Source organism: Muscardinus avellanarius (assembly GCF_963383645.1).
Source record: "Muscardinus avellanarius genome assembly, chromosome: 8".
In the NCBI taxonomy this organism is placed as follows: domain Eukaryota; kingdom Metazoa; phylum Chordata; class Mammalia; order Rodentia; family Gliridae; genus Muscardinus; species Muscardinus avellanarius.
In genome coordinates, this window is record NC_137794.1 from 116891424 (window position 1) to 117034075 (window position 142652).

The window sequence follows — 142652 nt, forward strand, 5'->3', positions numbered from 1 at the left end:
GCACCTGCGGAGCCCAGGCCGGGGCGCCAGGGGCTCGGCGGGCCGGGGCGCGGGGCGCGGGGCGGGAGGGCCCGGGGCGCGGGGCGGGAGGGCCCGGGGCGCGGGGCGGGAGGGCCCGGGGCGCGGGGCGGGAGGGCCCGGGGCGCGGGGCGGGAGGGCCCGCGGTGCCCGCGCGCGTCCCCGGCCTCGGCCGGCGCGAGCACTAGGCGCGGCGCTCGGGAGGCGCACGGGAGGCGCGCGCGCGGCCGCGGCCGCGGCGGCGCGCACGTCGGCGGCGGCGCGCACGTCGGCGGGCGGGGCGGGCGGCGCGGGGCACCGGCCGGCGGAGGCGCGGGCGGAGGCGGCCGGACCGGGCCCGGGCGGGAGGCGCGGGCGGCCGGCGCCGGGCAGCAGCGGCGGCCACCATGTCGGCGGGCGGCCGCGACGAGGAGCGGCGGAAGCTGGCCGACATCATCCACCACTGGAACGCCAACCGGCTGGACCTGTTCGAGATCAGCCAGCCGACCGAGGTGAGCGGCCGCCGGGCGGGGGCGCGCCCCGGCCCCGGCCCCGGCCCCCGCGCGCCCCCGGCCCCCGCGCGCCCCCGGCCCCGCGCGCCCCCGGCCCCGCGCGCCCCCGACCCCGCGCGCCCCCGACCCCGGCCCCCTGGTCCCCAGCGCCGCGGCCCCCTCCCGGCCCACCTGGCCTCTCACCTGAGCCTCCTCCGGCCGCCCACCTGTGCCCGGGACCCCACCTGACCGCCCCCATGTGCCCCGAGACCCCACCTGGCCACACCCGGCCGCCCACCTGTGCCCAGGGCCCGCCTCGCCGCCCACCGGTGTCCCGAGACCCCGCCCGGCCGCCCACCGGTGCCCCTGGTAGCCCTGTGGCCGCCCACCTGTGCCCGGGCCGCCCTGGCCGCCCCCATGTGCCCTGGGACCCCACCCGGCCGCCCACCTGTGCCCTGGGACCCCACCTGGCCGGCCCAGCCTCCCACCGGTGTCCCAGGTGGCCGCCCCCGGGGCCCCACCTGGCCGGCCCAGCCTCACACCGGTGTCCCGAGACCCCACCCGGCCGCCCACCGGTGCCCCAGGTAGCCCCCGGGCGCCCACCTGTGCCCGGGCCCCCCCTGGCCGCCCCACGTGCCCCGGCCTCCCGCCGCCCCCGCGCAGGCCAGAGGGGGCGCGGAGCGGGCATTCGGTCCTGGCCGCAGCCAGCCCTTTTTCTGATGGCGTCTTCCGAATGTCGGGGACGGAGCGCGGTCACTCGGAGACCACGTGACCGGCGCGGCCTGCCCGGGTCTGCACTGGGGTGCCCACTGCGGGAGCGGCCCGCGTCCGAGGCCGGGCAGCACCCGGGCCTGCTGCGGCGCCAGCTGTTCATAATAGAGCTGCGAGGTGTGCGTGGTTTTGCAAGAAGTGTCTGAGGCCCCTTCCATCGGGGCGGGAGATGCCTGGGAGACCCCGGCCCCTCCCCGCCAGTGCTCGCTCAGGTCTCCATGCACCATCCCACTCTTATCCAGGATTGGTGCCCGTTCAGGAAATTATTTTAATGGCATCTGTGTTTGGTTTGTGATAATAAGTGATTTAAAGTTAACAGTACCTGCTAAAATACCAGCTCTTGGACACCCAAACGCATTTGGTGATTTGAGCATTCTAATGAAGTGTAATGCCCTTTATCACTGAGCCTGTGAGTATGATGTGACTTACTTTTGACGCCTTGGTTTTGCTGGAATGGGAAGGCTTCTCATTCCCTCTGTCTGCAGCTTACCTGTGACTGCACTTTACACCCTTGGGCTTACTCCTTACTCAGTGGTGATATCCGTTGTTAGGTCCAGGCTGTCAGTTTGAACACTGATAAGTTATTCCTGTTTCACAACCCATCTTCTGGAATGATCTTATGAGTTAGATTCTGGTACACAGATAGGCTGCGTAGTTAAGCGTTCATTCATACACTTACTAGGATGTCTTGAAAGGCGCTATGTAAATAGTTTCAAGAGTTATGTTGTCCTTCAGAATAGTTCATTTTTATTTCAGGATAAAATTTAGATGTAAAATATTATATTGGTACACAGTCATTTTTTGAATGAATCTATTTTAATATTGATGTTTTGAGAGATATTTCGAGTCTAGCAGAGAACACTAGCCCTTTTCAGGTTAGTATTAGGGAATTCAACTTATTTGGTCTTTTAAGTTGAATTGGCATTTTTGAAAAATTTCAAATCAGAGACATCATCGATTTGATGAATTCTGCCTCAGATCATTCAGTTGATACTCATTCTCTGTTTTCCTAGAGATATGAATAGTTATTTAAGTAAAACTGTCCTGTCATTTGGAAATCTACTTTTTTCAATTATTCTGTAGGTGATTATTCTGTTGATATGTGTATGGAGCAAAAATGGAAGGACTTGGTTATATGTTTCATACCAGGTTTTCCTCCCCACTCATTTCTGAGCATTTCTGTTTTTAGAAGTGATTCTTTAGAATTGTACTTGAAAGCTTCACACGATGAATTGTTTAAAAATGTCTGTATGTTATTTGTTTCATCATTATGTAGTGGCTAGCTCACACCTTCCATTTTGTTCTATGGACCGTTGTATGCTGTTAAGTTTATTGTGTCTTAGAAATTAAGCTTTCCTTTAACATTCTGTACCTTTTATTAAGATATAGGTAAACTTAATAATTCTCTAAGCCAGTATTTCAAGGACAGTAGTATCAATCTGCTTTATCCAAACATATTATGAATTTTTTTTTTTGTGGTAGTGGGGATGGAACCCAGAAGCATTCTACTTCCAAGCTATACCCCCAGCCCTATTTTTTAGTCTTTATGTTGAAACAGGGTCTCACTGAGTTGCAAAGGGCCTCACTAAATAGTAGCGGAGGCTGTCTGCGAACCGGATCCTCCTGTTTCAGCCTCCCAAATGCTGGGATTCCAAGCATGTGCCACCACGCCTGGCTATGTAATTTTTTTTTTTTTTTTTTTTTTTACCATCTAATGATCATTGTTACTCAATATGGCCATTACAAATCAGATTTCTTAGTTTTCTGCAAGACACAGATGACAGACGAGCCTTTACTAAACGTTTAATAAATGTTGGACAGACTCACTGCAGAGGTTGACTTGTAGAAATTATTTACATGGGTTTTTAAAAAATGTTTTCTGTTTTGTTTTTCTTGGTAGAGGGATATAAGTGCAGTAACCATCTGGATTGGTGATTTCAGGCAGCTTGGATAACCACTGATAATTCTATGGTTTTCATGTTTAGGAAGATAATAAACTTGGTCCTTCAGATTGTGTTTACTTCTTTTGGTACTGGAGATTGAATCCAAGGCCATTCTACCTCTGAACTACACCGCCAGCCCTTTTTATGCTTTGTATTGAAAGAGGGCTCACTAAATTAGTGAGGGTCTTGGGTCTTACTGCATTGCTGAGGCTAGCCTCCAACCTGCGCTCCTCCTCCCCAGTACTGGGATTATAGGCAGGTGCCGGTGTATACAGTTTCCATTTGTTTTTTAAGGAAATTAAAATGTTTTAAAGTCATGCCACTCTTTTCTTCATGTTCACATTTGTGTAGAAGGAGGGCTTCCAAAGAATAAGCAAGTTGTTGAGTGTTCTTGAACCTCCCCTTCACTTGAATCCTAGATTCTTTCAGTTTGTAAAATAAGCATTCCTAATGTGAACTGAGCGTGAGCACTTAGTCACCAGGAGATTGATATTATCTAAACGAATGCCTTGCGTCCTGTACAGACTCTTTAGTCCTCTCCTCATTTTTTTTGTTTGTTTTTTGGTGGTACTGGGGTTCCTGGAAACCCGTCTACCTCCGGGCTACACTCCCAGACCTATTTTTATATTTTTTTATTTGGAAACAGGGTCTCTTAAGCCAGCGCGGCTGACTTCGAACCTGCGCGCTCCTCCTGTCTCCGCCTCCCAAGCGCGGGGATGACAGCGTGCCCACCACGCCCGGCTCCTTTCCTCACTTTTAATGTTAAGGCTTTGGATCTCTTGGGTCCTCATGATTTATGATGGCAAAGTGCTTGTTAGCCAGTGACTCCTCAGATGGAAAAAAAACCCTCAGAATTTGTGGGTACCAACATATGCTTTATTGCAATTGAATGTTTTATTTTTAACATCTTGATTAGTTTTGAGAAGTAATGTGATGATCCACGTTTACCCAGAGATGTGGCTAAAGGTTTGTTAGCAGAGGTGGAATGGGAAGTCTTCAGGTGGAGAGGTAATGATTGCATAACTTATTAAAGCTAATTCTGTAGTCCAGTCTGGCGTTTAGGTGGTCACTCTGTTATCACACCGTCTAACCACATTGGAAGCTGTCTTGAAAACACAGCTGTACTTTTAAGCACTGACCCTGCTGAAGACCTTTTTTCTGGTAGCTGAAGTCTGATGGGCCGTGGGGTTGCCATCAACCTGTGTTTACTGTTCAGAAGCATCTCTGCTTGGCTGCTTGCTTCTCTTTACTCTTGGAGAAGTTGAGCCTCAGTCGTGGTCATAGCCTTTTAGATCTTTATTTCCTGTAATAACTGGGAAGTTTTATGTCGTGAGGGTGTGTGCTTGAGGGTCTAAGGTACAGCCCTTGTCTAACATTATTTAGATGCCTTTAAGTTGAAACTGCGTATGGACCTGTTTCAGTTGCTATTCGTCTTGCCAGTGAAAAATAATTTTATGTTATTTGCTGACCTAATGGGGGGTAAGTATTATAGCTAAAGACTTTCCTACAGTTTGGTTGCGATTAAATTTTGGTTTATTGACGGTAGTACAGTATCAGTGTACGCAGTGTTTTGTGTTGAAAAGTATGGGCATGATACCGGGTACCAATGGGGGGGAAGCTTAAGAAGGTTGGTGACTGTGTCACTGAGGATCTGACAGAGCAACTGTAGTGCAGATAGCATTCTTACAAGGTGTGAGTGTTATTGTGGTAACAGGTTGATTTGTTTATAAACACTTTACAGATTTGAACTTTGTTAAAATGTTGGAGAAATGCTAATAAGTAGCAGTTATTTCCATATAAACGTCTCTCTTTAAATAAAGTGCAATAGAAGTAGGCCTTGTGGAATAGAACTGACTCTTTAATTGAAAGTTATTTTCACATTGGCCGAGCGTTGCGATCTGTTAGTTTCCTGGCTGATCCCAGGCACCTTGTGCTCACGCGCCTTTCGGATGTGGGGAGGGATGGAAGGTGTTTGCCCCGCACTGGTGAGCTTGACGCTGAGCCGGGTGCCGCGCCCCAGGGTCCTGTCCTCGGTTCTGGTGTGCCCCTGTTGGCCAGCACCAGCATGCAGGGTAGGTGAGTGCTGCCGATTGAGGCCGGGACTCACGCATGCTGGGCCAGCGCTAGCTGCACTGCATCCCTAGCCCTTTACATTTTGAGACGGGTTAAGTTGCCCAGGTTGACCTCCAGTTTGGCATTCTCCTGCCTCAGCCTCCTGAGTCCTAGGAGTATAGTTGTGGGCCAGTGTACCTTTCTTTTCATGAGCATAAGGTCTCTCATAACATTTCCTAGTATGGGTTCAGTACCCCAGTCTGAAAATGCAGAGTCCAAAATGCTCTAAAATTCGAAACATTTTCAAGGCCAACATGATGCTACAAGTGGAAAATCCCACCTGACTTCATGACAAGTGGCAGCAAAGTCCAGGCACAATCAGGTGACACACGCTGGCCGGTAGTCTGTGTAGAGGTGTGCGTGCACAGTTGAACCTCATGCTTTCACTCAGGTCCTGCCCAGGAGGTCTCGTTCCATATGTGCAGATAAAGCACAATCTGGAAAAGCCCAAATCCCAACACTCTGACCCTAGGGAGTCTGGAGTCACACAGGTAACCCTGGCTGAGAGATGGCAGAGAATGCTTTTGCCCATCTCAGGTTGGCTGGCTTAGCTTTTCTTCTAGCAAGAATGAAAACATAATGTTTCACTTATCTTGGCATATATAATTGATCAAAGCCGCATTATAATTTAGAGAGTGACTATACTTACGGGGAAGAGGCAGCTCATACAGAAAGCGGGAGAATGTATTCTGAATGTGAGTTGACTGAGAAGTCGCAGAGCATGGACTCTGTACACGCACATTTACAGAAGTGTGTGAGGAGTTGAATTGTTGAGAGGAACTGAAATTGAAGTTTACTATGCCTGGAAAATAGCCACAATTTCTGTACTTTTACTGGTGAACATGTAATATCAAAGATAATTGTATGACCTACAGAAAATAACTGTGAACCTTCGTTGTGTTTAATGAGTGTTATGTTTTTAGTTTGTGCCTCGCATGCCTTGTGTATAAGCGTCACTGACCATTTGGAACACTGACTGAGGCGGGCGATGTGCACTGTGTACCAGGGCAAAAGGTGTAAACTGGGATTATCCCCATCAGCCCGAGGCGCCAGCAGGATGGACGTGGTGGAGCTGTTTTTTTGTTTCTGCACTTTTGAGCTTCTGAAAGTTTGCTCCTGCCTGATTGACCTAGGCAGAAAGGACCAGACCATTTTCACAGAATTTTCAAACATTTCCTTTGTGATTTTAAAACGGACTTCCTTTTTGGTAAGGTGGAATGAGACAGGAAGGGCCTATTCCAGTTGAGACCAGCTCTGCCTGTTCTTCCTTGAAGCAGCGTTCAGGCCACTTCCACACTGAGCTGAGCCTGGCCTCCTGAGAGCGGCTGATCTTCAGGACAACCTGTCACAGGGCGCCCTTGAGCTGTCAGGGACGTCTCATTGTCAGGAGGGCGCCACTTGCGCTGTTTCATTCCAGCGGTGGCCAGCGGTCCCCTGTTGCGGGGTTTCGGGTGTTGAGGGGAGTGGGCCTGACCTCGCGTCCTCTTGGCTGGCCCTGCCCGCCCTGCAGCGCTCTCCCTTGGCAGAGCAGAGTGGAGGGAGCTCTGTGAGGCAGCGCTGTTTCCTGCTGTTCTTGCCTGTCAGTGTTTGTCCTTCTGGCTTTGACTCTCATTCTGTGTGTTCAGTAGAGAAAATGAAAGAGGAATAACATGTGATTACTGTTGGACACCATCACATATGCAAAATCTTTTTAAATCTCATGACTTCTTTTACTGAGCCTAGTATAAAATTCATAGATTGGGACTTTTAAATATGGTTTTTAGTGGATATTTATATCTTCTGAATAAATTTTGAGTGCTCCCGACTCCTAGGACAATGCTTGTAAAATCTAGCATGATAGTACCTAAGTTGTGAAGAACATTTTTTTTTTTTTTTTTTGCAATACTGGGGATGGAAGCCAGGGGCATTCTACCTCTGAGTTACACCCCTAGCCTTATTTTTCATTCTTTATTTTTAAAACAGGGTCTCACTGAGTTGCAAAGGGCCTCACTGAGTAGCTGAGGCTGCCCGTGAACTGCGATCCTCCTGGCTCAGCCTCCCAAATGCGGGGATTACAAGCGTGCACCACCACTGGCGTGCTGTTATACCAGCTTTTGTTTTTTTCTGGTATTGGATGTTGAACCCAGAAGCATTCTACCTCCAAGCTATACCCCTACTTCTTTAAATTGTTTTAAATTTTATTTTGAAATGAGGTCTTGCTGAGGTTTTGCTAAATTGTGGAGGCTGGCCTCAAAACTGGTCCTCCTGTCTCAATCTCCCAAGTACTGGGATTACAGGTGTGCACCACCATGCCTCGATTACACCAGCTTTTAAATGAGTTTCTAGGTTATATTTTACGTGAATTATTTTGTTTGCAAAGACTGTTTAAGAGTTCTTGGTAGTAATCATAGTAAGAATGCCGTAGGCCGCCGTTTCTGGTCTGGCTCGGCTCTTTGGAAAGACCCTTTTCAAGACTGTGTGTTCCTCCAAGCCCAAGCCGTTCGTCTGTGTTGCACTGTGACAGGATGCTTTACTTGGGCATGGTCTTGCTCTACCGCGTACCCGTCATTTGAAAACCATGGATTCACTGGCTGCAGGGCTTTAGATGTCGGCAGGCTTTCTTCCAACATCAGTGATAACACTAATATCACCACTGATCATCAGGAAAATCTTACAGTATAGGGAAATGCTTTGCTCAACAGTGTGGGATACAAGTTTTCGAAAAACTTTATTTTCATTTAAAAGCTCAGATTTTATGACTGGTGGCATTGTCATAGGCAGCACTTGAAGGAAAAAGCTGGCCTTACTCAGTTTCAAGAAGTCTGAGTATCCGGCTCTCAAGTTCATGGTTTGTTATTCTATGGAGAACAGTGATGTTGGGGAAGAAAATGGTAGGCGGGCACATGAGTCCTTTTCTGGAAGCACCCTCACACTTGGGTGTGCAGCAGAGGTGGGCTCTGCAACAAATGTGCTCAGATCAAGGTCCTGTGAATCAGTCTTTCTCTGTGTCATCAAAGACATTCCCCAGTGAAAGTATCCTTTAGGAGAGTCTGGAGCAGCGCGTAGCAGTGAGGAACACGTTTCCCACCCTGTGTGGTTTTTTTTCTTGTGTGTGTGTGGGTCTGGGGATGGCACCCAGGGGCATTCCACCTCCAAGCTTATCCCTAGCCCATCTTTTTTCATTCTTTACTTTGAAACAGGGTCTCACTGACTTGCGAAGAGCCTCCCTGAGTAGCTGAGGCTGTCCGCAAACCAATCCTCCTGTCTCAGCCTCCCGACTGCTGGGGTTACAAGCGTGGGCCACCACACCCAGTTGCGTGCCTAGCTTTGCACATTGCTTTTGACTGTCATGGTGAATACACATTGAAAAAGCTAATACTGTGGGTATTGTTAGGAAAATAGTGTTCTCCTTACAGATGACCTGAAAGGAGACCCCATGGGCTTGGGGTTATAGTTTGTCAGCTGCTCTCCTAGGATATATACTGATTGGTTTAAAGATTTTGGTTTGGGCAGATTTTTAAAAAATATAATGTTCTTTTTTTTTTTTTTTTTTGTAGTACTGGGGATGGGACCCAGTGGCATTCTATCTCTGAGCTACACCCCCAGTCCTGTTTTTTATTCTTTATTTTGAAACAAGTCTCACTGAGTTGCAGAGGGCCTCACTAAGTAGCTGAGGCTGTCCGCGAACCGCGATCCTCAGGTCTCAGCCTCCCAAGTACAAGGATTACAAACTGCACCACCACACTTGGCTCCAAAAAGATAATATTCTAATATAATATCCTGTAATATTACATCTTTATAGTATTTTGGGGTAGGACTATAACAAGTTGATATATAACTTAATTTTTTTTTGTGTGTGGTACTGGGGTTCTGGGAAACCCTTCTACCTCCGGGTTATACTCCCAGAGCCATTTTTAAAATATATTTTTAAAATTTGGAAATAGGGTCTCTTAAGCCAGCAAGGCTGGCTTTGAACCTGCACAATCCTCTTGCCTCCGCCTCTCTAGTGCGGAGATTACAAGCATGTGCCACCACACCCGGCATTATAATTTAATTTTCAAAGCGTGAATGCAGGGCTTATGAAAAATAAATTTAACATTTATTTTATGCATTATCTATTTGTTTATTTTATACTTGTAAATATTTTAGTGCTAAAATGCACATATATATATATATACATATATATATATATATATATATATATATATATATATATATATATTTTGTGGTACTGAGGGTGGAACCCAGGGGCTTTTCTACCTCCAAGCTATACTCCCAGACCTATTATTATTATTTTTTTTTGGTGGCACTGGGGTTCCTGGAAGCCCTTCTACCTCTGGGCTACACTCCCAGACCTATTTTATATTTTTATTTGGAAACAGGGTTTCTTAAGCCAGTGCGGCTGGCTTCGAACCTGCGCGATTCTCCTGTCTCCGCCTCCCAAGCGCGGGAATTACAAGTGTGCGCCACCACGCCCTGCTTCCCAGACCTATTTTATACTTTGGAAACAGGGTCTCACTGAGTTGCTAAGAGCCTCACTAAGTATCTGAGGCTGGCTTCTAAACCGTGTGCTCCTCCTGTCTCAGCTTCTCAAGTGCTGGGATTGCAAGCGTGCGCCACCACGCCTGGCTGCATTTATGTTTTGTTTTTAAGAATGCTGGCTGCACACTACCTAAAGTGATGACTATTCAGTTTCATTACTCTTCAGTGTCTCAGTGTGTGTCCTCGGCCACTACCAGCCATAGTTTTCTAATGCTACTCATAGATCTGTTCCAGAGCGCAGTGGTGGCTGATCTACTCCGTCTAAGTACAGTGGTAACTTACCTTGTTTAATGTGGGAGTATGTTCTGGCACCCCCAAATAGACTCGGAATGATGCCAGTCCTTGGCTACGTAAGGACTTTTGTTCCTTTTGTTTTTAGTTATTTATTTGCCCATCTTATGTCTTAAGAGATAGACAAGCCCAGGAGATATTTTTATTCTAAACCCATTATGCGCATTTGGAATTTTAACTTCAAAATAATATGTGGGCTAATATTTAAGGTCAGCAGTGTCTAGGATAATTCATCCTAGGATAATTCATTTCTACTCAGTGGCAACTTGTTTTGTAACAAATTAAGTTGTTAACTCATGGCTGGGTGAAAGTTTGAATATTCAATTGAGCATTTTATTTATTATAATAGATAACGTTACTAAATATTTTGATGCTACGCTGTTTTTAAGTATTTAGTGAAACGTGTATTGGTAGAAAGATTTTGTGTTTTTGTAGTATGCAGATTGAACCTAGGGACACTCCACCTCCAAGCTACACTCTCATACCTGTTTTTATTCTTTGTTTTGAAAAAGGGCCTCACTAAGTAGCCGACGCTGGCCACGAACCTGCAGTCCTCTTGTGTCAGCCTCCCAAGTACTGGGTTTACAAATGTGTGCCACCACGCCCCGGATGACGTATTGTCTTACTTTATCAGGATAGTAAAACACAGGAAAGGACGCTCAGTGGCTTAGGATATAAGTTTGTAATGATTCCTTTGTAAACGAGCTGAGCTCTTGATTACTCTGGAGGAGTCTGCCAGGAGCACCATGGACAGTGATTCTACTGCACTTCAAGGCCTTGAATGTTTAAAAATGTGTTTTAATGCAAGTTTGTTGAAGGTGACCTTGCTGAGTTCATGTGTTATTTTTCTGCCACACTTGCTGATTTCAATTTAAAAAAAATATTTTTATTACTTTCATGAAGTATTATTTTGGCAGTTATTTGTGGGCAGTGAAATTAAGACTAGTAAACCAGAAAGCACCAAAAATATTTGTTATAGTTGCTTTTTAAAGTATATTCTTTGAAAATGTGCTGGACATTAAAAGAGCAGATTTCCTTCGCTGTAGTGAGATTACGGTCGGTCTGTGGTACTGGGAGTTGATCCTGGGCATCCTCCCTCGGAGCTTTGCCCCTCGCCCTTCGAAGCGGAGGCTCTCGCCAGGTGGCTGAGGGTCTACAGACGAGGCTCCAACTTGCTCTTCTTTCTCAGCCTCCTAAGCACTGGGATTACAGGCGCATTCCATGGTGCCCAGCTTAGATTATGTGTCTTTAAAATTTTGTTTTTTTCTATTTTAAAGTAGCATATTTTAGAATATTTGGAAAATACCGACAGATAATTACAACAAATTATCCAGTGTTCTGCCACCTGAAGGCATTCTTTGTTGTTTTGCAGGATTTCTTTCATGATTTAATATTATTTTGGGAATAAAAAGGTGTGTGTATATTGTATTTGGTGAATTATTTGCATTTTTAGCTAGGACTAAGTCTTATTTCATAACCAGCCACGTATCTATCAGGAGTCCAGTTTTTAAACTGACCTGGGTTATTCTGATGATGATTATAAAAGCATCCATCAGTGACTGCGTGTCGCACAGCTGGCGTTGGTGCAGCTGCTTTGCACGCTTTACCTCGCTGAGTTGTAAAAGCAGCCCTGTGAGCTGGGTCCTCTGTCTAGTTCCCGAGAGCACAGGGAGTTTAAGTGGTGTGCTCAAGGTATGCAGCTAGGAAGCCGTGCAGCCATGATCTGAATCTGGATGGACTAACTGTAGCCTTCTGTTAGCACAGAATTTGTGAAATCCCCAAGCTTAAGGCCACTGCAATGAAATCAGTGTTGGGATGTTTTATAGGAAATTGCTTTACAAATAGAAAAGTTTGATTTTTAGGAAGAGCCACAGGCTGCTATAATAGAACATCTTCCTGCCCGTTTAGTTTATATACCTACATGCATACGATGCACATCTCGTACAGATTCATGATTGTATGGTTTTCATCTTGACTGTTTAAAGCCCCTCTCCTCCTTTTGTGGTCCTGGGGATGGACCCCAGGGGCATTCTTCTTCTGAGCTACATACCCAGACCTGTTTTATCTCTTATTTTGAAACAGGGTCTCACCAGTTTGCGGGGGGTCTCACCAAGTGGCTAAGGCTGGCCGTGAACTTGTGATCTGTCTCAGCCTCCCAAATACTGGGATTACGAGTGTGTGCCACCTGCCCGGCTCCTGTATAATCTTAATCTGAGCTAGAACCTCCTGTGGTTTGTAGCTAGGCTGTGCATGGCATGTTTTATTTTCCCACCGCTGGCAGGCCCAGGTGCCACCGGCCTTGTGCAGGGCAGCCAGAATTTGAGTGCCAGAGAGGGGTATGAGGAAATCTTGGTGTCCATGGCTGTGCTTCCAGAAAGGAGGCAAGGCTCACACCCGTTTCTGGCAGGAGTGGCAGGCTTTGTGTGTCGGGGAGTGCTGGCGTCTGTGTCTCAGCCATCCCTCGTCCTGTACCCCCGTGGTGCCCCTCCAGGGTGGTGCCCAGCCTTGCCTGCTTGGTTTAGCATCAACAGCAAACAAAACCTGCGTGTTCTGTCTCCTTTGGAGCCTGTGATTCTGCTCTAGTGCAGGCTCAGCTACTTTAATTTCATGACATTTTATTTATATATTAAGTAGCAGTTTTTCCTGGGTAGCATTGAATTTTAGCACACTCTTTTAGAGATAATTCATTGGTTATTAGTACGTTTCTTAATTTATTGAGCAAATATGTGCCATTTCTAGATGAGAAGGGTAAAGTTCAGACACAGGAGCAGGTTGAGGAGCGGCCCCCTGAACCTTCTTAGATCCCACAGATGCACGTTTCTGGTGATGAACCTTTGATTTTTCTTTGTGTAAGAAACAGTAAAGCTTGGTGAGTAGCTCTGGAGGAAGCTTCCAGGTGGGAAGTGCAGTACAGCCCTCCCCCTTCTCTGCAGGGGATCCATTCCAGGGTATCCCTACAAATCAAAATGGTTTCTGAGGCCATTATCCAGTGTTCTGAGGACCCCCTGAGACTGAGAGTGGTAGGACCCACACATGTGCTGTCTATTCCGATGCACAAACACATTCCTTTGGTAAAGGTTAACTCACAAATCAGGCAGAGATCAACAGCTACAGCAATAAAACGAACACAGTTTTTAGTGCAGTGCACTGTATAGAAACCTGTGCATTGAGGCCTGAAACTAAGCTCAGCTTACTTGAAGGAAAGCGCCGCAGCATCCTGACAGCCCACCAGCCGAGCCGACTGCACACCCTGTGTGCACACCGCTGGTGACTCCCTGGTGTACCTTGGTCATGGACGCTCTGCAGGTGGGTTGGTGGAGAGTCTGCCCTGGTTGGGGCTTTCTCCTCTCCTGCGCCATCTCTCCTCCTTCAGATACTTACTTTTACTTCACCGTGTCCTCACATTAGCGCCGTCAGCACAGAATCTGGTCTAAGTGTTTTTTGGACCAAGTAATCTAGATGATGGTTTGCTTGTGTCAAAATTCAGTATTGAGATTATGTGTGTGTGTGTGTGTGTGTGTGTGTGTGTGTGTGTGTGTGTACATTTGAGTTTTCAGCTAGCCATCAGTTGAGAGTATTTCTTAGGAAATGCTGCCTGGATTGTGTTTACCCGTATCCAGTGAGGTCACCTGCCACTGTCTACTGATAATGGCCTCAGAAGCACAAGGAAGTTGAGACCATGTTTGGCTTTGGTGGCCAGCTGGAGGAGAGGAATTGAGGGTGTGTAGTGGCATCAGAGAGGAAGGAAGGAGAGCTGACTTCTGGGGAGCCAGGAGGAGCCTGTGCATGTGGGCAGCTCCTCGGAGTTGAGTTTTGCTGCAGAGCCCCAGCACTCTGGCTCAGATTAACAGAGAGAATACAAGTCCTCCTCATCGTACACGTGGATGGGCTCTTGGCTTCCAGTCCCTTCTGCACCCGATGTATACAATTCGTTTTCTTAGGCCTCCCCCGGCCCCAGGCTCCACTGCCAAAAGGTCTTTGAGTAGGTCCTTGTCTGTGGGGAAATGTCCACCAGGGAAGGGCATGGCAGCCTTACTCACGCTGTTAGACACACAGGTGTAAGAGCCATTTTTCCCTGAGGGTAAGGATGGGGCTCAGCGCCCAGGTACCCTGACGTGCACCTGTGGGGGTTGCACCCGCTTGCGCTCTTGTACGTTCCCGAGACGTCGGGGTGTGCCCGGAGCACGTGACAGCTAACTGAAGTAATGAATGCTCTTATGCAAGCACAGAGGGTAAATTTGAAGCAAAGGCTTTAGAAATCTGTTAAGTTTGTTAGATTTCTTTAGGAGCTTGAGCAACTCACTGCACAGCAAACTTACTAAATACATGTGGCTTGCTGCAGATTAGTGATTGGTGGGACATCAGACACGCAGATTTGTGGTAGGATTCTGCTGCCACTTTGCAGCCAAATCTGTTAAAATTGACCAACTTGAGAAAAACCTTGTGGTAGCAGCTACTGAATATTGCCAACCTTATGAGGGGGTAGTAACTGGCCTATTTTTCTGAAAAGGAAGCTAAAGACAAATTTTATGACAGGTGATAGGTAGAGCCGTATTTACTAAGATTTATGTGGATTAAAATTCATAATTTTTAAATGGAGTCTATAAATTTGAAAGTTTCCTTTTTCTCTTTCAGTTCTAGCTGTCCAGAAATAGCTACTTTTAAGAGATTTTAGAAATTATCTTTTCCAGTTTGTTCTGTATACTTACAAATGTGAATGTGTGTATTTGAATTTTATATTTAATTGAGATTGGGATATATTTCTGAAACATGCTATATATTAAAGAAATTATTCCACATATAATAAAAAGTATAGGTGTAATTTTCTCTTACTTTTTAATAACTGCCGGATAGTTGATGTGTTAACCATTTTCTTAACTATTTAGGAACATTTGAAACCTCTTCGGAATGTAGTTTCAGTAATTCTGTGATGAATCTCACCGCACATGTACCTTCATGTTGTGTACTTCTGTAAAAAAAGAGCCCTGGAAGTGGGATTTGGGACAGCTGTGAACATTTTGGTTGGCTCCCAAGCTCTTAGGCTGCTCATGTGACGTGCCCTGCTGCGCTGGACTCTCCCACAGTGGGCTTGGGAGTCTGGCTTTGTGGCCCGCACCCTGGCGTGTCTTTGGTGCGGAGGGACGCGCCTCACGTGGCTGGGCACCTTTCCAGAAGTGCCCTTGCCTCTGGAGGGCTTTCTGTGGGGCTCTCTGGTTTCTTCTCTGTATATTGTTTTATTAGCAATTTGTGAAAGTGCTTTTTAAAAATAAAACATTGATGTCTTACTTGATATTTACAAACTGTTTTCCCCCTAGTTGGGCATTTCGGTTTTCTGATTTTAAGGTATGGTTGCCATTAAGTGAATTTTTATCAGTTCATTTTCCCCTGTATTTTGGGTATTTGAAATGGACTAAAACATCGGAGGGAGCACATATTTTGTAAAACCTTCAATGTCTTACCTGGAGTTACATCTGACAGCGTTTTCTTTTGCGTTTGCTAAGTGCTATGTCTCCCCGAGCTCAGCAGTCTTCTTTCTTTTTCCTTAGATCAGGCTCAGCCCTGTTAAACTCCACCGCTGAACCGCTTATCAGAGGAGCCGTGAGTGTAGACACGCCTGCTCCTCAGAGTTCAAATGTTGACTCTTTGGGATTTTTGCTTTAAAAAAAATCTCTGATTTTCAGTATTACAAAAAACATTAATTAACTTTAATGATTCTGTTCAACATTGAGAAGTTTCTCAAACTGAACTACAGTAGTATATGTGCACACACACTACAGTGAATAAATACACACACACTACAGTGAATAAACACACACACACACACACACACACACACACACACACACAACAGTGAATACACTTAAAGTATTCCTCAGAGCCAGAGCATGAACTTCTAAAGGTAAAAATAAACCATGAGCTTTTTTAACAATTAGCTTTATTGATAATCGTAAATATAGCTGTATAGTGCTTAATGACAGGGTCTCATTTTAAGAAGTGTCAAGCCGAGCGTGATGTCATACGTTTGCAATCCTAGTACTTGGGAGGCTGAGACAGGAGGATTGCGGTTCCCAGCCAGCCTCAGCTTCACTTAGGCCCTCGGCAACTTAGTGAGATCCTGTTTCAAAATAAAGAATAAAAAAATAGGGCTGGGGTGTAGTTTGGAGGTAGGATGCCCCTGGGTTCTTCCTCCCCAGTATCACACACATACACACAAAACCCCAAACAAATGCCTTATTAGTTGGCTTCATTCTCCTGTGACTATCATACAGTGTACTTACATAAACCCAGAGGGTGTAGCTGATTACACACCTGTCGTGTGTGTGTGTGTGTGTGTGTGTGTGTGTGTGTGCGCGCGTGCGTACAGCATAGCCTGTTGCTACTAGGGCCATGATGAACAAAAGTAAATCAAGCACAAGAGAAAGTTAGCTAATCACGAGCCGCAGCGAGCAGGAGTGGGGCTGCTGCCAGCGTGTGGGCTTTACAGTAAATTTTATTTTTGTAAATTGAAGGTAGAGTAACAATAAAAGCATAGTATAATGCATATAGAGAGCTCTTTCTTATCATTATCAATATTACGTATTGTGCCTCATTGTATGTGCTCTATTTTATAGAGCGGCAGCTCAGTGGGTTTGTTTACATCAGCACAACACAGAGCACGTGGATAATGCTTTGTGCTGAGACTTTACTACAGCGGGAGGTTACTAAGCAACAGGGGCTGGCAGCGCCGCTGTGATCTTGCGGGACCACCCTGCTAGACGTTGTACCAGGTAAGGTTGTCCTACCACTTAAAACTTCTCCGCCACTTTTTATTTGTTTTATATGTGTGTGTGTGTGTGTGTGTGTGTGTGTGTGTAATATAAAATATACACATATATATCTGTGTCTTTCTATTTACCTATCTATGGATATCCGTTTCTACAAATATCACAGGAAAAATAATAGACCGAAAAAAGACATTTAGCGCTAAAACCCAGCATTTTGTTCCTAGTGTGCCTTACAGACTCCTGTGTGCTTCGGGTGGGAGCAGAATATTGGAAGTGTAGTAAGTGGAATTTCAGGGGAGTTACAAATTATAAAAGTCAAAATTAAAACCGTGAGATGTATACACAAATTATTGTTTAACACAGTCTGCCAAACAATTCTACATTGGTAAGATAGTAATTGTATTATCGTGTTGCCAGTTCGGTTGTTTGATATGAATCTGTCACTTGTAAAAGAAAAGAGTAGTGAAATTTGTGCTTTGCTGTCAGTTTAAATTGTTTAATTTTAAAGATGAAAGTTAAATTTTGTTTATTACTTATTTTTGTGGCACTGAGGATTGAACCCAGGGGCATTCTACCTCCGAGCTACACCCTGTGCACTATTTTTTATTCTTATTTTTGAGACAGGGTCTCCCTAAGTTGCCGATGGCAATACTAAGTTGCTGAGGCTGCCTGCAAGCCTGTGATCCTCCTGTCTCTGCCTCCCAAGTCCTGCGATTTCAAGTGTGCTTCACCACGCCCGGCTGAAAAGTTAAATTCCGAACTCTTGTGCTTGCTTTTGTATCCAGGGCAGGCCAGCCTTTGCCTCCTGCAGGCGGACGCTGTCAGAGCCACTGGTGTTCTGTGCAGCCAGCCGCTCTGGAGCCTCTGTAGGGTCGCCCGTCCTGACTCTGGTCCCCCTGGCCGCCTGCCCCCCTTCCAGGGCTCAGCCGAGAGCTTGGGTTTCATTCGGCTCTCTTCTCCACTCCGCCCCTGGGCGGAGTCTCTCCTTAAGAGTTGCAGGTGTGGCTCCCTGGGACCTCACTCTGAGCTGCTTCCCATCTCAGCAAGGAGACGGGCGTGCGCGTGCTGCCGCCCAGTGCTCACCCTTGCTCTTCCCTTCTGTCATACCTGGTGTCTCATCTGTCACCACGGGCTGCCAGCCCTGCGTGCTTTTATAACTTAACTCTTCTTACTGAGACGGAGGCTGAGCCGCCCGCTTCTTCCCTTCGTCTTGTCCTGTGGTGCCCCTGTGTCGCGGGGCATTTCCCTGGGCGGCCTTTGCCCTGGCAGTCGGCTTCCCGTCTCTCCCCACTCATCCTGCTCTAGCGCCGTGCCTGGCTTGCCGCTCTCAGACGGCCCAGGCGCATCCGCCTGCCTTGGGATGCTCTTCCCTTACAATTAGGCTTTGGGCACGTATCCCCTCATTAGCTCTTTCTTGTGCCTTCCATTCCTCAGCATCCCCGGGACTTTTGTGTCCACCTTGGCCTTGTGTTTCTGTCCTCCTGCTAGACTGTAAGTGTCCTGAGGGCAGAGACTGTTTTGTTCGTTTTCTCGTCTCAGTGCCTAGAGATAGAATATGATGATGCTAATGATAATTGAGCTGGAAATAAAAGTATTCCCCCCCCCTTGTGGTTCTAGGTATTGAACCCTGCGGGGGGGGCATTTTACCCCTGAGATTCATGCTCCGCCTTTTTAATTTATTTTTGAAACAGAGTCTTATTAAATTACCATGCACTGGCCTCCAAACTGAGCCCCTGCCTCAGACTCCCAAGTCCTGGGATCACAGGCATGCCCTGCAGCACCTGGCTAAAAATAACAATGTCTAATGACTATTCTGAGCACTCTTTGGCTACTAAATGGCAGTTACCTTTTAACGTGTGTATTACAGACTGTCATTACCATATTGCTTGATGCTTAAAATATTTAGTGTGTTTTCAGAGTGTCCTCGTGAACTGCGTTTTACCCTCGGCTTTCAAGTTCTGACCTGGCCGTTGGTGCTGGCTTCCCCCCCCCTTGCAGGTGGCTCTCCGTCTCTTTCCTTCCCATTCCTCGAGAGTCAGTACTGGAGAGACCGAGCGTCTGCCCTTCGTCACTGTGCTGGGCGCCCTTGGACCTTGGACGCGTGGTTCTCCCTGGGGCTTGTACTGGGGGCTGCTGTCTTGAGTGCTCCCTTCCTTGGGTCTCTAGTAACGCTCACCGCCTGTTTCTTTAGGGATGTACCGCATGCCTTCCCGTGACCTAGGAATCTCCACCAGTGTGTCATTTCACTTGATTCCCAAATCAGGAAGGGTGCCTTGTGGCTATGGGTGCGTCCCCCCCCCCCCGGGTGAATTAGGTCCGGAAAGGAGAAAGGGAGGGCTCATTTCCCTTTCTGTGTTGGAAAACATTATTTACTGATCTCAGTGAGTACACACGCTTTGCTGTATAGTCATTGACTGATTCACTTTGAATCGCCCATTCTTAGATTTTGTTCATATTTTTTCAGTGAGGTGCTTGTCTTTTTCTAACTGATTTTGTAGGAACTCTTTGTATATTTTGAATACTCATCTTTTGTACATTGGCATTTTGCAGGTATGTTCGTTCATGGTTTTTCTGTGGCTCTTCAGTGTGGTGGGTTTATCGGTCTTGTGTGTTGTTCTTACTTTGTTCCATCTCGTTTGCTGAATGAATTCCATGCTGTTTTAAAGCCTCAAGTTTACGTTTTTGTACTTGGGTAATCTAGCTGGGGTCTCTGATCTGGTAGGGAACCACTGCCCCTGCCCGTGGCAGCTCCTCGCTGAGTGCCACCTTCGGAGAGGAGCCTCGCCCCAGCCCTTCTTTCCTTACGTGGGCTGCTCTCTCTTTTCTGCAGGCCGCTGTGCATTGAGCAGAAGGTCTGTTTTGTGTTACCTGCCCTGCAGTGGAGCGGCTACTGACTGCTGAGGCTTTCATTGCGGGAAGCTGGGGAGTTGTGCTTTTGTTGGACGCTTGCCTGAGCACGAATCCGCGCCCGCTGGGGTTAGCTGTGATCGTGGTCAAGTTGCTTCATCTTACTCCGGCCGGTTTCTTCTGCAAGGCGGGCACAGTGATAATACCTGGCTCACAAGGCTGCTGTGGAAACTGGAGGAGATAATTGGCACCAGGGAGACCCTGGGGATGGGCTCGTCATTTGCATTGTATCAGCGCCGCGCTTGCTCCACTGACGCGTTCCTTTCATTTTTTTTTTTTTTTTTGCTTTTTTTCATTCTAGTAGAACATCATTCCCGTTTATCTCTGGAAGGAAATTCAGAAGCCTATGCCTGCCAGTGTATCATTTGATGCTGTTGTTGGAAGAGGCAGCCTCCAGCAACAAGCTTAGGTTTGGTGTATGGTTTAGGTTGACGCTGCATTCCAGATCTTATAGTGAAAAAATTCTCGTTTGTTGCAACTTCTTACTTTGTATGCAGCTATATTAAAAATGGTAATATATTTAAAAGTGTCCTTAAATGCGATTTTATGAATAGCAAAACTTTGTATACAAAAACACAATCACTGATTTTGAGGGTTTTTTTGTCCAGAAACTCAACCCTTTTATTTCTGTGTCCCTGTCTTTGAATACGTGCCTAATGTGTACGCATTCGTTATCTGAAAGCCTCTTCTAGAATCTGCCTGTTTGGGTTCTACACTAGGTAGACTAGCCTGGAGCCTGCATTTAACTGTGCCGGAGTCTCCAGGGTAGGAGCTGCTCGGCCATTCTAGGGAGGCTCCCCTGGTGCGGAGTGGGGCCTTTTCCTACCCGGTCTCTTTCCTAGCTATGTCAGGAGAACTCCGCCCGGACGCCAGGTGTCTCCTTTGCTCTCGCGTTGCCTCTGGTGGTTCTGTGTTGTTGGCTCAATGGCTGCCGTGAGAATCCCCAGCAGCTTGGCCTCCTTTCCGGTGTCTGGCGCTTGACGCAGCTTATTACCTTTTTGTTTGTCTCATGCCTGGTACCAAGTGACATTCCAGACTGCTGCAGTCATCGGTAATGCAGACAGCGAGACAGGAAGGGCAGGAGGTACTGGCTGGCACCAGATCTGCCTTCGCAGTGAACTGCGAGGTGTCCAGGGAGAGAAGGGCTGCTCCAGTATCCAGGGAGAGAAGGCAAAGGCTGCGCCCAGAACACTTGGAGTTTGTAAAATTCCAGCTAGACAGCAATACTTTGTTTCTTGGTGTTCCCTTCCCTTGTGTCCCAGCCCCCAGGTGCCCCTCTGTATCAGATGTGCATGTGGAAGGAGGAGAGGAATGAAAACTGCCTGAATTTTAAGATGTATTTGCCAGCTTTAAGAGAGATTTGAAGATCGGCTTGAAGGTTTTGTCTTACTCACAATTGGTTGGATGCTGTAATCCAAACCTGTTATACAAAAAGGTTTAGATGGAAGCATCTTGATTGTAGGAAGCGTCTTCGATTAAGTTGCCATGGTTTGAGGATTTACATTGCTTTGATGTGAACGATAAGGTAAATACAAGTAAGTGATAGCCCAAGTGTTTGTGTATATATTTGTATGATTCATCACCCTTGCCGTTCAAATTTTGAAACATTTAATATTTTGTATGCATAAAGGAGAGTAGTAGTGTAGTTATAAAAACAAGTTCTCGCCCGGGCATGGTGGCACACACTTGTAATCCCTGTGCTTGGGAGGCGGAGACAGGAGGATCACACAGGTTCGAAGCCAGCCGTGCTGGCTTAAGAGACCCTGTTTCCAAAAATAAAAAGGTATAAAATAGGTCTGGGAGTGTAGCCCGGAGGTAGAAGGGCATCCAGGAACCCCAGTACCACCAAAAAAAAAAAAAAAAAAAAAAAAGTTCTCTCATTTTCTCTGCTTGAGTTTTGTTTTGGATATTGCAATAGCCAAAGCTGAGCTCAGGAGCATGACTATTTTCTTTGAAATGGAAGACATTTCATAATTTTGTAGATGTGTATTTGGGTAGACTTAGTTAAGCCATTAAAACAATTTGAACTCTTATAGATTGACTTTCAACAATAGGATTATAAATGCTCAGAGTGTGTTTTTTTCCACAAAGCTTAGTATTTTCTTTCTTTCTTTCCTTCTTTCTTTCTTTTTTTTTTTTTTTTGGTGGTACTGGGGTTCCTGGAAACCCTTCTACCTCCGGGCTATACTCCCAGACCTATTTTATATTTATATTTGGAAACAGGGTCTCTCTTAAACCAGTGCGGCTGACTTCAGACCTGCACGATTTTCCTGTCTCCGCCTCCCAAGCGGGGGGATTACAAGCGTGTGCCACCACACCCGGCAATTTTTCATTTTCTACATACAAACCTATTATATATGTAATCTGTTGCTTTTGTATTTTGTTTTGCTACAAATGCCGTTTCTCTCTCTCTCTCTCTCTCTCTCTCTCTCTCTCTCACACACACACACACACACACACACACACACACACACACCCCTTTCATATTGGTTCTTTGTTAAGTGTGGGCACTTTAGAATTTGCAGACGGAAGTGGCCTTGATCAGCAGGTGCCTGATTTGTGGGAGAAGGCTTTCTGTACTGTAAATCACTTAGTAACCACAAAGCCCCGCAGCTGTGGGTTTGGGAGAATCCAGATGGTGCCTCTTGGAGTCAGCGAGCTCAGCCTTGGCCACGCCAGAGCTCAGCTTTCCCGCACACCTCCGCTGCCTGTCTGCTGTGAGCAGAGCACATGGAGCTTGTGATGTTAAGTGATTCATTATCTGCTTACGGACTCAAACACCTTGAGGTTTTTAGAGTGCATATGTGTTTTGGTGAAAATAGGTTTATTTTATTTTGCACTTAATGATATTTATAACTATAACTTAATTATTTTCATATGAAAGTACTGAATACTTTAATGTGAAGTCGCTTGAATGTGAAAATCTTCAAATGACATTCATTCCCAGACTTTAGAATTTTCAAAATCTTGTCATTCTTAATCCCTTATTTTGTTTTGAGCTGATCTCTATTTCAGCAAGTCACAAGACCCATCATATCATCTTTTCCCTACTCAGTGCGTCTCAGGACCTTGAACCCAATGCGGTAACTAATGAAGACAGCTGGAAGTCTTGCTCTTTGCTTAGCATCCGGTCCACACGCGGGTTCCCCTGCGCCTCTCAACGATGTCGGTGTGTAGTTCATTTAAGTTGGATCCAGACAAGGTCCGCAAGCTTGGTTCTCTTTTAAGCTAGACCATTTGTTTCATGCTCTGTCCTTGTTGAGGACCTGGGTTAGTTTTCCATAGAGCTTCCTGTTCTGGACGGTCTTGAGTGCTTCAGGAGTGCCGGCATGGTGGCTCCTTGGGTCTGCCTCGGTGTCTCCGGGTCCTGCTGCCTGGTCTGGGTCAGTAGTGCTGTGGATCTGGCGATGCCTCACAGTGAGTCGAGTCGTGACGGCCTCTGCCGCCGGCTCCTTATCTGCCTCATGGAGTGGGGCTGTGGGTCAGCTCGGTGCCCATTCCTCTTAGGGCTTACAACATGGCAGTTTTTTAAATTCTAACATTCCTTTTTCATTTATTGGTTGGAATTCTTTAAGCAAATAGAAGCAGAAGTCCCTCCTCAGGCCAGCTGCAGGCAGGCAGAATTACTCTCAGGTTGCTGCTTTAGAGTGAGCAGTGGTGCCCTGGCTTCTGCAGCAGCGGCCTTGCTCCGGGCTCCCCACCCTTCCCTGACGCTGCTGTGAACTGGTGGTGCCTTCTCATTATCTTGTGTTGCAGTCGGTTCGGTCCTAATCCTGCTGGCTTCCAGTCGTCCCAGTGGCTAGCTTTCTTGTTTTTCAGAGGGACAACAGGTCCCGAGCTGGCCCCGTGTGGTTTAGGACCTGGGGCTGGTGGACTATGCCAGCATGCCGGTTTCCTCCATGGAGAGGGGAGGGAGGACCGGGGTCTAGTGCCACCCTGCTTCTCTTCCCAGGCTGCCTCTTAAGAGCTGCATGGCCTTTCCAGGGGAAAGAGCTCTGAGGCCTTTTTTTCTCTCTCTCTGGGAATAGAAAAATCCAATTCAGTTTGGTTTTAGAGTATTTTATTTTTAAATTTTTTAAATGTCTTGTCACCATATTAACACAATTACTTGCTGGCTTATTCTGAATACAGTTTTTATATTATTCAAAATAATGCCAACTCCACTACTTGATTAGGACTTCTGAAAGAGGATTAATATTTATTTGTAGGTATTTGTCCTTTCAATAGTCCACTGGGAATGTAAAAATCAAAACACTATTTTCTAAGCCAAGTGTGGTGGCTTATGCTTGTAATCCCAGTACTTGGGAGGCTGAGACAGGAGGATCACAGCCAGTCTCAGCAACTTAGCAAGGCCCTCTGCAACTTTGTGACACCCTGTTTGTTTATTTATTTGTTTGTTTGTTTGTTTGTGGTACTGAGGGTGGAACCCAGGGGCTTTTCTACCTCTGGGCTATACTCCCAGACCTATTTTATACTTTATTTGGAAACAGGGTCTCACTAAGTTGCCGAGAGCCTCACTAAGTAGCTGAGGCTGGCTTCGTCTCAGCCTCCCAAGCGTTGGGATTGCAAGCGTGCCTCACCACGCCCAGCTTTGACACCCTTTTTTTGTGTGTGTGATACTGGGGATGGAACTCTTTTACCTTCCACCTCCAGGCTACACTCCCAGACCTTTTTTATTTGGAAACAGGGTCTCTTAAGCCAGCGAGGCTGGCTTTGAACCTGTGTGGTCCTCCTGTCTCCACCTCCCAAGCACAGGGATTACAAGTGTGCGCCATCATGCCCAGCGACACCCTGTTTTAAGGTAAAAAGTGAAACAGGGCTGGAGGTGTAACTCAGAGGTAGAATGCTCCAGGGTTCAATCTTCAGTACTACAAGATAAAACAAAACAAAAAACAAACAAAAAACTATTCTCTAAAATCACTTGGGGAATTTTCCCCCTATGGGGTAATGTGATCAATTTGAGATACACTTTTTCATTTCAGTTTGCTTTAATATTTTCAATGATTTTTTTAAATAAAAATTAATTTGTATCATTTAAAGTAATTGCATAGTTCCAAAGCTAAAACTATGTAATAAAGCATATTTAGAAGAGTTTTGCCTGGTTTGGGTTGCATTTTGGTTCAACCACCTAAAGAAGTCACTTAAAGGGAGCTGGTTATGCTGGCAGTACTTGTAATTCCAGTACTTGGGAGGCTGAGACAGGAGGATCGCAGGTTTGAAGCCAGCCTCAGCAATTTACAATGGCTCTCATCAACAAATAAAAGATAAAATGGGGCTGGAGTAAGTTCAGAGTTAAAATGCCCCTGGGTTCAGTCTCTAGCACCACAAAGAAACACACATGTGCAAACACACACATACACACACAGAGAACAAAACCCCCAAGCAAGCTGTGTCTCTTCCTGTCCTCCCTGTAGAAGGCGCTCTAGTGTCCAGGCGCCCTCTGACTGCATCTTTTTTTGTTTGTTTGTTTTTGGGTCTGGGGATGGAACCCAGGGGCTTTTGACCTCCGAGCTACATCCCTTGTCCAATTTTTACTCTTTATTTTGAAACCGGGTCTCATTGAGTTGTGAGGGCCTCACTAAATAGCTGAGGCTGTCCACGAACCGCGATCCTCTGATCTCAGCCTCCCGAATTCTGGGATTACAGGTGTGCACCACCACACCCAGCTTCTGACTGCATCTTCTGCCAGACAGCCCATCCTCTCCTGAGCCCCTCCAGGCCTCGGCCTTTCATCCTATCACATGAATGTACCAGACTGTGTTTACCCTGTGCCCAGTGGCTGGGTCCTGTCCTGTCCAGACTTAACAGTGTAACAGTGAATAACCTTTTCATTAGATGTTTCTGGTTTTGTTAATGTGTCTTTGGGGTAAACCCACAAACATAGAATTGCTGTGTTAAATGAATATATGTATGTGATTTTGGCTAAATAGTATCAAATCGCCCTTTGCTGTGGGGTGCTCGGCTGGCCAGGTTGTTGAGGAGAGGCCTCTTCTTGTCCATTTTGCAGTCGTTTTCTGGCTGAGATTGTCCATCCTTTTGTATACTTAGGAGCACATTTACCATTGAGAACTGCTTGAGGTTTTGGGGGTTTTGTCTATTTTTCTGTTGGGTTGTTAGTCTTTTTCTTGAAATTTTAGGAAACCTTTATATATTAGCGGCATTACACTTCTTTCTGTGAGGCAAGTTGGAAATGCTTTTTCCTACATATTTTTGTACCGTGCTTATTATGTGTGGTTTTGGTTTTGTTTTCTGATGTGTTCTATGTAGATTTAGGGACGGTTCTTCAGTTGCTTTAGAGTTTGAGTCACCGTAAGGAACTTTCTTTTTTCTACGTTTTCATGGTCTACATCATTTCTTAGTTTCTTTTTTACTCCTTTTAATCATTTGGAACCTATTTCGAGGTGCAGCATGGCGTGTGGATCCAGCTGTATCTCTGCTGTCCGTCTGGCTGTCACGGCATCATCTGTGAAGCCTCTTTTTTTTTTTCTTTTTTTTTTGTGGTCCTGGGGTGGAACCCAGAGGCTTCCCTACCTCCGGGCTATCCTCCCAGACCTATTTTATATTTTGTTTGGAAACAGGGTCTCACTAAGTTGCGGGGAGCTTCACTAAGTAGCTGAGGCTGGCTTTGAACCTGTGCGATCCTCCTGTCTCAGCCTCCCAAGCGCGGGGATGACAAGCGTGCGCCACCATGCCTGGCTCTGAAGCCTCTTTTTTTGACACTGATTTGAGATACCTTCTAAAGGTCTGTTTCTGGAAATTTTCTTTTGCTTAAACCTAGGGTTTTTGTAAAGTGAGAGCTTATACTTTTCTACCTTCTAGTAGGCTGGCTTTATGTATTTGCTTTTGTAGTTATATATTCTTACATACTGATCGCTCTTCTTTTCCTGAGTTGCCCTGTATTTCTTCCTCCTTTGTTTTTCCCATAGGAAATACAAACCATTAAATTGTTTATTTTGAGGTAAAACCCACAATCTCTTACTTTGGTATTTTCTAAAATTTACAAATTAAATTTAAACAAAAGATTTTGTGAGTATCACAAGAGAAATGTTCTAGAAACAGGTTGCTACTGATGTTCAGTCTAGCTTGACTTCCTGTGCACTTCCATGCCCTTCATAGCTCTTTCTCTATCTTGACATTGTGCAGTTGGGTAGTTTTGTTTTTAAGTAGTTATCCTAGTTGACCTAGGTATTTGAAGTGACATGGAGGTCATAAATTACTTTTGTACTGCCATGAAAATGGACATAGATGTGAATTGGTTTGTATAAGATCAGTGAGCTAGTTAATTGGACTGATGGACTAATTGGTGAAATGAGCCCAGGTATTTCCCACTTCAGGAATACTAAATAATGAATGTTGAAAAAAAGTTTCTTCCTTAAAATAATACATCAAAAGATATGATCTTCCAGAGCCAGGTGATAAGTCTGGTCACATTACCTAGAGAAAACCAATGTGAGTTCCAGGATCCAGTTCTGCTCTAGTAATCAATAGTTAAATCCTTGTGAATTAAACTTATTTTTGAAGTTTAATCAGGTCCAATAAACTTTCTTACTTAATTGAAAAAGGTTTCTGCGAGCTAGCATTTATTGATTTTGAGAGCTACAACAGCCCAGTTCACACTTTATTCTAGACACTAGGAAGTTTTACAATTATAGTTCACTTTTCTCAGAGATGGTATTAGCATATAGAATTCGAGATCCAGTTAATTACCAAGCCACAGCAAATAGTGACCTTCATAATTAGACAAGGGTCAGCACTAGTGTAGTTAGCCTTCCAGGTGCTGTGACCAAAGTACCTGGCAAGAAGAACTTAAGAGGAAGAAAGGCTTATGGGGTCATCTCTTTCAAGCTTCAGTCCGTAGGGCTGGTTCTGAAGCGTAGGCGGGCAGCAGCACTGATGGAGTGTGTAAGGGCGCTGTAGTCAGGAGAGACAGACGCACGCACACACGCGCACGTACCTGCAGGCGTATTTTACCCCCAAGACCAGGGCCCCAGTGACCTACCTGCAGTGACGCTCCACCTGCCTGCATTGGCCCCAGTAAATCTATTCAACTTATTTAATCAATGGACTTCTCCACAGGTGAGATTAGAACCCTCATGATTCGGTCATTTAATCTCTGAACAGTTTTGCATTGCCAGTGCATGAGATTTTCCAGGGGACATTCTATATCCAAACCCAAGCACGTTCTGTTCTGCTTAAATTCCTGTCCGAGGCCTTCCTGGAATTCGAGTGGACAGTGCAAAACTTTCAGGGTTGACTTCTACCATAAACTTTGATCTTACAAGTCCCTTCCACGGTACTAACTTGGGGTGCTTCTTTACTCTTCTGAAAAGTAGTAATCATAGTATACATACGGTTCATCATTCATGTGTATATATTCTTGGTAACACCACGTTGGTAATTACATGTGTGTGGACTTATCTCTACTTTAGTATAGCATTTGGCTAGAAATCGGATGAATCACTGCTGTTACTTTTGTTGTAAGGACTCTGGGTCACTGGGCGCCTCTCTGAACAGAAATAGGGGTGCTGATAAAGATGTCCTGCTGCGTGTCCTGCTAGGCCTTGGAGCCTCAGGAGCTGGGGACAGGGTGCGGCTTTTTTTTTTTTTTTTTTTTTTTTTGTGGTACTGAGGGTGGAATCCAGGGGCTTTCTACCTCTGGGCTATACTTCCAGACCTATTTTTTATATATATTTTATTTGGAAACAGGGTCTCACTAAGTTGCTGAGAGCCTCACTCAGTAGCTGAAGCTGACTTCGAACCCATGTGATCCTCCTGTCTCAGCCTCCCAAGAGCTGGGATTACAAGCATGTGCTACCACGGCCAGCTAGAGAGGGTGTGGTATCTTAATGTTTTTTTGTTTGGGGTGTGTGTGTGTGTATGTGTGTGTGTGTGTGTGTGTGTGTGTGTGTGTGTGTGTGTCTGGGGATGGAACCCAGGGGCATTTGACCTCCGAGCTACACCCCTTGCCCTATTTTTTATTCTTTATTTTGAAACAGGCTCTCACTAAGTTGCAAAAGGCCTCACTAAGTAACTGAGGCTGTTCGCGAACTGCAACCCTATTGTCTTAGCCTCTCAAATGCTGAGATTACAAGCGTGCACCCGGCAATCTTTTTTTTTTTTTTTTCCTTGCGGGTCTGGAGATGGAACCCAGGGGCATTTGACCTCCGAGCTACACCCCTTGCCCAATTTTTATTCTTTATTTTGAAACCGGGTCTCACTGAGTTGCAGAGGGCCTCAGTAAGTAGCTGAGGCTGTCCGTGAACCGCGATCCTCCGGTCTCAGCCTCCCGAATGCTGGGATGACAAGCGTGGCCACCGCACCCAGCTATCTTAATCTTTTCAGAAGAGACAGCTGAGGTTGGTAAATGCTGAACAATGTTAACACAGAAAACATTTGTCGGATTTGTGAAAAAGGAATCTGAATGTCTTTGTGTTTAATCAGTCAAATTTTTTTATTTTCTTTTATATTCAAGGGAAGTTTGGGTAAAAAGAACTATTTATTTTCATATATTATGGCATATATTTTTATTTTTACATACTTTAGTGTATAATTTTAAGTGTGAATTTCCAGGAAAATGTTTATTACACAATCAAAGTTTTAAAAGGAGTATGTACCCTGATTATGTATATTCACATTGTAAAAAGCTTAACTTTGCATTTTTAAATAAAAAATGTTTGCCGTGATTATGGTCAGACAGAAGAGTAGTTGGATGTAAAAGGCTCTGCGATCCCATTTATGAGAACCAGCATGGATGACTAAGTAGAGGTTTAGAGATGGACGCCCCCTCCCCATAGGTTTGTAGATCAAGGAGGGACATTAGCCACAGTGTGTTTAGGCTTTATCAAGAAATCCAACAGTCTTTAGTCACATTCTCCCAAACAATTCAGTGACTTAGAAACCAGTTTGTTAGTTGTATTCAAAGCCTGCTCTTCTCACTTGAGCACCAAACCAGAGGAATTTTATTTGGTAGATTAACATGAAAATGACTCAGGAGTAAGTTTTACTGGCGCCTCTTGTGAGTCAGCACTACACAGTGGCCCCCAGAAGACCCCTGTCCCACAGGCACACATGGAGAATTACCCCCTGCTGATCAGACCCCTCTGCAGTGGTGATCGGTTTGGGGAACTGTTTCAGGCTAGGAGGACAGACCACAAATGTGTTGAAAAGAGAAGTGGGTGTAATGGCGGGTGCGTTTGGAATCAGGACGCAGGGAGCGCCGCCGAGGGAGCTAGACTCCGCGTCCTTTTGAGGCGGTACTGGGCTTGATGTGAAGCCCTGGCTCTCAGCCACACCCCCCGGCGCCACCTGCAAATGTTGGGAGACGTTTGTGGTTGCCTTCCATGGGGTTGGGGTGCTGCTGGCATCTATGTGTAGAGGCCAGCTGTGCTTAAATCCCCCAGAGCATAGCCTGGGCCCCATGACAAGGACTTATCTAGCCCCGATGTCAGTAAACTGAGGCTGAGAACCTGCCCAGTATACATCAGTCTAGCTGTGACCGTAGTAAGAAAAGAACTGCATTTTATTTTGCAGCCTAGGGCACACAAAGGAATCACTGAAATGAAAATTCCACGAGTCTGTGTTTGCTCTGCTTCCTTCCCCAGACTGCCCTGTTCTAGTAGAAAGCTTCTGTCGTCTGTGTGACCCCACTGACAAATGGGAAGGATGGTCCTTGATCAGCCATTGTGTAAGTGTAGGCCTAAAGACTGCGAGTGAATTAAAGCCCCCGGAGACTGCGTGAAGTGAAGTTTGCCTTTGTCTAAGGCGTGCCTCCTGGCTAACAAGCTGTGCCAGGAGTACTGCATGCACAGTCTGTAACCTCCCCGTCATTGCGGTTTTGGGGGTTCTTGAGTTCAGTGGATAGAATTTATAGTGTCTCTGAACGTTTATGTTTAGTAAATGCATTTTATTGACGTTTATGTAAACTTTCCACTTTCTTCACTTAGGGATTTCTTTGTATCTACTTCCAAGTAAAAGTTGAATGAACCTATTCTAGATCTTATGCAGCATGGTAATAAACACTTTCCTTCCTACATCACAAGCCTTAAAAATTGTAACAATTGTGTCTTAGTATACTCTTAATTTTATTTATGCAGTTAACCATTTTTATTCCAAGCACAGGCGTCTAGGCCTCACCAGACTTCTGGGGCGTCTGTGGCCAGGTCGGTTAGAGCCCGTGGGCCTGCTCTCGGGGTTGTGTGTGCCGTTTCAGGCAGCACTCTCGTTGCTGTGGCCCAAGTGCTTGGTGATACTTGGTGGCCACAACTTAGAGGAAGGTGCTGACTTGGGAGCTTTCAGCCCACGCCAGCCTGAGTCACGCCTGCCGAGCTCGGCATGGCCGCGGGAAGCACAGGAGAGGGAGGCTTGAGAGCTGTGGCAGCTCACAGTGGCAGGGGGAAGAGAGGGGAGGCTGCTGCACGCTGCCCCAGAAACGCCATCCGTGCCGTGCCTCCGGGGGCCCTCAGGCAGCCCAGACCCTCTAACATGGCTGCCTCGTGTGCTGTGAGCTCCGAGGACGTTGCAGTGTCGTGTAGGAGTGGGCATGTGGCGCAGAGGACCCCTGGAGGTCAGCATCGCCTGTGATCCCAAGTGCAGTAGCTGGTCCACAGCCTGTAGCCGTAAAGCGGTCACTGCCTGACCAGCTCTCAGAGCCCTGAATGTGTGTGTGGTCGGTTATTCAAATACAGCAGGTTCCAGACACAGTGGGGAAATGTCTGCGTGTTGAGCCCCTTCGCTTTGCTGACTGGGGCTTGAGGGTTCCAATCCCAGTGAAGTCTAGGAGCAAAGCGGTAGTAGAACTTGATTGAGAAGTTGACAGGGTTGTGGCTGGCTTGTGTGTATTTTGCTGCTATGAGCAGTTAGTGGGTAGGTAATGGTGACATTTATAACTGAGGCATGTAAAAATAGGTTTGCTTGTTGGTTGCAGGTTGTATTTTCTGGTTTTTATTTATAATGTTTAGGTGTTTGGGTCCTGTAGGAATTTTGTCAAAGGTTTATAGATAGATGTGCTCTGTATGCACGCCCCCCCCATCATCATCATCATCATCATTATTTTTAGTACAGAAACCTTTTTCCTCTGTACCTGAAAGATAAGCCCTATCATCATCACCATCATCATCATAGTACAGAAACCTTTTTCTCTTTGCCTGAAAGCTATTCCCCACCCCCACACCTCCATGTTCATGTGAACTTGGTCTCTCTCAGACTTGGTGAGTATGCATCGAGATGTTGGAAGTACGGTGGCTGCTCACACTGCACAGGTGCTAGGGCATGTGCCTTTATTTTAGCCAGAAAAGATTTAATGGCATTTGCATATAAAGACCAGTCACTCGTGTGTGGTCCAGAGTTGACCCCTGGTGTGGATTTCGGGTTAGGCCTCTGGCCGCTCTCACTCACTTGTTCCTCCTTGCCCTTCAGTACCTGATGTAAGGTTAAAGAAAAACAGTCTCATGGGTTGTAGAAGGCACGGTGCCTACGCGAGCAGAGACCCCAGATCTCGGGTGTCGGAGTTCAGGCCCAGGCAGCCCACGCTGGCCGGCTTCGCCCCGCCCCAGCAAGCTTCTGTGGCCAGGGTGCTTCATTAGCCCCTCAGCCCCTGCCTTTAGCGATGATGGTGGCCGTACGAACTCTGGGGGATTAAATGCAGAATTCTTAGTAACTAGTTGATGATTTGGTGATGATCCTCCCAATTCAGTTTTCTCAGGTTTGTTAAGATTCTGTGGATTTAAATCACTGGCCAAACTTATGATTGGCCTGAATTATTGGACAGAATATTAATCTATTGATTTCTCAAGGGGATGTTCTGGTCATAGGTGGACGTAGTTAACTCCCTTACCACGTGGGACTAGGTAGTGAGCAGCACTTACAGGTCCAGTGAAGCCCCCTGGCGGGACCTTAGGCAGCTCCCTGGCTGGTGAGCTGCAGTGGGCGAGGCTCGCTGCTGCCCCTGGCGTGGCTCTTGGCGTCTGTAAGGTTAGAGGCCCAGCTGGTCTGCAGGGCAGCTTTCCACTCTGTCTCCCCTTGTCTCTGTGGCTAGGAGGGAGTGTCTGGGGGTGAGACGCGTCCCCAGGGCAGGGACGTGCATCCCGTACCTTCCTGTGCGTGCTGCCGTGCATTCCTCCTTGATTCTCTGGTGACGAGAGGGCGCTCCTTCCACCCTCGCCAGCCGCAGGTGATGTATCTGCTTGTCATTTGAGGTTGCTTATGGATAACTCTCAGAGGACTGCTTTTCTGAGATCCTTAGGTATAGCTAGACTTCCTGTTGCAGATGATGTGGATGGCTTGCTTGCAGCAGGACCACGTGCCCTGCGGCTGGTGTAACTTCCGCCAGGGCGCCTGCGAAGGGTCAGAGTGCTGCAGCCAGTTAGTATTTGAGGCTGTTTGGGGTGAGACAAAGATGCTTTCAAGGTGGTAGAGGGGACAGTCTCAGAATTTCGGGATGAAAGTAAAAACTTTGACTTAAATTTATATAACTACATTTTTTTTACTAATGCTTTTTTTTTTTTTTTGGTACTGGGGGTTGAACCCGGGGGCATTCTACCTCTGACCTACACCCCAGCCCTCTATTATTCTTTATTTTGAAACAGTCTCAGTAAGTCGCAGCAGAGCTGGTGGTGAACCTGAGACCGCCTGTCTCAGCCTCCCAAGTCCTGGGATGGCAGGTGTGTGCCAGCTGTAATGTTTGCTCTTTAGAGTGTCCCCAGAGGAGTCTGAAGTGCAAGGTGCTCGGTGGGTCTCGGTGGAGGGACCCTGAAGGCGGGTCACAGCGGGAGGGAGCGTGGCAGGGTGCCGGCACCCACAGGTGTTGCCCACACCACTCTGCCCACAGTGCCGGCCCGGCCTTTCCACGTGCACTCCTAAGCAAGTGGCCCAGGTTGTCAGGCCCGCGTGGGGAGGTTTGGAAGGGGCGTCAGCTTAGCTTTAGTTTTTCCCGACCCAGCCCAGACCCAGGGCGGTGGGTAGCACTTCTGAGAGAGCAGAGCAGCGCTCCCCCATGCACGCGTACCCTGCTGGCCCGTCCCCAAGGCAGCAGGCCCGCCTTTGAGCGCCCTCAGTGCTGCTCTGGCCAACGTGCTCCTGCACCCCTCCTACCCCGGTGCTCTGTGCGGCCGGCCAGTGAGCGAGGCCAGAGAGCCTCTGCAGGGAGAGCCTCGGGTCCTTCGCAGCGGCTAGCCCAGTTCTCATAGTCCTGCTTTTACGCAGCTCAGTCTTTCTTAGCTCCTGATGATGAGTGAGGACAGGACAGTGGGTTGGGAAGAAGAGGCCCAGATGTGAGGGCTGTGGGCACTGAGGAAGAATTGGACCTCTGAGAGAAGGGAAACGCCCACAAAGTGGAAAGTCAAGGAGCGACGTGCTCTCTGTAGGGTGTGTTTAAGTTTTTGGTTAGATTCTGATGGTTCTTGATGAATTAGATGTGGTGGATGAGAGAAAAAAAATCAAGGATGATGCCCGTTGGCACAAACAAACATCTAAACGTGCGGGAGATGGTGGAGTGACCTGGCATTAGGAACACTCTGGGGTTTTGCCAGGGGTCATGCTTGTTCTCTGCTCGGGAAGGACGAGGCGGGGATCCAGGCTGCACGGCAGCTTGCTTGCGGTAGGAGAAGCGCGTGAGCACCTTGACTGGCGTTCTGCCTTGGCTTTTCCTTTGAGACCATGTCTAAATTGGTTGTTGTTTTAAGGTAAAGTAATTCATATGAAAAATTAGTTACAGTTGTATTCTATAAAAGGCTAAGAATTTCTCCACAGCTACATTTGTGCTGAGATTGGGGCTAAGATCTCCCCCTTGCTTTCAAGAAAGTTTGTCCCCTGAGGCTGAAGCAGTGCCGAGCTGGACGGCGTAGGAGCAGTGCAGGCATGGGCTCTGGGTGGAAGCTGGTCTGCAGCCCACCTGCTGCAGCAGGCAGTGGATGACTGCCGTGGGCTTAGGCAGAGTGTCTGTTCACCTCTGGTTAAAGACAGAGGCGAGGGATGCGCGGCGAGGTGCCTGGCCGGCACTGCTGAGGGCTCAGGAAATGCCGGCTGTCGTCCACACCAGCTGGTCCGCAATGCTCTTTGTACCTTCAGATACCCCAGCAGAGAGCGGTCGGCCGCTTGTCCAGATTCACATGGTTAAACTTGAAGACCAGAAACCTTAGTTTCTGTCTCAGATGTTTACGAAAAGAGGCATTTTTAAAAAGTGATGAATAGGCCGGGCGTGGTGGCGCACGCTTGTAATCCCTGTGCTTGGGAGGCTGAGACAGGAGGATCGCACAGGTTCGAAGCCAGCCTCAGCTACTGAGTGAGGCTCTCAGCAACTTAGTGAGACCCTGTTTCCAAATAAAATAAAAAATAGGTCTGAGAGTATAGCCCAGAGGTAGAAAGCCCCTGGGTTCCACCCCCAGTACCACCAAAAAAAAAAAAAAAAAAAAAAGTGATGAATAATCTTTTTCATTTATTATGATTTTCAAAAGTGAATCGCTTCAAAGTATTGTTCTCAATGTGTACATTCTGTTTTCTTTTAGGATCTGGAGTTCCATGGAGTGATGAGATTTTATTTTCAAGATAAAGCTGCTGGAAACTTCGCAACAAAATGTATCCGGGTCTCTAGCACCGCCACTACTCAAGACGTGATTGAGACTCTGGCCGAGAAGTTCCGCCCTGACATGCGCATGCTGTCTTCCCCCAAGTACTCACTCTATGAGGTGCACGTCAGCGGAGGTCAGTGTGCCGAGGGCCCGCCAGAGGGAGGGCTCTTGGCTGGAGGAGACGGCCTGCGGGGCCGCCCTGTCCTCTCCCGCCACTGCGGTCTCCATCTTGTTCGCGTGGCTGGGAAGTGTTCTTGTGAGAACTGGTGTGTCTGGGAAGTGTTCAGTTCCTAGCACATGTGCTCTTGGAAGTTGGGATGAATAGATTAGTTTTACATTTGCTTATTTCTCCTAAATAAGTAGCATGACATTAATTAAAGTTGTCCATTATTTCTGGGTGTCACATATATTGATGACCAGAGTATGCTGCCTGCTTCTGGAGGAAGATCATATGTATAGGTTGTAATATTATGACTAGTTGCAGTTTAGTAAATATTGTATGAGGCATCCGTCTTGATGTCTTATTTTTGATTCCAAAAGACTGCATTTTCATTATTCTTTGGGATTAGGACAGCTTGACTAATATCCCCCTATAGATGTATTTAGTAATTTCTCCTTAACGTTGGGAATTTTTGGAATTTACTCATACTATCTCTATCAAATGATAACTCAAACTGGAATGATCAGAAATGTAAAAATTTATAAATTTTATAGATGCTCTGGGAATGCCGAGTGATCTGTGGAGAAGAGTATGGGTCCCGGGCAGTGCAGCAGTGCAGGACTGCTCGGCACAGTCACACACAGATGGTGTCAGACGTGGTTCTTCTTGCCTTCCAGTGTTCCGCAGCTTCGTGTATCTGCAATGAGACCGAAGGCTGGTGCCGTGTGCATGTGTTGGGTGACAGGGACTGTCCTCACTGGTGTGCCGGGCAGGCTGTGCTGGTTCTTCACTCTTAAAGGCACGGAGGGTCCCGTGCGGGACGCAGTTCCAATTCACCATCCAGGGTGGTTTTCTTAGGCTGGTTTCCTCTGATCTCAGAGTCTTGTGAGTCAGTTATACTTTCTGCTAGTTGACCCCTCCCCAGTGAATTGGAACTTGAGATGTAAAAGTGGGATGATTTTTCTTTTAAAGAACCTCTTTTCCTTTAAACTTCCTTATCCAGAACTGTTTTTAATGTAAGCAGACGTAGGCCACTTGTTAGGAGTAAGAATGTGACGTGCTGCCTGGTGAGGGTTCTGCGCCGCTTCTCCTGCACCCTGGCCCTGGGGCCCGCGGGGCCCGTCTGTGGCTGGGGCGGGCAAGCACGCAGTCCTCAGCCCTTTCAGGCTTCTTCAGTCCTGGGAGTCTCGGCAATTTTAAATGGCATCACTAGGCCGAAGGAAGTCATAATCCGGTTTATTAAGTAGTTAGGTGCACACAATAAATCCTCAACGACTAACAATTTGATAGATGTTTGGAAAGGTAGCAAACACTAGATGAAAGGCAAATGGTTTTTCCTTTTATTCCTGATCGCTGCTGCTGATGGGGGAGGTGTGCTTTCTGGGCCTCCGCACTTCTTGTCCATGTTGGATTTTAGAGTTCTCCTTTATGGAGGTGCCAGGGGTGCTGACAGGGTGCTGCGGGACTCCTGTGAACCTGCAGGAGCACCGTGCGCCCCGTCACTGAGCGCCTTGACGGCTCCGCCTGCCAGTGCCCATGGGCCGGAGCTGGTGCTCACCCCAGGGAAACTCCTCCTTTACCCTTTCCATAAAACTCAGGCTTCATCATGTGCACTCAAATGGAAGCCTACGAGATCATGCTGCTTAAAGCACGTGTGAAGCCACCAAGGCAGAACGCCTCTTTGGTGTGCAAAGTTGCCAAGGGCCCAGGGCACCTTCAGCCTACATTCAGCGATTCCTCAGTGTGCTTTAAGTGTAGCCTGCTTTCGTTTTGTCTTACTTTTATGTTTAGTTTGCTAAAAGTTACACGATGATACCTACTAGGATTTTAATGTAGTATACATTGTGTAACAGGAACACCTTGGTCATTGTGGCTTATGGCAGGAATTCAGATGGATCCATTCTAGTCTTGGTTTGTGAAGCTGTTTTCATTTCTCATATTTCAGTTGATAAGACCATAATTAGAATTGTGTCATTCCTGTATAACGTGTGCATATCTACTGAGAGCCTCTTTTTTTTTTTTTTTTTGGTGGTAATGAGGTTCCTGGAAGCCCTCTACCTCCGGGCTACACTCCCAGACCTATTTTTACATTTTTATTTGGAAACAGGGTCTCCTAAGCCAGCGCACGAGGCTGGCTTCAAACCTGCGCGATCCTCCTGTCTCTGCCTCCCAAGCGCGGGGATCACAAGTGTGCCCACCACGCCCGGCCCTACTGAGAGCCTCTTAAAGTCTGTGTCTAGAACCCTTCCTGTTCACGCTTGCTTTCCTCACATAATAAACCCCCAGTGGCTTCCTTTTTAACTAGCAGCCTTGTAGCACATCCCGATATGACCACTAGGGTATCTTTGCCAACACTAGTAGTACCACCAGTCATGGAGATGTCATCCTCTGGTGGGGATGCTCTGCACATTTATGGTAATCAGTTTCAGGCATAGCATTGGAAGTGTCGATTGAATGGAATAGTTCTCTCTCCTCTCTGAGGCTAGAACAAAACACCCCTGTGCTCTGGGGTATGCTTTTCCTCTTGCTTGTCTTTCTGACCCTTTTTTTTTTGGCGGTACTGGGGTTCCTGGAAGCCCTTCTACCTCCGGGCTACACTCCCAGACCTATTTTTACATTTTTATTTGGAAACAGGGTCTCCTAAGCCAGCGCGCGCGGCTGGCTTCGAACCTGCGCGATCCTCCTGTCTCTGCCTCCAAAGCGCAGGGATTATAAGCGTGCGCCACCACGCCCGGCGTCTTTCTGACCTTTTCAGGAACAACAGGTACCTATCCTTCGCTTGAAGCCCTGGCCTCCTTATAAACTCAAGGTGGTCTCTCACTGAAAGCCCTAATTCCAGAGTGACTGCTCTCGGTGTACCCTCTCGGTGGTCTCTCATGGACGCCCTAGCTCATAGTGAGCGCTGTTGGTGTACACTCTCGGTGGTCTCTCTTGGTGTACACTCTAGGTCGTTTCTCTCAGGATGCCCTAGCTCAGAGTGGCCGCTCTTGGTGTATGTACACTCTCGGTGGTCTCTTGGTGTACACTCTCGGTGGTCTCTCTCTTGGTGTACACTCTTGGTGGTCTCTCTTGGTGTACACTCTCGGTGGTCTCTTGTTGTACACTCTCAGTCTTTGGTGTACACTCTCGGTGGTCTCTCTCGGTGGTCTCTTGGTGTACACTCTCGGTGGTTTCTCGGTGTACACTCTCAGTGGTCTCTCTCGGTGTACACTCTCGGTGGTCTCTCGGTGGTCTCTCTCGGTGTACACTCTCGGTGGTCTCTCGGTGTACACTCTCGGTGGTCTCTCTCGGTGTACACTCTCGGTGTACACTCTCGGTGGTCTCTCTCGGTGGTCTCTTGGTGTACACTCTCGGTGGTCTCTCGGTGTACACTCTCGGTGGTCTCTCTCGGTGTACACTCTCGGTGGTCTCTCAGTGTACACTCTCGGTGGTCTCTCGGTGTACACTCTCGGTGGTCTCTCTCGGTGTACACTCTCGGTGGTCTCTCGGTGTACACTCTCGGTGGTCTCTCGGTGTACACTCTCGGTGGTCTCTCTCGGTGTACACTCTCGGTGGTCTCTCTCGGTGTACACTCTTGGTGGTCTCTCGGTGTACACTCTCGGTGGTCTCTCGGTGTACACTCTCGGTGGTCTCTCTCGGTGTACACTCTCGGTGGTCTCTCGGTGGTCTCTCTCGGTGTACACTCTCGGTGGTCTCTCGGTGGTCTCTTGGTGTACACTCTCGGTGGTCTCTCGGTGTACACTCTCGGTGGTCTCTCTCGGTGTACACTCTCGGTGGTCTCTCGGTGTATACTCTCGGTGGTCTCTCGGTGTACACTCTCGGTGGTCTCTCGGTGGTCTCTCTTGGTGTACACTCTCGGTGGTCTCTCTCGGTGGTCTCTTGGTGTACACTCTCGGTGGTCTCTCGGTGTACACTCTCGGTGGTCTCTCTCGGTGTACACTCTCGGTGGTCTCTCTCGGTGTACACTCTCGGTGGTCTCTCTCGGTGTACACTCTCGGTGGTCTCTCTCGGTGTACACTCTCGGTGGTCTCTCTCGGTGTACACTCTCGGTGGTCTCCCATGGATGCCCTAGCTCAGAGTGGCCGCTCTTGGTTGTGCCTCACTGTGTTTTTTTTGTCAGTGTATTATGCATAGCAGGTCCCTTCGATTCACAGATTCTTCATACCTGCAAAAGGCCCTTTAGCCGCACTTAAAACTGGAAACGTATCATAGTCAACAATGAAAAAATGTTGGTAGAGGTCTTAGTTTGCAGAATGAAGTCTGCTCTTACTCCCAGTTGTAGTTGAATACCCCAGTTCCAAAGCAGAGACTTCCTCTGGCTCTTCCTTCACTCTCCGTCACTCTGCAGCCTGGTCAGGAAGAAGCTTCAGCTCAGCCCTGGAGCTGGCTCCTCAGGCTCTTCCCGTCCTCCCAGAATGAGCTCTTTCTTCTCCACGGCCGCGCTGTCCTCCTGTGTCGTCTCCAGCCCCTGGCCGCCCTCAGCCTCATTCCCTCCTCCGTGGTCCCTTCAGCTTCTCTGGGCACTGTGCTGCACAGTCAGGGCTGTGCCGGGCAGGTGGTGGAGTGGGGTGAGCTCGCCAGGACCATTTCACCGCAGCCTGCCAGTGAGAGTAAGCTTGTGGGGAAGCTTTGTCCGGGGGTTTCCAAAGTAGGCATTCCTGGAAAAAACTGCCATTCTGCGGGCTTTAAGGGAAACATAAATTGAGCAGGTTACCTGACCTGTTGCAATCTGCGGTGGTCTGCACACCAGCAGTGACTGAAAGCGGCTGTTGGGCTGGAGAGGGAAGGTCTCAGAGGCGGGCCCTGCCAGCTGCTGGCTGCTGGCCCTCTCTGCCTCCTGGAGTGGTGCCTAGCAGGTGGCACCAGATCTGCCCTCCCGTGCCTGCTTCTCCCTGAAGCCTCCAGCCCTCCCTGGCAGGTCTTTATTGGGCGGTGGCCAGGCAGGGGTGCTCTGCTCCTGAGAAGTGCGCTTGGAGACTTGTGAGGTTTCTAACAGCGAAAGGGGGAAGCAGTATACCAAACCCAGCGCTTTACCAAAAAGAGTGGGGTGGCTTTTGGAGGAAGGGGTTTGGGGGTGGAGTCAGGTTGGCGGTTTTGGAGAGGGGTCAGATGCGCAGATGGGAGAGCAGTCACAGCGCTCACTTCTAGGACCCAGGGTGGGGTCTTGCCATTTCCTGGGGGGGTATGAGACATGACTTATGTGACAGAAAAACCTCACAGTCAGGGGAACTTCTGCGTAGAAAATAATTTCCTTGTTTTCTAGCTGCAGATAAGATAGTTTGACCTACAGAAATAAGGGATAAAATCTTGTATGCTTTTTTTCTAGTTAATGTGTATTCCCCTTACTTTACCCTCTTAGACCTACGTAAGGGCAATGCCCGGTCAGCACCTGCTATTGGCTGCGTGGTAATGAACATATAGAATGCCCGATTGATTAAAACTATAGATACTTGTGGGAACAAAGGACTTGATAAGTTAAATATATCACAGGGCCAATTATGTGCTATTGCCATGAAATAACCACAGCTTATTCTTTTTTTCAATTTCATGTTTTGAAGAAGAAAGAAGATTGGACATTGATGAGAAGCCTCTCGTTGTGCAGTTGAACTGGAACAAGGATGACCGGGAGGGCAGATTCGTCCTCAAGAACGAGAACGATGCCATCCCTGCTAAGGTGGGAGCCCTCGGGGTCCTGAGCCGACCGTGGCCGGGAAGGAGGCGGTCGAAGCTTGGTAGCGGCCCTCCTCCTGCTGCCTCTCCTCCTTGACTCCTTTGCCCTCCTAGAAAGCACCGTGCAAGGAGCCTGCTGGCCCGTGCACTTCTGTTTGCCCAGGGCCCAGGCGCCGCTCCTCGTCGTTCAGAGAGGCACAGTCGTGCGGCTGACCGGTAGTGACCAGGTCATCGCCTGCAGTTCTCTCCCGAGCTCTGAAGCCAGAGTTGTGCCCTGCTAGAGGCGCAGGTCCCCGCGCCCTTTGTAGCTGAGCCTCAGGGTGCAGCGTCAGGCGCACTGTGGGCAGGCTCCGGTGCTGGCTCTGGTGATGCGCTGGAAAGGTTGTAAGGCTTTCTCAGGTGTGGACACCGGAAATTCTTGTGCTACTAACTGGGAATATTGATATGATTAGAAAATAGGTAATTCTGTGTTATATCAGGTGTCACCTTAAGTAGCAAGTGCAGAAGTAAAGAATATCTTGAGAGAGTCTTGTGTTTAATTTGCGAGTAGACGGCTGTTACTCACTCACAGGGGCAGACAGCCTCCTCCTGTGTGGTGCCAGGCTTGTGTGCCAAGTCCTGGATTCCTGCGCACTGGGCTCCTCGCCCTCAGGGCTGTGCTCGGTGACCTGCATTCGCAGCAGGTGCAGATGTAGTAAGAGTGGCTTTCTGTCTCCTTGCTGTCCATGGTTTATTTCACTTTTGCACCGTAATTTCAGTTCTGTGTGTTTTGCGGTGTTCCACAGGTCCTCACTGGCATCAACATTCTTTTCTTCTCATCTTAAAACTGAAGGCTTTTTTCTGGTAGTGCTGGAGATTGAACCCAGGGCATTCTACCTCTAGGCTACACCTCCAGCCCTTTTGTAGTTTGAAACAGGCTCTCACTAAGTTTCTGAGGGTCTGGCTAAGTTGCTGAGGCTGGCCTCAAACCTGCAGTTCTCCTGTCTCAGCCTCCCAAGCACTTCCGGGATTACAGGCATTTACCACCATTGGTACCAGGGGTGAAGCTGCTTCACCATCTTCTAATTTTTCTTAATTCTTTACCTGTTAAATTTCTACATATAAACAGTGTGGCTCTGTCCTGTGATGGTAGGCTGTGTAAGTCTGTTGAAATGTAAATTAAAAGTAAGCAAGTCTGTAAGCAAGATCTGGAAGAGAAGGCAGCCACTTTTGCAGAAACCTTGTTTTCTGCATCCAAAAGACAACTTATTGTGGCCCCTTCCTTTGAAGTTAAAAACATCTATTAGGTAGGTGATGATTAGACCCCTTATTTCCATATTTTCTTTGGGTTCCTTTTACTCATGTTATTTTATAGTAACTGATTGGGAATTTTTGTTATTGAGAATGAGATTTCATGATTTCCACCCTGGATTCCGTACTGGTTTTAGGCTTTTGAATGTCTGCTTGCTTGTTCAGTTTTAGATGGAGGTTAACTTTGTATAGGGTGAAATGCAGAGATCATGTGTGTGGCTTCTGCAGTGCTCACGCAGCTCCAAGCCCAGTCAGGGTAAAGAGCACCGCTCCAGACTGCCCCTGTGCCTCTAACATCCCACCAACCAGACCCCCCGCCTCTAGCATCCCACCAACCAGACCCCACTGCCTCTAGTAATCCACCAACCAGACCCCCCGCCTCTAGCATCCCACCAACCAGACCCCCCCCGTGCCTCTAGCATCCCACCAACCAGACCCCGCTGCCTCTAACATCCCACCAACCAGACCCCCCGCCTCTAGCATCCCACCAACCAGACCCCCCGCCTCTAGCATCCCACCAACCAGACCCCCCGCCTCTAGCATCCCACCAACCAGACCCCCCGCCTCTAGCTGTGCTTTGGGAGTGACTTGTCAAGCCAAAGCAGACAAGCTATAGGGAACTGCACAGAACTTCTGGGGAGGGCCTGCCAGGTGACATTGTTACTTTTCTCAGAAGGCTCAAAGTAATGGACCTGAAAAGCAGGAAAAAGAGGGAGTCATCCAGAACTTCAAGCGGACTCTCTCAAAGAAAGAAAAGAAGGAGAAAAAGAGGAAAGAGAAAGAGGCATTGAGACAGGCATCTGATAAAGAAGACAGGCCTTCTCAAGGAGATGACAGGTAAGTTAGTCGGGGAAGTATTCCTGCTGTGTCTTACAACCAGCTGGGTGTTTTAATGTAGCAAACTTGTTAACTTCCCAGGTAAATAATGAAAAACGCAGATACTGTCCAACAAGTTTGTTGTAAGCCTGTGGTCCTCCTACACTGAGGGAAACCGGAGGGTCTCATGTACGTGAGGCCCGATGCTGACAGTGCGCGTCTCCTGCGTATGGGAATGCTGCTCCGTCCCCGGTAGTCCTAGGCACAGCTGTCCGCGTGCTCTTTCCTGAGTGGACACTGGCCGGTGGTCTCTGTCTTCAGCTGCTCCTTTCTGCTCAGCTCTGTGGCTTTGGCCCCAAGCTAGAAGAGGTTGGCAAGACCAGAAAGCAAAGCAGGTTTCCCTCAAGGCTGAAGCGCACTGAGCCCAAAGTGTTTCTAAGCTTCTGAGCTCAGAACTGCTAGGGATTAAGCAAAATCGCTCTTTGCTTTACAGGGGAGAGAGATATCGGGGAACCCAGAGTTACGTGGACTTTGCAGTTTCTAGTTCACTCTGCAGTTCTCCTTTGGCTACGATGCACTCATTCTTAGCTTTCTATTAACACTGGTATTGAGTATTTCGCAGTTTTTGTTGGAATAGTTAGTTATCCAAAAAGGGTAAAGAATTCGCCTGTTGTATGAACCCCAAAAGAACTGTAATCTTGTTCGTTTTATCTATACAAATGTATAGACTTAATGTACTTAGAGAGCTTTTAAACAAAATCATAGCCTTTTCAAATGAAAATTTTTACCTAATATATTCTGGGTAAGATAAATGTAAACAAAGTCATAGAAGATTGTATGGTATTCTGTCATTCAGCTCTTCCACAACTTATGTGCATGGTTTCTTTTTGGTGCACTTGTGGGTGGTTTATATCTCCTCCTCCCTTCCCTCCGCGTTTTTTTTTTTTTTTTTTTTTTTTTTTTTTTATGGTACTGGGGGTGGAACCCAGGGGCTTTCTACCTCCGGGCTCCACTCCTAGACCTAGTTTTATATTTTATTTGGAAATAGGGTCTCACTAGGTTGCCGAGAGCCTCACTAAGTAGCTGAGGCTGGCTTTGAACCTATATAATCCTCCTGTTTTAGCCTCCCAAGTACTGGGATTACAGGCATGCACCACCATGCCCAGCACTCCTCCCTCCATTTATAAATAATGACCCAGTGAATGCCTTTGGTGGGAGCCCACCTGATTGTTTTCTTGAGCGGTATTGCAAAACAGCGGCTAGGTGGACATGCCTGGATGCTTTCTGTACTCTGGATGGTAGGTAGGCCACCCCCTTCGTCTCAAACCAACTACGAGATTTCACGTTTCTTTCCACTCTTCCATCTTGCATGTTATGGGACAGTTTATTACCTCTGTGGTATTTAATGTTCTCCACAAATTGAGTTTATTTTATCATTAATAAGACAGCATCTTTCTTTGTGTTCATTAACTATATTCTCTGACACAGTGGCCCTGTAAGGGTTTTTATTCTCCAGTTTTAGAAATGATTTGAAGTTTTCTCCATTCATCTAAGATATGACCATTTGTCCGTGTATAATGTTAACTTAAAAATGAATTTGAGCCTATTTTTGACTATCAAAACCAAGTGAGATATTAATCTATCAAGCAGTGATGTGTGTATAATCACTCAGGCATAGTAATATGTAGGTGGTATTTAATATAGTTATACAAAAGAAAATATTTCCATAGATAATTGCTTACATATAAAAACATTAAAGAAAAGGAGAGTTTAATGCCGTATAATCTGTTTATTGGTTTATGGAATGATATATTATTTGATTTAAAGACAAACTACTTAAGATGAGTAAAACTGTTCAACTTGATTGATTAAAGTTTGAGTGATCTTTTAAAGTTAAATTATGTTGGAGCAGTTTCTTTCCAACTTTAAGAAAGTGAGTGTTGGCAAATTGTTTAGCTGTTAAATAATCTTTCTAATCACTGGATGTGATGGTACACACCTGCAGTCCCAGGCCTTGGGAAGCTGAGACAGGATGATCGCAGGTTCCAGGCCAGCATCAGCAACTTAGCAAGACTGTGTTTCAATATTAAAAATAAAATAGGGCCGAGCCTTAACTTTGAGGTGGACACTCCCCTGGTTTCAGTCCCCAGCATCACCAAAACAAACAAACCCAACAACAACCCTCCCCCAAAAATGCTATTTAACTAATTTGGGGTCTTCAAGATTTACTGTATTTTAAGTAAGGTTCTTACCAAAGGATATCCAACTTTATATTTTAGGGTTTATTTATTTATTTTTTGTCCTAGGGATTGAACCCATAGGTATTCCACCTCAGAGCTACATCCCCAGCCCTAATTTATTTTATTTTATTTTTGTGGTTAGAAAAATGTGATAGGGGTTTATCGTTTGGTCTGTTTTAGAATAACACTAGTGGGAATTACCGAAACGTATAATCTGTACATTTTAATTATAGATTTCTGCTTAATTTAGTATATTATTGAGAATGACTATATCTTTTCTTTCTTAGTAATTGATTAGCAGAGACCTGTTAGGGTATGAATTTAGCCAAATAGCACCTGCCATTTTGATTTTGGCAGAGTGTGTGTGTGTGTGTGTGTGTGTGTGTGTGTGTGTGTGTGTGTTACCAGCGATTGAACCAAGGGGCATTCTACCTCCAAGCTACATCCCCAGCCTTAATTTTTTTCTTTCCTTCCTTCCTTCCTTCCTTTCTTCTTTCTTTATTTTTGTGGTACTGGGGTTGGGACACAGGGACATTGTACCTCGGAGCTGTACCCCATCCCTATTTTTTATTCTTTATTTTGAAACAGGGTTTCACTGAGTTGCAAAGGACCTCACTAGGTAGCCAAGTTGTCCGCGAACTGCAATCCGCCTGTCTCAGCCTCCCAAATGCTGGGATTACAAGCGTGCGCCACCATGCCCAACTTTTATTCTTTATTTTGAAAAAAAGGTCTCACTAAGTTATGGAGGGCCTTACTAAGTTCCTGAGGCTGGCTGTGAACCTGCTATTCTCCTGTCTCAGCTTCCCAAGGACTGGGATTCTAAGCTTGCACCATCACGCCCGGCTATAGTTTTGTATTTCTGATGGTGAAAAGATTTATAATATTGTTGGTGCTTATTGTTTGTTTCTTTAGTGAGAATTCTCGACTGGCTGCCGAAGTTTACAAAGACATGCCTGAAACCAGCTTCACTCGAACAATTTCTAATCCTGAAGTGGTCATGAAACGACGGCGGCAACAGAAACTGGAAAAGAGAATGCAGGAGTTCCGGAGCTCGGACGGGCGGCCCGATTCGGGTACGCTGGCTTGTCTTTCCTGTCTGCTGTGAAGAGAATTTAATCACACCTTTCATATGCGCATGGCGCCGTTCTTCCCTTCTTGGTACTGAGGATTAAACCCAGGGCCATTCTGGCTCCAAGCTATACCCCGGTCCTTTCTATTTTTTATTTTGAAGCAAGGTCTTGCTGAGTCGCTCAGGGTTTCACGGCGTTGTTGAGATTGGCCTTGAACCCGCAGTCCTTCCATGCCAGCCTCCGAGTCCTGGGATGTTAAGTGCACCGTCCTGACAGACATGCACGAGGTCTTTCTTAGAGCAGTGGGCGAGCTCACAGTAAGTGTGCACCATGTTCATCTTAGGTGGAAGAGTTCTGTTTACCCAGAGATGCCATTATATTTTCCCCAGCGTAGCCAATTTTTATAAATTCTGAAGCATTTCAAATATACACAAAAGAGAAAAAGATATATTGAATACACATGTACCTAGCACAGAGTATCAATAATTAATATCTCATATTTCTTCTCTAATACTGCTTCGGTTCTCAAACTATTTTTTTTTTTTTTCATATTTATTTTTATTGGTGCACTGTATTCATACATCATAGTGGGATACATACTTTTGTAGACATACATGCACACAATGCCCAGTCAGCCCCCACCCGATCCCCACCCCGTTCTCTCCCTATCCCCCCCTCCTATGCTTGGCTTAGTAGTTGACATCTAGTATTATAGCAATTGATCCAAAATTAAAAATGATAATCTCACATAACAGTTTCATTTGTCTGATACCAAGCTTTTGATGACTTAAAGATAACATTTCAATATTTCTTTTTGCTTTCTTTCTTACCAGAGAATATTTTTTTCTTTTTTTTAGGTGAAACTATCATATATTTATTTTTCAGAAAAAAATCTATCCTGATATGGAATATGGACTCTAGATACCCAAAACAATCTCGAAGCAAAAACAAAGCTAGAAGATGTATATTTTCTGATTTCAAACCATATAAAGCTACAATAATTGAAACAGTGTAGTACTGTTCTAAAGGCAGATATATAGACCATTGGAGTTAAATACAAGCCTAGAGCTAACTTCTTCCCTATATTGTCAAGTTATTTTTGACAAGGTTTCCACGAAGATTTGGTGGTGGGAATAATAATCTTTTAATTAAGTATTGTTGAAAAATAATAATTACATGGAAAAGAATAAAATTGGACCCTTACCTAATCCACATACAAGTATTAACTCAAACTAGATAAAAGACCTAAATATAAATCTTAAGACTATAAACTTTTAGGAGAAAATCTGGGTCATAAAACCTCACGACATTGAAATTGGCAGTGATTTCTTGGATATGATTTCAATGGCACAGGCAACAGAAGAATATACAAACTCCCTAAAAAATAAAAGAAAATATTGTATATCCAAAGACAATGTAAACAGAGTTAAAAGTTACTAATAGAATGGGATAAAATATTTCCAAATGCTATATCTGAAGGTATATTAATATTCCAACTAGAAATCCTAAAAATTAACAACAATAAAGGCAAACAATACAATTTAGAGATAGGTAAAAGACTAACATAAATAATGAATCTCCACAGATAACCAATCTTAGTTGTCTGTTGGATGGAAACTCTTGTTTCTCTGGTTCTGGTGAGTGTTACCTATTTCTTCTTTGTAGTTAATCTCTTTGAGTATTTTCTCTAGCGCTGGTTTTGAAGACATAAATTCCTTCAGTTTCTGTTTGTCATGGAAGCTTCTTATTTCTCCATCTAGTTTGATAGAAAGTTTTGCTGGATAGGAAATTTTTGGCTGGAAGTTGTTTTCTTTCAGAGTTTGGAATATGTTACTCCAAGCCCTTCTGGCTCTCATGACTTGGTTTGGGAAGTCTGGAGTGATTCTAATTGGTTTGCCTCTGAATGTCACTTGGCCCTTTGTTTTTGTTGCCTTTAAGATTCTCTGCTTGGCTTCCACATTGGTCATTTTGACAATTATATGGCGTGGGGATCCTCTTCTCGGATCCTGTCTAAAGGGAGTTCTATAAGTTTCCTGGATCTGTGTATCAACCTCTTGCTCTATATTTGGAAAATTTTCTGCTATTACTTCCTTGAAGAGATTGTTGATCCCTTTGGTATCACTTTCTATTCCCTCCTCTATTCCAATTATTCTTAGGTTAGCTCTCTTAAGATGGGCCCATATTTCTTCAATGTCAGATTCCTGCTGTTGGATATCTTTTTCTAGATTAGAAACTATGCCTTCATTTTTGGATTGCTCATCTTCTAAGAGCGAGATTCTGTTCTCCATGTGGTCTAATCGGTTGTTTGTGCTTTGAATTGAGGCCTTTACTTCATTAATTGCATCCTTTATCTCTTTTTGGCTCTCTCTGAGTTCTTTTCGAAGCACCTCTATTATTTCTACAGTTATTTTCCTGATTTGATCTTCTAGAAATCTCTGATTTTCTGTTTTATCAGGTTCTGATGTTGTGGGGTTGTGCACATTCATTACTTCAGTGTTATTCCTCTTTCCCATGATTTCGGAGGTTTGTGCCTTCTCTGGGTTCTTCCCTTGGGTCACTATGGCTTCACTTAAGGTGCTCTGGATCTCGAGTCTGTATTATCTCAGACCCTACTACTCCTTTACTGGGTTGTATCACAGAGTCTCCGACCCAGGGAGTTGATAGAGGCTGCTTTAAACTATGGGGGGTGCCAGGTTGCACGCTCTCTTATGGTGTGATATCTCTGCCACCACCACTCCCTCACTGGGTCAAGTCCCAGGAGGCACAATACTGGGATTTCTCCTCTGTGGCCCGCAATTTGACTCACTGTTCTTGAGTACGTAGATGTAGCTGTACTGGACTCGGTGAATTCACTGCTGCTGCCGCCGCCAGTGGCAATATGGCGCCTCTGCCATGCCCTCGGCCATGAGGCTGGCGTATTTTTTCTTCTCTGGTTTTGGTTTCCACTCTGAATCCCTGCAGCGTGTACTGAGCTCAGCCACTGGGAGCTTTAAATGCTGTCTGCGCCGAAAGATCCCGCCTGGCTGTTCCGCATCGGCTCACCTCGGCTTGCTGTAGCCGTCCGCTGAGTTCGCCGCTGCCGCCGGCAGTATGGCGCTGCTGCCGCGTCCTCGGGCGCGTGTGTCTCCTCTGTGGCCCTGAGCTCTGTTCTCAATCCGCTTTCTCTCTGGAGCCTGGTGGTTTTTTTGTTTTTCTGGTGATGGTGTTTTCTGGCTATGAAAGGCGCTCTTTTTGTGGTAATGGAGATTGGTTGTTAGGGGGACTCTTAAGCCCCGCTCTTCTCGGTCGCCATCTTCCCGGAAGTCCTCAAACTATTTTTTTGAAGCAAATTACAAACTTACTATTTCATCTGTAAGTATTGGTATATTTTCCTGAAGGATGAGGATTTTCTGTTTTGTTTTGTTTTTTGGCGGTACTGGGGTTCCTGGAAGGCCTTCTACCTCCGGGCCACACTCCCGACCTATTTTTATACTTGGAAACAGGGTCTCTTAAGCCAGCACGGCTGGCTTCGAACCAGCGTGACCCTCCTGTCTCCGCCTCCCAAGCGCGGGGGTTGCAAGGGCGCGTCACCACGCCCGGCCAAAGGATGAGGATTTTTAAAAATCAAACAAAATGTAGCCCAGAAACATCATCATAAGAACTTGACGACAATCCCTTACTGTCATGTGTGTTCTTAAATCTTCACGATTGTCCCTGCTTATTTCTTTATTTGAATTGGGATCCAAATAAGACTTACATATCAAAATTTATCAGTATGTCTTCAAAGTTTTTCATTCAAAATTCCCTTTCTTTTGTTTTGTTGGTATGTTTGTCTTAAATATGTAGGCCTGCCAGGTGTGGTGGCGCACGCTTGTCATTCCAGCATTTGGGAGGCTGAGACCGGAGGATCGTGGTTTGAGGACAGCCTCAGCTACTTAGTGAGGCCCTCTGCAACTCAGTGAGACGCTGTTTCAAAATAAAGAATAAAATACAGGGCAGGGGGTATAGCTTGGAGGTCGAATGCCCCTGGGTTCTATTCCCAGACCTGCAAGAATACCCACAAAAAAACAAAACACAAAAAACAAAAAACAAAAAAAGTAGGTCATTTGCCTTATAAAATTTGCTGACTATATCCTTTGGTGCTGTTTACCATTTTTTTCTGTTTTCTCTATTTCCTTGATCAGATGTAGATATAGATATGAATATTGATGGGGCAAAAACACTACCTCAGTGTCCTCCACAGGTGACCAGTGATTTTAAACTATTGGGCACATGGATTGAAGCCTCCAGAGCTCCCAGTGTGCTGCAGTGCTATCCTCCACGACTCTGGGCTGGACCTGGAGCCAGCGGCGGCTCCGGTTGGCTGGAGTCTCAGCTGAGCCAGGGTCTGGGTGGCTTCCTGTCTGGCAGGATGGCTACTGCCTGCACGTGTCCTGCCCTGGCTTTGAGACAGCTGCTTCCTGAAGGGGTCCTTGTTCCTTTAAGCTATTTTGATCTTAGAAAATCTGGGTGTCGTTCACAATAACATTCTTCTTAACAACATTAATATAATTATGTGTTTTTCTGTAAAATTGATAGTAATAGTGTAAAAATAGAAATAAAAAGAATGCTGTTAACAATAGAATCCTGAAAACATTTTAACATTTTTGTGAAATTGAGGCTATATCACAAGGACATACTGTTGAATTACTCTGCTTTAAAGCACGTTATAATTGATTCCTGTCTGTGTGGTGGTGTTCCCATGTTGACTTGCACGTAGGGTTTTGTTCTGCGTTTTACTCTAGCTGTTTGCTTCTTTACAGTTTAAGGTTTTTAATAGTTTCAAAGTCACATCTCCAACACATGTGCCTTGGAGCCGCCACTGGAGCTGGGCTGTACCTGGCTGCGTGCTGCGCCATCTTCCCCTGGCGTTTCCACTCGCCTGCCTCGCTGAGCTGCTTCTCGCCTCAGAGGGAGGTGGAGATGCTAAAGAACAAGGGCCGCCCATCCCCGCTGCGCAGCATGCTCGAGAGCCACTGCGCAGACGCTGTGCTTCAGAGTATATTCAGTCAATAAAGTACTGGTTAGAAAGCTGAAAGTCAGTTATGAAGTAGTCTGACTTGTTAAGAAATAATAGAATGCCAGGTGTGGTGCGCACGCTTGTAATCCCAGTACTTGGGAGGCTGAGACCAGAGGATCGAGGTTTGTGGACAGCCTCAGCTACTTAATGAGGCCCTCTTCTACATAGTGAGACCCTGTTTCAAAACAAAGAATAAAAAGTAGGGCTGGGGGTGTAGTTCAGAGGTAGAATGCCCTCGGGTTTAATCCCCAGTACTGCAAAAACAGAAAGAAAAAAAAAGAAATAATAGAATAACCACTTAAGTTTCCAACAGAAACAGTGTATTGATCCAGTCTTTCCAGAGAGGTCACCCGATACCATCAACTCTGTTTAATGTTACATTCAGGGGCTTCAAAGTTGTACCTTATGACAGCATGTTTCTTACACTTGCTGGCTTGAGAGTCGTAGGATGTTGGATTGGCAGAAGTTTTTCAATGCCTTTTTCATAATTGTTTTGATCCAGAAGGATTGCTTAATTTCAGACCCTTTCTCGTGCACCTCAGCCTGTATGTCCAGATTGTGCTCACAGCTCACCACAGATGTGCACAGTTGGGTTTGTGATGGGAAGCTGTACTCACATGCTTAGCAGACAGTGTTGTGTTTAGAGGTCCATTCTTGCCTTCATCCAGGTGGTAGGCTTCATGGACTGTGTTCTAAACTGCATGACCTGGTTCTGCCCACAACAGGGATCGTTGAGGACACAGGGCTCATGGCATAGCCGTGCAGAGTTCCAGACAGCCTCGAGGTGGAGTAGAGGCAGGCTCGCAGAGTCTGGCTAGGCTAGCCTTGTGCACTTGTTCTTACTGCCTTGAAACCCTCTTTTTATTGTACGGGGCACTCTACCTCTGAGCTATGCCCCTGCTTCCCACCTACCTTTTTCTGAAACATGGTCTCAATAAATTGTTGAGAGTCTTGTTGCATTGCTGAGTCTGGCCTTGAACCTGTGATCCTTCTCTTGCAGCCCCCCCCCCCCCAAGTACTGGGATTACAGCTGTGTACCACCTTGCTTGGCTTCATGATAAAAGTTTCATGTGGCTTAGAATGTAACATTCATGTGCTTTTTAAAGAAAACACAAAGCCTTTGGCATCATCACTTAGCCGGTGCCCCAGACACCTTTTTGTTTTCCATTGCCTTTGGGGTACTTTGATGAAATTTTTTTTGGGGGGGGGATTAGCGCTTTTCTTTATTGTCGGGCTCTCGGGGAGCAGAGGGCACCTGCTCTGCGCATGCCTAGTATGGATGAAAATTTTGATATGCTTTGCTAATAAGCTGCGGAAGAGTGTTAGGGTTTGGATTAAAAGGAAAAGGCTTTCCATTCGGCCTCAGCTTCATATCTGGAGAGATTACTGTGGAAGCAGAGTAGAAGACTGGTTTGAGGGATTGTGATTAGGAGTGGCATACCCATGGAAGCATTGCATTGCCATCCAAGGCACAGGAGCCGCTGGCTCCCTTTTGGACTGAAGAACGCTGAAGGGCTAGAGGAGCTGTCAAAGACTGGATTTCATTTTCTATTTTAAGACAGAGTCTTGTTAAGTTTCCTGGGCTGGCCTTGAACTTAGGATCCTTTTGCCTTCAACTTCAGAGTAGCTGGGTTTACAGGCATCCAGCAATGTGCTACCTTATCTTGATGTGTCTTTTAAGAGAAGTGCCACTCACAATTAAATTATCTATACGACCCACCTGCTTAATTCTTTCCTTCAATTTTTTCAGACCAAATGGCTTCTCACGATACGTGGTTTGTAGCTTTGGGATCACAAAGGACTTACGGGGCTGTAGCAGGACTATATTTTTTTTAAATAAAAAGCAGATGCCTGAGCACTTGTGTCTTTGTGCAGACGTGCAGGTGAGGATGCGGTGGTCCCGCCCACTCCTGGGTTGTCTCCTGTGAGGCGTGCGCGCGTGCCCCTCGCTCTGTGCTCCTTCCTGTCCTGCGGCACACTCGTCTTGCTGGCAAATCACTTCGAAGCCTGTGTTGGAGGGAAGGTAGCTCAGGGAGTTCTCCGCCGTCCTGTGGTAGAGCGGTGCGGTAGCCTGGCCTCCCTCCTGTGGTTCTTCCTCCTTTACCAAGCCAAAGCGTCTGCTCTCTCATGTTCAGTGGCATTTTGCCCTCCTCCTTACACACGCATGCGCACAGAGATGTGTGCCCACACGCTCGGGCACGTGTACACACTCCTCTCTTCATGTACACACAGAGCTTCAAGCATTCCAGTGGCATTCACTTCCACTGGAATAAAATCCACGGTCATAGGGAAGTCCTGAGTGGCTTGGTCTCGCCAGTATGACTGTGCCTTTCCCAGACTTCGCAGTGAGACCCGCAGGCTTCCCCGCACGGAAAGCTCTCCTACGGGGTGCGCGGGTCTCAGTGCCGGTGTCCACTCTTCAGCTCTCGGCCAGTTGCCAGAGCTCAGGAAGCTCTGGTCACCTTCTCACAGCCCTCAGTTCCGACCCCCGGATCACTGTCTTAACTGTGTTAGTCTCCCAGCCTGCATCTGTCCTGCCAGAATGTGAGTCTTTGAATGTGCCTGTGTCCTCGGCAGCAGATTGGAGCGAGTTTGCTCGTGGTGGAAGTGCCGGTGGCCTGCTCGCTGGCCTGGTCCAGCAGTGCCACACTCGCACACTGACGTAGACCGCGCATTTCTTAGAAGACCAACATTATTTTACTATGAGCACAGTAACTAAAATGCATTTTATGCCAGACTTGTTGAAAAAGAGAACATGGGAAATATTCAGAATAGTAGCCAAAATGAACTGTTATAATGGAAAAGAGCCAGGAAGCCGGGCGTGGTGGGCACGCTTGTAATCCCCGTGCTTGGGAGGCAGAGACAGGAGGATCACGCAGGTTCAAAGCCAGCCGCGCGCGCTGGCTTAGGAGACCCTGTTTCCAAATAAAAATGTAAAAATAGGTCTGGGAGTGTAGTCCGGAGATAGAAGGGCTTCCAGGAACCCCAGTACCACCAAAAAAAAAAAAAAAAAAAAAGAGCCAGGAAGTCATGGGAATTCAGAACATGCTTCAAGAGATCCACCGAGTCCTGGTCTAGGTGTTTGATGTGTTAGTGAGAAATGAAGGGCTAAGGAAGTAAGAATGCCATGGCTCCATCTGAGTTTCTGCCTCTGTATTATTTTGTGTAGATTTAAGAGTTTAGAAATTGTTCATCTAGGACTCTAAGCAGAAAGCGGGCTATAAAGTGACCGTAATATTACTACATGTAGGTGTCCATGAAAACCTCATGGTACCCCAGTCACTCTGGTGGGCCCCCCTCCAGTGAGGTCACAGTTGGAGCGACAGCCTAGTGGGTAGTGCCTGGGGATGAAGTGCTCCAGGAGGAGTGTTGCCAGGCTCTGAACAGGCTCTGGTTCCCAGCTCTCACTTTTAAAACCGATATGTTTAGTGGGATTAATATTCAGCCTCCTCTGAGCTCTGACTGGCTTCAGGCTGAGGTTAGGAGGCAGGAGAAGGGGAAGAGGCAGGCCTGGCTCACCTCGGCACACAGGTGGGAGCAGCGGAAGGTGTGCCACAGGGAGCCTCCGAGCCGCCCGCCTCGGCCCACCCGCAAGACTCCTTGTGGAGTGCAGGTGCAGGCCCACGCAGGGCCGAGCCGAGGCCGGCTGCCCCAGCAGAGGCACGCCGCCCTTTCCTAAATGATCGCAAGTGTTAGCTGTGTCTGCTCTTGGTGCAAAATAAAGTTGTGCTCTAAATATTTTTTCAGGTGGGACACTGAGAATTTATGCAGATAGTTTAAAACCAAATATTCCCTACAAGACAATCCTGCTGTCAACTACAGACACCACAGACTTTGCTGTGGCTGAAGCTCTAGAGAAGTATGGTCTGGAAAAGGAGAACCCCAAGGATTACTGCATTGCCCGGGTACGTACCTGTCCAATCAGGAGTTCTTACTGGTGACATTTGCGCTAGGACTTTGCTTTTAAAGAGAAGGCGTTCCTCAATCACTGACACCTCTGCGGATTCTCTCCCCGCTGTGTAATGCAGAATTGGATTCACTGAAACCATGTGTTAAGTATATATGAAGGAAATGAGCAAATCTCCCTTCCATTACCGCAGTACTGTGTGTGTTGTAGTGGTGAGAGTATAGCAAGGTGAATGAGGTCAAGGGAGCCTTACAGTTCTACCCAAGGTAACTAGACCTTAGCGCATTTACAGGCTTCCTGCCAGTTCTTGTTGTACAAACATAGGTAACTAAATTGTATTTGTATTAAAAACTGCTTTAATAATCTATAGTTCTTTAGAGATAAAGATAAATCTTTGACTCTAGTATTCAGGAAATATAGTGACATTTTATGTCTCAGAATTGACAGTAATATGAAGTAAAATCCAACAAGTTTTTTTTTCTGAGTAACAAATTACTTAAATTCTAAACCTCTGAGTCGGTCCCAATTATATGCTAACTTATTCATGACAATATTTTTGTTAGAATTACAATTCACAGTAGAATTTAAAAGAGTTATTTTCTTTTTCTTCAGTGACTGTTGAATGATAAAACAGGGTGATTTTTGTTTTAAAATTTTCCCTACAAAGTCACTGAGTAATGGTTGCAGTAAGCTGCAGAGAGGCCGCAGCCGTGGCCTCTGGGTTCCCTCCACCCCCGCTGCCTTGTGCTGTGTGACCCCCGCTCCCTGGCCCAGCCCTGGAGGGCCGTCTGTGACTGGGTTCCTTCCCTTTCTAGAAGCTGCGACAGCATGACAGCATCGTGAAGGTAGTGCTCTTTTTCCTTGCGCTCTGTGGCTCATCACGGAGGCTTTGAGACTCCCCAGGTGGTTGGTGTGCTGTGCGTGTCTGTCTATATCGAGAAGCGCTTTCTCTCGCTATGGCGCGGCATTTCAGTGAATGGTGGTCGCAGTTGGTGGGTCAGGTGCCTGTCCACAGCATGTGGGCTGCCTCCACCTTGCAATTTCTGGCTCTTTAGATGAAGTTTTTGTAAGTGTGTGTGTAGGAACGAGTCTCCCGTGGACGTAGGTTTTCTCCTGCGTGGTCGCTCTCTCACGGGCTTCCAGGTGGATACTGCTGTACACCCTGCTAGAAGTATCTGAGAGTTCCAGTTAGTCCCTCTTATTCCTATACTTGGAATTATTGATTAAACAATAGTAGACCTTCTAATAGTTATGTTTAATTATGGTTTGAGTCTTAAGGAGTCGGGTCTGACCTGTAATATATGCATTGTGACTTCCCCCAATCTGTGGCTTTTCGTTTTATTTTCTAAATGGTGTCTTTCAACAAGTAAAAGGTTTCATTTTGTTAAATATAGCTGAAATATGGCTTCTTGCTATTTTTCTTTTAGAGTCTGTGTCTCTTGTATTTTGCATAGGAATTTGCCTCACCCAAGGTTGCAGTACTTCTTCTGTGTGTTTTCTGTTTATTTAAAAGACTTGGGACCAGAATTTGGGTGTAGGACTTTTCAGATTATTGCTTGTATTGGCATGGGATGAGGCCATGTTCATTCATTTTTCTGTACAGACAGTTGATTCAGCATCGTTTGTTTCTCTCTAAGGCTTTGGCAACTTTGTAAAAAACCAGCTGTTCACATGTGTGTGTGGTTCAGTTTCTGGACTGTTCTGTTAGTCTTATATGATTGTCTTCTTGTCATAGTTATCTTAATTTCTGTAGATTTATAGTATTAAAATTATGCAGAGTAAATGCCCATTTTCTTCTTGGTTTTTGCTTTAAAAGTCGATTTATTCCTGGTTGTGTTTTTATAGAGATTTTAAATTTGGCTTATCAGTTTCTACCCCACACCTAAGGTGAGCTCAGAGGCGTCCCCTTGGTACAGCACCCAGGCTTCCGGGCTGCAGGCAGAGGTCAGCCCTTCGTCTACCTGGCTCCGAGAGCTCTCTCAGCCGCGTTCTGTAGTGTCCGATGTGGAGGGCCTTGTACCACTTCCGTGAGCAGGAGATGGAATTAAATAAGAGCTTGCTTGAATTTTACAGCTTTGATCTTTCTGCTAAGAAGCCAAGAAGCTATATTTAGTTGGAAAAAGTCATTTTATGAATTAGCCCAATTTTCAGCTGAAAAAACACAGGGCAACAGGTGTTTTCCTCATGTTAATAGGATACTAATGGAACTGCACAGGAACACAGAGGAGGAGGGTAGAGCTGACGTGCGGGCTGCAGTGGGGGCAGGTGACAGTGAGCCCAGAAAGCCTGCCGGCCACGGACAGGCAGGTGGGTGCCCGGGCCTGCCGCCAGGAGAGCCAGACCTAGGGGCTTGTGGTGCCAGCAGCTTTGACAGGTGGGTGGGGCGCTGGTCACAGGCTGCGTGCTTTTACGAGGTAGCAGATCCCACTGCATCCTTTTCTCACCCCGACTACACTGTCCTCAGCCAGCTAGGAGTCCTGTGGTGTATGTGTGGGATGGGTGCGGGTGGGGAGGCCTTGCATGTGGAGGGAGCAGCCAGGGTGGATTTTCTCTCTGAGGGGAAAACACCTGGGGGAGAAGACATTCTTGTACAGGCAGGTGAGGTAGAGCAGAGCTCTGTTTGAATGCTGGCCTTGCTTGAGGAGAAACATGTGGCAGGCGCTGTGTTGCACGTGGAGACACACTTCACCTAAGAGTGAGTAAGCCGATGGATACGCTGGATTTGTTAAGCGTCCTTTAGACTTAAAATTGGTTAGTGACTGCTCTAAAGTTTCCTAAGTCAAAATGATTTCAGGAAAATGGTAGTGTAGATAGGTCTGCGTTATGGAGCCACGGCCTGGTCCTCTTCCAGCTGTGTGACCTGTTGGGAACACGGGGTGGAGGGCGTGGGATAAGAATGACTAGTGTTGTATCCATGCCCGGTGTTGCTCGAGTGTCTGCCGCGGGAATGTTCAAGTGTTATCGATCTGATGATAATCAGTTCTTTAGAGTGCAGATGATTTGATATGTGATAAAGAACTTTCTGACATTTTTGTTCAAACAATAATTTCTGGCTGATTTTTTACTGATAAAAATGAGAAAGTAAAAGAGTGCCTTGATCAAAGGTATGAAATTTTCACGGAAGCCCGCTCTTTGGGCTTTTACTGATGGTCCCTTTTGGGGTTATTGCTTCCGTTAGAGGATTTCCTTTATTTTAGTTTTCTGCTCTGTTATTTTCAACCATTTTCTTTGGCAGGCTTAGGGAGTACAGATCAACAGTCGATTGCTTTACCTACTATTAGAAACATCTCCGCAGCTTGCAGCTCAACGGTGGCAGCTGTTTTATACCCTTCCTTCGTGTGTTACGCCATCTATTCAGCTAGCTTCTGAGTACTTAGGTTTAATTGTTAGACACTGAGCTGGGATTCAGAAGTAAGCGCAGTAAGCCCTACAAGAGCGTAGAGCAAAGGAGGCCAGAAAGACCAGGAAGTAGAACAGGAAGCAGGGCTCCTGAGCTGGAGGACACTGTGCCTGAGCTGCGGGGCCCTGGTGGCCATGTGGAGGGGCCTGCTCTGCACTCGCCGCCCTAGGGGTATGAGGTCAGCTCCCAGGGCGGGATGCGCGTCAGGCCAGGATGTTCAATGTAATACGAAACTAATCGTGGAGACAGATTAAGTTGGGGCAAGGTAGGGTCTACGTTCGTCCCTTTACAGGGGCTGGAAGCATAGTAGAGAGGAATTAGAGGTAAGAGTAGTGCACCTGGGTCTGAGACGTGGCACGGTGGGTGGTGAGCGGTGTTCAGGTCACTCCGTAACTGCTGCATTAGAGCGAAGGGCAAGGAGGGCCTGCACAGGTGGCGGCCTCTCCACCCTCCAGGGCGGGCTGGCTTATATTTGGTCTTCCCATATAAAAGCGGAAAGAAATAAATAAGCAAGTAAGTACCTAACTAGTTCTTTTTAGAGGCTACATGGATAAAACTTGCTGAGTAAGCTTTTGTTTGAAACTCTTCGTTTCTGTTGATGATTTAATTCTTGATGACTAGTGAGAATTGCTTATTGTACTGATCAGTTTAATTCTGAAATGACTTTTCTTCCTTTTTAATTAATTAATTAATTAATTTAGTACTGGCGATTGAAACCAGGGCTTCAGATCTGCTCTGAGCTATGTCTCTATATGGTTTTTAAAGTTTATTTTGAGACAGAGTCTCACTGAGTTGCCCTGATGGGCCTGGAAACGATAACCCTTTCTGGAGTCTCACTTAATGCACCACCACACCTGAGTTTTCATTCACTCAGCAACAGGTTCTTTCTTTGGGTACTTGCTAATTTGCTTCTTCAGTACGTTCACTGTTAATTATTTCTGTTAGGTTATGCTTCCTCCTGGAGCCCAGCATTCTGACGAAAGAGGTGCTAAAGAAATTATCCTTGATGACGACGAGTGTCCTTTACAGATCCTCAGGGCGTGGCCGAGTGACAGAGGTACAGCCCCTGGTCCCACCCGGCTGCTGCCCCCAGCTGCTGCTGGCGGCGGCCAGGGAGCCGTGCGCCAAGCCTCCCTGTGGCTCTTTGCTCTGGTCTCTCCCCTCGGTCTAGACTTGCCTGGGTGGCTCCTGGTGCTGTCTGTGTGTGGGGTCCTGCACAGACAGGGACACTGCAGGTGACACTGCATCTCAGGAGGAAGCCGGGCTGTCAGCAGTGGGAGCTCGTGGCTGCCTGTCAGCAGGGAGCCACTTTCCGCACTGATCTGATAGACTTGTAGTGTTTGGACAAACTTGTTATGCTGGGAATGAACCTTCAAACTAAAGAGTGCCCAGTAAGTGATATGGTTACTTAGATAAAAGCTGAGTATTCCTGATCCAAAATGCTTGGGGCCAGAAGTATTTTAGATTTTGGATTGTTTTAGGCCTTAGAACAGTCACATCTTCATAATAAGATACCTTGGAGAAACCACGTTCCACACGCATCTTGCACACGTTGTCTGCGGGGATACGCAGCTTGTAATGCATTCACACTTTGCACTGTCCAAACACTTTCCCTGATTATTTCAAAGCATTGAAGGTCTAAAGATGTTTTTTTGATAAAAATACAATTTTCTAACTTTTAAGATTTGTTTCTTAGTAGTTGCTCAGTAGAGGGCCTTTGCATGAATAAAGATGGGAAAATTTATTGTATAAATGTTGAACATAGATTGGTAGTTTAGAAATAAAAAACAAAACAAAATGTCCCTGTCAGCAGATTTCTAGCATAATTGAGACACTTGGTTGCACTTTTAGACAGTAGAAAAGTAAACTTTATTACAGAAAAGTTGTTTTGATTTGAGTTGACTCAACGGAATTACATAAAACTAGAGCAGCCAGAGTAGGTAGTATCTGTGTAGGCGCGTGGCATGTGTGTGTCTGTGAATATGTTGATTGATCATAGCAGTATGAGGTTTATTCAGTATACATTATATACCAGTATATATATATATTTTTTTTGGTGGTACTGGGGTTCCTGAAAGCCCTTCTACTTCCAGGCTACACTCCCAGACATATTTTTTATATTTTAATTTGGAAACAGGGTCTCTTAAGCCAGCGCGATGCGATCCTCCTGTCTCTGCCTCCCAAGCGCGGGGATTACAAGCGTGCGTCACCACGCCCAGCGTATACTGGTTCATTTTTTTAATACTGATGTTGAATTGTTTTCAACTCGATAATGTTCTGGGGAAGATTACTGTTAAAGATAATCTTCACCATGCTTACTAGAGATTTTTTAGAACATGCCAAGAGACTCGTATTTTCTCCATTGAGTCAAAGTATAAATTGGATGACTGACTCTTCAAAGGCTGGCTATTAGATTCTATCTTTTTATGATTGGGCAGTTGCTGCCGTCTGCTATTTCTGGGTGTGTGGCTGATGGTTCTCAATGCTCCTACTCTAGGGATTTTAGTGTTTCAGTTGAAGAGGAGGCCACCAGACTACATCCCAAAGAAAACAAAGAAACACGTGGAAGGGAAGCCGCCGAAGGGGAAGGAGAGAGCGGACGGGTCTGGCTACGGCTCTGCTCTGCCTCCAGAGAAGCTGCCCTACTTGGTGGAGTTGAGCCCAGGTAAGGACGCTGGCCGCGCCAGGAAGCGCTGTGTGAGCATGTCCTCAGCTTCGGATGCTGCTGCTCCCAGTGCATTCTGTTCCTGTGTTCTTGATCTTGGCTGACTGAATATTTTTAGACCATTTATTTTTTAAAAAGTTACCTTTAGATGACATTGATTAAAAAAAACAACAACAAGCAGCCTTAAGATCATAGTGGATATGTATTCATGGAAAAAAGTTCACATGGACAAAAAGGAATATTAAACAAAATTTAAAGTAATATAGGGAGTGCTTTAAGAGGATTTAAATGATCCCTTTCCTTATAAGAAAAATTTCCCAAAATAACTTTAGTAAAACAGCTAGTCTGCTATAAACTAAATGAAATTTACTCCTGTAAGTGTAGTTAGAAACGTGCCCTCATAGGTGTGTGTGTGCATGTGTGATCGTATTAGTGCTTCTAATGCATGCAGCAACAAAAGGGGTATCTTCAAATTTAATAGTGCATCGAGAACTCCCTCTTAGTAAGTGGGAGGTGCTTGATTTTTAAATGACAGACTCAATTATTTTCAGATCAGTCATTAAATATATTGTTTGAAGGGCTCTCATGGCCAAGGCTGTTGTCCTAAACCGGCATCAGCTGGAGAAACCACATTCTTACAGAAGTGTTTATTTCCAAGGTTGTTTAGTTTTGATCAGCTGATTATGAGATGGACGTTTGTGGTCCAGCAGTCTTGCGAGGCCATGTGGACAGGCTGACATGGTGTGTTTTGGCACTGTTCTGACTCACGTTGGTGACAGTGGGCTGTAGGCCATCTTTTCTACACTTCCTTATGCTCGAGGCTCTTTTTCTCATTGACTGTCATTCGTGACGACTCTTGGTTCTGTTTGCCTCTCCCTTGGTCTTCTCACTGCAACCTGGAAGCATGCCCCAGGATTACTTTGTTCCTGTAAAGTATGGCAACGTCTTTGTGCTTGCTTGCTTAACTGGGCGAAGGAACAGCCACAGTGGGACAGCCTTTTTTTTTTTTTTAATATTAGGATCTTTGAAGTTGGGTGTGGTGGCCTAGTCTTGTAATCCCAGTGCTTGGGAGGCTGAGACAGAGGATCGCATAGGTTCAAAGCCAGCCTCGGCTACTTAGTGAGGCTCTCAGCAACTTAGTACTACCAAAAGAAAAAAAGAAAAAAAATTAGGATCTTTGCATATTGAGTTTAATTTTATATTAAATGCTAGAAAATAATGCTTGAAATTTTTGAAGATTGAAGAGTATTTGCCTCACAGATATTAATAAATAGCAACCAAAAGAATAACTTTCAAATAAATGTTGGGAAGTTGGTTTGGTGGATGACAGAGGAGGCTGAGCATTCATTCATTCTGTTGAGAACTGTATTTTAAATACTTACTGTGGGTCAGGTACTTTTCTGAGCCATAGAGATAGCCTCAGGTTCTGGTGAGGATCTCTGTTTCGGCTGCTTACTTGACCATGTAGTCTCAGATAGCCAGGTGTATGGTAGGTGTGGGAGGGTGATAGACCCTAGTCACAGGGAACTTCTCTAATACTTCTCATCAGTACTGGCAGCGGCACGCCTTACGGCAGCGCCAGAACAGTGGAGCCACCCAGGGCATCCCGGCGGCCTGGGTGGCGGCCTCTGCGCGCTCTCGGAGGGCTCCTGGCCGCAAGGGCTTGGCTGCCGGCAGCTTCGTGCCCAGCCGCACGCCTTCTCTCCCGGCCACTATGCTCCTGGGCTTTGTGATTCCCTGCAGCTCATGGGCGGAGTGCTAAGTGCAGCCAGCCCTCTTCCATCTGAGACTGCTGGGCAGCGCTGCTCTGTCGAGGGCCGCGCTGGGCTCCGAGGCTCAAGGTGGAGGAGCGGGAGCGGTGCTCTGGCTCCTTGGCCTGTCTCCATGTCACGGCGGGCGGCGCCCCCTTCTCGCTCCTGTTGCCTCCTGCTGCGTGGCCACTCACTGCTGCCCTGCCTCCTCTCGACAACCTCACTGCCTCCCAAGCACTGACCGGGCGTCCTTCTAGCTTTGTCCGCCCAGCTCTGAAAGCTGACGGTAAAAGGTACCTTTTCTTCCTGACGTGTCTCGCTGAAGCTCACCTCTGCGTCTCTTCTCCTCCTTCCCTCCTCTGCGTGCTCTGCATGGTCTCTGTCCTGCTGACGCCGCCTTCACCTGGGTCCTGGCATGTGTCTTAGCCCCAGGGAGAAGGAATCACTTTGCCTACTACAGCTATCACACTTACGAAGGTAATGCTATGCTTCCTACTACTTTTGTAACTGGGCACTAACAACTCATGGGCAAAATCATGTTGACTGGGCGGATGTTGCGTGTATAAGAAAGTTAATGTTCTACCATTTTGCATTCTCCTGAAGTATCCCTGTCCAGAATTGGTTTGGATGACTGGAAGCTAATTTTGCTGCTCTTATCCCCAGGGTTTACCCTGGGAGCAGCTCTACGCTTGCAGGCTGGGGTCAAGGCCTCCTCCTGTCTGTCCATTGGCTCTGCACACTCAGAGTGTATGCGGAGCATCCTCACCTGGGAAGTCCAGGTGTTCCCAGTGCCGACAGGCACCACACAGGGAGAAGTCTGTGTCTCCTGCCCGCAGTCAGAATGCGAGCATATAGGTGTGAGGCCTGAGCGAAGCTGTAGAAAGCCTTAGACTAGGGCTCCAGCTCCGAGATATCTTACATGTGGATATAAATAGCCCCCAATTCAAAAAACATCTGAGCTCTTAGAGCCTCTGTTCCCAGTCATTTGGTCAGGGGACTCAGATTCAACTCGGCTTTCCAGGACCAGAACTGAGCCTGTGGCCGGCTCTGATAGAGAGTTGGCTTCGCTTGCTAGGGGAACGTTGAGAGTGTGGTCAGCTGTTTTTAGTCAGGATGGAGGTGGATGTCACAAGGAAGGAGGGCAGGCCGCACCTGGACACTGCTGCCCCACCGCAAGCCAAACCCCGTTTCCCACCGACCCCAGGACAGCTGCCTGGGTCTCGCCAGTGTGCACGGCTCCACCTCAGCCTCTCTGGTGCAGCACGGCGGTGAGAAAGGAGAGCGCGGAGAGCAGCGTGGGCTCTCCTCCCTGTTCTCAATCTGCTGGCGTAGAAAGGAGGCAGCACCTCGTTACCAGCTCGCAGGAGACCCTCAGACGCTTTCACATTCCCAAACATTAATAAGAATTTTTTCTAATCCTTGAACAGACAGTTCTTTGACCTTCCGACCTTCCTTCCTTCCTTCCCTCCCTCCCTCCCTCCCTCCCTCCCTCCTTTTCTCTCTTTCTTTCTTTCTTTCTTTCTTTCTGGAACTGGGGATTAAATCCAGGGGCATTCTACCTCTGAGATACTCCAAGCCCTCCTTTTTATTTTTTAATTTGAAATAGGGTCTTGCTCAATTGCTGAGATTGGCCTTGGACCTGTGATCCTTCTGTCTCGGCTTCCCAAGTACTGGGATTATAGGTGTGTATCACCACTCCCAGCTTAATCATATATATAAATATATAAACACACACACACACACACACACATATATGTGTATTTTTGTTTTTTGTTTGTTTTGGTACTGGAGATTGAACCCAGGAGCATTCTATCTCTGTTATACCCAGCGCTTTTTAAAAAAATTTTTGTTTGTTTTAAAAAATTTGAAACAGTCTTGCTGGATTGCTGAGGCTGGCCTCGAACTTGTGATCCTCCTGTCTCAAACTTCCAAGTGCTTGGAATTACAAGCATGTACCACCACACCCAGCTTCATGTTCTTATATTTTTAACTTGACATTGAAATACTTATTCTTGTTTTCCACATGACTGTTTTGTTTACTTTGTCATTTATTTGTGCAGTTTCTGTGAGACTGTATTGCATCCTTTGGTTTTCTTTGTTTTCAGTATGTTTGTTTTCTGTTAACACATTGTTCACTGACTGTGTGCTGTGGACTCACTCCACTCTAGAGTGCTGAGGGCGGGGAAACCCAGCCACAGAGCTCGTAGCCGAGAGGGGTGAGCCAACAGGAATATACGGTTCTGCTGCTGACAGAGTAGGTGCCCTGGAGACAGAGGAGGCTGCCGCTTTAGCACTGCCCATGGTGCCCAGCATTCAGAGTGAACGAGACGGGCACATTCCAGGAGGGGGCACTGCCTCTGTCCAGCAAAAGCCCTCGCTGATTTGAGGGCTTGCCTGGGTCAGGACTTCCTAAGACTGTTGGAGGTGAAGGTAAAAATTCCAGGGTGGCGGGAGCCATGTGCACGAGGAATCGGTTTTCAGAGTCCTGTTAGGCATTGCTGCCCCATAAGTACCACAGCCTCGTCTTGCTTCCATCCAGGTGTCGCAGATTCCTGAAATATTTTGGAAATAGAAAATTGTGTCATTAGGACGTCACTCTGTCTGCATGCTCTAACAATGACGTCACTCTGCGTGCTCTAACACCAGTTCTAACAGAACTTCCATATTCATGGTGTCTGCTCTGAAAGTTCAGACACACCCCAGCTGAGAAATGAAGTCTAGAGCTATGTGCACACCCAGGCCCTCCAGGGCCACCAGCATCAGACTGCTGAAGATTCAGCTTACCATCCTGATTCCAGAGACTTGGGGGTCTAAGAAGTGAACCTGAGAGTTACTCAGGTCAGAGATTCAGTCACCTTTTAAGGGAACTTTGCTGGGCGTCCACACCGCTAGACTGAATTGTATGGCTGTGGTGCAGATGGTGAAGCCCTTCATTGGGTCCGGTTCCCGGACCCTGTGAGGCGCTCTGCACCTAGAAGCCTGCGTGGGTGCCCTCTGGCCCTCGCTGGGCAGGATGTACTGGCTGAGAAGCACGTCTCCGTGTCAGAGGCACAGAAGCCCAGCAGTGCTGCTCCCCTCCCTCCACCGTGGTTGTGTTCTGTTTGCTAAGCATGTTACCAGCAGCTCTCCCTCCCTGATGGCCACCACAGCCACCTGGGGGGCTGGGCAGAAGACACAGACCTGGGTCTCCCCCTGGGATCTTGATCAGGAAGACCGAGTGAGCTGCAGAGGTTGCCCGTAGAGAACCCTCCTTCAGCGATCCGGCTGTGCCCGCCGCGGCAGGATGCCGTGCTGAGGACTCGTGCCGGCTCGTCCTGTGATGCCTCAGCGGCTGCAGAAAAGCTCACACGTGTGGCTCTCTTCATGCCTGTGCTGCTGATTGGCTGCAGCCTAGACCCATCAGCTAGTATATGATGCAGTGCGGTTGAGAACATTTCCTTTGATACAGTAAGACAGTGTTGGAATGAATGGTAGTCTCGACACTGTGTTAAACGGGAGGCGATGTGCTCATCTCTTTGACGTTGTTTGCAGTTTGTTAAACGCTGTAGGTTGAAGTTCTTGAAAGAAATGCTGAGAAGTGAGGATGGTGGTACCATTTTTGTAACTCTTTGTTTCAAAGAACAGACAGCAAACAGAGCTCTCTTCCTTCTCTCCTCGCAGATGGCTCTGACTCCAGAGACAAGCCAAAGCTTTACCGCCTTCAATTAAGTGTGACTGAAGTTGGGACAGAGAGGTTCGATGACAACTCCATCCAGGTGCGCCGCTGCGCTGCAGCTCTCAGCCCTGCCGCGGCGCCCGGCTGGCCGTGCAGTGAACGTGCCTGCCTGCAGAGAGCAGGGCCGGCGGGCTGGGAGGCAGGCCTTGCCTTGACTGGCTGACCGAGGAACTCCTCCCTGAGGCCAGCTCCACTTCCAGAAACGTGCCCTCTACGGGATGGGGTGGCAGTGCGTAGGTCTGTCTCAGAATGCCAGGGAGCTGGGAAGTCCTGCCCTGGGCCTGACGCAGCAGCAGCCTCTAGTGGCTTCTTGCTGACTGCAGTTCTCAAGTGACTGAGAAAAACTGCTCTTTAAGAAGTGAGGTCCGGATTTTCACTTCTTTGAGCTCTGATCACTTTTGTCTTGTTCTGCAATTGTGAATGCTAGTTTTGCATTTATTTTTGATTCTTTCTTAGCATGGCACCCAGACACACACACACACACACACACACACACACACACACACACACACGCAGTTTTTAAAAATAACAATGTGTAGATTTGTCCCTTAGTTATCTACTAAATGTTTACAATGACAGTTTGCTCTTTAGTTTTTTTTTTTTATGGTGTTGGGATCAAACCCAGGGCCTCAAGCATGCTAGGCAAGTCTCTGCCACGAGCTACAGCGCCAGACCTGCTCATATGCTTTTTAATGCAAAGTCACAATATGCCTCACGTTGTGTGGGGATGATCAGGAGGGGGAGAGTGCTGGGAATTGAATCCAGTGGCATTCTACCTCTGAACTATACACCAACACCCCGCCCTTTTTTTTTTTGGGAAACAGTCCCGAGAGCCTTGCTAAATTGCTGAGGCTGGCTTTGAATCTGCAATCCTCCTGTCTCAGTCCCCCAAGTACTGGGGTTATAGGCATGTGCCACCGCACCTGGCTGTATCTAAGTATTTTGACACTGTTTTGACAATATTTAATTATTTTATGGTATGGGGGGAAATCCACTGAAAAGCACCCCAAATCCAGAGCCTGTGGGGTTGATTACATTTTCATAAAAGGGGAACGTGCAGTTTTGGGGTTTTGAGTGCTGTGCACTTCACAATGGGAGTGCCTTGCTTTCCTGTTTTCAGTTGTTTGGGCCAGGAATTCAGCCACATCACTGCGACCTCACCAACATGGATGGGGTGGTCACTGTGACGCCCAGAAGCGTGGATGCCGAGACCTATGTGGACGGCCAGCGCATCTCTGAAACGGCCATGCTGCAGAGCGGTGTGAAGGTGCAATTTGGGGCGTCGCACGTGTTCAAGTTTGTGGACCCCAGCCAGGACCACGCCCTTGCCAAGAGAACTGCGGATGGGGGCCTGATGGCCAAGGGCCCCAGACATAAATCTGGGTGAGTATGTCCAAGGACTTTATAGTGTTTTGTCTGTACTTAATTAGATAGAAATGACTTGGTCTTTGATTTTTTTTTTTTTTTTTGGTTCAGTTTTGAAAAAAAAGCAGGGCTTGTGATTTTGGTTTTTATTCTTGTTAGTTTCCATTAGTTTTATTTTATTTTAAATTTTTTATTGGTGCATTGTATTTATACATCATGATGAAGCAAAAGACTTTTGTAGACATAAATGCACCCACCCAATCCCCCACCCCACTCCCCCCGTCCCTCCCTCCCATGCTTGGCTTAGTGGTTGACTACGATATGAATAAGTACATCCTGCGCTTTAAAGCGTTTCCTCCCCCTCCCATCCCCACGGTTAGGTTGCCTTATTTGCTCCTCTATAGGATCTCCTTTTTCACTTGGAGTTCCTCCGATGACCCCTTTCACTCTAGCTTTCACATATTAGGGAAAGCATCTGATTCCTTACTTTTTGTGACTGACTAATCTCACTTAGCATAATGTCCTCAAGATCCATCCATTTCCCAGTAAATACCGCAATGGTATTTTTTTTTTGGCTGAGTATAATTCCATTGTGTACATATCCCACAGTTTTGTAATCCATTCATCTGTTGATGAGCATCTTGGCTGGTTCCATAGCTTGGCTATGGTGAATTGTGTAGCTATGAACATAGATACGCATGCATTCTTTTGGTAGTTTGGTTTCCTATCTTTTGGGTAGATAACCAGAAGTGGTATTGCTGGATCAAATGGTAGATTTGTTCCCATTCTTCTGAGGATTCTCCATACTGTTTTCCAAAGTGATTGCACTAATTTGCAATCCCACCAACAGTGTCTTAGAGTTCCCACTTCTCCACATCCTCGCCAGCATCTGTTGTTGTTTGTGTTTTGAATGATTGCCATTCTAGTTGGAGTTAGGTGAAATCTCAGGGTAGTTTTGATTTGCATCTCTCTGATTGCCAGTGATGTTGAGCATTTTTTCATGCATTTATTGGCCATTTGAATTTCTTCTTTCATGAAGTGTCTATTTAGTTCGCTTGCCCATTTTTTGATTGGATTATTTGTTTTTTAGTGTTGAGTTTCTTGAGTTCTCTGTACATTCTAGATATTATAAGTCCTCTATTGGAGGAGTAGGTGGAGAAAATCTTCTCCCGTTCTGTTGGCTCTCGATTGAGGTTCTTCACAGTTTCCTTTGCTGAACAGAAGCTCTTCAGTTTCATGCAGTCCCACGTATTGATTCTCCTTTTAATTTGTTGTGCCTTTGGGGTCTTGTTGAGAAAGTGTTTATCTGTGCCTATGTGTTGCAGTGTCAGACCTATACCCTCTACAAGGAGCTTTAAGGTCTCTGGTTTAATTTCCAAGTCTTTGATCCATCTTAAATTGACTCTTGGGCAGGGTGAGAAAGTGGGATTAAAGTTTCTGTTAGTTTTAGAGAAAAAAGAAGAAAAAGATTCTGATTTCATCTTGACGTGGGAAGCTCTGAATGGTTCTTATTTATATCTAAATTTTTTCTTAGCTAGTACACTAAAACAATACTTGTTTCTTTGTGGAAAATCAAGATATTCTATGTGATGATGTTTACAGTTTTTTTTATTGCATATATATTTTTCCTACTACAGAAATAAAACACCGAGGTTTCTTGAGGAATCTTTTAGCGCCACCTAGTGCTCTTCTCGGGATTTGCAGTGTGGCCTATCACTGGGAATTGTGGGGGGTATGACTTCCTTTCTAATAATCATAAATGTGAAACCTTAAACCGTCCAGCTGTTTTGTTATCTGCTTTTCAGGTTGGCAGGGCATTGAGCTTGGAGAAGTGGCAGCAGTAGCTCTGCCCTCGTGCTGTTTAGAACCCTCCAGGTCCTCCACGGGTGTGCACCCGCCGCGGAGCAGGGCCGCCTGTGTGGGCCTGCGCGTCTCTGCATTGCTTTCCCACCGATTCTTCCCAGGACGTGCTGTGGCTCACCCACCAGAGCTTACGCGGGTGCTGGTCTTCCTCCAGGTGAACTTGGTTGATTAACCATGTACTCACTTAGGCAGAGGGTTGCCCAAATGAGCTGATGGCCTGGGAGATCTCTTTTCCCAGCTTCTCTTCCAGCTAGTACCTTCACTTTCTCTTCCTAGGAGAGCCCCCCCCCCCAGCACTTTGCTTCATCTTTACGATGAATGTACATCTGGGTTCATCTTTCCAGCTGTGTGGGTTTTTTTTTAAGTCTTGGTGGTAAAGGGGATGGAACCCAGGGGCCTTCTACCTCTGGGCTACACTCCCAGACCTATTTTATATTTTACTTGGAAACAGGGTCTCTTAAGCCAGCTAGGGCTGGCTTCGAACCTACATGATCCTCCTGTCTCGGCCTCCCAAGTGCGGGGATCATAAGTGTGCACTGCCACGCCCAGCGGGTGCATTTGGTTTCATGGATTCCTTTCTTGAGGCTGTGGTTTTCCTTTGTCAGCCCCTCCCCAGCTCGTGTCCGTGGTGACAGCGTCACAGCAGCTCTGGGGCATAGGTCAGGCTTGGTGCTCTCCGAACCATCCGCTTTCCTTCAGTGGCAGGTGCTGGGCCAGCTGAGGCCTGCTGTGGGCAGCCCCAGCCCCTGACGCCGCCTCCGCCCCCCGGGCTGCCTAGAGAGGTGGTTGACCAAACGCTCTTTGCTGCGCTGCGTATCGTTTTCCAGTCATACCTAGAGCTGGAGCCTCTTGTTTACAGTTGCATTTTATTTCTGCATTTTAATCTACTTTTAATAATTTTACTGGTGCATTGTAATTATACAACACAGTGTCCTTCAGAGTGTGTGTGTGTGGTATTGGGGATGGAACCCAGGGTCCTTCTACCTCCAAACTGCACCTCCAGACCTATTTTTAAAAAATAATTTATTTGTAAACAGGTCTCACTAAGTTGCCGACAGGCTCTCTAAGCTGCTGAGGCTGACTTCGAACCTGTAGTCCTCCTGTCTCAGCCTCCCAAGTACTGGGATTACAAGCGTGCACCGCCACGCCTGGCTCAAAGTGATACATCTGTAGGGGCATACGTCACTGGTATGTTTCTCTCGGATGGTACGGCACCCTTGCTTCTCCTTCCTCATACATATTAGGGAGATCGGCAGTGACGCTTTCGTGTGCGAGCGACCCATTCGTGTGTCTCCTTCAAGCCTCCGTCTCACGTCCCCCGCTTCCCCCAGTGCCTCTCTCCTCTGTGATCTGAGTCCTTTGGTTTGCTCCTTTCCTCTTGTTCCCATGTGAGAGAACATGTGGCCGTTGCCTTTTTGACCTGGCTGCGCTCCTTAGCGGAGGTTCTGGAGCGCCTTGCTTCCTGGACATGACCTGTTTCTGCTCTTCTTCTCTGCGGCCTCCGCGGTGCTCCGCACGCCGCGCCTGGCCAGCGTGTTGTATTTCTGCATGGGAAGCAGTTGAGTGCCCTGAGTACTTCTGCAGTCTGGTTCCTGCTTCGGAAGCCTGTGGACTTTTAAAAATTATTATTACATATTTTTCTGGAAAACCTGGTGAAAACTGCTTAGTGGTTGCACAGACTCTAAATAATTGGAAATAACTCTTTTTATAAACATTAATTTTGTTCTGATGCCCAACCATCACAAAAAGTTTTGAGTTAATAGCCTGTGTGCTCTTCAGGGAGATGTCAGAGTGTGCCTCCAGGTCCTTGCTGGTGGCCACCAGCAGGTAGCAGTTTGGTGCTGAGGCTCGGTCTGGGGTGTTAAGGGCTGTCTGTGAAGCACTCGCTTTATTTTTGCATCTCGTCTACATCCATCGAACACCACTTCGTGTGTTGTTACTGTGCTGAGATGAGGGAGATGGGATTTTTACAGTCAAAGGTCATAGTTTGTTAATGTCAGAGTTTGAAGAACCATGGTGCTTTGAAATTTGACCATATGTCAAATATTACAACAAAAGAGAGTTCATTTTTTTGGTACATGCATAGCAATCCACAGAATTTAACCATCGACAGGTCCTTGTACAGGTCCTTGTTGCGTCCAGGTGGTTTTCGGGCTCTTTTTCCCCTGCATTGAGACCAGGGGATTGAACTCCACCCTTCCTTTGAGCCAAAGAACTAGCTTCCCCTCGCCTTTTACTCTGCAGAATGACATTTTGTTTTACTGCTGAATCAGTGCTTCGAGATGCTTAAAAGTTGTTTAAACTCGGATAGCTCTTGATTCGATTGACACCGGTGGCTTCCCTGTACTGTACTGTGGCTGCAGTAGTGAGAGCCAACTGCTGGACTTCCCGCAGCCGGGCTGCGTGCCCTGTGGCTCCTCTGTGTACCTGCGCGGCCCGGCCTCAGCCTCCTGTGCACCCCACTCGAGGGCCAGGTGCGGCATCTGGGCTCACTTCACGGGCTCGCCTGCTCACTTCTTGACTGGCAGCTTCTTGTTACTAAATACGTTTTAAAAAATGTAGCCCTCAGAGTGTTTAGTATACACCGGTAAGAAAAATTCATACGCTCACCATAGTTTTCTTATTCTGTAAACTTATTTGCTAAACTAAAGTAATTTCTAGTGATGGTGAACATTGGAATATTTAGCTAACTGTTCCTTCTGAATTATTCAGAAGAGACTCTACCTTTTCAATTAAAAGTTAATTCTGTGTCTCTTTTTATCCGGACAGGACTGTTCAGGAAACCACCTTTGATCTGGGAGGCGATGTTCACAGTGGGGCAGCGTTGCCGACCAGCAGGGTAGGTGGTGATGTGTCTGCGGCCCGCTCTGTCCAGCGTGCAGCATGCGGGCATGTCTGGCAGAGGCTCCTGCTGTCCTTGTAGAGACAGACTCCACGGTGGCCCTTCTCCAGGGCGCCTGCTCTGCTGCACCTCCTGGTGAAGTGCGTAGAAAGCAGCAGACTGCTCCTTCTTCCCATGGCCGGGGTATTTCTTTTCCAAGCAGAGCATGCCAGGTCAGCCCAGGCTCTGTCCGGGGGTCCTTTCGCCCCGAGGAGGCAGCCAGAAGTCTTTGTGTGGCGGCTCCCAAGAACCTCAAGTGTCCAGGCGTCTGACAGTCAAGCCTGGTGCTGGTACAGCACCAGCTTCTCTGCCTTCCTCAGTTGAAGCAGATCCCAGGCTCGCCAGATCCAAGGACGAGAGCACCCGTGAGACCTGGTTCCTCGGAGTCCAGGGTGAAATCTGGTCCAGGGCTGTTCTCGTTAACATCACCGTGTGCCACAGACCTGCCAGTTTAAGAACTCTTACGTGGCCCTCCGGCGCCTGACCCCATTTTCTCCTGCCCACAGTGCTCTTTCTTGAGGAGAGCCATCCACGGTGGCCATCTCCACCTCCTGACTCCATGGCCCTAACCCTTCTCAGGGCTGCGTCTGCCTCCTGACGGCCAAGTGCAGTCTTACTTCCTGTGACCTACCTGCCTGGCAGTGTCCAGCCATGCTACCACCTCTTTCTTCTGGGTACGGCTCTCCTGAGGCTCGCCTGCCTCCTGCTGGCTCCTCCTGGGTCTGATTCCGACGTGTGTGCATGGCTTCTGAGGTGCGAGGGCTGCGGGTCAGCACAGGCTCCGTCTCTTCTGCTCAGCCTGAGCCCTCGGCTCCTCCTCTTGCCTCGGAGGGTCTGCCTCCTTTAGCGTTGCTGGCTGAGGTGCAGCCCTCCTGCGTCCACCCACCCCTGCTCACCTCGGATTTTTTTTACTTAATATTATTTTTTGTGGTGCTGTGGATTAAACCCAGGTGTGTTTTTCATTGATGCATTTCAACACAGCTGGACAGATTTCTCTTCACACATACGCCCCTTTATTTATTTATTTTTTTGGTGGTAGTGGGTGTGGAACCTCCGAGCTACACTCCCAGACCTATTTTTATATTTTATTTGGAAGCAGGGTCTCACTAAGTTGCTGAGAGCCTCACTCAGTATCTGAGGCTGGCTTTGAACCTGAGCGATCCTCTTGGCTCAGCCTCCCAAGGGCAGGGATTACAAGCAGGCACCACCACGCCCGGCTCATACACCCCTTTTGTCTTGCTTTTTTCAGCTGTTATTGTGTTTTTAAGTCATTGAAAAGCAAACAAACTTTTGTAAGACACATAAATATACCATAATTTGTCAATTGTTCTATTACTAGCCGTTTGTAACAACTTTTTGTATTCTAAATGTTGTCCCCATCAATTAACCAAGCAGTTTTATTTCTATTTTATTTATTTATTTCAATAATTACTTCCATCTTATAGAAGTAATTATAGTGTACATATTTATATATGTATATGTGCACATATATATATATATATATATATATATATATATATATATGCCCAGTTTTCATAGCAGTGTTCGTTTACAGATGAACTTTTAAAACAATGTAATAAAGCATTGGCTTAATAGACTCATGAATAGATAACAAAATGGATAACAGTGGATATAATTTTGTAATATAAGAATAAGTAATGTAAGATGTTCATGACATGAGAAAGGGTATGTTATGAAATGGGCTAATCCCATCTATGGAAAATACAAAAAAAACTGAAAAAAAACCCCCCCACTAAATCTCTGGGTAGTAAGGATAATTTTTATTTACTTCTCAACAGGCATGTAATAACAAATCTTACATGAAATTTTTGCCACAAAGAATTTTGTTGCATATTAATTTTTATATGTGTTGATGGTTCTGTCCTGTTTTGACTGCCTTACCAGGGCGAGGAGCGTGACTGCTCAGAGGTACTTAGAGACAGCGTGCTGGATGACCACCTGCCTGCTTTCTCTTTGTGTTGATGAAGGGCAAAGACGTTCATTCCTGTACTAATTTATTAGATACTGAGTCCCAATGAGAATTTCTGGATTTGTCCCTTAGACCAGTAAATAAACAAAAGACTTCAAGTTTTCATACAGTACATATTCTCTCAGCTCTTATCTTAGCTATAAAATAATTTTTGGGATTAAGTCACTACTGTTTTTCTACTTTTGAAGAATCAGTGTGTACCTACCACTTTTGTCTGCCGCTAACCGCGAGCTCTTTGAACGTGAAAGTGGCTGTGTATTTCACGTTACTCTCGTGTGCCCTGTCTTGGCACGCTTCTGTGGACGAGGCATCCTCAGCGTGGCGGAGTCACTGTGCGGCCACGCCCTCCCGCCCGTGTCCGCATCAGATGTCAGCCTGCAGGGCTGCGAGTGCACCAGGTGTGGGCGGCGCTCTCGCTCACGCTCTGTGGTTCTCTTGCAGAGCACTACTAGACTGGACAGCGACAGGGTGTCCTCCAGCGCTGGCACAGCCGAGCGAGGGATGGGGAAGCCCATGATCCGCGTGGACCAGCAGCAGGACTGCCGGAGGCAAGAGAGCAGGTAGGGCATGCTTTGTTTAACTGGGAGGAGGAGGGCTTTGGGGCAAGGATTACACAAGTTGTAGAGGTTCTGCTGACATTTTTGCAGTGATCTCAGTAATTCTAAGAGTATTTACTTGCGTCTTACTGAACTAAAAGAAGAAGCGTGGTCAGTAGTTGCACCTTTCACTTTTATCCCACATGCTACTGGGCTGATCCGAATACAGCGTAGGCCTTTCAGACTGGCTCTTCTATAACAGCATATGAAAGAGGAGTTTTCATAGGATCTTAATATTTGATGGCTAGAGAAAACTAGTCATTTCACCCATTTCCAGAAGAAATTCCTACATGTTTAACATCGCAGAATCAAAAGTGGCTGTGAAGTGGTCCGCAAGCATCTGGAGTGCCTGCATCACACCTTTGCTTTGATGTGGCGTGTGTCCCTGCTGACTCCAGTGGAGGACAGACTTGTTTAGGGCAGAGATTTTCTGGCTTTTATTTCCTTCCTTAAGATTTTGAGCATGTCACCTTAATAAGTTGGAATTCTAAATCCTGTGCCTTTTAAACTGTTTAAATGTTAAATAGAATCAGTGCCTTAGGCATGCTATTAAATAGCAGGTGTCTAATGCTGTAGGCCCTGAGCACCTCTGCTCTGGAGCCCCAGGTGGACTCAGACGAATGGGGAAGAGCCCTGGGACTTCAGGGACGCTGGTGATGCTGGGGGTGGAAGCTGAGCCTCTCACACAGGCTGCAGGGCATCCCTGCGTCATCAGCAGGGGAACTGGGGACACTGGTTGAGAGTTTTGCAGGAAGGCAGGCAGGTGGCCGGCAGGTGACTTGCTTGGAGTCTGCTGCCGGGAGGTGCCGGAGCCACGGGTGGGCCGACCGTCGTTAGCTTCCCACCTTCCCGCAGAGGCCACTGTGCCTCTGAGGTTGTCACCGCCTCCCTCAGCTGTTAAATGAGCAGCTGAATCAGGGAATGCCAGCTTTTATTTTTATTGTGAATATTTGACTGCTATGCAAGATTTTCCTTGGCTGTGTGAAATTTATTAGATATCATAAAAAGTAGTTTGCTTTCTGTGTTTGTGCTTATTTTTGGCAGCATAGAATAACTTGTCCACAACAGTAAAATTGTGTGTGTGTGTGTGTGTGTGTGTGTGTGTGTTACTGGGGTACCTGGAAGCCCTTCTACCTCCAGGCTACGCTCCCAGATCTATTTTTATACTTTTAAAATTTGGAAATAGGGTCTCTTTAGCCAGTGTGGCTGGCTTCAAACCTGTGCGATCCTCCTATCTCCGCCTCCCAAGCGCAGGGATTGCAAGCGTGCGCCACCACGCCCAGCCACAGCAGTAAATTTATATTATAAAGAGTGTTCCGTGTGTTTGTAAAGGAAACGAGAGATGCATCATGGTTATGAGCTCAGATTTGAATGAGTGAACATAAACGAGGTCATGTGGGGAGGGGGTTGCCCAGGGGTGTGAAGTTAACAAATGTGGGGAGTCATATGGATCAAAGTAGCCACTTGATAGCCAATTAGGTGTCAAGTTAATTTTTGTAAGAACATATTTTAATTAAATTTCCCTAGAGCTCACTTTACAAAGACAAGGTTCTGTTGGAGCTGTGAGCACGGTCCTCTGTTGTTACTGAGACACTCTCTCCCTGTCCCTAGCACTTCCCATTGTTCCACATGCGCAGCGCTGGGTGAGCCGCACTTAATCGTGAGGCTATAAACTGGAATCATTTTGATACGTCAGCCGGGCGTGGGGGCGCACACTTGTCATCCCCGCGCTTGGGAGGCTGAGACAGGAGGATCGCGCAGGTTCGAAGCCAGCCTCAGCTACTTAGTGAGGCTCTCAGCAACTTAGTGAGACCCTGTTTCCAAATAAAATATATTAAAAAAAATAGGTCTGGAAGTATAGCCCGGAGGTAGAAAGCCCCTGGGTTCCACCCCTAGTACCACCAAAAATAAAATAGAATGCACTTTAATTTTAAGCTGGTCGCTGCAGCATATGCATGTAATCCCAGGACATGGGGTGTGAGACAGGAAGACTGCAGGTTTGAGGCCTACATGCAGTAGCTTAGACCTTACTTCAAAATAAGTAAAGTAGGTTTGGGAGGATAGCTCAGAGGTAGAAGGCTCCTGAGTTCAATCCACAGTAGAGTAAAACTTAAAATAGTAATTTTACTCAAAGAAAAATATACTTTTTAGTGATGGGGTAACTTAGTTTATCTTTGATGACTTCTTTTTTCTCTTTCCAATCACAGTTTAAACTTATTTTTAACAAATTTGTTAAAAATGAAATAAGTAAGCTGGGTGTGGTGGTGCAAGCTTGTAATCCCTGCGCTTGGGAGACTGAGACAGGAGGATCGCACAGGTTCAAAGCCAGCATCAGCTACTGAGTGAGGCGCTCATCAACTTAGTGAGACTCTGTTTCCAAATAAAATATAAAATAGGTCTGGGAGTTTAGCCCAGAGGTAAAAAGCCCCTGGGTTCTACCCCTAGTACCACCAAAAAAAAAAAATAAATAAATAAAAGAAAGAAAAAGAAAGAAAGAAATAAGTAATTGATAAAAGTTTATCCAGATCCATTTTATGGGATATTAAATTTAAAATAACTGCCTACCTATAATTATAGGTATCTATAAGTATAGCAGTATAACAGAAATTAAAATAGCTCAGTATTACATTATATTGTTCATAAGAACATCTTTGTTTTTACAATGATTGTGTTAAATTAGACTGGAAGATAAACTTTGAGGAGCATACTTTGGCAAAAGGAATACTTTTTATGATTAATGATTATGACCGTTTGTGTTAACTCACATTATACCCTTTTCTTTGCTCATTTTGTGGTGCTTGGAGGCAATGAGAAAGGAGGAGAGAGGACTGAACTGTCTTGGTCAGCCCAGTCTGCAGACCGCTGGGCAGGGTCCTAAGCTACCCCCACCCCTTTCATTTCTGAGGACAGCCTCTTAGCACGGCACGGCTTCCTCAGAGCGGGGCCGGCGAGCCCAGCGCCAGTGTGTAAGGCATAGACTGAAGCGCCACGGTGGGCAGGGACCGGCCTGCAGGTTGCTCTTGGATCCTGACACTCTGTGGGCTTTCATCTCACCCAACAGGAAGCCTTACTTGAATGCATACTGACCTTAGTTTAAGTCAGGATTTACTGTAATGGCTATTTTCCTTCAGGTTCACGCCATTGATAATCCCTGCCATTCAGTGTTCTTTTAAGTTTGCAGGAAGAGCCAGGCGCGGTGGCGCATGCTCCTAATCCCAGTACTAGGGAGGCTGAGACAGGAGGATCGCAGATTCATAGCCAGCCTCAGCTACTTAGTGAGGCCCTGTTTCAAAATGAAGAATAAAAGGTAGGGCTGGGGTGTAGCTGGAATGTGGAGTAGCCCTGGGTTCAAGCCCCAAAGGAAAAATAAGTAAGTTTTAGGAAAGCAGAACACATTGTCACAGCACAAAATGATTTTCACCCTGAAGGGGCACACACGGCACTTGTACACCATCACGGCTGGAGAGGGTTCCCACCCTGGTGGGTGCACACACGGCACTTGTACACCATCACGGCTGGAGAGGGTTCCCACCCTGGTGGGTGCACACACGGCACTTGTACACCATCACGGCTGGAGAGGGTTCCCACCCTGGTGGGTGCACACACGGCACTTGTACACCATCACGGCTGGAGAGGGTTCCCACCCTGGTGGGTGCACACACGGCACTTGTACACCATCACGGCTGGAGAGGGTTCCCACCCTGGTGGGTGCACACACGGCACTTGTACACCATCACGGCTGGAGAGGGTTCCCACCCTGGTGGGTGCACACACGGCACTTGTACACCATCACGGCTGGAGAAGGATTTTCACCAGGCAGTGCTCACCCTTGCCTTACTGTTAGGTGGGGCCCACTGTCTGAAGAACCTTCTTACAGAAATAAAAATGCCCCAGGCCTTTAAATTAATTTGATCCAGAAGACATGTAAATATTAGTATAATGCTAGTTTTTAGAAATGTTCCAAATGGCAGTTTCTCTTTGTATTTTTGGAGAATTTCTTATTTGTGTAGTATTAGGCTAAATAGTTGAAAAGCGCACCTTGAGATTTTGTAAGAAAAACATGAGTAGGCTGTCGTTTTCTAAGGTGTGTATCACTGAGCCCTGGGACAGGCTACTACTGAATGGCTAAGAGAACCTTAGGGGTCCTCTTGACCAGCACTTTGGCAGTAAAGAAGTGACGTCCAGCTCCTCAGAAGTACTTCCTGTACGTGTTAAGGACTCAGTTTCTAGCTCACTGTAGATGAGCCTTTGGTGGTGGCCTCAGCAGTGTTATCTGAGCCGTGGCTGTAGCAGGTGCAGGGCAGCCTGAGCCTGGTCCCAGACATCAAGTGCTCATGAATAATACAGAATCATGCGTTAGATCTGCTCTCAGGACAGAAGTCCAGACTTCAAGGGGAGTCTGGCTGATCAGGTCACTCCTGGTCCATCCATCCACCTCTTGAATAGGTTATCTGTGAGGCAAGGGCCGTGCTGTTCATGAGTCCACCTTTGAAAAACTCTGTGGGAGACTTAAAAGTAGGTGCACAGATCTGTCCAGGTTGTCAGTGATACTGTCGCTCTGTGACCTTATTCTAAGCCATGCTAACTTTCTTCCTTCAGAGCTCAGGATGCCGCTGGGCCTGAACTGGTACTGCCTGCAAGCATTGAATTCCGGGAAAGCTGTGAGTCGTTGCAGTTTGATTTCTAGTGATTTATTTCTTGTTCCAGTTTTCTCCATATGATTTTCATCTGCTTTTTTCTAAAATCTTTTTCCAGCTGAAGATTCATTCCTCTCTGCCATTATAAATTATACCAATAGCTCCACGGTCCACTTTAAGCTGTCCCCAACATACGTGCTGTACCTGGCATGCCGGCATGTGCTGTCCAGTCAGCACAGACCCGACCTCAGTCCCACGGAACGCACGCACAAGGTCATCGCAGTCGTCAACAAGATGGTGAGCATGATGGAAGGGGTCATCCAGGTAAGCTCGGCCTGCAGAGCCCGTGTGACCAGTGACGCTGTGTTGGTCTGCTTGTGTGTGGACTCTAGCCTGGCGTGTTTTTTTATAAAATAAAATAATAATTGTATAAAGAGGAAAGAAAACGAATGCTTTAAAGAACTGAAAAAGAATGAACTTTTTTTCCTCTCCTGCCTCCCTGTAAACTCTAAATAAGTGAAGATAAAGGGCGTATGCCATAATCATCATGAGACAGTCCCTTACAATTGCCATAGCAGTTGTGAGAGTGTTGGGACTGTTGTGAATTTTCCATAAGTGACTTATTGAAATGAAATTACCGAAACATAAAATTAACTTGCGTTTTTTTGATCTGAACAGTCGAGTAGCATTTAGTATCTTAACAGTGTTGTCACAACCACCACCTCCAGAACATTTCTGTTGCTCCAGAGTAAAGCCCGCCTCCCTTCCCGACTTGGCAGCCACCTTCTTAGAATTTCATTTAGTCACGGCAGGCGCTTGCTCCTCCCTGTGAGTCCACAGTGCTCTCGTAGTCACAGCTCTCCTTTTGACAGTGCACACATAGACAAATGATGGCCACGGCGGTGAATTTCTCACCTGAGGTAAAATCCCTTCATAAACCTCTGGAAGTGTTCAGAAAACAGGATGTCCTCTTGATAGAATGGTTGGGTTCTTTGAAGTATTGTCTTGATTTGCAACTGAAGAAAGTATCATAACAGTTTTCCATATGTTCAGATAATTTGAAGATTTCATCTTTAATGTCCTTACAAGTGAATTACAGACTTTTTAAAAGTTTTCTAACTTAGTTGTCAGTGCTCTTACTCAAGTATAAGACTACCAGTATAATAGTAACTAATATGGTTAGGTGGTTTGGTTGCTTTCTCCTGGCAGGATCATTTGGTAGAAGCTAATGATCAGAATTGTTTTAAAAGCCATAATTTTTAAAAAAAAATGCATTTGGAAAAAATGTGAAAAAAAGGGGTTTATTGGGGCTTTTATTGTTTTCCTCAAGCTAGGAACCAAGTTCAAAGGAAGGTTGTTTGACTTAGAGACCTTTTTGTTGCTCTGGTGTCTTTATAAACAACCATGAGTCTCCTTTCAGTTGTCATTCAGAGCCATTGTCTGTGTCCTGTCATGTCTGGACTGGGAGAGCCATCTCAGACTGTGAAACTACTATCACCACTACCTCTGGTGGACTAGCTCTTGCTGGGCCTACAGGTCAGGGCAGCCACCACCATCACGACACTGCAGGCAGCCTTAACATGCGCTTGGAGGAGTCTTAGAGTGGTGGGAAAGAACTACACCAGTGAATAATTTAAATCATATTTTAAAAACATAATTTATTCTCTTTAACATAAGCTTTTTGCATTTAAAATTTCTCAGATTTTACTTTATTTCTACTGAGCTCTCTTGTCTCTTTCATGATCTTATTGGTTAACTCAGGGAATGGACACTCCTCTTCAAGTAGTAAGCACAAAAAGATGCTTGGAAGTCCTTCCTTTGCATATCTTTGAAAGAGATCAGTATGTTTATGTGTGTTTTATTGTGGCATCATCTTATAGGTAAAATCCATTTACTGTACCAGTGTTAAGAACATAGACCTAAGCCAGGCGTGGTGGCGCACACTTATAATTCCAGAACTTGGGAGGCTGAGACAGGAGGATCGCACAGGTTCGAAGCCAGCCTCCGCAGCTTAGTGAGGCTCTCGGCAACTTAGTGAGACCCTGTTTCCAAATAAAGTATAAAATAGGTCCAGGGGTGTATCCCAGAGGTAGGAGGCCCCCTGGGTTCTAGCCCCAGTACCACAAAACGAAACATAGCCCTAATCCTTTATGTCATATACTTCCAAAACTGCTTCAGAATCAATCATAAGTAGAAGTGTACTTTGGGAACAGCTTAAGTAAATGTCGTACCTTCGTGTCGTACCTTCATGTCAGTGTTTTGATTTTTTGACTATTGTGATTGTTTACAAGTTTCTTTCTCTTGTTCTGCTTGGTTTCCTCGTCTGTTTTTCTCCAGGAGGTAGACCAGGTTGATCAGGTAGGACGTACTGCTGGGAGTGGTCCTAGCTGTGCTGGCTTAGCTGAGTTTCCCATGCTGCTTTCATGTCAAGTATGGCACTACAGCACCTGACTGAACAGTCCATAACACCCATTCAGCAGCTGAAACCTGCAGTACTAAAACCCTTTGACTGTGCAACTGTATCGGCATTTCATAATTTCCGCTTACTGCACTTCGGCGTGGACATGAAGTGACAGAGCTGTCTCTTCTCTTATCATTATCCTCGGTTCCTCTTCTCTGGATCTCATCTGAGGTGGCCTGGCCTGCACATGTGGTCGGGAGAGGACATGACAGATCAGTACTTGATACTGAGTTGCATGGTGTCCACGCCGGTGACTACAAGTATCAGGGTGGCTGTGGGTAACCATGGATACATGTGTGTATGCTGCACAGATTACCAGATAAGGCTTGAGCTACAATTTGGGGTCGCATTATTTGATATGTCCATTTTCCCATGGACTCTGTAAATTGTAGCTAATTAGACCCGTATGTCTGTGTACGTGAATCATAAGAACAGTGCAGTGGGTGTGCTTCCCCTTGCTCTGTATGCACCCAAATTTCTGCGCAAGTATCTGGTATCTGTGCTAAATATCTGGGAAGGTACTGGTCTGTCTTCAGCAGCTTTTCGGGAACGTTCCTGGCTAACTCATGATCTTTGTCCTGCTTTGCTTACAGAAATGTGTTCTGTCCACAGAAACAGAAGAACATCGCGGGGGCGCTTGCCTTCTGGATGGCCAACGCGTCTGAGCTGCTCAACTTCATCAAGCAAGACCGAGACCTGAGCCGCATCACGCTGGATGCCCAGGATGTGCTGGCACACTTGGTTCAGGTGGCTTTTAAGTAAGGACATGCTTTTGAAGATGGCATTGTCTGTAAAGAACTGAATCGTGTTTTCTTCTTGTTTATTTATCTTAATTGAAGATGAATATCAAGAAGGCTAAGCATAAAGTGTTAACTTAAGAATATTGATGTTTCAAGAACTCCAAGAGTAAAACTCCTTGCTTTTTAACTGTAAAATGTTTCTGAGGAGTGCAGGTGGTTTCACGTGTGGGACTGTGCCTGATGGTGGCTGTGTGTCATGCGAGATTACTGAAATTGTTCACATACTTTCAGATACTTGGTTCACTGTCTTCAGTCAGAACTTAACAACTACATGCCAGCCTTCCTGGATGATCCTGAAGAGAACAGCCCACAAAGACCGAAAATAGGTTAGGGTGTTCTTTGTTCCCTCTCTCCTTTCCCTTCCGTTACGCTTAGCTTCACCTTCCTGGTGAATACATGTCAGAGGGGGTATTTTTAAAACAGTTGTCTTATTGAAGTGGGCCGTCTTTAAAATAACATCTAACTTCCATATGTCTTCTTTGTGAGTACATCCTGCTTCATACACTTTTAAAATAGTCTCTGAGAGACCTGTGTGAAGTGTGGTTGGTCAGGAAGACGTGCTGCTGTTTCCTGTTTAGAGAGATTGGGATTTCTGCGGATCCCCTAGCACTCGCACCGGCACGGCGCCTCCCGGTGCCCTGGGTGACCCGGCCTCCTCCCACCCCCTGCAGATGAGGTGCTGCACACGCTCACGGGGGCCATGTCCTTGCTGCGGCGCTGCAGAGTCAACGCGGCCCTCACCATCCAGCTCTTCTCCCAGCTCTTCCACTTCATCAACATGTGGCTGTTCAACAGACTGGTGACTGGCCCCGACTCGGGGCTGTGCTCCCACTACTGGGGAGCAATTATCCGCCAGCAGCTGGGACATATTGAAGCCTGGGCGGAGAAGCAGGGCCTGGAGCTGGCGGCCGACTGCCACCTGAGCAGGATCGTGCAGGTGTGTGTCGCGACCCCATCCCACTGGCGTGCTGGTGGTGAAGGTGTCCAGTGGTGGCAGGCAAAGCCCAGCGCGCCCTTGAGTGGGGTTCCCATATACAGTAGGGAGATGCTGATGTGCTAGCACCTGATGGCCCCAGGAAGCGCTGCCCACGAGCGGCTTGGCACGAACTTCCCGTCTCCTGGTCCTGGAGGCCAGAAGGTGAATCGAGGTGTGGGCAGGCCGCGTACTCCCGAGGGCCGAGGGGAGTTTGCTCCGGCTTCTGGCTTCCAGGGCTGCGGCCCACAGACAGGCTGTTCCTCGGTTTGTGGCCACACCGTCCATCTCTGCCTTTGTCCCCATGCAGCATTCGTCCTCCCCAATGTCCATTTTGTGTAAAGACCCCGGTCCTACTGGCTCTACCGACCTTGTTTTAACCTGATTACCTCTGTAGAGACCCTGTTGAAGTGAGGCTGGTTGGGCATGGTGGCATGTCCTTGTAATCCCCAAACTCAGGAGGCGGAGGCAGAGAATACTGGGTTCGTGGCCAGCCTCGTCGCAGCTGCGCAGCGAGACCCTGTTTCAAAACAAAGAATAAAGAACAGGGCTAGGGGTGTAGCTTGGAGATAGAACTGGGGAGAGTTCCATCCCCAGTACCACCAAAAAAAAGGAATAAGGCCACTGTGTAAGGTACTGAAGGTACTGGGGGTTAGAGGTGTAACCCCAGTATCTTATAGACAGATACAACTCAACCCATAAGAGGTGGGTAACCAGTAGAAGATAAATGTCCTTAAAGGATCCTTTTTGTTGAGATCAGTAAGAACGTTATTTAAGAGAGCTCCATACTGAAAGATAAATTCCAACTTAAAAATGCACAATAACTCTTGAGAATGCAAGTCAACTCATATCCTAATGTCTTAACTAGGTCAGAAATAAGTCTTTTATATCAAAGACTAGGTATAGGTGTTTTGCAGGAAAGAAAATGAATTAACAATAGCCTCAAAACCCAAGACAACTTTATTATTTTAAAATGTAACTTTGCTTTTGATTTCTTTATCTCTTTTATTTTTTTATTTAATTTTTGGTTTTTTGGGTTTTTTTTTTTTTTTTTTTTTTTTTTTTTTTTTTTTTTTTTTTTTTTTTTTAGTGGTACTGGGGTGGAACCCAGAGGTTTTCTACCTCCGGGCTATACTCCCAGACCTATTTTATACTTTATTTGGAAACAGGATCTCACTAAGTTGCTTAGAGCCTCACTCAGTAGCTGAGGCTGGCTTTGAACCTGTGTGATCCTCCTGTCTCAGCCTCCCAAGCGCGGGGATTACAAGCGTGCCCACCACGCCCGGCTCTTCATGTCTTTTAAAGAGATTTAGTGTGGAGAGAGGATGGTCAGATAGATATGAAGAGTCATTATAGTGAAACTAACAGACCCTATAATTGGTCATCTAAATCATTATATAAGTGTTTAAACTTTCAAAAAAATTTTAAATGTATTATGAACATTAATAAATCTATTTTATATATGTTATAGTAAAATCTAGGAGGCATCCAGAAGCCTTCATAAGACAATGCTTTTAATTTAAGGTATATAGTTAATAGAAGTATGTTTCTTCATAAGTATTCTACATTTAAATTAGCAAGTTATTAGTTTTACAAACATTACAGAAAAAGTTTGTGTGTGTACTGGGGTTGAACCCAGGGTCTGTGCCTACAAAGCATGTCCTCTACTCCCAGCCCCAAAGGATAATACTTTCAAAATCCTTTTAAATAATTATATTTCATATCATTTATTCTTTTAAATAGGCAACCACTTTGCTTACCATGGATAAGTATGCACCTGATGACATTCCAAATATAAACAGCACCTGCTTTAAGTTAAATTCACTGCAACTTCAAGCCTTATTACAAAACTATCACTGTGCACCTGATGAGCCTTTTATCCCAACGGTAAGTGAAGGTTATCACATTACCACAAAATGTGGGTGTGTTTGCACAACAAAACTTGAACTTACCTAACAAAACACTTACCTAACAACTTTTTTACTGCATTAAAATTGTCTTATAAGATCATTTTACTGTTTTATCTGAGGCAGAGTTGAGTGCAAGGGGCAGAAACTGCACAAGTATTTTAAGTAGAATGGGATTTGATTTAGGGAATTGTTCCTTGAGAAATCAAAGGACAAAGGAGAGGGAGTTGGGAGGTCACCGCAGACTGCGGCTGCGAGCCAGAAGGGCACAGCTACCATTGCAGCCACTGAGATCCAGCAACACCCCAGATGAGGATCGTGAGACTGCGCCCCGCAGCGCGCACTGTGCACAGCACGCGCCCTTCCCTGGGGTTTCGGGCACAGACACAATGAGTCTGCGCTGTTGCAAGCCTGGATGGCAGCCCCTGTGGGAGGGGAGAGGACGGCTTTGAGGGCCAGGTTTGCTTTTCTGGAGTGGAACAGAAGTGCTGATTGTTGCGCATCTTACTGAGCTGTGCAGTGTGGATTGTGAACTTTTCTACGTGTGTATCCCACACCAGTGAGCCTCTAGTTCACAAACACCCGTTGCCAATGGATGTGTTTCCAAAGTGGGAAAAATACTACCTGAATGTTTTATCCCGTACTTTATATATTTATTATTAGGTAAGCTTTTTGCAGTGTTAGTGGACATTTGACAAAAATATTATTGACAAGTGAGTGATAAAAATGTTTAAGAATTGTGCAAAGAAGTTCCTGCTGAGGCAAAGGGAAAGCCTTTTCTTAACGATGAAGCGGTTTCATTTTGTTTAGCTACAGGTGATTGGGAGTTGGTAGTTAATACCTTGACTCGCATTTAAACACGTGCACCTTGCATCGTGTGTGTCTTTGCAAAGCCAGTTCTAAGCACCGTGCTCAGCCTGCGCTCTCTCCTGCACCTGTCTGAGTCTGCGAGCTCCGAGTGCTGCGGCGATCACACAGTGCCCAGTGTCGCTGATCTCTGGCTCTACTGACAGCATCTCTGTGACTTGGCGTTTGCTCCCACTAGGACCTTATAGAGAACGTGGTAGCAGTTGCTGAGAACACGGCGGATGAGCTGGCCCGCAGTGATGGGAGAGACGTGCAGCTGGAGGAGGACCCTGACCTGCAGCTGCCCTTTCTTTTGCCAGAAGACGGCTATTCCTGCGATGTCGTTAGAAACATTCCAAATGGTTTACAAGAATTTTTAGACCCTCTGTGCCAAAGAGGTGTGTGCCGCTTGTGGGGCCTGAGTCAGCTGTGGCCTGGGTGGGAGTGAGCCTTTGGCGTGTCGTCTTTCAGGATGGCAGTCTCCTTGGGATGCACCGGGCTTCTGAGGAGCCTGTATCCCTTGAATCAGGGAACACTCCACACTGATGTAGGGCTGGGCGTGTCCAGACAAGCCACCAGTGTGGTGTGGTGTGGCATCACAGGGCTTAGCACCTACTCTGCCCACTGTCTGCCCCGGGCAGTAACTAAGGACCCTCTGCTCCTCTCTGGCACTGGGTGAGCCTTAGAGCCCTGAAGAGTAGCATTGAGTCCAATCCCAGCCCTGCCAGCTAGAGCCCCTGGTCTCCTTTCTCACCTGTAAAATGGGCCACACATTTTACATGGGTTGGGTGGGTGGCTGAGGGGGTGCTGAGTACCCTGCTGCTGCTGCTGCCGCCTCCACGCCAGATGGAGACACTGACCCCAGCAGGCCCCGTCTCCTATGCACACAGAGGCTCGTGCCCTGTAGAGTCAGATGCACCTCGGACGCCCCCACACGGCTCCGTGACCTCACATTGTCATGCTGGTGCATGTTGACCAAAGTGTCACTGTTCTTCCTTAAGGAGGTACTGAGTCACACCAAACTTTAATTATACTCTGCTGCTTTTTGGTAATGTAGAGAACAACTAATATGAATCACAGAGTAGGGATTCATTTAAAGAATAATGGCAAGAGTGAAGCTAAGGTGCGCTTTCCATAGATGGATAAATTGAGAGTGTGATTTTTCAGTGAATGTTTCATTCCCCACAATAAATATGTTTTTGTATCTTGGAAGATATCTAAAACTTTTTGGTAGTTTAAAAACCTCATGTTAGAGAGTCTGCTGCTTCTCATGAAACGTGCGGCTTGCACAGCAGTGTCTTGGGCCTCCAGCACGCTGAGCATGCTCAGGAGCCGGGGTCCAGGCACAGGCAGAGGAGGAGCGGGTGTGGGCAGGGAGAGCTCGTTCTGGGCCAGGGCCCACCTGCACCAAGAACAGGGCAAGAATTAGAGAAGCAGATACCCTGAAACACCCCACTCTCCGCGGGTCTTTTTGAGGTATCTGTGCTAGGCTGAAGGGACCATAATTACCTGAGGATCAAGTTGTGAAGTGATGCCGAAGCCACCGCAGGGAAGAAAGGCAGGAAGGCTGCAGCGCAGTGGAGGGCGGCTGGGCTGGGTCCGGCCCTGGCCTCCACACAAGGAGGTGCTGAGCCCAGGGCAGGTATCTCCTTAGTGGGGCCCGCCTGCTGCGTCTAGCACACAGAAAGCACGGCAGCTCTACGCCCAACTCCTCCCTGTGTGTGATGGCGGCCGCCTTGCCCACGCTCAGCTTCTGCTCCTGCTCCTGTAATAAACCGCCGAGCTCGCCGTCCCACCCACCAGCTTCCCCCCCACCGCTGCACCTTGGTCAGCTCTCTGCTCCTGCTGCTGAGCTCTCCCTAGTTGCTGCGGGCCTCCACTCATGGCAGCCTCCCTTCCGTGATCTTCCCGGAGTGGTGCTCTTTGCCCCTGGCCGCTGCACCTGCCAGGACCACGCACAGGGTTTCCCGCCTGGCTGAGGCTGCATGTGCGGCCGAGTGCCCGGGCTCACCTGCTGGTGCTCCTCACCCCGGGCGGGCCTGCAGTGCTCTTGCCGAGTGCCTATGTGGGAGAGAGCAGGAGACTCATTCACACAGCCATGTGATTCATAACTGCAGGCACCTCCACATGTCACGCCCCGGCGCAGCTACTTGCCAAGGTGGAAAGAGCGAGGTCTTCACCTCCAGTTTTCTTCCTGACTTCCCTTTAGGCTCTCCTGAAGTGCCTTTAGGACATGAGAAATTCTTCATGGCCTGAGCGTTTCTGCATGAGTTCCTGCATGCAGGATGGTTATAATGCGTGTAAAGCTCCTACACAGGCGCCTTCAAGAGACTGGTTTACAGCGTTCGGTGTCCGTGACATCAGGCTTTATTTCTCACACTGTTCTTTGTGAGCTGATTGGGGAGCTGCTGTGTCTTCTCCATTCCACTGTTGTTTTACACAATACCGTTCTGTGAGAGAAGACTGTAAAGCAAGCCTGGGCTAGTGCCTGGCCGAGGTGTTTTCCTGAAGCTGTAAAAAAGCAGTCTTCACTGGCAGTGTGGTTAAGATTTGCTGCCAGAAATTTATTATTGTTGAAATTACAAAAGTTTGATAATTTGTGATTCTCTAAAATGTGGGAAGGAAAAGCAAGTTATATTTCAATGAAATTGGATTGAAACAATGATTGTTGTTGTTTTTTTTTTTTTTTTCCCAAAAAAGGGGGGTGGGGTTAAAACCACCCTATATCCATATTTTAACTGAATATATTTTTGTTACCACCTCTTCCCTTTCCCACAAATGACTTTGTCATAAATGTCCAATTCACAGTACATGACCCCACCGCGGAGACCCTGGGGTGGGTGAGTGCAGCAGGCGCAGCCGAGGCGGAGCTGTGCAGGCTGTGTGGTGCGACTGCTGGAGTTAATTTGTAAGACATTGGAATGAGTTTGAGCTTTTAAGACAGTCTGGACAGAGAGTAGTAGGAGGGGCTGGCTGACCCTAGGATTGCCACGCTGCAGTCAGCGCTTTGCTCGTGAGCCATTGCCCCAGGGCCTGATGCGCTAGACACACAGACACGGGATGTCTGTGCCAGTCTCGGGTGGCCTTCCTCTTTCCTCTCCTGAGTAGATACTCTGAATGTCGTTGAGGGTTTCTCCGTCCAGTGGAGTAAGCAGTCTCCAAGGAAGTTTTAAAGGGTAATTCAGTCATTTCAGATAGAAGTAAGAAAAGGAGTTCTTTTGGGACAAAGACACAATTCTGCTTTTCTCTTCAGTGCTGAAATCCTACTGTATCAAAACAAATAATTTTAAATGTCTGATAACTCAATTTTTGAAGAGAATGAAATTAGAAAGAAAACTGTGTTCATAGAGCTCGCAGCTGACAGTCCTCCTGGCCCCTGCCAGGGTCAGGTCCTGCGCGGTTGCTTCCTCACTCTTAATTTTCTTGTTTCCCCCCAGGATTTTGCAGGCTAATTCCTCATGCGCGCTCACCAGGTACTTGGACGATATATTTTGAAGGTGCAGATTATGAAAGCCACCTGATGCGTGAGAACACAGAACTGGCAAGTGTTTTGAGGTGTTAGACTGTAACATTAAGTATATTCCTAGTTGTCTTGATAATGTACTAGAGAAAATTTAAAACCATTTTAAGTAAGCAAATTACCGTGTGTGTGTGTGTGTGTGTGTGTGTGTGTGTGTGTGTGTGTGTGTAATGGGGATTATACTCAGGGTTGTTCTACCTTTGAGCTATACTCGCGGCCCTATTTGTTATTTTGAAACAGGGTCTCATTAAGTTGCTGAGGACCTTGCTAAATTGCTGAGGCTGTCATGGAATGAGCCTGTGAACCTCCTATCTGAGCCTCCCAGGGCTGGGATTAAAGGCTCTTGCCACCATGCCTGGCTTGATTGAAACATCTTAAGACCATGTGTATATAGATACACATGCATTTCCCCCTGGACTTTGTGTTTATAGTTTTGTCTATAAACAAAGGGTACTGTTAAATAAAGAATACTTATGCTCACAATTATGCCACCCTTGATACCCATATATATTTTTAAAACAGAAGCTTAATAGATTTTGTTAGAAATTTTTTTGACAAAAGTATTATTTTCTAGTCAATTCTACCCTGTCTTAAGTATATATCAAGTCATTTGCTAATATTTTGTATCTTAAGAAAAATCCTGTATACAGTTTTAAACAACAACAGTGACGAAAAGGATGCCCTTGTGTATATTAGTGCAAAGTAACTAATTTATTTTGGCTTATTGAGCATGTGCCGGCCATCTCAAAAACTAGTGATCGCTTTGTCACCCAAATATGTGCTCAGATTTAACTTAATAAAGCGACCATACCTCTAGTTGACCTTACTTTTTGTTGACCTTACAGGTGGTACTTCTAAGTCCCAGAAGTTATAGGAAAACAAGACCTTCCTAGGTGGAATCACTGATTCTCCACTTTTCTAATTCTTAGATTCCTCGGAAGATTTCAGGTCTTAATTTAAAAAAAAAAAAAAACAACAACTCTGGTGTAATATCTTCCCCTCAAAATATTCTCTCGCAGGCTTCAGTTATTTTCCTTTTAATTAAGAAGCGCTGTGTACAATCACTGTTTCTTGGCAGCATGCCGTCACGCTGATGTATTTTCTCATTAGCTCTCCATGCTACCTATGCGCTGTTAGTCTTGTTCAGGATGAGGTCTGGTGTGGATGACATTTAACGGGTAAGCGCTGTGTCACTCGTGTCCGAGTGTCTTGAAGGTCTGGCTGCCTCCACGGGCTGCCGCTCATCCCTGTAGGCTGGCTGCCCGGCCAGGGACGTGCCTTGACGGAGAGCTTTGAACACTGCTGCGTTGATCCTGTCGCTACTGAATTTCACCATTTAAAATAAGGGGCTGCCGCACCTTCCCAGGAGACAAAGATGTCAGGTCATCTTTGTTGTAGCTGTGTTTGCTCTCTTCCCTGGGGGCAGTGTAAAATAAGTTTTTAAGTTTATAATTTGGAAGAAACAAAACCAAAAAAGAGCCTGGCAATTTAGTCTGAAAGGTGGTAAGGCAAAAATTGGATTTTAGTCTTATGATTAGGTTTTCTGACCCTTGTAGTAGTGGAAGTTTATTTTTGTTTTATCAGTTAAGCTTTTACAATAACATCTCAGTAGCAGTTGTGACAAGATTCCTCTTCCAGACTGGGTCAAGGGTGCTGGTAGCTTTTCCGACTGGATGTAGCGTGCGGAGTCAATGGGCTCTTACTCTTCCCTGCCCCGTTCGTCATACAGTTCTCTGCAGTTGCAAAAGAAGCCTTGCTTTTCACCCTTCAGGCCCAGCCTCTGAGGAAAGAGCCTGAAGTGATCACTGTGACCCTGAAGAAGCAGAATGGAATGGGCCTGAGCATCGTGGCAGCAAAGGTAGGCCAGGCGCCCTGCCCGCGCGCACCTGCTCCCCCAGCACCACCGTGCACGCCTGCGCCCCCACCCCCATGCACGCTTGCTCCCCTCCTGTGCACGCCCGTGCACACCTGCACCCCTCCACCCCCGTGCACGCCTGTGTACACGTGCACCCCCCCATGCATGCCCGTGTGCGCTCCTTCCTCCCCCCCCTCGTGCACACCCGTGGGCGATTACTCCCTTAGTGCGGGGGGCGGGGGGAGCGGCTGGAGCCCAAGGAAGGAGCTCCGCCCTGAAGGTGGCTCTGCGGCTGGTGCCTGGAGACGGAGCAGGGGTCTCAAGGAGGCAGTTTAGAGGAGGTCCCAGCTCAGTTCGCACGGCAGAGAAAGAAGTCTGACCTGAAGCGCCCGGTTCTGCCCTCTCCTAACAGGCAGAGTTCCCGTTTGCCCTGCGGCTTCCCTGGCAGAGGCGCCTTTGCGCTTAGGACCCTGTTGCCAGTCCCGCCGCCCTCCCGGAGCTCCTGAGATCCCAGCCCTTGAGCCACCAGTGTGTGGCAGGGCTCTGAGGTCCCTGCATCTCGCCTTTCGGTTGAGGGAAGTTAGTTTGCACTGTGTGGACGCTGCAGCGTGCTTGCGTGCGCTGAGCTGTGTGGAATCAAAGAGTTTCAGTGGAACATTTGTACAAGTATTTTTAAGTCAGTGAGAGTCAAAAATTTGGACTTGAAATTTGTTTTTTCTATACCAGAATTATAGTATCTTGAACATAAACTGGAGATCCTGACATGGCCATTGCCCAGGCTTTGTTGAAGAGTACCCTGCCGCCCCGGCCCTCACCTGGATAGGGTCCGTTTGGCCCGAGGGCACTGAAGCAGTCCAGGGGTCAGTGCTGCACCACGCGCGGGCAAAGCCGGGAGGAGCGGCCAAGGCCACGGCTCCTGACACCAGCCGCTGGGCGCACTCCGCTCCTTCTGCCATCTTTCTCCCTGGTGCTCCTTCTCAGAGCAAGGCCGTGTCCTCCTTCCTGAGGGTTTCCCGACAGCCAGCTCGCCCTTCTCGCCCTGCCCCGTCAGGGGCCACTCTGCTCTTCTCTCAAACACTTTGCCTGACTGGAGTTGGATCAGTGGGTTTATTCTGTTTCCCTCTGTTAGCTGACTCTGCGTGGCAGTTTCTCACTAATATACCTACTTGCCAATAGTCCCTGGCAGATAGTGGGCCAAAATATTTATCAAAGTGAATAAATAAGAAGTTGTTTTAAAAAAATTTAAAAACAGATATTTGATTTACCATCATGGATTTCTTATCATGGAAGTTAATTTATTAAATATGTTACCACCTATATTAGAACAACAGAGTTAGCTGTGAGAAAGATTTGCTATCCCTGGACTTGGTCATACCAAGACCTGACGTAGCTACCATGAAACTGCACTGTGAGCATTTAGGAAAGAGGGTAACGAGGTCGGGGGCCCTCGTGGGGGCATCAGCCAGGCTGGGAGGACGAGTCACTGGGTGGAGGTGGCGAGGTCTGCGGCGGCGGGAGCCGTGAGGCCGGCAGGAGGAGCAGGTGGGTTCTGTGCCCATGTGTCCGGATGGCCGGAGACTGGAGCAAAGGGCTGCAGGGAGGGCATTGTGGCTGGCTTCCGAGTGCTGGGCTGACAGGAGGGGCGTGCATGGCGGAGGAGGAGAGCGGCCCTGCACAGCAGGACCTGGGGCCTTGCTGGGCGCAGTAGGCTAGCACTGGGCCTGTCTCACGAGTGGCCTGCAAGAGGCAGGGGGCTGGGAGGTGTAGTATGTGCCTCTGTTACCGTAGTTCTCTGGTTTTATTCCCTTTGGAAAGATACCCAGGAGTGGCGGATCTGGGTCACGTGGTGGGTCCATTCCTGATTTTCTGAGGAACCTCCATACTGATCTTGATAGTGGCTGCGTTAATTCGCAGCCCCACTAGCAGTGTAGAAGTCTCCTTATATCCTCGCAGACGCTCTTTGAGCGTTGGTTCTCAGTGCTCTGTGCAGCGTGCACCGGAGACTGCCAGCCCTCGTGCCCGTGCAGAGGTCCTGGCAGCTAGGTCGGAGGTGGCCTGTGGCGGGTGGCCGGTGTGCTGCGGTCCGTGGCTGCCGAACAGCCATATGCGGGCAGACGTTTGCTCCTGTCCTCTGCAGGGTGGCTGGCCCTTGCTGGGCTCTCGTATGGAGCACAGCGCTGGACAGATGTGTCGGTGGGGGTGGAGTGGGTGGTGTGTCTTGAGCAGCCAGGCACAGGGGTGTCACTGAAGAATGGACTGCTGAGGGAGGATTGGTGGTGGGCAGCGGGGAGCTAGGTTGTGAGCACTTGGGACCTGCAGACAAGGTTGGGAAGAGATCGGGAGGTTACAGCAGAGACCAAGTATTGGAGTTGGCATGTGAAAACTCCAGAGGAAGAGACTGGAAGAAGACAGTCTGGTAACTGGCTCGAGCGCCGTTTCCACAAGTGGCAAAGAGTATATCAATGTCTGCTTCTGAAATGAACCCGATGAATGGCAGCTCGCTGGTGTTGGGTGGCTTAATGCCACCTGCTTTCCGGCTCGGATGTGCATGCCCTAGGGCAAAGGTGTAGGTGAGCGGCCTCAGGTGTGCGTGGCCAGGCTACCGGCTTGGAGACCCAGGATGTAGTGGAAGTGCAGGCGGGTCAGCCTGTCGGCCTGTGCGGCAGCAGGGGCAGAGCTGCCCTAGCCGCTCCACCTGTGGGCCCTCCTGGCTTCCTTCATGCAGTGCGGTGGTGTGGTGCCCTCACCCGGAGGAGAGCGCCTGGCCCAGGCCATGGCCGCACCTGTGCATCTCGGGGCCAGCCTGTGCTTTCCCTGCAGAAGGGCCCATTGGCCTGTCCGACCTCTGCTTCGCTGGCCGTAGTCGTGGGGTGGAGCTGCACCCAGACCTCTTTGCTGTTTAATTGGTTTATGGCTCAGCCTGCCTAACCCAGTGTTTTGTTGGTAAGTTCTCCACCTCGCCTTCCACGTGGTTGAGTTTGATGAGACCCAGATGACTGGCAGAAGTGTGAGTGTGTACTTACTTTTGGGGACTTGTTTTTTGGGAGATCAGCTTACTACTTCTTACTCGTCTGGGACAGCGTGATGCTTCCTGTGTGGTTGGATCTGTGAAATACAAACCAGCCCCTCTATTTTCCTAGCCCTTTTTAAACTCGTGCAAAGTGAGCGCTCGTCAGAGCGTCCGGTTGCGTAAGCGTGAGCGTGGCACTGGCCCGGCCCTGCTTGGGAAGCGCCATGCAGTGTCGCGGCGGCCGGCCGGCCCGGAACTGTGGCCGCCCCCACTGAGAGAAGCCAGCTGTCGGCTGCTAGAAACAGAGGCGCTCCCTGCAGCTCGCCATGCCGCTGCTGGGGCTCTAGAGAGGAAAATGTGGTTCTCTGTCGTTGGAAGGGTGGAGTCCCTGGTGAGTTTCTCAGGGTGCTGTCTTCTGTGCTCTTGTGCAAACCCGATCTTCAAAGAAGGCTTCTTTTCCACCATAACCTGTTTAAACCTGTTACTAATTAACTCGTTGAAGAGCCGCTCTGTGTGGCTTGTCTCACACACCCACATGGTTGTTACTTTCTTTATGCTGCACATTCTTAAGGTTCATAAAATACAAAGGCTTTAGATGATTTTTACTCAGAAAAGGTCGCAATGTTTAATCCTGCTGGTCGTGATATGACCAGCTCATTTTACGTAGTAACTGCTGCTGTCTGACTTGTCAAGGACTTGTGTTTGAATATCCATAAGGAGACTTTCTTTTGGCTGTACTAGGTGGCTTTACTGTAAGCTTTCTCTAAAAGTTGTCTCAAAAATAAACAGAAATACTGCAGTTTTTTGGGGGTGGTACTGGGGTTTTTCTACCTCCAGGCTATACTCCCAGACCTATTTTTATACTTTATTTGGAAACAGGGTCTCAACCAAATTGCTGAGAGCCTCACTAAGTAGCTGAGGCTGGCTTCGAACCTGTGCAATCCTCCTGTCTCAGCTTCCCAAGCACTGGGATTACAAGCCTGCGCCACCACGCCCAGCCGAAATATTGCAATTTTAAAAGTACTTTGGATAGTTCACTGTTCTTTGTTTTAAAGATGATATAGTGTATGCTTTCAGAGTAGATATTAAGTTTTAAAATCTTAACACAATTTCTGAGCCTTGAAAGTGAGAGTCAAGACAGTGTTTATTAGTATGGTCTCTTCTATTAGAACAGCAAGTCCTTCTATCAAGTTAACTGAGTCCTTTGAAGGCTCAGAAGCTTCCCTCGCATGTTCTTTAATGGCCTGTTACACTCTGTGGGAAAGACCTGGCCAAGTCATGAAGGCAGGATGCTCTGGTTCCTCTTCAAAGTCCCTTCCCGAGTACTCAGTGTAACTGCAAGCTGCCTTCCATGCGAATAGCACAAGTTGTATGAAATGACATGGTGCCCCTGTGGCTTTTGCCCATCAATTGGGAAATAGCATTTTATATTTGCATGCCGAAAGCAAGATAATAAATTATATAAGAGGCTAATTCTTTCATCGATTTTTAAATTACAGTCTGAGTGTTAATATCTTAGATTGACTGAAATGCTGGTTTCTGTTACAATATTGAAATAATATCTTAAGAGGACTCGTCGTCTGCTGTGAACCACCATTTGGCAGTGCAGTCCACGTAGCAAGTGCTGATACCGTGGGAACTTGGATGTGTGGCCCTGCAGGCCAGCCTCAAAGAGGGCCTGGGCTCTGCAGCGGGCACCCTGTCTGAGAGCCCGCCCCTTGCTGCCTGCCAGAGGGCGCATGCGCGGTGGGGCCCAGTCTTGGCATCTGCTGTCCAGTGTTCTGCCTCCATTGAGGAGGGAAAAGAGATAATGGGGGAGGCCATTTGTTAGCTTTTTGTCTTTTCTTTCTCTATGTGATATAAAGGGGAGCAAACTAGCTGGGGTTATAGTTCAGCTCGTGAAGTCACGTTTAGTTACTCTGGGTGCCGTATCACGTCTGTTAGGACAGCTTATTTACTTTCAGGGTTGCTAGGGGTAGAACTTACAGAAGGAGTGACTCTTAGGACTGATTGTTTAAAAACGATTAGTCAAGCACAGAAAAGAAGGGACATATGTTTTCTCTAATATGCCCAAGCTAGGGAGTAGTGGTGATACCAGAGGGACTCCAGATGATGGAGGGGAAACCTCAGCAAAGGTTGAACGGAAGGATCGGAGAGGAAGAAAGCTGAGGTTGTTCAATGGAGGAGCTACATACGAATATGTGTAATAGCATAAATACAGCATGATTAACCTGGACACTCTCTATTGGGGGGAGGGGAAGGGCATGAAGCACAGTGTAAATGTACACCACTCTCAATATGTTCCACTTATAAAAAATAAAAATTAAATAAAAAATTCATCTAATCCCTACCAAAAGGAGAGATTTCCAGAATGTCTTTAAAGCCCCAGGCAGCATGGACTTGGATAGCGTGTTTGTCTGGGCAGAGGGCAGGCGCAGGCGCTGAGCTGAGCTGGCCAGAGGTCGCCCAGCCCACGTTGTTTACTGCAGCTGGGGTCAGTGGCCTCACCTGAGAACAATGGGCCAGTGAGCTTGGCAGGCACGCTTCTTCCTCCGCTCTTTTTTTTTTTTTTTTTTTTTTTTGGATTGTTGTTTAATGATGTCTTTGTGCTGTTACTCATACCTCATACATCCTCCCACACTCAGAGTGTGCTCGTGGGGCGTCGGGCGCGCAGCTCCCAGCGGGTGAGGGAGCCGCCGTGCCTTCGTGGGCACTGGGACGGGTTGTGGGGAGAGGCCTTGCCCTCACCTCGGCGAGGCAGCGAGGGGTGTGTTTCTCTCTCACGTCTAGGGAGAAGCAGAAGCAGAAGGTAGGGTATTTCTGGGTTTGTTGTTCTCTTTGCTTTGCCACGCGCTGTTGGAGCTTGTACAGGTGAGTTCTGAGGCAGCTTTGCCTCATCCTCTCCTCCCTCTGCCTCGTCTCTCCTCCTCCTCACTGGTCCCACCTCCCTCCCAAAGCCCCTCTCACCTCCTGAAGCAAAGAAGAGCAGTGCAAGGGCGAGGCCCACAGGTGAGCCTCTGGGCTGCTGGTAAAGGCCCGCGATGCCCGGGCTTTGCTGGGCACCACCTGCCCGTGAGCTTTGGGTGCCAGTCTTCACATTCGCAGGCAGGAGGGCAGCGAGGCGGCCGCAGCCTCGTGGATACCGGCCTGCAGGTGTCTTTCCCAAACACCTCCAGGGAGAGAGTGTGCTTTTGATATTAAAGATGTATTCCGGATACTTAAGTTTGATGATTAAATTCCAGTATAATAGTCAGTGAAGTATTAGTTCCTTCTGCCTTTGGAAATGTGTCTGCTTTCCAAACACCACCCCTACCTTTTTAAAGGAACGAGGGACGGGCGATCCTACGTGGTTATGATTATGAATTTTGCAGAAATAAGTAGACTGATGAGGTAGATGATACTTAAAAACATTTAGCCTTTAGCTGGGCATGGTGGCACACGCCTGTTATCCCAATATTTGGGAGGCTGAGACAGGAGGATCACAGGTTCAAGATTAGCCTCAGGAATGTAGGAAGACTCAGAAACCTAGTGAGATTCTGTTTCAAAACAACAACAAAATAATAATTTAAAAAAAGAGTTGGGGGTGTAGCTCAGACGTGGAATGCTCCTGAGTTCAGTGCTCAGTACCACCAAAAGAATAAGCTTAACCTTTATGTATTTTTTATGTATTTATTTTTTTGGTGGTACTGGGGTTCCTGGAAGCCCTTCCACCTCTGGGATACACTCCCAGACCTATTTTTTATATTTTTATTTGGAAACAGGGTCTCTTAAGCCAGCACGGCTGGCTTCGAACCTGCGCGATTCTCCTGCCTCCACCTCCCAAGCGCGGGCATTACAAGTGTGCGCCACCACGCCCGGCTGACCTCTATGTATTTTTTATGTCATGTTCTCAATTTCAGTGACTCCTGTTGCTTTTCTCATGATTGGAAATCAGGGTATGTCATAATTCACATCTATATAGTATTTTGAAATTTTGTTTTGGCCCAGGTATCTGCATAATTATAGATGTATTGCTAGTACCTCTGGTTACTAAAACATACATACTATGAAAATCCTTTTGTTTTAGAGCAGTGCTGTTCAGTAGAAATATAACATGAGCCATATAAGTAATTAAAATTTTTACCAGCTGCATTTTTAAAAATGAAAAATTTTATAATGTTTTATTTTTGTAACAAATTCAACATGTTACTTTGAAATGTAGTCAGTATAAAAGTCATTAATGAGATATCATAATTCTCTTTTTATTCTTTGTCTCTCAAATCTGGGTGTTGTATGCTCGGTCATCTCTTTGGGGACCAGTTGCGTCTCGGGTGCCGCGGCCTGGTGCCTGGTGTGCTGGGGGCAGCTGTGGACTGCCTCGTGCCCGGCACCACCTCCCTGGCCGTGGCTGGCGCTGGCCTGGGTGCATCCCTAGCTTCTGGTCCCTGAGGTGCCGCACACTGCCGTGCAGCAGCAAAGATCACAGGACTTGTGGGCTCGTTTTCTTTCTTACCTAGGGAAAGAATATAATTACTAAAAATGATATGTGTTTGTATACAATAGAAGCTGATAGATTGTGTAATAAATTTAGAGTTTAGTCTTGTCAGACTAGATTGTATTGTACAATATTGTTTAGAAATAAGATGTTAAGTTGCTTAATACATTTCATGCTATGTAATACTGTCGTAGGGTAACACGTTATCATTTCTACTCAGATGAAGTGGGTAGAGAGGGAGGGAGCCCTGTGACACTGAGGAGCTTTTTGCCCCACCCTCCAGTACTAGGGATTGAACCTAGGGGCATTCTATCTCCAAGCTACATGCCCAGCCCTATTTTCATTCTTTATTCTGAAATAAGGTCTCACTGAGTCTTGGAGGGCCTCACTAAGTAGCTGAGGCTGGCTGCAAACCTGCGATCCCCCGTCTCGGCTCCCAGGTTCTGGGATTACGAGTGTGCGCCAGCGCACCTGGCTCCGCAGGCGACAGTGCTGCTCAGCTCCTGCGTAGCAGACAGCTGCCAGTATGGCTGGCAGTTTGGGCTGCACAAGCGTCTCTCCTCTCGCCCTACCTGGTCAGGCAGCACTGATGTACAGTTGGGGTTGGGGTGGGGGTGGTATTTGGGGGAGAAAGTAACTGCTCACACTGATTTCATGTGGTGATTAGTGTTTTCTTAGAGTTCTTTCAGCTCAAGGTAGTCATCTTCATTTTGTTTATTTTTGAATCACCAGTAGAACTGGAATGTCCAAGACAAGTAGGCAGGTGTGCTTGCAGCTGTTCGAGGCCAGCACAAGGCGGCGGGCCACACATGAAGTGTGAGTGGCATGCGTTCTGAGAGGGCAGCTGTGCAGGGCACCAGTGGCAAGTGGTGCCCGCCCTGGGGTGTGGGTGGGGTCTGCCCCATGAAGAACTGCCCTGGGGGGCAGGGGGGGCACATCTGCATGGTCCAGATGCAGCCAGGAGTTGGGCACCTCCAAGACAGCCCAATCCAGAGTCTTCACTTGCACACCATGACTCTACTGTCTCTCTAAGAGCATGTGTTTAAATAACGTTCATGATGTCCCCGTCTGTATGTCCAGTCAAGACTCTAATGAGTCTTGTGAATTAGGAGTGTCTCTAATAATCATGAGCACTTACTTCTTCCAATGAAAACTTCTTTTTTTGTGTGTGACAAGCAGATATAAACTCAGTTTACCTGGAATTAAAATAAGTGATTATAACCTAGAAATCAGATAAATTTCTATATGTAAAAAAAGTATCACTTCATAAGTACTATTTCTTTCTAACAATAGTGAATTTGGGTGTCCCTTCATAAAACAGATTTGATGCGGAACTGCTTAGGTCTCTACCTTTCTACACTAGCAATCACACCGTTGTATTGCTAGTTCTTGTATAATGGAGACAAGTCCGTTGTCTCTTCATTCCTGAGGTGTTTGTTCAGTGAAATGACAGACCTCCTTATCTTAGGTTTTAAACACGTCAGCCAGGTTGGACTCAGCTGGGCAGCCTCATTGGGTGTGTGTGGGGTTGGGGCAAGTTTGCACACTTAGGCAGCCTGTGCCGGCTGTGGGAGAACGTGCCTGTACAAGAAGCCTTTGTGCATAGTGCAGGGGCTGGGTGCTCCAGGAGAACAAAGGCGGCCCAAGTGAATGGATGAGAAGAGACCCAGCTCCCTTCTCTGGGCAAGGCTGCTCAGACAGGGGGAGCAGGAGGGATGAGGATCGAAGGACCAAGAGGGTTGGGGCAGATCAGAGAACTGCTTTGTGTGGAGAAAACAACATCGACACAGCAGGAGTGGGGTGGGCGGGGTGGGTGTGTAGGCCTTGGAGGATGTCTGGTGGCAGCAGGTGGAGACTGGTCGGCTTGGCTTAGGTCAGCGCTGACCGAGGAGAGGTGGCTTCTTTGTCATATGAGCCTGAGGACAGCCTCCTTGTTTCCCAAGGACAAAGGTGTATGATCCTTATGGTCCTCCTGCCTATTTACAGATAGGTAACGGACCATTAAATACTCGTTACATGATGAGTTTTATTTGAATATTCAGATTCAGACTTAGGAATCTCACACTGCATAGAGCATCGGAAATTGCCTAGTTAAAACAACAGGATTTGGGGTTATCTGAACACTTGCAGTTCACGTGGAGTGTAAAACCTAGCGGTGTGGAGCAGATGTCGGGAACAGGGAGTGCGCTGTGATGTAACAGAGCTTCCTAGTCGTCCTCAGGTGTGCTAGGTGAAGCTGCGGTTCTGCCAAGATGTCCAGCCAGGGCAGCCACTCGGTGCTCCAGGCTGCTGTGACCCTTCCCACGGGAGGGATGAGCTGAGGAGCTCGCTGCAGGGAGGGCAGGACGGCACACGCTCGTCCTCTCTGGCAACCCACTTCACCATTTTAAGATGAGGGTTGGTCTGAGTAAGCAGTTGAGGTTGTTTTGGCCTTGATTCATGTGATATTTTGAAGAATGATTGGGAAGGAGTTATTAAAATATACACTTGATATTTTCATGTTTATAGCAGTTACTAAATTATTACTAGCATTGTTGCCAAACATTTTTCTTTAGCAGAGGCACCAGTGATTAAACAGTAATTTTTACTGGTTAAGGTACAAGATCAGTATTAAATCAGCCAAAAGACGAGTCCATGTGAAAACTTGGCCAAGTGCCTGTTCACACCAGTGGTGCTGTTGAGATGGCCAGTAGGCCTTGCTTTCCTGCCATCCAGGTAGGAAGTGGAACTGAAGTAACTAGTGCTTTTAGAGCATTAGAAACAGAATATGGCCCAGGGGACTAGTCCCGGGGCTGTCCTCAGCACCGCAGGGATGCCGCGGGTGCCTGTGAGCAGACCTCTTCTCTGGAACACGCCTCGGCATTGGCAGTGCATAGGTGCGGCACATGGTGGGAGCTTGGTGCGCGAGTTAGGTGGTCATTCGAACAGTTGCCTTGTTGAATTAGTTGTTCACATGTTACAGAAAACACAAAGGTGAAGGTGTGGCGACTCACCTGACACGCGGCTGTGGGAGCCGGCTCTCGGAGGCCTTCCCTTTGTGGTCCTTGACGCACGGAGCCAGCCTTGGCATGGTGAAGGCAGGAAAAGGGTGCCTGCCGCTCTTTGCCAAGGGACTTGGTAGGAATCAGGAAGCTGCCGTCTGTTGAGTGCCTACTGTTTCACTATTTGTCTTAAGCCTTGGGTTTTGCCAGCCCCCAGCGCTGCTCGGTGGCTGTGGTGAAGTATTGATAGTGCTGGCCAACAGGTGCGACCCTGAGGTGGGTGAAAGCTGGCAGCTCATTGGCAGTGGTGGTGTGCCTCAGAAAGAGTGCGGACGGACACAGAGGAGGCTGTGTGGTGAGCAGGCTGGCAGGCCTCAGTCAGAGGGTCAGGAGCTGAGAGAAACCACTTAGTTCCCAACCTCAAAATGCGCTACTTTCCCAGACTAAGTTTTTTGTTAAGAAGTGTCATGTTTTCAGACTGAGTTATTGTGTAGACGGCGCATGCTCTCTGCTTGACCCCAGTCCGCCAGGGTTTGGAGAAAGGGAGACAGGCATTAGCATGGGACCTGTAAACTGAAGTTGTCAGCTGATGGGAGTGTGAAGAGGTGCCGAGTCAGAATGACATGCATGCTGGTATTGTGAAGGATGTAAGTCAGTTATTGAAATCATTGCCTTTATCCCTTTCTGTACCTTCTTATGCTCTTGATATAACACTTCGTAACGATTAAGATGGACATGGATTTGCCTTTATTTGTTGTGGCTACAAAGGCTGTAAGCTCGGGAGCATCGCCAACGATCCCTGTGTAAGACCTCATTTGTATGAGTGCTCCCTTTGATGGTTCTAGTGAGTTATCCAGAGTGCCGGTTTTTATGTTACAGCTATGACGTCTCAAAAGAATGCTGGTGATTCTGTAATTATCTATGGTAGCCAAGTATATGTCACAGAACTTTGTTATTCTTTCATAATTTAACGATCCACCATGGGTTGGGCTTTGTGCTTTAACATTTACTTAGAGTTATGCAGTTTAAGTTACAGTAGAGGGTTTTTACATCGTTTTCCTTTACTAAGTCTCTACTTACCACAAGTAGTTTTCCTTGTTTTAGAATTTAAACTCTGAGCTGGATGTGGTGGCTCACACATGTAATCCCAGTCCTCAGGAGGCTGGGGCAGTAAAATCACAGGTTTATGGCCAGCCTCAGCTACTTAGTGAGGCCCCCTGCAACTTAGCAAGATCCTGTTTCAAAATAAAGAATAAAAAACAGGGCTGGAGGTGTAGCTTGGAGGTAGAATACCCCCTGGGTCCCATCCCCAGAACCGCAAAAACAAAACAAAGCCACACTTGGACCATGTAGGTGAAATGAACACCGCCAGTGTAGACAGCTGCAGTAGCGTGCTCTGTGCTGCAGTGGTTAGAAGTGTGGCTTGTGTGTGAGCTTGTATTCCCTTCCTGTTCTTCAGTTCATCCTTGACTTTAGGAATCCAAGCCCTTTCAGTATTCTCACCAGCTGATTCATGAGTAATTAGCTGACTTCTCAGGAATAGTTTTGCTTCTAAAGTTGGAACCATAAAATAGAAACTTTCCTTTGAGTTCCTTGGTTTTGCTAAGTAGAACTAGTCTTATTAGTGTAGTTTTGAGAGTCCTAGTTGGGTTCAGCACAGTTCTCTATGCGTGGGAGGTGGTTTTATTTTTGTTCCCTTTTCTGAGCAATGCATTTCTTAGCATGTACCTTCAACGTGTTCTTACCTTTGCTTTTGTAGGGTGCTGGTCAAGATAAACTGGGCATATACGTCAAGAGTGTCGTCAAAGGAGGTGCTGCGGATGTGGTCAGTATTGCTTTTAAAGAAGTCAGCTTTCAGTGTGTTGTATGTCTAGCACATGGCGTCGCGTCCCAGGGCTGCCTCCAGCCGTGCGGCAGCAGGCTGTGCTTGTTGGAGGAAGGAGTATGTACTTACATCACCTTTTCTTCTCCCTCACACCTTCACACACCCGGATGGCTCAGGATGGACGGCTGGCTGCAGGCGATCAGCTCCTCAGTGTGGATGGGCGCAGTCTGGTCGGGCTCTCTCAGGAAAGGTATGGCTGGCTGGCTGACTCAGCCTTAGTTCACCATCAGCGTGTTTAGGTGACTTTGGCTTCAGTTCTGAAATTGAGAGATGAAAATAATATTGTAAAAGCCCTGTGCCCATATTATTCTTTAAGTGTACATGAAATTTCATTTATTATCAAGTAATAGGCATTTACTTTAGTCTAGAACAGTTTTTTTCAAATTAAATTATGTACATATGGAGCTACTTTTAGGACTTCTTAAAATTGTTGAATATTTCACTTTCTTTTTGGCTGTGTAGGGAATTGAACCCAGGGATGCTCTACCACTGAGCTACATTCCTAGACCTATTCATTTTTACTTTTTGCTTTGAAATGGGGTCTTGCTAAGTTGCTGAGCTAGCCTCAGCCTTGTGATCTTCTTGCCTCAGCCTCCCAAGAGCAGGATTAAAGACCTGTGCCCCCACGCCAGCTCGTCCTGTTTTCAACGTGGCAACAGGAGATGTGTTCTAATGCTTTTGTAGGTGACTTTCAAAGGAAGGGAGCGGACAGGCAGGATCTGCCCGAGAGCCGCGAGGCCGGGTGGCGTGTTCTGAGCGCACCGCTGAACTCTGCTCACCTCGTGGCGTTCTCTCCTAGGGCGGCAGAGCTCATGACAAGAACGAGCTCCGTGGTCACGCTCGAAGTAGCAAAGCAAGGCGCCATCTACCACGGCCTGGCCACCCTGCTCAACCAGCCGTCCCCCATGATGCAGAGAAGTAAGGACGAGTGTGGCGCCGGCCACCGCTGCGCGGAGCGCGGAGCGCCGCCCCTCGCGGTCTCCACCTTCCGCGGTTCCCTTCCATGGCCTCGCGCTGCTGTTGTGACTATTGTGTTGTCCCAGTTCTAAACCAAGGGAATGGAGGAGGGAGCACCAAAGCAAGTGCCGCGGGCACTACCGAGTGCAGGATTCAAGTGGTGCCAGCCTGGCGCCACTCCACGTCCCCACCCCGGGAGCGTGGAGCCCGCCCTTGGCTGGTTGGTTGCTGCTCAGCATCCACAAGCCAGTCCTGAGAGAAGGCACGCCCAGGGCTGCAGGCTGTAGGCTGCCTTTCTTCTCTCCTGAACCATATACATACATATACACATGAGTAGTTATTTTAGTCCTGTGTGTGCTAAAATAGGTATGTTTGTCTTGGTATACATAATTCACTTTAAATTCAAAACAGGTTTTTAAATAGAGTATTTTATTTGTGGGAACTATTTTTTTTTTTTTTTTTTGGCAGTACTGGGGTTCCTGGAAGCCCTTCTACCTCCGGGCTTCACTCCCAGACCTATTTTTACATTTTTATTTGGAAGCAGGGTCTCCTAAGCCAGCGCACGGCTGGCTTCGAACCTGCGCGATCCTCCTGTCTCTGCCTCCCAAGTTCGGGGATTACAAGTGTGCGCCACCACGCCCAGCTTGTGGGAACTATTTTTATAGCTACATAAAAAAAATCTCAGAATAAACTCAGTATAAACTTAGGGCTTTTTGAATAATTACTTCAGAAACCATAATAGAAAAATCAGTGAGACTCACATTTTTAAATCGTAATGTACCTTCCAGGTCAGTCAGGATGCATTCTGCTTCTGTCCCCTAAGCATGGTCTCGCTAGAACCCTCTTCGCAGAAGTCAGGATCTGGGTCCTTTGCCATCCAGCAGCTGAAGCTGATAGGCGTGAGCCAAGGCCAGCCAGCGGCAGGCAGCACAGCTGGCATGTGGCCCATGCCCAGCCCGCCCCGCTGCCCACATCACACACGTCTAGTTTGACATGCGCACACGAGGGCGCGAGGTCAAGTACAGAATGGGCCAGAGCCAGCGAGTGAGCAGACGGGCCGAGAGGAGGCAGAGCACCCCGTTCTTTACGCTAAGGCGCGTTCTCAGGAGGTTTAGAGAGTTTGAGATTCATCTCTGGACCAATGCAAAGAAAAGAGCACCGAATGAGCTTTGATTTCAGTTTCAGATCGCCGTGGCTCAGGTAAACCCCGACCAAAGAGTGAAGGCTTTGAGCTGTATAGTAATTCAGCTCAAAACGGGTCACCTGAGTCTCCTCAGCTGCCTTGGGCGGAGTACAGTGAACCAAAGAGATTGCCCGGAGACGACAGACTGATGAAGAAGAGGGCTGACCACCGCTCCAGCCCCAACGTGGCAAGTAAGGCTCTCAGGACAGTGGCTACAACCAGAGTGGGGCACAGGCCTTGCACGCCGCTATTGGCCTGCGCCTCGGGCTGACCGGGTAGTGTTTTCATAAAGGATATCATAACTAACATCTCCCTGTGAAATTAAAACCAAGTTGGAAACCTTTGATTCTGTTGCTGTTCTGGGCAGCGACGACCAGAGATTTGCAAGCCTGAAGCATTTGCTGCCTAGCCCTGTGCGCTCTGTCCAGTCCCTCGTCTTAGAAGAGCCTGGGGCTCTGGCAGTGTGAGTGCGTGGGTTTTCTGGCTCCCGCGCCTCACACAGCCGCCCTGGACTGTGCTAAGCATCTCACTAGCTGTGTGACGACGGCGAGGCACGGGAACTGCCTTCAGAGAAAGGTTGTTATGTTGCACTGTGTGTCTATTAAACACGGATTGTTTCCCCCTCTTTCCAACAGACCAGCCTCCTAGTCCTGGAGGGAAAAGCCCATATACCTCTGGAACAACAGCCAAGATAACGTCGGTCTCCACTGGAAACCTCTGCACTGAGGTGTGACTCGCGGGAAAGCTCTTGCACGCTGTCATTGTTAGGCTCTCCTGGAGTGGCCAAGTTATCCAAGCTCTGGTTCTTCTCAGCAAGTTACCACTGATGATAACTCCTGAATTTATAGCATTTGATGTTTTGATTTTTAATATACTTGTCACGCTGGTTTTAAATGAATAAATCTGGGCAAAATGTTCATTATTTGCATCATAGGATCAAACACTTAATTTTAACAGTATTTAATATATATGCTCATTTTTTAAACTTTAGAACAGATTTTTGGAAATTGGCATAGTCTGCTGTACAGCTGTAAGAGCTCGCTTCTCCTTGTTCTGCGTTTTACAGGAGCAGACCCCTCCTCCAAGACCTGAGGCCTACCCTATCCCCACTCAGACCTACACCAGGGAGTATTTCACCTTCCCAGCACCCAAATCCCAGGACCGGATGGGCCCTCCTCCAAGCCAGTGGCCCAGCTATGAGGACAAGCCACCTGCGCACCTGGAGAGGAATCATTCCAGTGTTTCGCTTCAGGTTAGAAATAAGATGTTCCCTAGGCTTCTCTCAGCCTGCAAGAGAACAAGGCAGGCCACATGGGCGGGTGAAGAGTTTGTGATTTCTGAGACATGTTGACATTTCAGTAGAGCAGCCGCATCTTCACACGGTTTTTGTTGGTAAGTCTTCAGAGAAACAGACTAGGCTGGAATACAGAATGCAGTCAACAAAAGGAACTCTGTTCTCACAAGGTTGGACAGAGGCCTTGGTTACAGATTTGAAGGTGGGCTCTGAGGGCGCAGTGAGGAGTGGGAGCCCGTGGTGCAGGCTGGCCCGCCCCCGCCGCGGAGCTCTTCTGTGCTGGGAAGCGGCAGCGCACAGGCCTGGACATGCGTTCTGCCCACTCTCCTGGCCCGGTGTGGTGGCTGCCTTTGTGCGCAGCCAGGGGCATGCCTGGTGTACGGCACTTGAGAGGAAGTACAGCTCATCCTTCCTGCAGGTCAGCTCGCGGCGGGCCGCGGCCTGTGAGCCTAGGGCAATTTCAGCCTCTAGTCCATACACGTGGTTTCCAGTTTTCCTAGTCTTCTTTCTCTGCAAATATGAAATGTCTGGATTTGGGGTAATTTTGTCTGGTGAGTGGCTGGGCATAACCATTCTCCTTTCCTCGTCACAGCGTGTTACTCGCTCCCAAGAAGAGCTTCGGGATGAGAAGGCTTACCAACTTGAGCACCACCAGGCCGAGGCAGCTCTGGATCGGAAGTCCGAGAGCGACCTGTGGATAAATCAGAGCTCCTCAGTGGAATCCAGCACTTCCAGCCAAGAGCATCTGAACCATTCCTCCAAGTCAGTCACACCTGCTTCCACTCTGACCAAAAGCGGGCCTGGCCGGTGGAAGACTCCAGCCGCGGTGCTGCCCACCCCAGTGGCCATCTCGCAGCCCATCCGAACAGACCTGCCGCCACCTCCCCCTCCGCCTCCCGCCCACTATGCCAGCGACTTTGACGGGATTGCCATGGATTTGCCCCTCCCGCCCCCCCCTGCCAGCCAGGTGGGACCGCAGACTGTGCAGGCGGCCGCTGCGGAGCGGAAGAAGAGGGAAGAGCACCAGCGGTGGTACGAGAAGGAGAAGGCGCGCCTGGAGGAGGAGCGGGAGAGGAAGCGCAGGGAGCAGGAGCGCAAGCTGGGGCAGATGCGCACACCGCCCCTGAACCCCGCTCCCTTCCCGCCCCTGGCCCCGCCGCAGGCGAAGCCCGAGAAGCCCGCCACGCTGCAGAGACCCCAGGAAACCGTCATCCGGGAGCTGCAGCCGCAGCAGCAGCCCCGCACCATCGAGCGCAGGGACTTGCAGTACATCACGGTTAGCAAGGAGGAGCTCTCCTCCGGGGACAGCCTGTCTCCCGACCCCTGGAAGCGGGACGCCCGGGAGAAGCTGGAAAAGCAGCAGCAGATGCACATTGTGGACATGCTGAGCAAGGAGATCCACGAGCTGCAGGGCAAAGCCGAGCGCAGCGCGGAGGAGAGCGACCGGCTGCGCAGGCTCATGCTGGAGTGGCAGTTCCAGAAGAGACTCCAGGAGTCCAAGCAGAAGGACGAGGACGAGGAGGAGGAGGAGGACGACGACGTGGACACCATGCTGATCATGCAGCGCCTCGAGGCTGAGCGCAGAGCCAGGGTAAAGGGGGAATGCCGTGGTCGTGCGTACCTGTGCTCCATCTTAACTCTGTGTCCTGGTGCCAGAGGCAGCTGAGCCGGGGCCTCGGGGAGGACGAGGAAGGGCTGCAGCTCCTCCTGTAGGCTGGCGTCCTGCAGAAATGAGCCAGGGGTGTGGGGCTGGAAACTTTTGAGATGCATGCTCTGACAAGAATCAGATACAATTCCAATAGAGCCTCATTGTTTTAAGTAGAAGCCTCTTAATTATCTTCTCATTATGACTTCATTTGAGAAGACAGTGTTTGTTAATGGCCACTGATAGTCAGGATTGCCAAAGCTCTCCGCAGTGGGCCAGATGGCAAACACCCGAGGCTCGCTGGCTGTGTGGAGGCTGGTGATGCCACAGGCGCCCCGCGAACCTGGGTGCAGCTGTGTGCCGGGAAGCCACACCGACGTGGCCAGTAGCTCTGGGCCCTGGTCTTCCCCGTGGGCGCAGGAAGCCCATCAGGAGGAGCGTTCTTCCTGAGCTAGGAGCCACACAGTCATCGCCTGCTCGTGAGCCGGCGTCTGTTAACAGTCTCAGTCCTTGAGTGGTAGTGTAAAGGTGCTGAGGTCCATTCTTTATATTATTCAAATGACTTTCCTTCTTATTTCAAATGAAAATTTTAAAAGTAAAATTTAAATTAGTTTGATGCAATTAAGTATTAAAATGCCAAATTTTAGATGAAAGATTCTTTGTTACCCCATCAAAAAATTGTTAACAGAGACCCTTCATCATTGACTGGGCACTTGCTATTGTGAAGAATGCCCTGGCTGTGTGTTAAGCACGCAGCGCAGTGTTGTGAAAACAGAGAACCCAGGGCACGTCCTCTTGTGTTTTGAATCTTGTTTCCAATCCGAGCCCTTTTAGGACTTCTACCCCATGGTGAATGTGATCTTGACAGTATGCTGAGCACACAGAGCCCAGTGTGAGCCCTTCTCAGTGTGCTCTGGGATTGTCCTGGAGTCTCTTACAAACCTCTTAACTTACATACATATCTCAGCCAAATATATTCATAACTCTGCCCTAAATTCAGCTAGAATTCCCCTTAGATACACGTTTCTTAACTGAAGCCAAAATGTAATTTGTAATTTTAACTATTACATTCTTTTTTTTTTCTTTTTTCTTTCTTTCTTTCTTTTTTTTTTTTTTTTTTTTTGTTGGTACTGGGAATGGAACCCAAGGGCATTTTACCTCTGAGCTACACACCCAGCCTTATTTTTTCTTATTCTTTATTTTGAAACAGAGTCTCACTGAGTTGCAAAGGGCCTCACTAAGGGGTTAACTATTACATTCTTGTGATTAGTATTTTTTTGTAGGCCATCAGTCCTGAACTTCCTCAAGGATGACTGAATTTACCCTAACAAGTATTTCGTTTGAAAGGGCACCTGTTTAATTGGTAACCAGGGGCTTTTGCCTTGAGGATCCTGCTAGTGGTCTCTGCCTACTTCGGGGCAGGGCCCATGCCCGCCTGTGCACGCTGGCCCCTGGGGCCCCCGGCTCTGCTCACCAGGGGCAGGGATGGGCACGCGGGCTGGGGTCGCTCCTCAGCCAGGCGCACAGGGTCCAGAACACAGGACCAGACGGCTGCACAGATGCACTCTCATGGCGCTTCCTGAAGAGCAGCCACCCCTCGGGGAGTGGAGGCTGAGCAGCCGCATCCTGCTGCTTCTGCCAGAACTCTTTATTTTCATTTATTTATTTTTTTGTGAGGACACATTTTGTATTAAAGTTCTGTTAGAGTTTTTCCAAATGGCTAAAACACAGAGTATTTCAAAGACTTTTCATATGGATTATGATGTTTGGAAAGTTTTTAATGAGAATTTAGTAACATAATTTCATTAATTATATTAAGATGGATTAATATCTTAGTGTCCAGTAAGAGTGCTAAGGGGAAGTTTGGTTTCTTATTTCCTATATCTCTTAATGGTGAAGCCCAAATATTTGCTCTCATGGACCTTGTTGTATTTCTGAGTAGCAGAAGGTATTGTGCAGTGCTTAGTTTCCTCACGGGTGGCCCAGAACAGATGAAGCATGACAGCCCAAGTGCGCCGAGGCGACGCGCGTCTGAATCTAACTTTTTTTCACACTTCATCTTTCTTGTTTTTTTCTTTCTCTGTTACCTGCAGCAGACTGCTGTGCCAGCAATCTCTGTTCTAGATTTGGTATGTTCTTGTTTTCTTTCCCTTTGGTACTTTTCCTGTCTCTCTTTTGGTGGTGGCCGTTTTATGTCCTCGGTAGATCAGTTCTGCCCCGAGTCTCCTTGACCAGGAGACCGGCCTGTGCCTATCTGCAAGCATGCCTTTGAATGTACTAGATTTAGTCACTCCTTACTCTCCTCTGTTAATTTTAAGTGTTACTGTTTGTTTATGGTTTTCACTTTTTCTCAGTTTTAGTCATAATTTGATTCTGTGTATTCTTTACATCGTCAAAAGTACATGAGCAAATCGAATGTAGTTTGGGATGAGCAATCTGTCGTTCTTTTTACGTAGAATTAGAACGTGCATATCTAACTGCTCTAAGCTCAGTTGGGTGGCACTGAGACGCTTGCTAGTTTCAGATGTCACTAAGACATCCTGTCCGTTGGCAGAGCCAGAGCCATGCCCAGCTGGCGTGCGCTCAGTGTCGCCTTCAGTAATGCCACGTGGGGCTCAGTTTGGGAGCCGCACCGTCCTGAGGCCACGTTCTGCCATGCGCTGGCTGCTTGTTGTCCATGTGGGGAGACTTGGCTGGCATCTGGTGCTCTTCGTGCCCAGGTGCCTCTGCGTGCCACCTGCTGGGCGGGGACACCCACTGACATGCTAGTGTCAGGTCAGTCTCAGTCTGGCCAACTGCTCATACAAAGCCAGTGGTGGGCAGTACTGTGGGAAGCCCCTGAATCTGGGTTCTCAGGTAGCCCCACTTCCAACTTCAGCATCAGGGGCCATGCCAACCAAGGGAAACCCACCTCCAGGCCTCTCCCTGCTGGTGACCAGAAGGCTTGTTCTGCGAGCTCTGGATATTTTTGCTTGCTTGTTTTATGTAAACAGTAATAAAGGGACACACGTGTTCTCCCCTCTGTATCTGATGCTGCCCAGAGGTCTCCCTGGAGAACACTGACCGGGGAGTATCACTGTTGCTGCCTGATCATTCAGCAGGCACTGTGCTGTCTCCCGGGCAGGCATGGACTGAGGCACCGACTGCGCTGCCAGTCACGCTGCCCTGTGCTGTGTACGCCTGTGACAGATACACGAGAATGCCTAAGAGTATGGTCACACTGAGGTGTTTATTTTAAAGAAAAAGTATAGTTCTCACTTTTTTCTTTAAAAAAGAGAAGTGTTTTGAGTGTTAATACTGGTTTTAGCCACCATGTGTTTGTGGACGTTCCTAGCCCAGTCCCCTGGTAAGTATCGTGAATTGCGGTGGCGTCGTCTGGCGCGCCAATGTCAGAGTTTGTGGGGGATCCTGGGAGACCCCCTCTAGGGGGGTGCGGAGTGGCAAGGATTTGGCCCAGGGCAGCAGTGCAGTCCCGAACGTGTCCCAGCATCTGGGATGGCTCCTGGGTTGAATGAGGCAAGTCTGGGCCCGAGTTCTGTGGGGTGGGAGGACTGCTGAGGCCGGCTCCTGCCTGCCCTGCTTCTCGGCGGCCTCTGCCCTTGCTCCGCTGCCTGACCCTTGCACCCTGTGGCCAGAGACACCCTTCCACACGCACACGTCTCTAGTCCAGCCCTCTCTTCCACTGAGGACCGGAGACCCTCGCACCCACCTCTCACAGCCTCTGTGTGGAGTCAGCCGGCTTCTGGCACTCTGGTGAGCCGCGTCCCTTCTCCCAACTGCCCTGGCAAGTAGCCACTCTGCCTGCACTTGCACGTGCAGTGGACGAGAGGGCACGTCCACCCCTTCCCTCTGCTCAGGACCACTGGCCTCCCGTCTTCGGAGCCTGGCCACCTGGCCCTTCCCAGCACAGCAGCATGGGGGCCCAGAGCTGCCCTGAGTGAGCTCTTCTACCCGGGCACACTCCAGTCATGCCAGCGCCTGTCAGCACCCCTCTCCTACCGGTGTGCGGGCAGGCTCCGCCCAGGCAGTGCCGCAAGTCCGCTCGGATGCCTCCCTCCGTGGGGCACACTGCCTTCGCCCGGCTGCTGTGTCCCTGCTCCCTCGGCACCTGGCTGCCCTCACCTCTCGTCTGCAGAGCACCTGCGTCTTCTCACACCCCGCCGTGGGACTCAGCGTCATGCCTCTTGTCTATGTAGCATGCCCCTCCACGGGAGCAGTGACGTTTGTCCGGGTTTCTGGACCGGCGCTGGCATGTGCAAGCTCCTGGAGCCATGTGGCCTTACGGACTAGCTGGGCCAAACACTTGTGTACTTCTCCCCGATTCTGACGAGTAAGGGGCGCACGGGCCTCAAACACAGCTTGCTGGGAGAGCCCCTGGGCCAAGTTACAGCACTGCCGGCAGGGCCGCTCACTCCATCCAGGGCTCGGGGCTCCAGGAGACCTGGGCCTCTGAAGGATGAGCAGCGGTGGGTGGACAGGCGGGTGGGCATCCACCGCTTCCCCTGCGCGCTAAAGGAGCCCACTGGCCTTTCCCTTGTCAGGACGCCTGACCCGAGCCTTTGTCGCTCTGGGCTGCTGAATAATAGCTTGTTACCCTCATATCTTCATTACAGACAGGTCCTGGGTGAGTCAAAGGGCACGCGCAGCGTGAGAGCCTCGCTGTGTCGCAGGGCCCCGGTGGGAGCCACGTCCTAGCGAGCGCTCCCGAGTCGCAGCAGGTGCTCTTTCTGCTGCACAAAGTGCCCCTTCCCATAAAGTGGCGTTGCAGGAGCATCTCCAGCCGTGCGTTCCCTGCGCCTCGCCGTCGCGGCTTGTCCCCTAATGGCCCATCTGACTGGGGTAGCATGGAAACGCAGTCCTGGTCCTCCTCTCCGGTCCTCTTCTGGGTGGCACGGTGACGGCTTGTCAGCCTGGTGGCACTGCTCTGCCCACCACTCCTTCCCTGGCCCTGTGGCTGGCAGGCTGCACCCTCTGTCCCCAGGGTTAAGGGGAGACTCAGGGCCTTATAGAGATGTCACGGAAGCCTTGGTAGGAAGCCCAGCCAGGAAACCGACTGTCAGAGGTGACTTCAGTCAGAAGGGCAGGGCAGGCTCTGCCCAGGAAGGACAGTGGCGCCTCGACCAGGAGGGCAGCCTAACTGAAGGAGAGATGGGTGCGCGCTGGAGAGTGGAGCAGAACCCCTGCAGGAGCAGGGCCGGAGTTGCCCAGAGCAGCCTCGGGCGTGCGTGTGCCTGTGTGCGTGTGCGTGCACGTGCACTTGGGCCCTGGGCTCTGGGAGCCTTGCCACCCACTTTCTCACTCTGTTTCATTATTTGGCCTTATAACGGGAGGGGCATTTTTAGTGGGAGGGAACAGAAGCAGAGTTTGAGTTGAGTATTTGAGAGAAATGCCAGATGTGATGACTCCACTTTATGTTCCAATACCTCAGCACAGTGGTCTGCCTAAAAAATCTCCATAATGAATCAAAGGCAGAAGGTCATGTGTTTTTGTGACATGGGATCATAAACACACAGATCTCAACCTGCACTTGTTTTAAACCTGAAGAATCCATTTTAGAAGTACAGACTGCCAGTATAGCAGAACCTTGGTCCACACTTACACGCTGGCTTTGAAATACCAGCAGAGCCCCGGGTTTGGCTAGCTCTGGTGTGGCTGCCTGGATTCGTGTGGCTCTTCACTCTCCTGACTGAAGTTCAGAATGTCCCCGTCGCAGGCCGTTCACCCCTGGATTGCGGAAGAATTAGCCTTGAGACTTAGATTTCAGGCTGATGAGCTGTTACTGAGCATAAGACATGCAGCTCAGCGTGCCGCGCTGAGCTGTGGTTTTGAGTAAAGTACAAAGTTCTCCTTTCCCCATCAGTTCTCTGGAGGGAACTGAAGCAACACATTTTTAAAGAACAAAATCTTTTTTTTTTTTTTTTTGGAAATGAAAATACATGAATTAGCCAAAGGATGGAAAGAATTTCCTAAATTATAATAGCACTAATTATTTTGCCATCCTTTAAAAATAGCAACTAATGAAATAAACACAAGGAAAAGCTCCTTGCTGACCACCCATCAGCCTGATTTAGAATAAGCATTCTCACAGAAATTGCTTCTTTACAGAACAGGAGATTGATTGATTGATTGATTGATTATAGTACTGTGGATTAAACCTGGGGGTATTCTACCTCTGGGCTGCACCCCCGCCCTTTTTATTGTCCTCCTGTCTCAGCTTCCCACGTACTGGGATTACAGGTGCGCGCCACCACGCCTCGATGTAGCGTAGTGGAAGGGATCCCACAGTGGCTAGAGACTGAACTAGATGGCCGCATTTGCAAGATTTTGAGTGAGTTCCTCCGGATGGTGTGCCATGGTATGCCACAAGCGTTCCTGGAGTCTAGCTCTGTACCAGACAAGAGGAAATGGAGGATACACGGGTTTCAAAGTTTACTGTTTCAGCTGGAACACAGAAGTGGCTATATATTTAGACGGAAACAGGAGTGCTCACTTCATCTTGGTTGATAACGCCAGGGCTCCTTGGGTATGTGGGAGGGGTCGGGAGGACGCTGATTGAACCTGGGGGTGTTCTACCTCTGACCTAGAGCCCCAGCCCTATTTTATTTTTTATTTTGAAACAGGGTCTCACTAAGTTGTTGAGGCTGGCCTTGAACTTGTAATCCTCCTGTCTCAGCCTCCCAAATACTGAGATTACAGGTATGCATCACCACACCCAGCTTCTAGGGCTACTTTTTAGAAAAGGTATTATCAACTTGTAGCACACAAAGGAATGTGACTAGGAGGATTAAGGAACCACTGGGAAACTACTACATTTTTGTTTTGTTTCAAAAAGTCAGAACCCAAGTGACAGAATAATAGAAATTTGCTGTATTTGGGGTGGCAATAGTTCCTGATACACGCAGACAGAAATGAACCAGAATGATTCTCTTGCAAACCTTAGGGCCAGACGCTACGACTCAGAGCTTGGGGGTATCCCAGAGCTGGGAAGGCATTCCTAAAGTCCAGATGGGATCCGAGGGACTGGAGGGGCCACTGAAATAGCTCTGATCAGAAGGGCCGGCCCGCCCACGCCTGCCCCCGAGGATCCCTTGATAATGAGGGTGGGTGGCTGCATGTCCCGTGGTTCCATGAAGCAGGTTGTCTGCCCTGTGCGTCTGCGAGTAGATAGCTGGTTAGCCAGTTTAATCAAGGAATCGTGTTTGTGCAGTGCGTGACTCCATGAGGTGACTTGCTGCTTTGAACCGTGATTAATGGAGGAGTAATTCTGGGGCGGTGAAGGCAGGATTATGTGATTTGCAGCATCATAGCGCTGTAAGCTGCGTCTCATCGTCTTCTAGCAGTGACTTAACCTGATGTTTTCTACCCAGCCTTTTGTGCGTGTGTGCGTGCGTGCGTGCGTGTGTCCGTGTCTCTGTGCAGTGGTCTGTGTTTTCTGTATTGTGCTGGCGGAGCTCACTGGGTGAACATTAAAGTCAATTTATTGTTAGTTGCAGGATGAGGAGCGCAGGCGCCAGCAGCAGTTGGAAGAGATTCGCCAACGAGAAGCAGAAGACCGGGCAAGGCAGGAGGAAGAGCGGCGGCGTCAGGAGGAGGAGCGAGGAAAGCGAGACGCTGAAGAAAAGGTCCTGGTCCTCTAAGGCAGCTAGAATTGTCCAGATTAGCCTGGACGTAATCTGTTGGCTGGGGCAAGGGGCTAGACACTGTGTGTACCTAAGATGTGCAAGACAGAACAGGCCGGACCCTAGCTCTGTTACTGGACCAAAACCTCTCGCCCGTCTGGCCGCCTACCTCTCCTCTGGACTGTATCCAGGCTCTCTTGCCTCTGAGCTGTCTCCCTCAGACTCTTGAACTCCTAGGTGTGCGTGGCCGTGGGCCTTGGGCAAGGGTCTGCGTGCGTGGGGCTCCTGCCTGTTCTTGTGTGAATTGAGTGTGGACTGTGAGAGGTAGGGAGACAGTGCGTCAACCATTTCAAACACAGCTTACTCAAGTGACTCAATTCTCTTGGTGGTAAAGAGAGCCAGGTGGCCTATAAAAACATCACACGAGGAAAATTTAGTACGAAATCTGATAAATATTGACAAATAGTCTGGGTTATTTATTTCTACATGTGTTTTTCTGTGATTCAAGTGATTCCTTGGTTGAATTTTGAAAGGGCAGCGTTTTGCACCCTGGGGAGAGCCTTCTTGGGGTCTGCCTGTGTCTGGCTGAGCTCTGGGTGAGGCGCCCGGCCCTCCAGGACCATGTGGTGCTGCACAGCTGCAAAGAAGCTGCTCCTCTCAGTTACCTCCCTTCCGTGAAGGGAGAAGCTTCGAGTGTCACGACTTCTTACAAGAAAAAGCGTAGTTTTCTTAGTAGTTCTCTTCTTCATAGTCCAGTGAACTGGTCATCACCCTCTCGCCCACCTACCCCCAGAACCAGCCACTTGGGCAGCTCTTGGGAGTGCTCTTAATGACTCGGCTAGGGGACAATCCAGGGGCAAGGCTGATAGCCATGCCGAGGCGCCTTCGAGTGAGTTGGGCAGCTAGTGGTCTTCGCAGAGTGACTGGTGGTGGGTGGAGCTCAGCTGCAGGAGGGCCTGGCGCCACCAGCCTCCCAGGCCTCGGCTCAGCTTAGCACGAGCCTCTCGCTTGCGTGATGTAAGTCAAGGTGGTGGTCTTCCCAGGAAATGGGATCCCTGCCCTTGAGCAGCCTGGTTCCTCAGCGTCTGGTGGCGTGGTGGGGGCAGTGTGCTGCCCTGCAGAAGCCTCTCTGGCCGTGGAGGGATGTCCTCGGGGCTGCACGGTGCTCGCGGCTGCAGCTTGGGGCTCCAGTGCGGGCCTCGCCGGAGCCTTGGCAGGGGGCAGGGAGGTGTCCTTAGAGCCGTGTGTGTGGAGAGGAGGAGCGGCTGTGTTTCCATGTCAAGAAACTCTTGCGTTCATTTTTCCAACATGTGTTCTCGCAACTCATGATTATGTTGAATACACATGTTTTAGTAACTGCTTCTGTAATTGGTCACTGTAAAAAGAAGCTGAAAACCTATTTTTTAATACAGAGTGTCCAAAATGGATGGGTTGTGTTATAGAAAACTGTTCAATTTCTGGGTAGAATGAAGCCTCCTTGTCCTGTAATTGTATCTGCCCTTGGCCTCATTGAAAGCGTTTATTTAGCCTGTCTCTTCCCACACCGTTACCAAGCAGCTACTCCTCGTGGAATTCCGAGGTTCTAACAGTGCCATTTGCCAGCCTCAGAAGCCAGGCTGGTTTGATTGTCCAACCCAAGGGAATACTGACTGTACAGACAAGAAGTAAAAATGCCTTTCCTTCAAGATTTTCCAAAATCCTGAGTAGAGTGAGAAGATAAGGAATTTGTGTGTGGGGTGATCCGTGGGGCTGGCGTTCGTCCTTAGCTTCTCTCCTAGAGGGGGAAGCAGGGACCGTGGTGTGGCCACTGTGTGCGCGTGGCTCCAGGGCTTAGGGCGAGAATACCTCGTGGAAGTTACGCTCGGGACTAAACACTGTCTAGGGCCAGCAGGATCCCACTGTCGTGGGCTGAATGAACTTCACGCTGGCTGTGTCCACTCAGAGCGTTGAGCGTTTGCTCAAGGCAAGGCAGGGATTCTGTTTGATCTTTCATGCCCTTTCGTATTTGCCTTTCCCTGTGGTCTAAACTCTTGTCAATCTCTTAACAAACTGTGCTCTTACCTTTTTTTAATGTTAAAAGCATTTTACCACTGTCAACTGTAGTTTGTGCAGATGTATGTCAGAAAAATGTACGGTGTGTGTCAAATATATTTGAATACGGTATCTTGTTGCACTCCTCTTCAGGCTTGGCTCCCTGCTCTGTCCACCAGGGAGTTTGTTAAGATCTGAAATATAAGTTCAGAACTGTGCAAAGGTCTTTGTTAGATTGTTGCTTTGGGAAATGGGTGATGTTTCTTGCAGTTTGTGGTTTCCCATTAAAACACAGCAGCAGCAGGTAAGTTAAAATCCTACCGACAGAAGGGAAGAGAGAAAGCAGAAAGACAGGTGCGGAGGGCTGGCGCCCTAGTTGGTGCTGCGAGAGCCCCTCCTGGCTGGCCTGCCTTCCTGCTGCAGCGACTGTGGGCGTGCTGGAGGTCGCGGCGGCTGCTCCCCTGAAGGCCAGCGGCCGCGGCTCCTTCCTGGCCCTGACCCTGTGCTCTTATCTATCCCCGCCTGCAGAGGCGCCAGGAAGAAGGGTACTACAGCCGCCTGGAAGCCGAGAGGCGCAGACAGCACGACGAGGCAGCCGGGCTGTGCCGACCCCCGCTGCCCCGGGACTACGAGCCCCCGGCCCCTGCGCCCACCGCCCCTCCACCCCCACCTCAGCGAAACACGTCCTACCTCAAAACACAGGCCCTCTCCCCAGACTCCCTGTTCACTGCCACGTTTGTTGCATACGATGAGGAAGAGGAGGAGGACTGCGGCCCAGCAGGTCAGGATAAGTACTCCGGTGCCCTTCCTGCTGCTGCCTCTGCCTCTCAGCAGCCGCTGCGCCGGCCGCGCCCGGCCTCCGAGGGCCTCTGCCTCTCCGGCTCCTGGCAGCCACCCTCGGCCAAAGCCAACAGTACGGCTCACAGGGCAGGCCCGCCCCTGCCCACAAAACCAGGCTTCCGCCACCCCGGCCCCCACAAAGGTAGAGGGGACGCGAACAGCCTCGGTGATTGAGGCCCGCCATCTGCACACCTGCCGGCCCTCGGTGCTCCGAGGTCAGCCCTGCTCTGGACCTGGGCTTCACCCGCGCTCGCATGCAGCCGGGGTCCCTGCCAGTGCTCTCTGACCGGTGCCGTCCGCTCCCATTCCTTGACCTGTGAAATCACACGCTGTTGCTCAGCTCCCGACGCTCAGTCCCTCTGGTCCCCAGATCACGCGTACTGTTGGTGCTGGCTTCCGTTCCCTTCTCACGTAGCCCGCCGCAAGGCGAGTGTGTGTCTACATGTAGCATGTGCCCTGTTCTTGACGTGGGGGTTCCTTCGCCCTGGCTCTCGTGTCCTCTGTGGCCTGGCTGGCTGAGCAGTGGAGCCTCTGCGGAGCTGGTTACGGCGCAGGGCCAGGAGCCAGGGACTCGTTCCTTTCTGAACCTTGGGCCCAGCAGCCCTGCGCTCCTAGCTAAAACCCTCTCGGCTGCCCGCCTGTGTCCCTGTAGATCCGGGGGCAGACTTTGCACAGCACTGGGCGTTCCCGGTCCAACTAATTCAGATTCAGATTGCACACTGACCTTGCTTTAAGGGGAATTGGAAATCTGGCATTGACCATCCTCAAATCTCAAATGCAGGTGTGCTGCTTGAGCAGAAGCACCTTGTCAATTCCATCGCTTCTGCATAAGCAGTGCGTGCCACTCAGCTGTTCAGGCAGGAGCGGGAAGTTCCCCGTGGAGCCTGACTCTTACATGACAGATGAGTTGGCCGGATTTTTTTCTCACCTGAATCACCTTTAATTTACTCTGAATACTTGGTATAAAATAATATTCAGGCTGAAGACAAATCTTTTTGTAAAATTTCTATTATAACTCTAGAAATTGGCGCTTTTTTAAGGACGTTTACAAAATAATAAAATTTGAAGCAAGATGCTCTCAAGCTTTTTGTATTAAGCGTATAGGCCGAGTCTTGGAAAATTTATAAGCATCACAGCTCACAGGTGTGGCAGCCAAGCACAGCTGGGAATCACTTGTGACTGTCCTGTCTCTGTCAGATCACTGGTCCTGACTTGATTTCATACCTGCTGTAGGAGCAGGTTGAAGCTGCATCTGGTCGCTCGGCCTCTGGAGAGCCGCTGAAGTGCACCGCTGTCGGGGCACTCTGGCCGTGTCTCCTCACCTCCCCTCCTTGCTCTGTGTCCTGCCCTTTCTCTGCTGTGAACTCGCTGGGACAGCATGCTGCCCCCGGGGCTTGGCCTCTTCCCCTGGCTGGTGTGAAGAACAGAATTTTCATACGAACCACAGTGAATACCACCAGATTTCAACTTAGCAATGTATTAAAAAAAAAAAAAGATACTTATCTTGAGCTTTTTGGAAATTGTAATTGTCAACTGAAAAATGTTGATATTGTAAAGAACTGAAAATTCTGGAAATTTTGAAGAATTTATTTTCCCCAGTGGAAGAAGCCATTATCATTCTCAACAAAGCTCAAAAGATTCAGCAACACAGCGTTTTTAAAAATAGACAAAGCCGGGCGTGGTGGTGCATGCTTGTAATCCCAGCATTCGGGAGGCTGAGACCAGAGGATCGCGGTTTGTGGATAGCCTCAGCTACTTAGGCCCTCCGCAACTTAGTGAGACTCTGTTTCATAATAAAAAATTAAAAAAAAATAGGGCCAGGTTGTAGCTCAGAGGTCAAATGCCCCTGGGTTTCATCCTCAGACCCGCAAAAAGGTAAATAAATAAAAATAAAAATAGACAAAATGAGCCAGGCATGGTGGTGCATGCTTGTAATCCCAGCATTTGGGAAGCTGAGACCAGACAATCACAGTTCGTGGACAGCCTCAGCTACTACTTAGTGAGGCCCTCCGCAACTTAGACCCTGTTTCAAAATAAAAAATAGGGAAGGGGGTGTAGCTCGGAGGTTGAATGCCCCTGGATTCCATCCCCAGACCCGCAATAAATAAATAAATTAATTAATTAATTAATTAATTAAAAAATAAAAATAGACAAAATGAAGGAAAAGTTGAAATTCAAACTAGAAACGCCCCAGCGTGCAAACAGTGTGCGCGGCCTGCTGTGGAGGCTGTGGGGTGGCGTGTGCTGCTGTGTCTTTGGAGTGCTGAGTGCCCGGAGGCTGCTCTGTCTGTGTATTTCTGAGGAGCCCGTGCAGGGCTCTGACACGTGGAAGAAAGCTCATTCCGTGTGCACCGTGAGTGAGTGTCAGCGTCGAGCTCGTGCTGCGTGGCTTGTGTGATCCAGCAGCTGGTCCCGCCAGCGTTGGGAGTGCTTGAGCACTTGGCACACCACCCTGTAATAGAAGCAGGAGGCTTTTCAAGGGTGGATTTGTTTTTAATGTCACAGTAGAAATATTTGGATACTGATTTAATATATTACTATTTTAATGACACATTATAAGTGTCCTTATATACTTGGATACAACTAAAATTTCCTTTTTTTTTTCTTTTTTGCAGTACTGGGATTTAAAGCAACCAGCATTCTACCTCCAAGCTATACCCCAGCCCTATTTTCTACTCTTTATTTTGAATCAGGGTCTCACTAACTTGCGGGGGGCCTCACTAAGTAGCTGAGGTTGCCATCGAGCCTGCGATCCTCCTGTCTCAGCCTCCCAAGTACTGGGATTACAAGCCTGTGCCACCACGGAGTTGAGCCAAGCAGGCTAAAGCTTTTTATCTGCGTGTCTTCTTTTGATCTCCAACAGCCCAGTGACGTTGCTGGGGCAAATGCCGCCAGACTGATGCAGGCTGGGCCAGCATGGCACGTGCTCACACTCCTCACACCACGCAGACAGGAACCCTGTGTTCACTTTGTCAACACTTTGTAACTGTGACTGGGGACTTTTTTTTTGGTAGCTCATTTAAAATTGATAAAGTTTTGTTTTAATAATTACCACCATTTATTTATTTTTTTAAATTTTCAGACGGGTGTGATGGTACATGCTTATAATCTCAGTACTCAAAGGGTAGGACAGAAGGATTGCAAGTTTGAGGATAACCTCAGCGAGTAATGAGACTTTCATCAACCTAGCGAGACACTGTTTAAGAATAAAAATAAAAATAGGGATGGGGCGTTGCTCGGAGGTAGAATGCCTCTGCATTCAATACCCAGTTCCAAAGCATAAGTAAAAATAAAAATGAAAATTTCCATAGTTTTACTAAAAAGAGAAATTTCAGTCATGTGCTGCTGAGTCTTCCATCCACCATGGAGAGCCCTTTGCTGATTTATACAGTGATTAAGGGTGTTTTTCCTGTGGGCCTGCGTTATCACAAGTTAAGTTTGGAGATAATCAAGCACTTTAACTCAGACTTTTTCTTCTTTGGAAAAGGACCACACTCTTACTCAGGCCCTGCTGGGATGGCGGCCGGAGCCCACGAAGTCCATCGGGAGGCAAAGGAGAAGCCGCCTCGGAGGTACTTGGAGCTCACCGGGGCAGGGCGGGGCAGGGCGGGGCACTGTCTGCCGAGATGTCCCTGTCCGCGTGCATCTTTGCTCGCCTGTGTCGCGATTTCAGACCTGGCATGGCACCGGGGTCTCCTGCTCTGTGGCACCATGGGAGTGTGCAGGGCTTTCAGCGGTGTTTCTAATTCAGCTGTGACTCAGATGGACTCCTCGCCAGGCGCCAGCAGCGGCATGTTGCTGTCTGCCTCCCCGGGGACAGGTGGGACATTGGAGGGCCGTGACCTCGGTCCTTGGCCAGTGCTGATGGTGCCTGAGGAATAGAAGGAGGCCGCGCCGGGATCTTACTTGCAGAGGCTGTTGTCGAGCTGTTCTCAAAACATGAAAGTAATCAGCATCATTCTATAACTTAGTAAATTTAGATATCTGTAGGTGCCTCTCAGATAAGTGTAAGATATATACTATGTGTTTTTAAACTGTACCTCCTTTGAAGCTGGACGTGGTGGCACATGCTTGTAATCCTAGTACTTGGGAGGCTGAGAGAGGAGGATCACAGGTTCACGGCCAGACTCCACTACTTAATGAGGCCCTCCACAACTGAGTGAGACCCTGTTTAAAATAAAGAATAAAAGATAGAGCTGGGAGTGTAGCTTCAAGGCAGAATACCCCTGGGTTCAATCCTAGTAACACACACACACACACACACACACACACACACAAAAAAAAAAAAAAAAAAAAAAAAAAAAAAAAAAAACTACCCCCTTGGTTAAACTTGTGTGCCTGGTAAGAAATACTTGCTGTAACTGATTCATTACTTTTTGAAAGTAGGATGTCATTGTGGTTATCATTTTAATGAGGAGAATGTTTTGCACATTTTTCTACCTGGGCTTAACTACAACCAGGATAAATTTAATCATAGGAAATGTTATAGCACCATTCAACAAAGAACGAGTCTATGACTGAAAATTGGAATTGCCCGTCATGCAGTGGTACCAGCTGTGGGCAGGTTATTTCTGCGTTGGCAAGTAATCTTTTGCATTTCTGTCTCGCTCAGCCAAGATACAGACTTGCCTGGAAGTTCTGGAGCCCCCGAAAACCTGACCTTCAAAGAACGCCAGCGCCTCTTCTCCCAAGGCCAGGATGTGTCCAACAAAGTGAAAGCATCTCGCAAATTGACAGAGCTGGAGAACGAGCTTAACACGAAGTAGGAGGCGGCGGCCATCGCTTCACCGGGTCTGCTCAGCCGCGCGGGTGCCAAGAGGACGTGCACGGCTATGTCTAAGGGATTGCTAATTTCTGGTTCTGAAATGGTTGCAATTTAGAGATGTTCTGATTTCCTGAAATTTTAATTCACTTTACCAAGGAATTGCCACTCGCACGGTTTGAACCCTGTCTGATTCGTAGTGGTCTGACTCATGTGAAGGTAACTTCTGTGGGCTGCGTTTTGGAGTCTTGGGCTCAGAGGGGCAGAATGAAGGGCGTTGAGGTAATGGGTGTTAGAGACGTTCTTTCTGTTCTTTCTCAAAAACTTCCTTTGGCTCTGAGGCTGCCTAACCCCAACCTCCGCACGTCCCCAGCGTCGTAGCGGTCTGCAGGAGGGGCGCTTGGGCCCGGCCCCGCCCGCCCCCAGGCAGCTTCCCACAAGCAGGGCACGTCTTCAACTCGGCGAGCGAGTGCCCGCTCTCCAGATCAGCTGTAATGTGTGATTGAATTAAAGACTTGATTTGTAAAACTCTCAAAATACCGAGGATTTAATCATAAGAGATTTTGTTTTATAAATTCCAGATTATTTTAGACTAATAAATCATTGCTGAAATTGAGGATGACAGAAAGCTAACTAATATTTCAGATATCCCAAGGTCAGTAGAAGATCCCTCTAGCTGAACAGTGTTCATGTGACCAGGATCAAAAGCACCTGAGAAGAATGGGCAATCGTCAGGTGACACTCCTGCACAGCCACGGCTCAGGAAATTCAGATCGGAGAGGAGATCTACATTGATACGCAGTGGGAAAGAAAGGAGCTTAATGACTATGCCATCTGTAACTTAAATATTGCAAGAATACTTCATGTGGCAGTTCAAGCTATGTTTTTACAGTATAGTAGTTATTTAATTTTAATTTGTGAATTATGAGTTATCACTGTCGTTCTCCAGCTGGGTATGTGGCTGACGTTGGGGAGACAGACCTCAGCTTGTCTATACTGTGTGATGTTAGGTGGTAAATTACCGTGTGATTTCAGGCACATATCCTGTTTGACAATGCCCTCGTGGGGTCCAGATGATCTTTCTGTACCATATTGTTCTCTTACAGTGTGTGTGTTGGGAAAATATGCACACTTTCAGATTGAACATAGGCATTTGCTGCCCAGAGACCACTTTTAGTAAGAGTTGTATGATAAATTTTCAAAAGTGCAAGTGTAAATATTTTTTACGCCTATCAGGGTCTTATTTGAAAGTGTGCTTTCACCTTTCACTCTGTGAGAGAGCGGAACGGTCCTGAGAGCCGGTGAAGTATTTGCACCTGGCCTGGAACAGTTGCCCCTGGGTCTCAGGAGCACTGGCCGCCTCGGGAGGCCACCCCCGCTCAGGGGACACAAGGTGCAGGCCATCGTGAGCGCGTGCAGGGACCTTCGTGTGTCTGTGAAGCCCACGGAGTGGGCCGGGCCATCCCCGGACACAGGTCAACTGTGAATGTGTAAAAGTGCTTTCTTAATGTGCGTCACTACGGGGATCCAAACTGCTGTAGTTTTCCATTTCTACTGTACTTCAGTTGCAACCTATTTTTAATAAACTTTGTATGTATTTAAGTGGATTTGCTCTTGTTTTAAAACCGCTGACAGTCTCTGCTTGCAGGCTCAGCCTTCCTCTCCCTTTGCCTGCGCGGGCTCGCGAGCCTGGCTTGGCGGCACTCCTGGGCCCCGTCCTGCTTCCTTGGAGGTACCGCCAGGGCCAGGGCCAGGGCTCGGGAGTACGTGCACACTTGCCCGGCCTTCCTGACGCCCGCTTGCGCCTTAGCAGTCCCAGGTGTGCATCGCGGCCACTTGACTTTCCTCTCATCCCCAGTAAGAATCCAGTTACGTGAGTTTTCTTGGAGAGAGACGTTTCACTGCGAGAACCTAGTCAGTGTGGCTGGTGTCCAGGACGCGTTCCATTCTTAAAGCCCAGTTGAACGATGAGGAAAAAGGAACTGCCCATGACCCAGAGAGCACTCCCTGACCCAGCCAGCCTGTGCGGCGGACCCAGGGCCAGACCTCCCTCGCCTCCGGGCTGCCGTGGGGTTCCTCCTGCCCTCTGCCTGTCCACAGTGGCCTCTTCCGCAGGCTCAGGGCAGGAGGACCGGGATGCAGCAGAGGGGGCAGGGAGGGAATGGGGTGAGCTGTTTGCCAAAGGATGGAGGTACACACAGGACTGTCTTGAAATTGCACAGTGAGAGGCTTGTAGTCAAACCACATTGTAAAAATAAAAAATGAAGCAGGACTTTCATGAAGGCATCTGAGTGCAGGGGCTTGTGGAGCCCTCCTGAGCAGGGTCAGGGGTCAGCAGGGTCAACGGTCAGCACAGGGCCTTGTGGAGAACTCCTGAGCAGGGTCAAGGGTCAGCACAGGGCCTTGTGGAGCCCTTCCTGAGCAGGGTCAAGGGTCAGTGTATGAACATGAGCAGGCCCTGCAGGGGAGGGCTTTCCGGGGTGAGGGGTGGCACCGTGGACTGCTCCAAGCAAACCGGCAAAAGTGGTAAAACCGGGGGAGCATGTGTCGGGGTCCCTGGAAGCTGACATCGGTGCAGGCCTTGAGTGAATCCTGTGTGGAGGACTCCAGAGCAGGGACACCGTCTCCCGTCTCTCTCCTCCCCTTCAGCCTCACAGGAGCTCCACAGAGGCCGAGAGGATGGGGCCCTTGTCTGAAGGGACAGACAGAACTCGGCCTCTCACTCCTCTAAGCTCTACTAGACTCAAGCATGGGGGGCTCTGCTCCTCCACCCAGCCCCCACTTGCTGGGGAGGTTCCACCCAACAACAGCCAACCAGGAACACTGGGGGCCTGTTGGGAGTCTCCAGCTCGATTGTAGGCCATAGGGTTCATCACAGGAGAGGCAAGAGGAAAGACCAGAGGCCCCCGTCCCACGCCTGCCCACACTGGCTCCCAGGAGAGAGGTGGAGCCGCCCTGGGACTCCCCTAAGGAGCTCACCGGTCTGAAACAGTGGGGACTTCAAGCCCCAGGCGCCCTTGGGGACAGCGGCTCTTCCAAGTGAGAGCTAGGACTGGCCTCCGCGGCCTAGGTGCTGGAGCAGCAGACCTTTGTTTCCCAGCTGGAGGTCTGGACTGGGCACTGGCTGGCTTGACCACAGGCCTTGGTGTTGGGTGCCACCTTCCACCGGGGCCTCACCTGGTGTCTGGGCATACCCCCTGGTGTCTGTGTCTTGATAGGATAAAGAGTGCTCTGGTCTGGGTGTTACTGCCTCATCCCCGGAATTCATACTGGGAAGCTTGGCCCTAGTATGGAGACGTGACAAGTGGCGGAGCCGCGTGGGAGATTGCTCAGACCTGCCCTTGGGAAGATAAATGGGTAGGAATCATGCAATCTTAAAAAACAAAGATAAAAATTAACCTGAAGAAAAAAGGAACAAGAAAAAAAGGGTGAAACTTTTAAGTACACCATAAATAGCTAGATGTGATGGCGCATGCTTGTGATCCCAGCATTCAGGAGCCTGAGACAGGAGGATAGCGGTTCGCAGACAGCCTCAGCTACTTAGGCCCTCCGCAACTCAGTGAGACCTTGTTTCAAAATAAAGAATAAAAATAGGGCTGGGGGTGTAGCTCAGAAGTAGAATTCCCCTGGGTTCTACCTCGAATACTGAAGGGAAAAAAAAGTACACCAGCAGTAAATAAATATATGTTTATTTATTTATTGGGAAGAAACAAGACACTTCAAAAATGGTTGCAGACTTCAGTACTCCATAAAAGAAGATGAACAGTAGAAACTGACAATGCTAGAAGCCAGCTGAAGAGGCCTCACCCCGATACGCAGCCCAGCCAGCGGCACATCTGCTCCTCAGGTGCGCACCACGGGCTCCGGGACAGACGGCTCAGAGGCCCGACGTAAACCAGAGAGCACTGGAAGAGTAGGAACCATAGAAAGTATGTTCTCTGGTCATAATAGAGTGAAATTGGAAATAATACCAAGAAGAAATTTGAGTAACACACAAATACATGGAATTTGATCAAGATAATCATCAATAACCAATGAATCAAAGAAAAAAATCAGAAAAGGAAATGAAAAAATAACTTGAAATGAATGAAAATGATGCCTTGTATAAAAGCTCACATTGAGTCCCTGGAGGGAAATGCAAAGCAGTAAAAACCTGTACTAAAGATAAGACAGGTCTCATACTGACAACCTCTAACCTGCCGCCCGCGACACTGGATGAAGCTGAGCACACTGGCCCAAAGCAGGCGGAAGGAAGCGAAGATTACAGCAGAAATCAGGGAAATGGAGAGTAGGTTTCAGAGTGCTGCCGTGGAGACGCTTGTAATCGCAGTACTGCGGTGGCAGAGAGGTCGGGTTTGAAGCCAGCCTCCCTTAGCAAGACCCTCGGCAACTTAGTGAGATCCTGTTTTCAAATAAAAAATAAAATAGGGCTGAGTGTATACCTGCAGGTAGAAAGCCCCTGGGTTCGATCTTCAGTACCAAAAAAAATTTTTTTTCAACAAAACGAAAAATTGATTCTTCAAATAAAACAAAATTGACAAACCTTTAGCTTTCTGCCTAAAAAAGAGAAGACTCAGACGACTGGAACAGTTAAAAGGGTGTCGTGACACCAAACTGACAAGAAGAATTATAGGAAAATGTTATGAAACTGACAAGGCACCTCAGATGAAATGATCGAGTCTCTAGAAAGACACACACTACACACGTGAATTCCAGAAGAAATAGAAAACCTGAACAGAGCTGTGGCAAGTTCAAAGGTTAAATTAGAAATTTTAAAAAACTCACAAAGTAAAGCCCATGCCCGGCAGCTTCAGTGATTTCACCAGCCATTTAAAGCAGCAGCAGCCACAGTCCTCCACAGTCTCCCCCCAGAGCAGAGGAGGAAGCACGCTCCCCACCCTGTGAAGCCAGTGTTACCCTCATAATCAAACCACACAAAGCAGCCAACAAAACCAGACCCAGAACTATTTCTTATGCACAGAGATGCAAAAGCCTTCAGCAAAATACGAATAAACTGAGCCGGGCATGGGGCTGCATGCCTGCAATCTCAATACTTGGGAGGCTGAGACAGGAGGGTTATAAGTTTGAGGCCAACCGCAACAAATTAATAAGACCCTGTTAGAAAATTTTTAGAAGTTTTTAAAGGTAAGGGGAGGGTATAGCGTGGAGGTAGAATGTCCTTGGGTTTAACCTCTAAAGCAAAAAAAAAAATCTTATAAAAGGGATTATAGAGTGATTTCGTTTGGAGCACCCCCTCATATTACCCTTGGGTAACAGGCTGTAACTATCTTCTGTATTTCTTTTTAATAAACTCCTTTAAATCTTCAAAAATAAATAAAAGGGTATATACTGTGATCTAGTGGGATTTACCCCCAGAAGTGCAAAAATCAGTTAATATAATAGACCATATCAATTGAATGAAGTACAAACCCTTTATGGTCCTTTCAATACACCCATAAAATGCATTTGAGCGCCAGGTGTGATGGCGCACGCTTGTAATCCCAAGGCTTGGGAGGCTGAGACAGGAGGATTGCAGGTTCAGGACAGGCTCAACAAGTAGTGAGACTCTCATCAACCTAGAGAGCCTGTTTCAGAGTAAAAATAAAATAGGCTGGGAGTGTAGCTCAGAGGTAGAATGCCCCCGGCTCCACCCCCAACACCATGAATAAAACGTGACAAAATCCAACACCCTTGATGAGATCGCCCAGCCAAGAACAGCTGGGGAATTCCTGCGCTGACGAAGGCGCTTGTGAGAAGCCCGCACACTCGCGATACAGCTGGCATCCCACCGCAGGGTGGAGGCCTGAGGCTCCCCTCACCTCAGGAGGAAGGACCCCATGGTCAGCATGTCCCAGGGGCATCGCTCATGTGACCCAGACCAGAAACTTAAAAAGAGAAGGCATCCATGTCAGAAAGAAGTAAGGCCTTCTCTCCTTAGATATGGCATGATACTGTGCATAGACAGTCCCCAAAACCCACAAAAACAAACAGGCTTTTTAAAATAAAATGAATTTTGCAAGATTGAAGGATACATGTGAAATAATAATGAATTGTATTCTGTACTGTAGCAAGGAACAAGCCAGAAGTGAAATTAGAAAAACAGTTCATGTGGAGTACCATCAAAACACCAAATGGTGGGATGGTTTAACCGGTATAGTAGACTCATGACTGTTGATGGAGTTGAAATAGTCCAGAGGTTTTTATGGAGGTAAGATTGAATGAACCCAGCAAGCTGTACTATAGAAAATGTCCATGGGTCAGGTTTGTATGACCAGGCAAACACAGATTGGAGTTACAAGCAGTGTTACCTTAAAATAATCAAAGATTATTTTTGAGTTGACTGTCAATGGAGTTGTGGAGGAGGAATCCCAGCAGGAAGGACTGAATCCTCAGCAGGGAGGGACTGCATCCCCAGCGGGAAGGACTGAATCCTCAGCGGGGAGGGGCAGCTTCCCCCGCGGGAGGGACTTCACCTGCAACCTGCACTCACAGTCCCAAGGAGCATGGAGTGTCCTGCCCGCACTGCCCGTGTCTGGCTCTCAGCACTCACTATAAATGCCTAGTACACTGCTGCGCATGGTGCTCCAGCGCCCTCCTGTCCGCGCAGACTTGACGCACCCTTCCATTTGGCATCGGACCCCTCCCTCCCACAGTGCCGGGCCTCCCTCCAGAGTCACCTCCTCCCACTCCCCTCATAGCAACCCTTCTCCTTGACTTGCCAAGCTCTTTCTCCTGGGGCCTCTACACCCGTCTTGTCTTCAGCCTGGATGTTCATGGCACGGTCCGTGGGCTCCCATTCCTCCCAGCTTGCCTCTCAGAGGACTTTTTAAACAGGGAGGTCCGGGGTCCTCCGTTCCTGAGCCATGGCTGCTGGCTGGCGAGGAGGTGGCCGGGTGAGGTGGGCCGCAGACCTGGACGCACTGGCCTCCTGCCGGTGGGGTCCCCGGCCTGGTGTTCCCTGCGGTTCTTTGCTGAACGGTGTTTCCCGCTCTTGTCTACTCTTGGTGAATTCCCATTATTTTGGTGCAGCCAGCGAGGTGCTGTGCTGATGACCTCCCTTTCTGGATCCTTGGTGGTGGGTCAAAGAAGAAAGAATAGTTGAACTGGAAACAGTGCTATTCTTCTGAAGTTGGCAGGGTAATACTTCAAATGTCTTGAGTTATATCCAGTTTTTAGTTTTGTAGAAGAAATGAATGCAAGAGGCCACTGTGATTTGATCTCTCCTTTTTTTCTCTGCCAAGTGAGGTGATAGGAACTCTTCAGCTGACCTTCCAAGGTCTTCTGATACTGGAACAAGGTTGTGTTCTAAATCCCTGTGTATCTTTGTGCTCAAGGCATTTAATGGGGGTGTCGCCGAGGCGACCACAAGCTCTGCTGTGACGCTTCACTGCGGCCTCCGTGCCGTAAAGGCGTCTGCTCAGAGCTGCCGTGTGCTGAATGGTGGGCAGCTGCTCACCTGTCTTTGTCCTTCCGTGTGTTGCTCTGACAGCACACCTGAGACCAGGTGTTCACAGAGCCGCTATTTCTCCCAGTTGGGGAAGCAGGGAGTGTGCCCTGGGGCTGCCTCTGAAGGCCACAGTAGGCCTGAGGTTTCCACAGCACCCTGGAGGGCCTGCCAGGCCGCCACGCCGAGCAGCCACGGGCACCCCTCCAGGGTGTCCTTTCCCGAAGACGCCGGCGCCTGTCTGCGTGTCTCTGCTGCCCTTGGGTCCAGGAAGCGGCTTTCCTGAGAAGCTGACGCATGTCCTTCTGGGATCCACTCTTGGGCACCACCATGATTCCACACATATCACTGCCACCTACCTCTCAAAACCGTTCCCCAAAGAGATCCGTCCAGCTGCCCTGGCACCTGTACCACCAGTTCCAGGCAGCCTCTGAGGCCTGTGCCTCTGCCCGTATTGGGCAGCACTATTCGCTCACCCTTGCCAGCTGGCCCGGCCAGCCCCTTGCAGCACGGATCCAAGGGACGGTTTATCTGTGTCATGTGTGTGACATTGGGGGCTCCGCAGTGCAGCGGTTCTCTTGTGCAGACTTCCCCAGCCCTCAGGTGGAGGTCGAGCCATGGCCTCACTGGTCGCCACAGCCCACTGGCCCTCCGGCCTCTCGCATCTCCCCGTCAGGCCTCCCTGCCTGTGCTGTCCTCCCTCACCCAGCTCAGGCCCACGCCCTCTGTCCCCGACGGCCCGTCTCCACGGACACCGCTTCCTGCACCAACTCCCGCAGGCTCTCACCTGCTCACCTGCAGCCTCCTCTGCGCCCCGCCACACCTGCTCCTCTACTTGCCTGAAGCCGAGTTGCCCTTAACTCCAGCCCACGGACAGGGCTGCCCTCCTGCTCTGCTTCATTTTGTCCAAATTGCTTTTCTGTGCACAGCACCAGAGACTTCAGAATAGAAGTGTTGGTGGGGGGGCACTGGGGATGGAATCCAGGGGCATTCTACCTCTGAGCTACACACCCAACCCTATTTTTCATCTTTTATTTAACAGGGTCTCATTGATTTGCAAAGGGCCTCACTAAGTAGCTGAGGCTGGCCATGAACCTGTGATCCTCCTGTCTCAGCTTCCCGAATGCTGGGATTACAGGCGTGCGTCACTATGCCTGGCTCTAGAGTTCTTGATGTTTTTACACCTCTCGGTGCCCCAAGAGTCCAAGTCTTGTCCGTGACCGCACGCCTCCCGGGTGCTCCTGGGACCCAGGTCCTTTCTTTACCTGCTGTATTAGATGGCCACCCAGTGCATTATGGGCTCTTCCTTTTCACTTCCAGGAACCCCCACAAAAGCCAGAGTGATCTTTCAAATGCATGTGTCTGATTTGAAAGTCCTGCTGCTCAGAATTCCTGCCAGGCCTGAGCGTCCTTAGAAAGACACCAGCTCCTTGTGCCTGGCCGTCAACCCCATCCCTCTGCGTCTGCCCCCCAGACCTGCCGGCTGTGTGTTCTGGGCCTCGCTTTGCGGCCTGCTGGGCGCTCCTCCTGGTCCTTGCCTCTGCTCTCCGCCTGGCCAGTGCCTTCAGGCTCAACCTGGACAGTGCCCAGTCTACTTCCCCGGACGGTGCCCACCCTGCCTGGAGTCCTTGCCTGACTGCGCTGGCTGAGGTTTTGGATACAGAACTGGAAGAGCTCATTTCTTGGCAGAGCAAAAATGTTCTGCGGTGAAATCACTGAACCAAGAGGGTTCTAATCTCGTCAGTGGGCACAGCCTGGAGAGGTGAGTCATCTGAGTGGAGTTATTGGGAGGTAAAGGGCAGTGGCGCGCAGCTGGAGGAGTGGGCTGTCAGGAATGTGGCCTTGGGGACTACAGATGTCCACAGCCCGCCCTCTGACCGCTCCGCTCTGACCTCCATGAAGGAGAGCCTCCCTCCGGGGCCTGCGGCCTCTCTCACCAAGGTCTGTGCCTGGGAGGCAGCCCATGAACTGGCGCCATGCACCCAGTCACCCTTTCCTCCCAAGGTGTCCCTGGGGTGTTCTGGTCATGGGAAAGCTGAGTCCAGTTCCCTCTCTGGTTTCAGCTCCTGGCTGAGGGTTTGAATACAGGACATCCCCTGGAAGAGCTCATTTCTTGGCAGAGCAAAAATGTTCAGAGCAAAAATGAAACAGCTGAACCACGAGGGTCCTCCATCTATCATGGAGTGGTTCTTCCGCTGATGAACATCTTCCTTCTGCAGGGCGTGTCCAGGGCCGTTGGTAACCATTCTCTCCCTGGAAAAGGTGCCTGCTGCATCTTCAGGGCCCCAAGACTTTATCTTTTCCCTTCCTTCCTATACCACAGAATGGATCCGGAGAACCTGCTACCGGGCTCTGCTTGGTGAACAGGAGCGGCACAGCGTCCAGCCCTCTGCCTGACAAGGTGCACGTTGCCTTACCGCGCATGAGAACTGTCCCTCGCTGGGGACACGCAGCTTAAGAACTGCAGGGCTTGTTCTCTGCTGAAACCCTGTGGGCCTGCCTGTCAGAAGAGACCCACCCTGGGCTTAAGAAGCAGAGCCCCCGAGGGGCGGAGACAGGTGGTCTCCATGCAGCCCAGGGGCCTGGACGCTCTACGAGAGGACAAACCAGTACTCTCACAGTCCGGGGTGGACAGCATTCTGCCTGGGGGCTCTGCTTCCTGGTTCTTACTAAATAGAAGAAAACCTCAAAAGCATAGACTGGGATCTGAGCAAAAAGTAGAATTTGGCCATGAAAGGGGGGCTCGAAATAGCTGCAGCAGGAGTTTAACTTTATAAATCAAAGTTCCCGTTTTCATGTTAAATGACAGAGTCCAGGACATGTCAGTTTAGCTAGACCTGATGGCATGTGGCAACAGGTGTGATCAGCCCCTTAAACTAACAGGCTTCCAGAAAGCGAAGTGCAGAAGGTGCTGCTGCATACGGCATCTCTGGCCATTCTCCAAGGTCACACGGCGGCAGGATATCTTTCTTTGATTAAGAACATTGTTGTACCTTTTGTTAAAAACAATGTGACTACGGTAAAAATTAGGAAGAAAAATTCATTATAGCGATACAAACACCATCTGCAAACAGAATTAATCTGCTTTCTTTGTTGATCAAATTTAGAGACTTCAAACTGTTTTGACCATTTTAAGAGAGTATATGTAGAGCTCATATTTAATTTTCTTTCGCCTGATTTAAAATTAATGAATCTTTGAATAAGCTGTATAATTTTATCCATATTCCATATGATAAAATACTTTAATTTTGGTATTTTATTAAAATGTTTCCAAACATACGAAGGAATTTTCATGTGTTTTATAGAAAAAAACTTATCCAAAGAATCAAAGACCATCTCCTCAAACTCAGTCAAGATGCTATGACTTAGTGTTTGAGAGTGAACACTGTATTGTGGCCTGTTGGGTCTTTCGTGGACGGCCAGATTTTCATTCTGAAAACTCTTGAGATCATTTCAGGGAGAAGCTAGTGTTTGCGCAGGAAGTCAGCTGCATTGTTCCCAGAGTTCCCAGAGCCCGGTGCTCATTGTCCCTACAGTTCAGCTACGTTCCTGGCATGATAAACAGATTCCACTGGCAGGAGGTCATGGTGATGGAGCTTCCAGAAGCTGGGTCTGGGTCCTCCATCAGAGGAACTTCCCGTTGGCTGCGGGACAGACCAGGACTCTGCCAACATCACTAGGCTGTCGACAATGGGCAGAGGGCGCCTGTGTCCCACGGTGAGCGAACTTCCTCTGCAGCTGGTGATACACCTGGCTTTCCTAAACACTTTAATTAATTTATTTACTTTTTGCTGTACTGGGGATGGAACCCAGGGGCATTCTACCTCTGAGCTACACCCCCAGCCCAATTTTACATTTTTTTTTTTTTTTTGGATGCAGTGTCTTTTTATGTTGATGAGAGTCTCATGACTTGCTAAGGGGTCTTCAAACTGTGACCCTCCTGCCTCAGCCTCCCAGTACAGGGATTACAGGCATGCCCCGCCACCGGGCTCAGCTCAGCAGCTTGTTTTAGATGACTCAAGTGACCTAGGTTCCCACCTTGTCTCTTCACGTCCTGGAGCATCTCAGCATGTGACTGCTCCTGTGTGTGTGTGTGTGTGTGTGTGTGTGTGTGTGTGTGTTGTTTGTGCAAATGTGCATGTGTGTGCTGTGTGTTTACAGACATGTACACATGTGCATGTCTTGTGTGTGCATGTGTGTGGTGTGTATGGGGTGTGCGTGTCTGAAGGCCGTGTGATTCATGTATGTGTGTGTACACCTGTGTGCATGGTCTTCCGTACCAGCTGTGGGGGGAGAGACGGGTGCCTTGCCTCAGGACGGAGGGTGGGCCCAAGCTCTGCGGAGGGCTCTTTAGCGTCCCCAGGGCGCCTCCCCGAGGCTCAGACAGGGCTGACACTTAGGCAGTTTGTTCTAGCTGAGGCAGGACGGGGTGGGAACAGGCTTGGACCCCGGATCATGGATTTGGGCTGAGCTGGGGTTGGGAGCCTCCCCCCCTTAGCCCCTCTGCTCTGTTCTGGCTGCACCAGGAGTTTCTCTTCTGAAGAAGTTGTGAGCTGTTCGCAGAGAGCACTGTGTGCTAGGTCTGAGAGTCACATCTGTGCTGACAGGCCTCCTCTCCTGGAGACCCTGGCCAGGCTGCCTTCCCCAGCCAGAGTGGCCGGTGCGGCGTGGCCTGTCCTGCCTGGTGTAGTTTAGATTATATGATGGCATGTCCTGCCTGGTGTGGTTTGTGCTGTGGGACAGTGTGCCCAGCGTGGTGTGGTTTAGATTGTGTGACAAGCTGGTTGAGCTGCACAGTGCTGCTCCTGGATTCTCTACTTCCTGCTTGGCCTGCACACCCACTAAAAACAAAACAAAAAACCTGTTGATTGTCCATTCTGTGGGACCTAAGCTCTTCAATGCTGCACTTGTGATTTGTGTGTGTGTGTGTGTGTGTGTGTGTGTGTGTGTGTGTGTGTGCTACTAGGGATGGAATCTAGGGACACTGTACCACCGAGCGACACCCCAGCCCTTTTTTTTTTAGTCTTTCAATTTTTGAAACAGGGTCTCGCTGAATTAGGGAGGGCCTCACTAAGTAGCTGAGGCTGTCTATAAACCGCGATCCTCAGCCTTCCTGAATACTGGGATGACAAGCATGTGCCACCACGCCCAGCTCTGCACTTCCGATTTTGACACATAAAAGGAGCCCTGAGAAATGGCTCCGGGCTGCACTCAGGACTAAACACCTGCAGTGTAGTTGCTGGCCAGATATACAGACTTTCTATTCAGCCTGAACTAAATCTGAGTGGTCTCCTCTGGTGGTCCTCTATACGAATATTAATTTTTAAAAGTGTGATTAATAGCATATTCATTATTTTTATAAAGTCCTTATCAGCTAAGATACAGTCTGTGGTCTTATAAAATTATCTGTTTCTGGTTTTGAATTTAAAGTTTTTCAAGAAAAGGGACATGAGTTGTATAAGAATATCTAAAACAAAGATTGGCTGCATGTTAGATGTTTCTGATGTAGGACAATTATACACAAATTTATTAAACTTTTCCTTGTTAGAAAGTCTCTGAAAGTAAACTTAAAAATGCTTCACCCTAGCTCCTGTGACTATCACAAAATGAATTTAGAAAGGAGAGGAAATGCTAAACAACTAGCATTGGTAATTCTTTTTTGGCAGGGATTGAGGTTGGCCTACAGTGGCCATTTGGAAGACATTTCTTTGAGGGTTGATGACTGTCTCATTCACTTTTTCATAAGGCCTATTTTCTGAATCTGCCTTATTATATAGTATAAACTTTAACAAATCTTTCAGTGAATGGATTGAAGGTCTTCTTTTTTTGTTTACCCAGAGGTCAAGAAAATGTTACAACCATATTAAAAAATTCTTTTGAAAGTGTCTCTGAAGCTGGGCATGGTGGTGCAGGCTTGTAATCCCAGCATTTGGGAGGCTGAGACAGGAGGATCACAGCGGACAGCCTCAGCTGTCCCCTAACTACTACTTAGTGAGGCCCTTTGTGACTCAGTGAGACCCTGTTTCCAAATAAAGAATAAAAACAGGGCTGGGAGTATAGCGCGGGGATAGAATGGCCCTGGGCTCCATCCCCAGTACCAAAAAAAAAAAAAAAGTCTCTGAAAATAAGCTCTTCAAAGCGTCCTTGTCTTAGGTGCACGGTGTGCCTGAAGCGGAAGGAAACCAGCTAACGCCTCAGAGTAGGAGGCGCGTTCAGAGGAGCCCGGCCTGCTGTGCCTCCGTGTCCCGCGGCGCTGGCCAGCCCTGCGGGGCTTCCGCTCTGTGGGCGCTCCGGCGCTCCGGGCTGCAGGGAGGAGCGGTCCCGAGCCCAAGCCACTCAGGCCCGTGCTGGCCCATCTCACTGTTAGCGCTGTGTTTCGTTGCTTCTCCGTCCAGCCTCTTAGAAGACCTTGCCAGCCAGTCAAAATTTCACTGACTCTTCAGATTCAGAAGCCTGATTCTTTTCATATCCTACCCAACAAAACAAGGCAGTATTTTTTTTGACTGGGGCATTCTGGATCATGTTTATGAAAACTCAGCAGGATCCGCATGGTTTAATCTAAGGGGCCTGCAGGTCAAAGGACTTCCTATCATTAAATTTGCTGAAAGGGCAAGTACTCAGCTCTGTGACCTTGCGACTTGGAACTGTGGGCTCTCATGACCTGTTTTTATTTCCAGACATCTAAATTGAGCTTGGGTCTGTGCCGGCTCTATAACGCAGTTTCCTCTCAACTTGTAATCTCATGCAAGTTAGTATTTTTGGACTCACCCCACAAATACGATTGCTCTCAGATGGAGAATCTGGCAGCTGCCCTCATCCTTGGTGACTGTGCCGAGGGTTATTTATTTGTATTGTTCATTTAATTTGTATCTTGTTTGAGATTCGGATGTGGCAGGGAAGACTTCTGGCTTCCTCTTGAGTTCTTGCTGGAGAGTTATTAGTGAGATTGACGTTACGGATTGAAGTTGTGAATGTGACTGGCGGAACCCACGGATCACATGACCTCGCTAAGCACCTGCAGTTGACGTGAAAGGTGAGACTGGTGAATTGGCACACCAAGGGAGGCCTCTGTGACCTAAGTTCCTTGCAGATGACTAGTCCTTCTCTCGCTCGCTCAGGGCTCCAGGCTTGGACTCCCCCAGCAAGAATCCCCGCGTCCATCAGCCTGGACTTGCGCAGAAGGGGGCCAGGCAGCTTTCTGCACTGCTCTGCAGGAAGTGCCTGGCCTGGGGTGTGGGGAGCTGCTGACCTGGACTGAGCAGAGCGGCCCCGTCTGTCCCTTGTTCAGGCCCTCTGTGTTTCAGACCCGCAGATTCCATGCTTCCTAGGCCTCGGGGCACAGCCCACATGCTTCCAGACTGAAAGCATCAGCCCTCCTCTTTGGACAGACTCTCCTTGTCTTCCCAACTCAACAAATGGTGACACCATTTACCTGGTTTCTAATGCCAGAAACATGGTGTCACCACTGGTGGGGCGGGAGTGAACACTTCTCCAGGACTGTGGTTGCGGCGAAAACCTCATGACCGTCTGACTTGGTTTCCTTCACCGCCACTGCCCGCCTGCCCCCCTGCTATCTACGGCCTCCTAACTGACCCATCCATGCCACCCAGCAGCCGGGGTGCCCTAGGGTACAGCGTGGCCCCTGGCCTGAACCTCTTCAGTGTGTCAGGAAGGGAGTTACGAAGCCTCTTAGGTCCAGGCGGGGCCTGCCTGCCCCCTCGGGTGGGCTCCGGGCTCCCTCCTCCTCCCGGGGCCTCCTCCAGCCCGGCATGCCCCCCTCGCCTTCCGCTTGCAGCTGAGCTTCCTTGCTCAGAGGCCCTTCTTGATCCTGGCTGTTACGGTTGGTACAGCATGCCCTTGAGGAGCTCATGATCGGTGTTTGGAGTTGACATAATTGGATCTCGAGGGCTGCAATCCCAGCCGCGGGGTCGTAAGGGTTTACCTGAGTAGGCCTGTCGGTGTGGCTGGGGATGGAGCCCTGAGCGGGCGGCTGTGGGGCTGTATCTGGCTCCTGGGCTCTCGCCCTGGCCTTCAGCCCCCACGGTTGGAGGAGCACAGCCCGTGCACATGCACTGGCTCGCTCTCCCTCTCTGCTTCCCCACCACCGCACCCTGAGATCCTTGGTCCCCAGCCTCACAGGCACTGAACCCAACACCATAAGAAAAATGAAACTTCTTCCCCTAAGTTACACCGTCCGTCTTTTAGATGAGAGCTACAAGATTGCCGACCAAAGCGCCAGCCCAAGCCTGAAACTGCCTTGGCGGCCTCCCTGCCTCTGTGCCTGTCTTGAGGTTTGTGATGTCGTCATCCGCTGGCACTGCAGGATGGACGCCTCCCCAGGACAGGTCAGGGCCTGACAGCTCCACCCAGCAGCCTCCAGAGTTAGTAAGCCCCTCCCAGCTCGTCCCCCATGGAAGCAGGAGACCCCAGGGCAGGCTCCCGTGCCTCAGTCAGATTACCGACGTCTCCAGGGCCACTGGGTGTCTTCTTTCCTGCCACAACATTCTGGAGCCAAAGGGGGCTGTTTTAGGATCAAGATTTAGTTTCTCAAATATGAATCCATTGTGTAGAATTGGGATTTTTTATTTTTATTTATTTATTTATTTTTATTTTATTTTATTTTTGGTGGTACTGGGGTTCCTGGAAGCCCTTCTACCTTTGGGCTATACTCCCAGACCTATTTTATATTTTTATTTGAAAACAGGGTCTCTTAAGCCAGCGCGGCTGGCTTCGAACCTGCGCGATCCTCCTGTCTTCGCCTCCCAAGCGCGGGGATTCCAAGCGTGCGCCACCACGCCCGGTGAGAATTGGGATTTTTTAAGAGTTTTACAGCCTGAGGTGAGAGAAAGACTTGGCATTTTGTTTTAGGAGTTACAGGGCTTAAGGAAAGAATGGTCTCTGAGTTTCCAGCCTTACGCTAGCCTCGTCTCCGTATTTGAGGGTTTTCTATCAAGCAGTTGTTTTGTGTCATAAAACAGGATTAAGAGAGGACTTGTCCTCATCCGTGCCTCCAAGTGAGAGTTGTTCTGGATGAGGACATTCTGTTCTTTGGGAAGATACGTTTGCTGTGGCTGGTGTCCGCCTGGGGTGTCCTATACATGGAGTCTGAATGTTTTTGCATTGCTTAGGAAAAGGACTCACTTTTGTGTAATGCTTCTAGAATATTTTGTGTGCGCCTGTGTGCATGGTACTTGGAATTGAACCCGGGGACAGTCTGCCACTGGGCTACACCTCTAGCCCCTTTTATGTTTTACCCTGAAACAGGCTCTCGCTAAGCTGTCCAGGCTAGCCTCGAATTTGGGATTCTTTTGTCTCAGTGAAGTTGTTTTATTTATAGTAAAATTTTCTAACTTTTTTTTTGTTTCATGAGTACTTAATCTAAATCACAGAACCACGACAGAGTTATATAGTGGTAAGGCATCAGTGCCACATGATAACACTTGTTAGTTAAGTCCCACAAAATGTATAATGAAGGTATCTCCAAAGGCCGCTCTCAGGAGACCGCCACTGGCGAGTGGGCGCCTTGCCATGAAGGAAGCGGGTAACAGACCCACCGCGTGGGTTCAGGTAACCCAGGAAGAAGGTACCCCCTGTGCTACCCATAAATAAGGACAGTATGTGGACCTTGGAACTCACCTCCCTGGCTGCTGTCCCTGGACCCCAAACCCTCTCTGCCCCCAGGCATCATGAAAAATGTAACAAGTATCACTTGGCACTTGGTGTCAGGTGTGATGCGTGTGCTTTTTATCCC

General features: G+C 48.2%; 1 protein-coding gene across 1 annotated transcript; it reads left to right on the top strand.

The window, feature by feature from the left end:
- Positions 1-404: 404 nt before the first annotated feature.
- AFDN (afadin, adherens junction formation factor) lies at positions 405-117842 on the top strand (the record flags this gene model as incomplete). Its single annotated transcript, XM_080700040.1, has 30 exons — positions 405-509; positions 35298-35497; positions 41086-41194; positions 43154-43317; positions 46449-46609; positions 55392-55549; positions 59897-60008; positions 61449-61616; positions 63800-63844; positions 67028-67122; positions 68203-68465; positions 73080-73149; positions 75623-75741; positions 80377-80438; positions 80533-80738; positions 83488-83633; positions 83907-84001; positions 84347-84612; positions 86392-86535; positions 87601-87799; positions 90839-90948; positions 92699-92779; positions 105001-105066; positions 105243-105316; positions 105926-106044; positions 107263-107457; positions 107902-107993; positions 108333-108518; positions 109153-110151; positions 117699-117842. 30 exons carry the CDS (start codon positions 405-407, stop codon positions 117840-117842), a joined length of 4953 nt encoding a protein of 1650 aa, XP_080556166.1.
- Positions 117843-142652: the final 24810 nt, after the last annotated feature.